Genomic DNA, 144,179 nt, shown 5'->3' with positions numbered 1-144,179 from the left:
ATATTTTCTTCAGCAGAGCAGCTTGTATCATTTTAGTCTCTTATGTTTTGTTGCAGTAAGTCAAATTTTAGAGTGTGTATTTTCATATATTTTATATATCTTTATATTTCTTCTTTTTTCAGTTTTTAAATGGAAAATAGGAAAAAATCCTATGCCCTAAAGGATCACATATTCCCTTTTTTTCTTTAATTAGTGCTAAATCATCCTAGCCCCAGATATGTACCTTATTTTTTTTTAATTTGAGAGAGAGAGAGAGAGAGTGAGAGAGAAAGAGCGAGCATGAGTGGGGAGAGGGGCACAGGCAAAGAGAGAATCTTAAGCAGGCTCCATGCCCAATGTGGTCGATCCCACAACCCTAGGATCGGGATCTGAGCTGAAATCAAGTCAGACATTCAACCAGTTGAACCACTTAGACGCCCCATGCACCTTAACCTTAAAGACAACTTCTGGGAGAGCATTTGAGTGTTTTACATCTAGAAATCTCTATTTATGACCATTAGCTCTTACTGTGATTTAAAATTTTCTCCATGACACTGTTAACTCCAGCAAACTATGGGACCCTACTAGAACTGGAAGACTAGCTTGCCTCTAAGATCATTTGTCATTGGAGTGTGTGTGTTGTGGGGGGGCGGGGAGTGGGTAATCCACAAACACAAATCAAGATTTCCAACACATTATACTTTATGCTGTGGGCCAAATCTTCAAAACAATCCATACTCCATTCAAAAGGTAAGTAGAGACATAGACCTGCTAGGAACATCCCCAAGTTATTCTTAAGAAACATTCAGAAAATGCATTACACAAGGTTCCCAACGGTTAAAATCCTCCCTTGGAACGAATAATTGAAAGAGAGCAAAAACTCACTTTTTAATATACCTTTCAGACCTTACCTTAAGTTAATAATAGACATGATTTTAATGGAATTAATGTGTTCATGTCCAAGGTTTTTCTCCTTTCCTTAGTTCAAAGCAATTTTGATAAAAGTAAAGGTGAGTTAACTATATGGATTTTGGCTCATATTAGAAGATTGGCTTCAGAGCTATAGATTACAGCTATTAAGATGTTATTACTCCTGATCCTGTTATACTCTTCTGATATAATTGGCAGGTGGTAGGTTAATGTATATACAGCATACATATATATTTGATGTACCTCCTGCTAATGTGAATGCAGATTATTTAGACATCTGGAATCAATTTAACAACCTTCTGAACTTTACATAAATAGCCATTATCTGACTTAATGATTTTAGTGGTTTCGGATGCCAGGATTGTCAATGTTCCTGGCATAGGAAATTTGGATTGAGAAGATTACTTCCCTATGGGCTATTTCTCCAGGGAGAACAGTTTGAATCAAAGAGAAAAATACCTGGTCAAGCTCATTATCAAAACTGGATAATGGTAAATGGCAGCCTATGGGAAATCTAAGGAGCATTTACTTTATTTCTCTAATGAAGGGGCCAGTGTTATTGTTTAAAATCTGTCCTCTTTTACTTATGCCTTGTCTTGAGGCAAATGTTTTAGAATGGGTTATAAGTGATTTCTTTCTTTTTAAACATACTCTGTCTTTCACTATTACTGCCCCGAGTGATTTGGACATTATAACAATTAAAAGGCAAAATCTGGAATGAGATGGTTAAGGCAGGCTCTAATTTAATAAAAAGTTAAAACATTTATAGCACTGTGTCCAAAGATGGCAAAGAGAACTTTTGCCTCTCTATTACAACCTTAACAGATTACAGAAGGGTGACAAACAAGCCTGACTATTTCATCTTTGGATAACTAAATGTCATTTAATTTCTATGTTTTATAAGAAGTCAAAAAGAAAAATAATAGTGATAAAATAAATGAGTTAAAAATCTCAAATGGAATTTTGATTAAAAAATGGATAATCATTAATTTTATTAAAAAACTTTTAAGCATTCATTTTAAAATTTAGAAAATACAAATGACTTGGGGTCAAAGAAATAGTGGCTCTCAAAAATGGTGTTTCTTTCAGCTGTCAGAGGTAACTATAACTGCAAAATTTGTAAATACCATTAGGCTTCTGTAAGAATAATTATGGGAGCATAAATCTATTGATTACTGAACAGCTTATTTGAGTTGGGTCCTGTGAAAAATCCACAGTATGGAATATAGGGTATTTTTTGTTTTTGTTTGGTGGGGGTGATCCTGTTATACCAACCTACTATAACGCAGCTAATCATTTAAAAATAAATGTAATACTGATGAAAGACCTCTAGCTGCCAAAATTACTTAGATGTTATCATTGAATGACTTCTCTTTTTATGCCAAGTTATTTACTAAATTAAAATTTTAGATAATCTCCCACAATAAACTCTTAATATTATCTATTCAATCTTCCAAAATAGAAATCCAAATTATAGCCTTCTTTTGCTATCCCTCAAATACTGTGTTTTAGCTTTCAAAAGAAATTGCTGCCCAGGACTCTTAATTTACCATCTTATAAAAGAAATGGATAAGTTTTTTGTAGAAATAAACAACTGAGGGGCACCTGGGTGGCTCAGTTGGTTAAGCGACCAACTCTTGATTTTGGCTCAGGTCATGATCTCATGGACTGAGATAGAGCCCCTGTGAGGCTCCGTGCTGAGCCTGCTTAAGATTCTCTCCTTCCTTCTCCCTCTGCTCCTCTCCCACTCGTGTGCATGTGAATTTTAGAAAGAAAGAAAGAAAGAAAGAAAGAAAGAAAGAAAGAAAGAAAGAAAGAAAAAACTATTGCAATCTAACTAAGAAAAGGAATAAATAATGAATGAATATGTATTTTCAAAGTCTTTATAAATCTCTCACTAATATATAATTCCATGGTTAGGATCTGCCTTTGGTTTAAGCTACTCTTTTAATTTTAGGTTCCAGATTATTAGTATTTCTTCAAGTCATATGTCACAACGTACTGCCCAAATCAGAGTGAATGAGAACAATTCAGAATGAACATACTTCAATTTAAATAATATAAAATAATATATTACCCTGGGACTTACATTTTTTTATTTCTAATTTATTTGCTATGCCAATTACATTAGATGAGATGAACTAAAAGAATATGAATTTGCCTATTTATTAACACAGTTCTTTTTCGGTTTCTAGAAAGTGATCTTAAGAAAATGATACATTTCAAAAAAAAAGAAAACGATACATTTCTTACATAACCAATATTTTAAAACAGGGAGGAATTCTTTGCTGTTTAAAAATTGACATGCACTTCATAGCTAGTATACGTAATATACAGAGCTTGGTTCAAAATCAGCCTTTCTACATACCAGATAATAATAACAACTGGTATTACTGAATAGCACCTATGTGGCAGTCAACATTGAATATATTATATGTATATATATATACATATATATATATATATATATATATAATAACATATGTATTCATTGCTTTAAATACTTGGTAATTTCATATGCTGTATACATTGCTTTAAATATTTGGTAATTAACATTTAGAGAAACAGGATCAAAGAAGTTAGATAACTTGAGTAAAGGTTGGACTTTTTACATTAGACCCAGCCCACCTGCTCTACCTGCTCTGTGGAGTTGCATGACATGTTGGACAAAAGAAGGAGGTTATTCTTAGATGGAGGTGATAGTCAAAAGGCCCCTGCCACCTGCAGCACTAAGGGGATCAGTGTTTGGCAGTCATGGACCCATTCAATGTGAACCAGTGTGCCAGGGAACATGGCTCAGAGTTCCATTAATCTCCATTCTTCCAACACAGCACTCACATTTTAGATATTTGTCAGAGTTCAACCATAGAGTGACTCACTCATCATATCTAACATTTCAAAGATGCAATCTAAAAATGAACCTATTCCTCATTTTTAAATTATGAAAGCTTTAGCTCTGTTTTAAGATAGAGTTGTAAATCATTTGATTTATTTCCAGCCCCACTATGAACCACAGTGCTGAACCAGAGAATACTTTCAATCTACATATGGCATGCACATTCCTCCAGACATCCAACTAGTATTTATTGAGCACCTGCTATGTGTCAGGCGCTGCTCCAGAATTTTACAAGTAAAGAAAACAAAATCCCTGCCCTTAAGGAGCTACATTTTTGTGAGAGACATCAGTCTTTCTCTCCACATGGGCACCTGTTTTTCTTTAATAAATCAGTAAGCACTACAATGAACATAGCAAACAATATTATGAAGTATAATGCAACCTCTCGATCCTCCCCCTTCACACACACATATTATTTGAGTGTGGTGATGCCTCTCCCCTCTTTCCTGTTTTAGGGGTTTGACATTTGTATTCTCCCAGAGAGAGGTATTATAACAGGACCAGAAAATGAGAGTGGTAGCAAACTAGGCTTTGTCGAAGTTTAGGAGAGAAAGATCTGGAAAAATACTAAGGCATTTCTTTTGCTCCAAATGGAGAAGAAATTAAAGCAAAATGTCTAAATCTTTGAAGGCTTGGGAAAATAAAGAATGAGAGGAGGAAAGACGAGAGTCAGACTCTGGTGAGGATCTCTTCAATGAGCTCCAACACCGGGCCCAGGGATTAAATGGTAGAATGCCACAAGAGAGCTAGAGAATTCAAAGAGAAGACTTTGCCATTTTCTGGGTGGGACCAGGGATGTGGGGAAAATTCTAGATAGAAAGACAGCAACAGTAGATCTGAAATGTCAGCATGCTGAACCTAGTTAGATAAGATCTGATCCAGTCCCTGGACTTCATTTTGCAGAGTGCCGAGGGAGAGCACCCCCAAATTTCCTCTGCTTCTGAGAAGAATGAGAAAGAGCAAGGAAAAAGAAATCAGACTGAGGAGGAGAGAGAATGTGTGGAGTAACAACAACTTTGCTAACTCAGTGGATGCAGGAAGGGAAGGGATGCTGAGGAGCCCCAGAGAGCCCACCAATCCCATGGACACCAGCGGATATTTGGTGACCCAGGCAGGACCGAATTTCTCCTATTCATCTCTCAACAACACCCTCAAGGTCTTAGGACTCCAATTTCCCTAAATTAGTCACATCCAAGAGAGAAAGAGGGTTTAAGGAAAACCTGAAATGACGAGGTTTAAAGTTTACTAAATTTACTCAAAATCAACAATTATTACACTTCCTTTAAAACATTTTTTTTAATGTTTATTTTTAAGAGAGAGAGACAGAGTGTGAGCAGGGGAGGGGCAGAGAAAGAGAGGCAGACACAGAATCCGAAGCAGACTCCAGGCTCTGAACTGTCAGCACAGAGCCTAACGCGGGGCTCGAACTCATGAACTGTGAGATCATGACCTGAGCTGAAGTTGGACGCTTAACCAACTGAGCCACCCAGGCACCCCAATTATTACCCTTTCTGATGTAAATTAAATAGGGCCTTAAAACAGAAATTTGGTTGAAGTGTATAACAATAATGAAATTTACTTTTTTTATGCCTAAACGCTTCATTGGGTATATTGCCCATGTTGCAAATCTAAAGCACTGGGCACAGTTCCCATACAGAGTATTGTTATTAAAGTTTAGATAACAGAGTCAAAAGCCATTCATCAGTGTTTATGCTGTGGCTTTTTAAAAAATTAACTCTTTTAATTAACCAACAAAAATCAGTGTAAGTTATTATATTTTTTCAGTATTAGTTGTATCAGAGAAATTTATTTCATAAAAATATTTTAAGTTTCCCACTTACGGAAAGACTGATTAAAACTTTCTTTATATCAAATCATAGTCTTTGAAAATATTTTCAACTCATATTTTTTAAAGACCTAAAATGTGAAAGAAAGGACATTTCAAGAGAATAAAGATAAAATGTACACTTTATTTTCAATGTCTTTTTGAGCTACCTTCTAACACCACATAGAAATAAGATATTACTTATCAATTAAATAAATTATGCTTTGAAATAAAATACTTTCACAGATATAAAACAAGCCTGTGACTACAATAGGGCAACTCATAAATCTATAGACATTCAGGCTGGGTTAACTGAGAAATATTCAAATAAAATTTCTACTGCAGATTGCTTAGACAGCCTAACAGCCAAAGGAATAAAAGTGCTTCTGGGGTTTGTATCTTTTGGCTCAGTGGGTAACTTATTCAGGTACTAAACAAAGAAATGGAACTCTTTGTGGTTTCTAAAAAAAAAAAAAAAACAGAAGAAGAAGGGAAAAAAAAGGCATGGGATCGTTTTAGATTAATAAAAGCAAAGAGGATTAATGGTTTTTTTAATCAGAAAAATTCAGCCTTAGCAGAGTCTCTTTCCTATAGAAAATTTGGGTCATTTTAGACAGAACTGAACATGATTAAAAGAAATCGCTCATTCATTTTATGGCTATTTCTTAATGCCTTCTTGTACCAAGCAAATAATCAAACACATACATAACTAAAATGCCTGTTTCCCCTAGGTGAAATATCTCATTGTCAGTTTTAACAAATACTCAGTTTCTGTCATGATTTTCAGATTCTCTCCCCACAGATGGTCCTGTGATGACTGTTCTCTATCTGGTTAAGGTGCAGCCCCAAACTGGCTAGTGTGTTACAGTAGAGGTCTGATCCTTGCAGGACAGAATGCAAGAAAAAGCCACTCTCAGTTTGAATGCTTCGTGCCTACTGATGCAGTCTAGGACTGAATTAACTTTGTATGAAGTCAAATCACATTTTATAGACTTACTGTGGCAAAAAAAAAAAAAACATGTCTTTTTCACATCTGTTTAGTCTCTCCTGTGCTAACAATGTAAGCAATTTTTGTTTGTTTTGGACAAAATATAGGACTCCACACTGATAAGAACAGTTTCTGATATCTATTTGGAATTCAGCAAATTAAAAATCAATTTTTGAGGATAATTTTGAGAATGGCTAAGGACATTATTGAGAAAAATTAAACATAGTGTAGATAGAACTTGGAAAACAATTCAGAGTTCAAGCCTGACTCTTTTACAAACCAGCTGAGTGACTTTGGGTAAATCACTTCCTCTCTCTAGGCAGTAGTTTCTTTCTCCATAAAATCTGTGGTTTGAACTGCATGGTCTTTTTAGCTGAATTATAATTCTAACATAGTGTACTTCTCTTAATCATTTGTACCATGATTTAAATCTATTTTTAGATCTGAGTATTTTTCATCTGCCTCTGCTTTAATAAGTGTACCTTTATTTTTATCCAAGACATTGATTAAAATGTTGAATAAGACAGTACTCAATGCATGTCACAAGAAACCTAACTCTAGGCTGACAGTGATTCAGAGCTCGATAAACTTTGGGAATAGTTACTGAAAACCACTATGGTAAGTTTATTATCATTCATCCAACATTTGCTCATTTTATCTGCAAGAATATATTGAGAAACCTATTAAATGCCTTTTGGAAATCGGGGCGCCTGGGTGGCTCAATTGGTTAAGTGTCTGACTTCAACTCAGGTCATGATCTCTGTGCTAACAGCTCAGAGCCTGGAGCCTGCTTTGAATTCTGTGTCTCCCTCTTTCTCTCTGCCCCTCCCCACTCGTGCTCTATCTCTGTCTTTCAAAAATAAATAAAGGCTAAGTTTTTTTTTAAAAATGTAAATGCCTTTGGAAATCAATATATATTCTGATAGCTAAGTTCAGTATGCATTGTATCAGATCTCTGTAAGTTAACCTTGAAGGAAACCCAGAGAGTTATGTTTTATTTGTCTCAGTCCTAGATTATAATGAACTAGGGAGCCAGAAGGAGCTGTATAGAAGGAAAAACAGATATTTGAGGGAGATTTTTCCACCACATCCTCTCTTGTTCCACCCGAAACACACACTTCCACAACATATACAACACACACACATATGCACTTCTGTTATTCTTACTCCTGATGCAGATATAGTCACAACCTATATCAATGAGCCAGTTCGTGGAGAGATGAAATAACTGAGAGCAAGAGATACTGTGTCTTATGTAGTGGAATATGACATTGGTGAGAACTAAGCCAAGTAGAAACGTATCACATTAGAAAGCAATCTAAGAGAGGAGAGACTCTCTAGCCCAATGCCAGAGCAAGTATACCTAGCAGATAAGAAGGGGGCACAGTGGCTACAAGTGCAAACCTTCTGATATTCTCACTTCCAGGTGGGAAAGATGAATTTTTATAGCTCAGACTCAGGAGAGCTAGCTAAATCTTAACCACGCAACAGATAAAGACACTGATGAAGTCACATATTCCCAATTTTTAAAATCATACCTATGATATTCACCTGATACACAGTCTAACTCAATCTGTACAAAACAAAATTCAGGGAGGAAAGATCAGGACCATAAGGGCACCTGTCTCAGTGAAGAGTCACAGTCTCTTGCCTATTGTGAGACTTGAAGCAATTTTCAGGCCTGGGATTCACTAACTAAATGAGAAGCCAGGGCCTCCGAAGGAAGTACCCTGCCCTACCTTGACAGTCCTTCCCCAAAATGTCTGTGACCATTTTCTCAAGTAATCATTCAATGGGAAAAAGGGAACATCCAATTATTTCGAGGACTGATGGACACAGGACCTGAGTTGACACAGATAAATAGGGATGGGAAGCAATGTGTTGGCCCTTTGGTTAGAGGGCAAGGCCAGTGAGGACTGGGTGCCAAATGTAACGTTAGGCACCGGCTTCAGGTCACAGTGTGTTCTAGGCTCACAGACTCACCTTGTGACGTTTCTGTGGTGTTGAATATATTAGAGTCGACACACTTTGGAAGAAATTCTACATTGGTTCTTTGGTCTATTGGGTGATAATATTATAAGAGGAAGACTAAATGAAAACCTGTGGAAAATCCCACTACCCTGTAGTTAAGATGGTATATCCAAAATAATACTTCATCCTGGGAAATGACAACAAGTATTGCTACTTTTTAAAAAAAAAAAATTTAAAGTTTTATTTACTTATTTTCAGAGAGAGAGACAGAGACACACAGAGAGAGAATATGCACAGGAGAGGGAAAGGGGCAGAGAGAGAGGGAGACAGAGAGAATTCCAAGTAGGCTCAGTGCTGTTAGCGTGGAGCCTGAGGCAGGGGCTCAGTCCCACTACCTGAAGAGAAACCAAGAGTCAGAGGCTCAACCAACTAAGCCACCCAAGTGCTCTTTATTGCCACTATTAAAGACCTAAGAATGTATAGAAGGTAGTCCCATGATATCTTCTTTTATTTGTTTATTTTTTTCCAACCTGCAAACATCAGGTGGATCTTTGAGCACAACCGTGGACTACTTCAATTTAGTATGTTTATGACTCAGTTGCAGACAGTGTGCTGTGTATAATGTCTTTGCTAGAGCAGGTTAGCAAGGCCTCAGGCACGAGCATATGTAGTCACTGACTTGACAAATGCAATCTTCTTCATTTCTACAGTTCGCATTCACCTGGGACAGAAAACAATATACATTTATTGTGACCCACTGTCATGTCATAGGCCAAAGGTAGTCCAAAATCATGGCTTAGAACCTGAGCCATCTTGATTTTCTTCCGAACATTACGTTGCTTTCCCATGTTAATGGCATCATGTTAATTTGACAAGACGCACATGGAAGAGCAAGTGCACCAGGAGAATTTCTAACATCCATACGCGATACTCAAAAGGCGGAGACAAAATCTACAAAAATTGAGGAGACTTCCACACCAGTGACGTTCGTAAATCATTTCAGGACATTTTCTTAAGGTTAAAGGAAGATCATTGTATGTAGCGCTTACTATCCCATTACCAAGGAGCAGATTCCACACTTGGAAGCGTTACTCAATCCGCACAACTCGGAATGGCACTAAAGGCTTTGAACAGGGCTCCGAATAAACGATTCTGTACCAGTGCAATAGACCATAAGAGCTACTAGAGCTGTTAGACCTGGTTGACCTTACTATTTTGGAGGAGACTGCTCTATAAAAATATACTTTGGAAAAATTTATGGGAATCCCTAAATGGAGAATCGCATTGTAAATTCCTACAGTTCTGGAGCAAAACCACACAGTCTTTTGAGAGATAGCTCTAGGCATGTACCCGAACACGGAACATCAAATGACCAGGGCGCAGATGTCCACCGTGAGCTTGTTCCTGACAGCTCCATAATTTCATAAAGTCTGGAAAATCCACAGCAATATATCTTAAGGTAGAAGTGGAACATTTGGGATCAGAGGCACTAGAAAACAAAACAGAATGTCTCAGCCACTTGACTTCAGCCAGCCATTGTCACCAGCCACCTTGGTGCTAACACATAGGCTCATAAACGGAATAGCCGTGTTGATAATGAAGAAGCTGATTCATTGGCCCGACAGCATGGATGCTTATTCACTAGGGATGATCTAGCAACTGCTTCTGCCCAACCTGGCACTAACAGAAACAATGCAGAACTCTCATACAACATCACCTTTGAAGGACGCCAGTTACTTGGTAGCAGATGGATCACATTGGACCTCTTCCACCATGCATTTTCCACGTCCATGCATTGGACGGCATATTTTCTTGGCTGGAACTGATCCATATTCTGAGCGTGGGTTGCCTTTCATACCTGCAGGGCCTCAGCCAGCACTACTAAAAGCTTATAGACAGATTCATCAATAGAAGATCCCATATAACGCTACATTATAGAAAAGGAGGTCTGCCAAAGAGTGCATGCCATGATTCGCTGTTCCTATAATATGCTGTGCCACTCAGAAGCTGGTGGCCTGATGAAAAGTTGGAACAGTATACTAAACATGCATCAGAGACATCAGCCATATAATTGATTTCTCTAATTTCTGCAGTTATTTTATCCAGTATTTCCTTAGACATCATCAGCAGATTTCAAGTCTCTTGAGGACAAGAAATTTTTCTTTCTCATATCTTTATCTCTCAAGTAACTTAGCACAAAAATGTTTCCATAATTAGCTACAATTTGTTGAATTGATGGGAATATGATTAACTTGATTTTAAAAAAATCTCTTAAAAGCCTCCTAAACATTTTTTATATTTAGCATAAATTTAGCATTATTAAAATGTGACACACTTTATCCATTGTTAATGGTGTTTGTGCTCTATTTTTATCTTAGGAAGATGAGCCATTATGTAATAATCATTTACTATTTAATTAAATCTGTTACAGATTTATGAAACACAGAGTTCCTACCTTAAAAGGTACTAAATAAGGGGCGACTGGGTGGCGCAGTCGGTTAAGCGTCCGACTTCAGCCAGGTCGCGATCTCGCGGTCCGTGAGTTCGAGCCCCGCGTCGGGCTCTGGGCTGATGGCTCGAAGCCTGGAGCCTGTTTCCGATTCTGTGTCTCCCTCTCTCTGCCCCTCCCCCATTCATGCTCTGTCTCTCTCTGTCCCAAAAAAAAAAAAAAAAAAAAAAAAAAAACGTTGAAAAAAAAAAAAGGTACTAAATGATTATTCTTAAGTCTTTCATGATCTTGGAACAAGTGGTGAATTGAAAGTCTGGGATATTTAGGTCTATATACAGAGTACATACACCTTTAAATACTATATCTCAACTGAAAACTTCCTGAACTGTGGCCCTGAGATATCATTGCGAGTAACCAATAGTAATACTGACTGCCTTTTGGACTAGACTTTTTTTGGGTTATAAATTTCAAAATTGCTAAAGTTTAGACCACACTTTCCCATGGGATGCTGTATTCTGGTACAAGATGGTAATTTCCAAAATGAATTATTATGATTCTTTTCAAAACGTCTTTAGGGAGTTTGTCAAGCTAAATAAAGGTGAAGTGGACTGAGGCATGGCCTACATTTTAGGTGTTTCTCTTATGAAATATTATCTGGGATAGCTTCAGTGTGAAATTTAAATTCATAGCATGCCACAATGTTAATGGAACGAGGAGAAGAAAGAGGGCAGATGTGAGGGATGAGGAAGGCATGGTTAATGGAGAAGAGACCCATATTCTACTCTTTTTAAGAATGAGGTAGAATTTGTTGGTGTTAAAAAACCTAAGGTAGACATAATAGCAACCACAAAATTAATTATGTATTTTCTACTTCTGTTTGTTACGAAATAATGTTTAGTTGAGTCATGACATTTTTTTTGTAGGTGAAAATAGTAAAATATCATTAATTTCCTAGTACCCAACCAAACTTAGCTATATAAATATTTGATAAGGATAGACAATAAAGATTTAAAAACACTACTTATATGATTACAAACTTTTGAAATTGAGAGTACATTTGAGAGACTTCAACTCTAACACCACTTCTGGTGCTTAAATTCCTTCTCTAATCAGAAGTCCAGACCACACGGGGATCGTATATCATATCATTTAGTTACTGACTGGAACACTTTGAGCGACAGGAAATTCACTATCTTCTGAGGATCTCCCATTTAAGTTTTGGATAGTGTCTATGGTTAAACCTACTGGTGCTGGTTCTTGCCTTCCTGGCCTAATGTGTAAATCTGATTTCTCTTCCATTTGACAGACCCAGCTGAGTCATTGCTTGAATTGGCTAAATCATGCCAGGTTTGTCAGGCATTTCTCATTTGACTTGGAATTGAGTGTTTCTGTATACTGGTTGAAAACTTAAGGATATGCTTCTTTAATGTGAAAACTGCTATCATCTCTCAATGTAGAGATTTGCCTTTACCATGCAACCCAAGAAATTCAGGTACTGTGTTGGCTTGTTTGTCTGATAGCCAGTGACATCATTGATTCAAGTTCCCATGTCTTTAATTTCCACCAGTGCCCTCAACTCCAGAAAGGTTTATGCTTCAAAGCCACACCTGAAAGTTCCCTTATAACTCATATATTAAGCCACTGTTAAAAAGTTGAACTAAATAGAGGTGAGAACGGTTATATGGTTTTATGTTTGGGATCTCACTGTGTGCTATCAAAGATGTCTTTCCAACTCTATAATAACTTGAAACCATAATGTGTTTGAATGCTCTAATTTCAGTGGAATAGAGTTCATAAATTTGGTCACCACAGCTCTGTATTTATGAATGACATAGCTGGTTAATAACAAGCTAAAAAAATTATCATAACGTAATTCACTGGTTCTTAACATATTGTGGTGGATAAAGAACAGAAACTGAATTTGAAAGATATATTCCATATCATTATTTTTTATTTTGAAAAAAATTAAAAAGCAAACTTCAAACAACCTCAAGAAAAAAATTGTGGGGATAAATTCTCAATGGGTAGTATATTGAAAACTTTTATGAAGTTGCATAAAATGTTAATTTTGTGTGTATGTAGGTTATAAGTGTTCAGAAACACTGGTACAAACTAGGTCTTTGCCCATGAGTGACTGCACTGTATAATCACATTCTTATGGTTCTGGACTGTGTTATAATTGCTTCCTCTTTAATCATTGCAGATGCCTGCATCTTCAGTTCACTGGCTTCACTATAAATCTGCACACAAGACAAATGCAGTTAGAACAATGATTAGAGCAGCTCAACTACTTTCTACTCCACCACTCAACACTCACAAAAGTACCTCATATGGTATGAACAAAAGATAGACTCTTGTACCTGTCTTCCCTGAATATACATGTTAGTTGGGGGAAAGAATTCAGTGGCATAGTTTCCTCGTATCATAGCAGATAGTCAAAAGTTTCTTGAATGACTTAACACAGTGTTTGACCAACTCATTATATAAGTGTTACAGAAAATGGATGCCATGAACAGGAATTCTGGCAGAAAGACTACGCTCTCTTTTCTACCGACTCTCATTCCAAGCTATTGGAATCTGTTGATTCAAAGGATTTTGGAACACATGGACAACTGGCATAACTGGAATCTGGCACCTGTTAGGATCACAGCAGGAAGAACTAGGGCAGGGTAAGTTACTGGAGAAAATGATTGCTGCCTGGGAGGAAAGAGCATAGGAAGTAGATCCTAGAATGACCCTAGCTTTCAGATATCTGTGAACCCACAAGAAGAAGGCTGACAACATTATAACTTCTGGACTTATCCTACCATTCATTTATTTGTTTCTCTCATGATTTGTATCTTTCTATAATTTGGAACCCATAAGGAGAAGATTGACATCATTCCAAATGAATATGTGAGATGCCCCAGACCCTTAGAAGACGGAGAGGGAAATGAATGAGTCCTCCTGTTCCTGGAGGCCAGAAGAGTTTTGTGAAACTGCAGAGTGAAGAAGCTTGTTCCAGTGCTTTGGCAAGGAACAGGTAACCTGTGCCTCTAGACTGGATGCCAAAGCTCTTCTGCTTTTCTTCCCAATGAGATTCTAACCATTTGGGAAACTCCAACCTGTAGTTCCGAGATCCATGACATAGCAAGAAACAAAAACAACCTATCTTATGTTTCCCAGCAGCTAGAGAGAAGATGATCAGGCAGAATAATCAGGACACATTTACAGCAAGTTAGAACTGCTGGTTGGGACAGATGAAAATATGAAATAATAAAATTAATATTCAGAGCCCTTGATATTCAAAAGTTTTGTTGCTGAAACAACAAAATAAAAATAAAAATAAAAAAAAAACATCATTTCAGAGTAAGCAACAGATTAGCCGAATTGAAAAAGATGCTGGCCAGAACAGAAACTGGATTAAGTGGTCTATGAGATCAAGTACAATTAACATATGAAATAACAAAGCAAAAATATATACAGAGAAAGGGCAATAATGAGGGAAAAGATGAAGAATTTAAGGCTAGACTCAGGAGATATTATATAAATAATAGAATTTCCAGAGAGAGAAAAAGAACAAAAAAAGGAGAGGCAACAATTAATTTGTAGTAGAGAATTCTTTTGACATGAAGAATCTAGTCTATAGAATGAAAGATTGTCATGATTCTAAACCAAACTGATGAATAAAGAAACACATCTAGTATATCCTGCTAAAATTTCTAAAGTCAAAGGACTGAAAAGTACACTAGCCTCACAGCAAAAATAAAAGTTACCTACAAAGGGAGGGGTGGTATGTTTGACATCATATTTTTTAGTAATAGTTGAAGGCAGCTAGAAAAGAGAGAAAAAAAGGCTAGAACTCAAGAATCCTGTAATCAGCTGCAGTGTTATTTGCTTGGAAATACACAAGAATTTAAAAAAACATATTACCCAAATATTCTATATAAAGAAGATACTTGAAAAGAGACTCTAACCAGTCAAAAGAGAATTCAATAGGAAGATGAAGAGGAAAGAAGAGGGTGGTGATCTATGTACCTCTCCATTGATCCATCTGTCTGCTCATGTATCTCTTTATCAATATGTCTTTATATCTTAATAGATAACAGTCTAGTAGTGGGTGATTTAATGCTAAGTAAATTGAAAGGACGTATTTTCAGGAAGTAAAAAGGCCTAATATAACTCTTCTACAGTTTAAATATTTTTATTGTTGTGAAGAATGCAGGAGAGTTCAGCAAAAATTGATTGTTGTGCTAGTATGACAGCACATCTTGACTGAGAGGGTAATTGGTTGTCTTTTTCAAATAATAGTAGGGTCATAGATATCTACATAGAAGAACAGGAAAAAATAATAAAATATTAACAGCATGCAAAATATGATTTAAATAGAAACTAATAAAAGGAAAAATGAAATAACTTGCAGTAATTTGGCCAAATTAAAAAAATAAGAGAAAGTGAAAAAAAGGAAAGAATAATTTAAAATAAGTAATAAACATGAAATATACTGATCTTATCTCTAAATGTGAATGGAATGAATTTTTTCACTAAAGGCAAATTACCACACTGAGTAAAAAAATAATAATAATAATACCAGAATACATAGTGTCTATAAAGGATAAACTTACAAAAAATTGATATAGGAAGTTTGAGTGTAGTAAAAGAGTAAACCAACAAAAAAAAAAAGAACAAATAACAAGCTAAACAAAGTAAAAGACTCAATGTTAATATTGGAAAAAGTGTCAAAGGCTAAAGGAAACATATGATTCAAGGAGGGAAATTATATAACGGCAAAAGATACTAATGCAAAAAAATTTTAATGATGATGAAAAACAGTGAGCAGCAGATTCTGGAGCAGCATGAACAAAGAAGTCCTAGCCAACATTTATGATGAAGCATTATAGAGCAGGTCTTGGGCATAAGCAGAGCAAACTCCCTGTCTTGATGGGATAGGAGCGCCAGCTGACTTGATGAAATGTTCAAGACAGCAAAATAAGTTACTCTAACTGGTCTGCTCACTGGCTGCACACAACCATGGAATAAAAACATGTGTTAGAAAAATCCTGTTTATGCATGTCTGATGGAAGCATGCCCAAAGAAATGTATCCTAAAAACCTAAGAAGGAAGACCATTCACTCATGTTAAGGGCCAGCCTCAGGCAAAATAGTAGAACTGGCAAAATTTTTTCTTTTGCTGTCACATCTGCCTCCTGCATTCTGTATTTTTACCCCCCACTCAGGTGCCCAGTAAACCACCACCTCAAAAGGTCACCCCCAGAGCTTTCTGAATGCCATTCTGAAAATAACCTTGTCTTCATTCTATCTATTAAAAACTTCAGTGAGAATGGATGCTAATCTGAATAATTCATTATTTAGAGTGCTAACTTATCCTAATTCTTACAATAGTTGGACAATATAGTATAAAGGCATTTGTCTTTTTACCTCAACATAAAGCTAACCTATTTGAACTGAAGAGGAAGCATCAATTCTTTTTCTTCTTTAGAGTGAACCTCATTATAACAAAACAGTCTTCATCCATTCAGTTAATTGCTTGATTTGAGCCATGATTTACTAATTAACTTTGTTCTTAAAACCATGAGGATTAAAAATGGAAAAGAAAACCAAAATAATTTATTTGGAACATACAATTGGTGGGGTAGATGGATAGATAGATAGATAGATAGATGGATGGATGGATAGAACAACTTCTATTATGGCCACTTTATTAGATAGTGTGTTTAAGTAAAATGGATATATTTCCTTTTATGTTAATTATCAAAAATCATATTTAAAATATGTCATTGCCGGATATCTATGGGGAGAGATAGGAAGAAAGTGATACTTGGTGTATTACTCACATGATTTTAGTTATAAATTTTACTTAAAAAATTTGAAGTGTTACAAAAATGTAAGATGGAAATAGAGCCAATGTATATTTCTGAGATACTTGTTTATTATCTACTATAACTTTTAAGTGAAAGCAAAAAATTGTAGTGGATTTTCAGGGGGCAGGGGAGAAAAGATGAATTTTTACAGTCCAAAGGTACATGTGAAAGCAAAAGTTAATCCCAATAATCATTATGGCTCCTTTCATTGTAATTCTTAAGAGCTACTCTTCTGAAGAAAAGAAAGAAATAGTAACTTCTGGGGTAACTTCTGACCACATCTTGTTCTCACCTGCTCATATGACCCCTGCCCCCCGCTCCCTGCCCACTGGACTACCCTTCCTCTGAGGCCTTGGGCTGGCTTCCCAGCTCAGGGTGGCCCAGCAGCCCCTCACCAAGTCACCCTGCCACCTGCCCAAGTGAGCAGGGTTGGGCACCCCCCAGGCTGTGGGCACAGTGGGCGGCCTGCATGCCTCCCTCATTTTGCCCCTCCGCTATGTCCCACTCAACAAATTTTTATTGAGCACCAAAAAAAAAAAAAAAAAAAGTATGCCATTGCATTATAAGAAGAGGTCAAGCAGTTGAGGGCAAGGGTACTCTTCTGAGAGGCAGGACATGTGGATTTCATTCCCTCTTCCACCGCCAACTTGCCAAGTGGCCTTGGGCGAACAAATTCATCTAATTGAGCCTCAGTTTCTTCAACTGTTAAATAATAGGGTTGGACTGGAGAAAAACTATAGTTCTTTTCAGTCCTAAAATAATTATGGTTACAGTACCATAGCTAAGTAGACACTGTACAGTCTCTAATTATCGGTGGTGTTACTACTCCGCCAGCCATACGGAACTTCTTTAGCCTTGCCATATCCATAATAGAACAATAGCCTGTCATTTAAAAGAAAAACTCTCCAAAATATTTCTCATATTTGTTATTCAAATTTGTTTCCAAAATGGACCAAAATCCAATTTCCATAATTTTATACTAACAAGCAATAAATCTCCTTCTTGAATATGTATATAAGCAAATATAGAGACTATTCTATGTTTTTATTTTATAAGTTAATATTTTAGCATAACACTGATGGAATGCAAGTTTGAATGTGAAAAATTCTATATTGTAGAATTTAGCTCTACTACCCTCATCTAACTTGATACTTTTGAAATAGTTCGCTGTCATCCAAATGTTATAAACTGAACACTATTCTTTAAACTTTGTGAGAAGAAACAGAATTATTAGAGATTATTGACAAAAATTATAACAAATTGGATTTGTTCTTCATTTTGATATTTTCAATAAAACCTTTCATGTTTCATTTGGCGGGAGGAGAAAGAAGAATGCCAAAACCCATGTGGTTACCTCTTCAGTCTAACATATACTTTTCTAAAATAACAAATGTAACTAAGAACTTTTTTTCTGAGTAGTATAAAAGAGTCAGTTAATTGGTATCAGTCTTTCTTTTTATAGTTGTCACTCTATATTTTTCCCAGTTGTATTGAGAAATAATTGACATACATCACTGTATAAGTTTAAGGCGTACAGAGTAACGGTGTGATTTACATGTATTGTGAAATGATTACAGCAACAGCTTAAGCTAACGTCCATCTTCTCATACAGATCCGATAAAAGAGAGAAAGGAAAAAAAATTCTCCTTGTGATGAGAACTCTTAGGATTTGTTCTCTTGAGTTTTCTATGTATCATAAAGCAGTGTTAGCTAGTCATCATGTTGTACCCTACACCCCTATACTTATTTGTCTTATGACTAGAAGTTTGTACCTTTTAACCACCTTCTTACAGTTTGCCCTCTCCCCATCCTCACCTCTGATAACTGCAATGCTAACCTCTTTTTGTATGAATTTGCTTGTTTTTGTTTTTTTAGACTCCGTGTGTAAGTGCGACCATAGAGTATTTGTCTTTCTCTGTCCGACTTATTTCACTTAAGCATAGTGCTCTCAAGGTTCATCCATGTTGTCACAAATGGTAGGATTTCCTTGTTTTTTTAATAGCTGAATAATATTTCATTACATATATAGTTGTATGTATCATATATACATCACAATTTCCCATCCATTCATCCATCAATGGACATGTAAGTTTTCGCCATGCCTTGACTATTGTAAGTAATGCTACTATGAACACGAAGGTGCAGGTACATTTTCAGGTTAATCGCTACCTGGTTAATCATTTTCAGGTTGTTTTCATTGCCTTTGGGTATATTTCCCGAAGTGGAATTGCTGGATCATATAATAGTTCTATTTCTAATTTTTTGAGAATGCTCTAATACTATTTTCCATAGTGATGGTAGCATTTTCAATCTCACCAACATTGCACAATTGTTCCCTTTTCTCCATATTCACGCCAACATTTGTTAGGTCTTGTCTTTTTTGTTTTTGTTTTTATTTCTTTTATTTTTAATGTTTATTTATTTTTGAGGAGAAATAGAGTGCAAGCACAGGAGGGACACAGAGAGATGGAGACACAAAATCCAAAGCAGGCTCCAGGCTCTGAGCTGTCAGCACAGAACCAGATGCGGGGCTCAGAGCCAAGGACTGAGAGATCATGACCTGAGCCGAAGTCGGATGCTTAACCAAGTGAGCCACCAGGCCCCAGGTCTTGGCTTTCTTATGATGGTCATTCTAACAGGCATGGGGTGATAACTTATTGTGGTTTTAATTTTCATTTCTTTGTATATATTCTTTGTAGAAATGTCTATTCAGGTCCTTTGCCCATTTTTAATTGGGTTACTTTTGTTGTTGTTATTGAGTGGTATGAACTTTATATATGTTTTGGATATTAGCTTGCTAACTTATTAGCTATATGGTTTGAAAATATATTTTCCCATTCTATAGGTTGTCTTTTCACTTCATTGATTTTTTTTTTTTTTGGTTACTGTTATGCAGAAGCTTTTTATTTTTATGTAGCCCCACTGGCTTATTTTTTATTTCGTTGCTTGTGATTTTAGTGTTAGGTCCAAAAAGTCATTACCAACATCCACATTAAGGTGCTTTGTTCTTACATTTTCTTTTAGGAGTTTAGTTTCTGGTCTTACACTGAAGTTTCATCCAGTTTGAGTTAATTTTTGTAAGTGTAAGATATGAGTCCATTTTCATTCTTTTAAGTGTTAATATTCAAGTATCCCAGCACCATTTATTGAAGAGACTCTCTTTTCCCCATTATTTTTTACTTCCTTGTCAAATATTAGTTGATCATGTATGCTTGGGTTTATTTCTGAGCTCTCAATTCAGTTCCATTGCTCTATTTGTCTTTTGATGCCAATTCCATATTTTCTTGATGGCTGTAGCTTTAAAGAATAGGGCCGGCAAAAGTTCCCCTTGAGGATTCACATCAGGCAGATCTTTTCCCTGTTGAATTCCCTCATTAAAGTGTGCTCCCAACTTTGTTCTGCAGATGAATAAAACTGCTCTGTTGCGATTACTACTTGGATACTGCAGGTATTAATTTGGTCTTCCAAGATCCATGTGCTAGTTGTTGTAAGCAGCTCCCAGTTGTGACTCTGTCACTGTCAGATCCTTAGTGGCTGGGCCCCTCAAATTCCCCTGTAATCCCTGTGATGTGAGATCCTTGTAGGAGCTTCCTCAATGTGGCTCACAAAGCTGGGGAAGGCTAGTTTCTCCTCTCTGGGTTCTTCTTTCCCACTGGAGGAACCACAGGGGTGGGGTGGGGGGACAGGGAGGGTACCTCTCCAGGTGACTTCGTGCTGTCCTGGGGAGGGGCAATGCAGTCAACACAGGGTAGCTGCTTCTCTAACTCTTCTAATGCAGGCTGTCTTTGTCTCTGAGGTCAGCCTCACCATAGTGTTCTCCATGGCATCTTGTTCTTTTTCTTCTCATGAAGGGGAACTAAGTCAAGCACAACCTATGTCAGTATCTTGGTGACATCACTCTCTGTCATTCTACATTTTTACTAAGGAAAGCCCTATATGATATATTGGAAGTAGGAGGTCTTTGATTTTTAAAAATATCAATAAACCCCACCCATCTTCTCTTAAAAGTTCAGACTGCCAAGTGGCTGGTTAGTGTGTAAGAGTCTTGTTTCCATGCTGTATTTCTCCCCTAAGCCAACCTTTGGACACTGACTCAAACAGATCAACACAATTTGGATGTTGGTGAGGTAACCTGTCATTTCCTGTCTCAGAATACTGTAAATTCATTTACTCTTGTGAATTTTCTTCTCTTGACAACTCCAGGTCTTTATGAAAGCTCTTTTTTTTAGATTTTGGAAATTTTAAATTAACTACTTTTAATCTTTTTTTAAGTTTTAAAAGATTTTATTTTTAAGCAACCTCTATACCTAACATGGGGCTCGAACTTACAACCTCGAGATCAGGAGTCATATACCCCACTGACTGAACCAGCCAGGCACCTCCAAAACTGACATTTAAATTTTTTTTTAATGTTTTTACTTATTTTTGAGACAGAGAGAGACAGAGCTTGAGGAGGGGAGGGGCAGAGAGAGAGGGAGACACAGAATCTGAAGCAGGATCCAGGCTCTGAGCTGTTAGCACAGAGCCCAACGTGGGGCTCGAACTCACAGACTTGTGAGATCATGACCTGAGCTTAAGTCAGACGCTTAACCGACTCAGCCACCCAGGCGCCCCCAAAACTGACATTTTAAATGAAAGTTTAAAGGGAATATATTTCCAATAATATTACAAAACAGAAGGCTTTTATTAGAAGCATAGCAAATTCTAAATTTGACATAATTAAATTTTCTGGAGAAATGGAAAATGAACATTTATCAAAATATAAATTCTCAGGGGCGCCTGGGTGGCTCAGTCGGTTGAGCGTCTGACTTCGGCTCAGGTCACGATCTCGCGGTCCCTGAGTTCGAGCCCCGCGTCAGGCTCTGGGCTGATGGCTCAGAGCCTGGAGCCTGCTTCCGATTCTGTGTCTCCCTCTCTCTCTGACCCTCCCCCGTTCATTCTCTGTCTCTGTCTCAAAAATAAATAAATGTTAAAAAAAAATTTTAAAAAAATATAAATTCTCAGTCATACTTTAAAACATTTAAAATATTTCTTTTTATAAATAACATTTACTGTCTGTCTAACAATCACTTCATTATAAAAATTATGTTAATTTTCAATAACCCACCAATTAATGCAATAGAGTATTTGAATCGGCATGCCTTTGTAAAAATGCAGACAATATAAGATGAAGCTAATAATTATGCAACTATGGTGGTAATGAGGTAATTTTGAAAATTTATTTTATATAATTCTCTCTTATTTGATTGTTTTTACATTCATAATAAAATATACAAAGTTCAAGGAGAAAAAATTTGACAATTTAGTCAAAATTACTTTTTTTTTTTAATTTTTTTTCAACGTTTTTTATTTATTTTTGGGACAGAGAGAGACAGAGCATGAACGGGGGAGGGGCAGAGAGAGAGGGAGACACAGAATCGGAAACAGGCTCCAGGCTCCGAGCCATCAGCCCAGAGCCTGACGCGGGGCTCGAACTCACAGACCGCGAGATCGTGACCTGGCTGAAGTCGGATGCTTAACTGACTGCGCCACCCAGGCGCCCCTAGTCAAAATTACTTTTAACTTCGAATATAGCTTTTAATGTTTCTTTTGTTAATTAAAACTATCTTTTTCATAAATGTTATTTTATAAATCTTAAAATATTCATAAATGACAGAAATCAGCTTTAGATGACGTTATTGTTTTGGATATGAGTCTCTCTTTCTGCCTTTCTCTCTCTCCCCCCCATATATATATATATATAATATCCATATATGTATACATATGTAGTATGTAATGATTAAATAGTTACCAATTTTTACTTCTTTCTGTGTGGCAATCAACAGGTTAAATATTGAATATATGTTATCTCATTTATTACTCAAAAATCCTTATCAAATAGATATTTCTTTTTTTAATTTTTTAACATTTATTTATTTCTAGAATTTTTTTAATGTTTATTTATTTTTGAGAGCGAGAGACAGAGTGTGAGCAGGGGAAGGACAGAGAGAGAGGGAGACACAGAATCTAAAGCAGGGTCCAGGCTCCTAGCTGTCAGCAGAGAGCCCGACAGGGGGCTCGAACCCACGAACCATGAGATCATGACCTGAGCCGAAGTCAGATGCTTAACCGACTGAGCCACCCAGGCACCCCTAAAATTTATTTATTTTTGAGAGACAGAGCAAGACAGAGCACAAGTGGGGGGAGGGGCAGAGAGAGGCAGGTACACAGAATCCAAAGCAGACTCCAGACTCTGAGCTGTCAGCACAGAGCCTGATGCGGGGCTCAAACTCACAGACAGAGAGATCATGACCTGAGCTGAAGTCGGACGCTTAACCAACTGAGCCACCCAGTTGATTTCATTTCTGCTGATGAGGAAACAGCTTAGAGAATCTGAGTAATTGTCTAAGGTTACTTAGCAAGTGAAAGAGAAAGCCAAAGTTTTAAAGTCAGGTATAACTCTAGAGCAATTCCTATTTATCCTAATGCTTTATTCCTTCCTTCATAATACCTGCTCTATGCCAGGCACTATATGTTGATAATTTCTGGTTAGGTGTGACTCATAATAAATACATATACACCCACATTCATAAATGGACAGAGCTGAGATACAAATTAAACATGGTGACATAATGGGCAATGGCTGGGGGATGGCGACTACTTTAGGACTGGTGACCCACAAGACTTTTCTGAGGTGGTGACATTTAAATTGAGATTTGCAGGTCAAGAAGGAAATAAGCATAAGAAAATAAAGGGGGAGCAACTGTGACCATAATGTAGAGGTAAATCTTGGGATAGTCAAGGACCAGAGCATAGACTACCGTTACTATTGCTTAATGACAGGAAATGAGATGAGAGGGGTCCAGTGAGGCACCAATCATACAGGGTGTTGTTATTCAGCCAAGCCATTTGGATTTATCCTCAGTGTTGTGGAAGACCTTGGAATATTTTAAGTAGAATAGCATAATCTGGATTTCATTTTAAATGGTTTCCTCTAGCTGTCTTTCAGGAAAATGGATTGTAGGGGAAGGGAAAGCAGGTAAACAATTCATAAGGATTATGTGTGGATATATATTTGTATGTGCAGATTCACAAACAGTGATAAGCATATTGACTTTACGACATTTATATTTTAAAGAATGTATTTATTATAATGATAATCTCAAAATTGTCACCTTGCAGAAAAGCACAATTTTAGAATATACACTTTAAAAACTCTCAGTGAAAAACTGTTGCAAAATAAAATAGAAGATATTTTACAAGCATTTTAGCAAACAGCATTATGAAAAGCATATTTACCACAACATAGAATTTAAGATGTTCTTTTAAATAACATGTTGTGACTTTTTTGACGATAGCATTTCACATGCTATAGGATGCATGCTTTAAAGTAATTTTCCACAATGATAACACAAATTCTAGCAAGTGAACACGTTGTTGATGTAGACTGATTTTATAGCAGTTTCTTAATGCTAACTCTTTTTTTTTCATGCTAAGAAGAAGCATATTAAAGGCTAAGCCATCAATTCGTTGTGCAGCTTTTATTCATCTTGTGTATTTTAGAGAGTTTTTGAGATACAGAGTGCTACTTTGAAATCTCTAATTGCAAAGGATCATTTCCATCCTATTGTTGGCAATTTAGGGTTGTATATAAAACAGATTTGCTGTGATACTACTTCTTGGTTCATACAGTGGAGATCTGAAAATGTTCTTTTGTTAAATCACAGTCCTGCAATTGAATAATTTTTAAATCAGTGAATATTTTGAAAAGTGTTCTGAATCTAAATTACATTTAAACAGTTTTTAGAACAATTTAATATCTCTGAATATACTGGCACTTGCTACCATTAGAGAATTAGCCAATTTGTGTAGACTATAGATATTGTAATCATGCATTCTCAGTAAGCTAGCAGATGAAGTTACATTCCCAGTGGAATACATTCTGAATCCCCTTATATTATAATAGCATTACCATATGTAATATTAAACATTATTACAATCCTCTTTAATGTTTGGCATTTCTTGTGAAAGCATAAATCCTTTTCACATACGATGTGGTTGTTTTACAAAACATACACACAACCCTAGACTGTCTTCATGCTAAATAGAAATTCCTTTCGTATGACTTACTGCTTTTACAGATTTTGTTTTGCAGAATTTAAAAAGGTTAAATTTACCAAACTATGTTCCTGTCGTTGCTAATTAAAGTCACATTACCAATACAGACAACAGTTTTGAGTAAAACAGGTAGAAAGTTCATTATAAATAGAGAACTGAAAAATCATAGACCACAAAGAAATGAAACTAAGCTTCTTTAGCTTTACATGAATATCTAAGACTTTGTGAAACTTTTAGGAAAACTGTCATCATTTATGTAAAAGTTAATTTCTGAATACTCTCATGTTTTCTCTAATGCCATCCATTTCTATAATGCTTTTTAAAGCTTCTGATGTTTCACAGTGCAAAGCAGTCTAGAGCAGATCTACAAAAAATAAATATTTGGAAATTTGAGTCTATTTCTCTGCAATCTTTTCTAGTCTAATCAGATACCCACTGAACTTTGTCACATTTTTTTTTGAAACAAAGTTAAGCACATATTTTAATCTTCCCAGTACCTAAAGTTTTAAACTCAAATATTTTGTAAAGTTTTATCAATTTATTAAAAATATTTATTAAGCTACTAACACATGCAAGGCAATGTGCTAGGTCCCTTGACATTAAAGATGAATCAAACACAAATTCTGTCTTTTAAGAGGCTAAGGTCTAAAAGACAAATTATACATTTACAATAAAAATGTGGGGAAAAAATGTTCCTTAGAGCAGGTTTGATAAGATGTTGGAGTAGAGAAATGGGAAGTATTGCTTTCTAAGACATGAGGGGATTTCTCAAGATCTGTGGCACTGAGATGTAAGATATGGTGTAATTAAAACTCTTGGTCATATGGAAGAAGACTTTTCAGGTGTGAGATATAAAGTGTTAGTTTTTTATTGCTGTTTAAGAAATTACCACTAATTTGCAGCTTAAAGCAATGCACATTATTTCACAGAACTATCGGCCTGGAATCACTAAGCTGAGTTCACTGTTTAGGGTCTCACAAGATTGCAACCATGGGTTGTCCAGGAATGCAGTCTTATCTGAGACTTTAATGGGGAAGGATCCACTTTGGTTGGCAGAATTCAGTTCCTTACAGTTGAAGAACTGATTACTTCCGTTTGTTTTTGGTATTCAGCCTAGAGATGCCCCTCTGTTTCCTGCCATATGGGCTATCCAATGTGAACCCCACAACATGGAAGGGTAGCTCTTTTAACCCAGTCAGGGAAAGATAGGCTCCAACAAGATGGTCACACGATGTTCTATATGCAATCACAGACATGTAATTACAGGCCTCTTGTCTCATTTGTTGTATTCTGTTTGTTAGAAGTAGATCATAGGTCGTGACCCTGCTCATGGGGCAATATTATACAAGACCATGAATACCAGGTGATAGGGATTATGCGAAGACACTCTAGAGTCTGTCCACCACAAGGTAGAAAGGTGAAAGTTTTGATTTCGTTGTGAAGGGTGACACATGACAGTACAATCAGGTTAGGAAAGAAGCTTGGATTCAGGTCATGGATGAAATTGAATTCCCACCTCTGGAGGTGGATGTTATTTTATGTACAAGAGGAGACCACTGTAATACTTTCGAACAGAGGAGGAAAATTAATGGAAGTAGGCTTCAGAAAGTTTAATGTGGAAATGGCTTCTAAAATGGATAGGGATAGAAAATAATTGGTTTAGGGGAAAAGTGAATAATTTATTAACTTGTTGAAAGAACAAATTAAATAATGAGTATTGTTGTAGAAAAAATGACCAGATTCAGAATTTAAAATAAAACTTTGGTCATTAAACTGCATTACAAAAAGTAAGGGTGATCAGTCTCTCAGCAGTTTCTTAATAGATCAAAATTACAGACTTCCCTTTATCCATGAATGCAGTGTTAGAGGCTCTTTGGAAATGCCTCTGTAAGGAGAGATGGGGCTATGAGACACTCAGGTGTGGGAGATGAGCCCTCCTGATACTCAACAAGGGAAGGAAAGATGGACTTTGTACATGTAAGTTAGCATCTTCTATAGGCTATACATTTTAAAAGATTAACAGTAGTTCATCTAAGAATATACTAGGTATGTATTATTTTGCAGAGATTTTAAATTTGTTCTCTATTGATAAATAGCACTATCAATTAGGAAAAATGATTGCTAATTTTTTCATGAGCAACATATGAGAGAAGTGGAAATCAGCATAAAGAAGAGTGACAAATGGAAATAGAACCTGACAATAAAGGGACATCACAGAAAGATAAAAATAATGAATATTTTGAGCCCAGAAGATTACGAGATTAGTGGTAACCAAAAGGATAAGGAATGTTGGTAAGGCATTAGGTTTTAAGGTGAGGAGAAAAAATTAATTTGTACATAATAAATGTAAAGGATTTCCAGAACTATAAGTGAAGTTGTATAGTGCACACTTTGAAATGTATGCTAGAACCCATGAGTCAGCTGGGAGTAGGCGGGTAGACTCTTCATAGTAACTAGGTAAGAGTGGCAATGAGTGTGTAAGATTGAGTGAGGTCATCAAGGGAGCAGGTATAGTGAGGGAAGGACGAGGAACTCATCTTTATAAAATTCCTATATTTCAAAGATGGAATGAGGAAACAGAATTGAAAGAACTTGTGGGAGCAGAAACAGAGAGCATAGTCATAACAGTAATTCAACAAACAAGCTAATACAAGAGAGTGCCCAAATTGGAAATGTTTCTCAAAGGAGAGGATAGTCTAAACAGGATCTGCATACTTAATTCCACTGAAAAGGCAGGCAAATTTCATTGGAGCAAGTCAAGTATGAAGTAATAGGAAGGGGTGGGACAGAGGCAAATGAAATGTATGTATCTTATATTAAATTTTTAAATTTTTTTAATTTGTCTTTATTTTAAGTAGGTTCCACCTCCATTATGGGGCTTGAACTCACAACCCTGATATTAAGAGTCACATGCTCTACCAACTGAGCCAGGTGCGCCATACAGTCATTTGCTTTAAAAGAAATAGATTTTTTAAAACAATGCCCATATATAAAATTACACTTATAATCTTAATTTGGTCTACACTAATCCAGTTTGTGATCTCTGGGCTAGAATTTAAAAAAATGATTCAGAGAGGAGAATAAAAATTAAATTGAAGAATACCCTTGAGTTTGCAAATAAGAGGTCCTTTGAGGTATATAAATAGTGAAGGCAGAACACAAAGTACAAGATTTAAGAAGAAAGTGGGTGATCCGGAAACAAAAAGCTTGTCCTACGTTATTGGCAACCTAAAACTGGGGAAAACTGTCTCAGGTAGTTGTAAAGGCAGCCAGGGAAGGTCATAGCTGGTTTTGGACAACAAGTAAATAACAAGGCTAATTACCAAGTGTTCCAATTAGAGCTGACTCAGAGCTGCGTGAGACAAATACAATAGTCAGAATTGGGAATTGGGAATTCAAATAATGAATTGGCAGGAGTACCAAGGGAGCAGAAGTCCAGCTAACCCTAGTGGGTGGTTCCTTGCTGGTTTGTAGGCTACTTCAAAATTTGCTATTCATCCCACCTTGCCAGTCTCCCTAGATCTTCACATGCACCCAGATTATCAGGGAATAGTTTACCTTTGGAAGATGAAGGGAAGTTGCTAAGTGGACAATTGTTTGATCAACTATTTGTGTGCTGGGAGTTTGGATTTTTATTTTTAGGGGACATGAGTCATTCACAGTGGTGGACTGAATGACAGCAGCAATGGGGAAGGAGCTGCATTCCAGAAAGAGAAGGGATGCGTGATAAAACTGGACCCTGAAATAAGAAGCTGGAAGATGGAATTAGGGTCATGGGTGGAGAGATTAGCTTTTGAGACATAAAACAGCACTTTCCCTAATTCTGAGGAGAGAGAAAGAAGAGAATGCATGGGGATAGAGATACATTTGAATTGGGGCAGATATATAGTGAATAAGCTCATACTGGAAAGCTCTGGTCTCTTAAGTACCAGGAAAATCACATAAAATATTGGGAAGGGTGGGATCATAGATTACCTGTGCATTCCCGTGTTAGGCTTTCAATTTTATCCTGATGAAAATGTGTGGTTTTCATACTGCTGAACAACAACTCCTGCTTCCCAGTTTGTGCGGCTGATTTCATGCTCTTTCCTTGGATTCAGTCCTTCAACAAAGATTTATGGAGGTTCTACAATGTGCCATGTGGCATAGGTTTTTTTCAATCTTTATAGTTTATTTTTATGAGTAGAAAAGTATATTTGCTCTTTGTGAAAACCTAAAGAAAATAAAAATGAATAAAATGTCATTCAATCATTGAGTATTTCTTGAGCCTGTACCATGTTCACACCCTCTAGTAGAAGTTAGGTCCACAGTGGTAAACAAATAGGTAATGACTCTTGCACTATACAATTTATAATTTAGTGAAAGAAACTAAAATTTCCCCAGACTTTCCCCTGTCACCCTTCTCCCCAGGTAAACGTTCAATAGTCTTGTGTGTATTCTGCCAGTTGCTTTTCAGATTTAATATAATTTTGATAATTTTATCACATCCTGACAGTTACATTTTTCATGTTTGCTAAGTAGAGATTAAGGCTGCTTCGTGCCCTATTCGGGGACTAATTTTGACGTTTTAGACAAAGATGGCCCAAAACGGATGACAGAGGAGACTGGAGCTAGGATGGATTGCAAATATGATCCCTCTCTGTACAATCTCTCTTAAAATCTTCTTAGTTGAAGCTGTAGAATGAAAAAGGTGCATTTACATGAAGTAAAACACATTAATTTATTCCATCAAATTTTGAGTGCATACTTTGAAGACGATGATGTTCTAAATGCTATTCACTCATCAAAGCATATTTCCATGAAAACCTATTTTCTTAGGAACAAACAAAACCTGTAGAGAAGAACTAATAATACTGTTGTTAAATCAGTAATTTTCCAGGTTAAACAAGGGGGAAATTAGGATTCTGAAAGGGAAAAGTAAGAGAAGTAAGAGAAGAAATTTCAGCTAATTTAAGGGTGGGTAGGCAAATTTCTGGATTTCCTTCTGGCTGCAGTTGTATACACACTTCTTAGTTTCACTCTTGCCTTATATTGGGGTAGTGACGCTATCTGTCCTCTATGTCTGGCGGTTGAAAAGGGATTTGTACATTGGGGTGCATGGAAAAAATAGATGCAAGATGACAGAGCTTTACAGATTTGTTTATTTTGGGTTGTCGTAATCCTTCTACCCTTTATTCCCATTCAAACTGCCTTAAAGTCCCATCTATAGGAAACTACACAGAGTATGTGACATTGGTGATTTTGCTAACTCTGCTAAAGAGGAATGTAAGAAATACCTATGGTGTATGTCGCTATAATTTATGACACCGAAGTGACAATAACTTTAAGATACAGGATAGAATCCAACTACTTAGAGTCAAATAGAAGATGAGCTACAAGTACATCATTTTGTTGGTATTTCTATCTCCAATACTCCAAAAATTATTGCTCATGCAATTTTCTCCATTTTTTACTTCCTAGAAATGTCATGTATAATCCAGCATAAAATGGAGACAATTTGTGCACTTCTTACTCAGTGTGTTACTGTGAGAATGATGTTCCAAGATCATCAAAGTTAAGTGCTTAAATATTCAATGCATATCAGCTCAACAAACATTTACTGAATACCCAATATTATGGCTACACTTCAGGAAGTTCTGGTAAGTACTATAAGAGGGAGATTAAATCAAAACAGGCTCAAGAGACGACTTCTTTGCTGGGCAGGGCTGGTTGATGTTGATTAATTCCTGTACAAAGGGCTAACAAATCTCTTTGCTTTCCATCATCCTTATAAAGGAAAAATAAGAGTCAAAAGCTAAAAGTAAACTAACACACAAAAATATGATTTAGGAAATTTTATATATCAGCTTTACACTGCTTTGAAACAGCAAACATAGCTAAGTGTTCTGTCTCATTTGCTGCCAATAAGAGGCTCATAAGTGGTGGGGATTTTTATCGCAAAGTGTTTTCAGAAGGGATCTCAGTGACATTTCAGTTTGATCCTCTTATTTCTCTAGGGGACCACTCTGTTTGTTTTTTTTTTTTTTTGCAAGATAGGCAGTAGGCACATAGGAAAAACTTTCTGTATCCCATCTCTCAAGTTTTTGGTATTCTCGGGCTAAGGAAGTGTTAATCTGCCTTCAGGCATATGCCCACAAAATATCTTCTCACCCCTGTTTGTATTTAAAGAATGACATCTCAGGGACAGTGAAATGTGACTCTCTATGTTCCAGAAATTCCTTCATCTATTCATTCGTTTATTCAACACTAGTATTTGTTGAAATGTACGATGCATGAGGCCTTTGGGAGAAGAAGAGTTATATAGGGAAATATAATAGAGAATGTTAAGGCTAACACATAAATTAAGAAAGTCCAACCCTGGCTTGAACCAGCAAGGATGGGAAAGGATACTGAGACTGAAGACGTAAGAAATCATGTGAAGTGTGTGTGTGTGTGTGTGTGTGTGTGTGTGTGTTCTCAGGGAGTACCAAGCAGGTGAACAGAACATGCAAAGTTTCAGACACCAGCAAAACCTCAGAAAACCTTCAGGATTTTGCAACCTCTTGTTAAATTACAATTTGAACGTCAGGTGTGGTGGGATTTACATAAGTATGTGCACCCAAAGAATGGGTGCGTAAGTGGGGAAAACAAACTTTGCTGTATAAATACATGCTAATTTCCTTGATGGGGACAGACTGTGGGGGGAACTTAGATCCCCAAGCATTGTGGTCTATAAACTGAGTCTAGCTCTCTGAGATACTGCACAGTAATTGCACCATAGTGGTTACAGTGGTTACATCTGGAGACAGATGGCTCTGGTTCTGAACCCGGATCTAGCTGTATGGCATCTAGAAACTTAGTTCACCACTCAGCCTCAGGCTTGGGATCTGTGAATTGGGGATAATAGTGTATATCTTAAAAGATGGTTACTTGAAGTGAATTAATGTATGTAAACAGCTTGGGACTTTGCCTAATGTACCTCCTACATAAGTGTTATTTTTTATTAACGTTACCCAGCGTTTGTAGCAAATGTATGACAAGAGAAAAATAAAGCCATCTGACTGGGGAATGTACGCCCTGATCATCTCATGCTATGGAGAATAGTTTATTGCTAAAGAAAAAATAGTTCAACAAGATTCTCTTTAGTAAAACCAACAAATGGCAGCTTAATAGACAGATTTTGCTTTAAAACATGGAGCCAAGTTGAAGAAAATACATTTTAAAATAACTAAAATGGGCCTTCTTCCTTTTTTTAAGAATATCATGCTCTAAACTCAAGAGCCCAATTCTTCTTGAGAACTGTTTTGAAATATGGCCCATTTTTAAAAGTTTCATATTTTATTATTTATCCCCTTGGAGCTCCCAACTTTCAAATAAAAGTGAATGTATTTCTTTTAAATAAGAGGAGGTCTGTGCTGTGCACACATCTAGATTCTGATAGTACCAAGGGAATTTTTTCAAACAGCAGTTCATGTTCAGCCAGTGCCAAACGGAACTTAAAGCTCAAAGGGTTTGACTAAATTTAGAAACCACAATGTTCAAGTGGTTCTAAATTCGACAAAGCCAACTAGAAGCTAACCAAAATCCTATATAAAATGATTCTTTCCCATTGTGACAACAGATAGGGCAAGATGTTATTATCCTACATTTAGGAAAATCAGACCAACAACAAAATACGATTAAATTAAAGTTGAACCATAAAAGAAATGTGTTGATATTCCAGAATACAGAATTATCTTCGGGAAAATTCTCAGTGATCTCTCTAGTAAGTTATAAAGTTGAAAATATTGAAAATACTGATCAGATTAAAGGGAGAAAAAAAAACCTGTTCCTTCCAAGTCTCTTCCAAGTTTTAGAGCAGAAAGTTTTAGTTTTATTCCATATAATAGGAAAGCTGAAACCCTAAACTTTCTAATTGTGTGTCTACTTTACTTCTGAAAATAATTTGTCACAATATTCCTTGAACATTAACATCATTGTTAAGAACAGCTGATGTTTAGAACACTTCATAATATAAAAATTGAATTGTCCACCTGGCTACCCATGTCAGTGCTATGTATTTCACATGCTTTATTATACAATGATAAAACCGATTCGGTCATTTGCATTTTCTATATTTTAAAAATTTTGCCTGAAGTTTTGAATTATTGAAGAAAGCGTTGCTTTTTAATCCCAGAACACATTCTTGCTGCATTCATAATGCTACCATCAAGGACAGAGGTGATCTACCAGTTTTCTTTCCCAGGGTGAAAATTCCAGGCTAAATCAGAAAAGGTTCAATTAACTACTAATACTAGGGATGCACCTATAATGATTGTGATACAATTACGTTTAAGACCCATGCAAATGCAAATAATGCAATTTTCAGTTTACTTACAAAGGAAAATATAGAATGTGGCATTCATTAAGTTTTTCTAGTAGTGAAATGATGGGGCTTTAAAGATTGTAGTGGTACTGGATTTTACTAAAGTGGAAGCTACAAAAGCAAGTTAATTTAGAGTAAAGTCAAAGGTGAAAGTAATGTATTTTCTGAGAGGAAGAAAGTCACCATTTTTTAAAACCACTTTATGGTCTGAACCAACCTTTAAAAGAGCTTAGTTTCCCTGCATGTCTCCTGGCCCTTACACTAGCCTAAAGTACAACTACTTAACATTCCTAAGGTAATCTATTGAAGTAAGAGTTTGTCAGTTCAGAATTCTTTTTTCTTTTAAAATGTTTATTTATTTTTGAGAGAGAGAGAAAAAAAAAAGAAAGCGAGCTCGGGGGAGGGGCTGAGAGAGAGGGAGACATAGAATCCGAAGTAGGCTCTGTGCTGATAGCAGAGAGCCCAAAGTGGGGCTCAAACTCACGAACCACAGATCATGACCTGAGACAAAGCCAGGTGCTTAACCCACTGAGCCACTTAGGTGCCCCCAGATAGTTCTTATGATCTATTACAAAAATATCATCAATAGAAATGAAATGTTTAAATGATTTTTTTTTCAAATTAGATTATTTCTGATGAGTACAATTTCTGATTTTTATAACATGCCTACTAAAATTCAAATGCAGATGTCAAAAGGCTTAAAACTGTCCTGAAACCTCCCAAAGAATGTACAGACATTGAGACCAATGAAGTTTTAGACCAGAAAGTTTTAGTTTTATTCCACATAATAGGAAAGCTGAAACCCTAAACTTTCTAATTGTGTGTCTACTTTACTTCTGAAAATAATTTGTTACAATATTCCTTGAACATTAACATATCAATAATTAATTTTGGATCATAAATTTGTACTGAAAACACGACCAAGACTGCGTTTTCTGGTGATTATTTATCTTTAAATTTATCATGCAGTATTTGAACTTAGTATGAAGAGCCTACATTAAATCATACTGAATGAATTGGAGGTAATTGCAGGTCATTATTTACTGCTTATAGGTGGGTCAAAACATTTGATTTTAGGATTAAGAAGAGTATGTTGAATATTTTTCTTATCGCAAGTGTAATTCATTTTCATTGTCAGGACTTAGAATATGCAGATAAACAAAGTAATGGCAATATGTCCAGAAACAACTAACATTAATATAATTGGGGAGTATAATTTTTTTTCATGTTTATAATGTGATTTTTATTGGATCCAATCAAGAGAGGAAACCATGAATAATTGAGTGGAATTTCCAAGAATTTAAGAATGCAGATCTCTAATTTTCCCCATATCTAAGATAGTACATAGCATGCTGACAGCAGTCAATGAATATTTTTTGAATAAACAAATGAAAATGTGTGCTGAAGAGCCAACATAATAGAGTAAAAAAAATAAAGTACATTATTGTGAAATTTGTGGACATTGAATGTAAAAAGGAGACAATACAAAAACTTCTAGGGAGATAAGCTGGGATAAATGGGAACTAGAACATACCATCTAGACTTCTTTTTTTTAATGTTTTTTTGTTTTTTGGTTTTTTTTTTTTTTTTTTTTTTTTTTTTTTGCTCAGAGAGAGAGCATGAGCAGGTGCAGGGGAGGGACAGAGAGAGAGGGGAACAGATGATCTGAAGCGGGCTTTGGGCTGACAGCAGAAAGCCCAATGTGGGGCTTGAACTCACAAACCATGAGATCATGACCTGAGTTGAAGCCGGAGGCTTAACCAACTGAGCCACCCAGGAGCCCCATATCTAGACTTCTGAAGGGAATTTAATTTCAATATAAAATTCTAGGCCCTATTAAAAATAATCAGAGCAGAAGAGTTAAATGATGCCAACGTCAGATATATGAGATCTCAAACTATGTTACTTGTGATACAATCTTTTGTGGGAAGATGTACTCACCAAAATAATGGAATAAATAAATAAGGAAGATAGAATAATAATAAAAGTTTTCTGTTATCTCCTTCTTCAATCTCCTTATTACTAAATAATATATATTACTGCTATCAATGATTTCGTATTATGTAACACAATTAGGCAGTTTTGCACTGTGATACCAAATGCCCACATCTCCTCTCTGCTGCTTCTTGGTAAAATTATATCACAAATCCCAATTTTTATTTAAAATTTTTTAAATGTTTACTTATTTTTGAGACAGAGGGAGACAGAGCACGAGTGGGGGAGGGGCAAAGAGAGAGGGAGACACAGAATCCGAAACAGGCTCCAGGCTCTGAGCTGTCAGCACAGAGCCCAATGCGGGGCTCGAACCAATGAACCGTGAGATCATAACCCGAGCCGAAGTCGGACACTTAACCAACTGAGCCACCCAGGAGCCCCCAATCAATTTTTATTTTTTATTTAATTTTTATTTAAATCACACCTCAGTGTTTCTTTTTATTTTAACCTCAGAGGACTACAGCTTTTTGTTACAATCTGAGTTATTACTTGATTTTTTAAAAGCTCTAACACATATTTGTTTAATTTTTTTTAAGAATTGAAACAGGCCGGGGCGCCTGGGTGGCTCGGTCGGTTGGGCGTCCGACTTTGGCTCAGGCCACGATCTCGCGGTCCGTGAGTTCGAGCCCCGCGTTGGGCTCAGTGCTGACAGCTCAGAACCTGGAGCCTGTTTCAGATTCTGTGTCTCCCTCTCTCTGACCTTCCCCCATTCATGCTCTGTCTCTCTCTGTCTCAAAAATGAATAAACGTTAAAAAAAAAAAAAGAATTGAAAAAGTTTTGTGTTTTTATGGAAACAATTGGGGCTAAAAGGAGAAGGTTTTCTATGTGAGAAGATATCATGAGCAGATACAAAGAAATGTTGAGGTACACAATTGCTGGTTTCTGTGACTCCATCACTCAACTGAACTATTTCAGTGTGGTTTCTGTTGATTTCTCTATCACCCATCTTTCCCTTTAATCCCATCCTTCACAGAACTTCCAAAATTATCTCTTAATCACAGATCTGGTCATTCACTCCTTTGCTCAAAGCCCAGAACAACTACTCCCTGACCACATTAAACTCCTCTGTGTGACATTTAAGTCCCTAACCAGTCTAACTCCAACCGAACCACACACGTTTATTTCTTACTCATCAATGTATTAAATCTCCATTCTAGTTATAAATGATTATTTTCTCAACTCTAAAGAAGACAGTCCTTTCACATTTCTGTAAGTTTCAAGGCTGGTTTCCAGGCCTGGAGTACCCGCCTTGCACTCTCCCTCTTCAGCCTACCTTTATTTTCCATTTTCCCAGACATGAAAATCCTGTAGGCCCAGAAACCTTCTTGAGTCATCTGAATTGACATATTACTGTTTTTCCTCCTATGCTCCCACTGTATACTGGACCCCCATAATAGCACTGGCAGCATTCTACCTTAAATCACCAAACATAACGCATGACAAATGGATCCACAAGAAAGCACTTTTGTCCTTGAGGGGAGAAAAGGTGTCTTTTCCAGAATTCGCTCTTCCTTGAATGTTTATCACTGTGTGTACTCAGAGCAGATACCCAACAACTGTTGAGTTTTACACAGAAGTTTGAAAACATGTAAAAACGCACATGCTCATTTGCTGTTAATACTCAGGATGAATCTATCAAAGGCAGTGGCCACAGTATTCTAACTAGAAGAGTTTTTTGTGTTTTGCCATTTGTTAGGAGAAATCCAAGATGCAGACAACTGATTGTTTAAGGCTTTGAACTACTTGTAAAACAATTCCCAAAGTTCTAATAAAATTTAGTTTTGAATAAATTATTCAAAAATAATTAGGAAATCCCCAATTATAATTTCCCAAATACATTAGAATGAAAAATTAAGTACATTTAAAAAATGCAAGGTCTCCTTGGCAATATTGCTAGCAACCTTTTTATTAGCCAGATCATCTGCTGGATTCAGTGAGGGATACAGCAGTGAGCAACCTTTGTAAGTCTAAACTGATCTTCCATTGGAGATCTTTCCATTTTAACACTGAATTTTTTGTCTTAACTCTCATCCTTTTTTTTTTTTTTTGGTCTTCTTAACTCTTGAACTTTCTATGTAGTTCAGGAAGGATAGTGACACTTTGCTACATTTCTTTCCTTATCCACTCATTCTCTTTGTTCTCCAATAACTTACCAGTTAACCAAATAACTCAACCTTCAGATTTGAGTAAGAATACTTTTCAAAATAGTTCACTTGACCGTATAAGGTAGCACATGTCAATAAGAGGAAACCTAACGTCTTTTGCAATGAGCTTTTAAAGCAGTTCCCTACCTTCTCTGTGTCAAGTGCACTCAGAACAGATGCGACCAAGGCATGCTGGGCCATTTCCCGATGCCCTAAATGCAAATCAAAAATGGTTATTACAGGGGAGGAGAGAATTTTCTCTTCACTCATTTTACAATCTTCTCCTGAAAACATAAGGAAACAAAGCCAACTTTGATAGGTCAGTGTTGAAAGGAGAAATTAAATGTGCTGCCAGTGTTGTTTTAAAAATTAGGAGCATCACAGATTATACGTAGCTCAACATTCCTGAAATGATTTTTGCTTCCCTGCTACGTATGAGTAAATTAGGACAACACTTTCATATATACCAGCTTGGAACTATTTGAAATGTAAAAACGTTTGAATTACAGAAATTAAGAAATGAATAACAAGTAAATATCAATATAAATTATTTGCCAATAGACGTTTTAAATATTTCTGCAACAATCTCCTATTTTATAAACATCTATACTGCGTACCATCTGCTGATACTTATTTTAATTCATAAAAAGACTATATTTAAATCAAAATGTAAGTGACAGAATCAGAACAAAAGAGAAAGGGCAGGAGAATAAACTGAACAAATTCCAAATATGACTTCTAAAGGCAGACAATATAAAAGCTATAATCTTAGTTTAAGCCTCACACTCTTTAAACACAGTAATTATAGGACATCTGCTGGGAACACAGCTTTGCTATTGGATAACATTAATTGCCCTGTAATATTTCCTGACACTCCCCAAAATATGCCCCATTGCTAATAATTCATTCACATTTCAGTACCATTATTAGCTACTAATTCAAACAATCAAGACAAAGACAACGAATGGATGACCTTGAACAATTACCCACTCAGTGAACAGAATTTATTTTGTGCTTTTTGTGCTTTTCAAAGATGTAACTGCTTTACTGAGTCTGTGAATAGCAAGCACTCCAAAATCAAGCAAATGCAAACAAGGGGAAAAAATTGTGGCATAAACCTGAGGTTCTTTCTCAGCGTTCTTAGAATATTGATAAAATATATCCATATGGTATGCTTTCTATAGGAAAAATAAAAAAAAAAAAGAAGAAGTGTGAATTCAAGCAGAAAACAAATTATTTTTATAATCGAGAGACAATTCAGTCATGGATAGTCAAGTATACATTTAAATGGTTATATATTTTTTATTTCAACCTGTGAGAACATTTAAGAATCACATAAATTTAGAGCCAGAAAAAACATTCACTTCTCACAGCAAAATAGTGGGAGTTTAATGGGCAGCTCCTCAGGGGGCCCCTTGTGCAGAATATTTTAAACACAGTCTGCCAAGTTAACACTCCCTCCTCTTCACCACCTCCTTGTTTCTCAAGAAATTTGAATTTTTAAAGAAATGTTGTACTCTTGGCCTTTTCTAATATGGAATGCATTAAGAGGAAACCCATAAATAAATGCTTACATATGCTCGTGAGACAGAAAGCAGACACCTCAAATTGATCTATTTGCCAACAAAGGGGAAAAGGAGCAGGCACAACTGAAAACTAAGGCAAAGGAAGTAATAAATGATATGGGCCAGTCGACATTCTCACTATATTTCTTGGATGTGTTGGGGAGCATATTCTGGTGTGGTGTATCCCAGCTAGAAATGCAAGAATAATAGGAAAAAATGGATTAGGCATGAGCAAGTCCTGTTGAGGAAAGAGTGTTGGCATTTGTTCCACTGTCTGAAAATCCCAGCAAAGAAAGTGAAATTATACACTGATCTAATATAAAATCCCAAAAAGAAAAAGCAAAGTTTGAATTCTTTCAGTGATCCGAGATCCTGGAAAACAATTCCTACAACATTAAAGAAGTGAGGAAAAAAATGCATCTATCTAACGAGCTTTCGTATATTGGAGCCTCTGATTCTTGTTCCTTTTTTTTTTTCCTCCTCTACTTTTAAAATTGTATTCTTTGTATGAAATTTATTACCACTGAAATTGATAATATGATCGTGTTACCTAATGTTTAGAGAAAAAGTCTTAGGAGGTGATGATTCCTAATTGTATCATTGTTCCCATCCACTCCCAGTGTAAATGTAATGCATTTCACAAGTTTTTCTATTGTTTTATTTTATCTCATAAAAAATCATATATATATATCATACATATGTGTGTATATATATATACATATATGTGTATATATATGTGTGTATGTATTTTATATATTTTTTAATTCTTTTTTTCTTTGCAGATATTTACTGCCTTCAGGGATATTTTACACAGCATCAGAGAAGCTTATGTTAGAACACATGTTGTATCATAGACGAAAAACATTCATAAGATTTCAAAAAGAAGAAGCAAAACAAACTGTCCCTAAATGATAAAGAAACAGAAGATTAGGAAGCTGAGAATGAGAGGTTGAGGAAGAACTTGAGGACATTCACTCCCCAACACTTGATAAGAGGTACATAAAATAAACAAAAAAACAAAAACAAAAACACATTAAACTCTGACAGGGCCTAAGATGATCCGTAAAGTTCTAGGGTCAGTCTTTATGCAAAGCATTGAATAGGACAAAGTGGGATGATAATATGTTGGGTTCTACACTGGGACCTTTTCATACAATAAGGCTTTCTATGAAGATGTTACAATGTAGTTAGAGTGAAAAAACAAAGAACATAACCTGAGTTTTCTTTACTGGCCTCAAAGTAGGTGTTAGTAGAGTTGCTATCTAACTTGTACATAGGCACATGTATTTTCCAAAAATAGAATTCTCAGCTTGCTTTCCTCAAGGTTCCATCTTGGCATTTTTAGAAAAGTCAGAGAAGGGTCTACTCTGTTCTTCATGCAGTCTTCACAAGCCCTTGAATCCCTGCCCTCCCTTCCTCCACATTTCTCCACTGCCTCAAACACTCCTGTATGGTGGGGGTTTTCCCCACTACCATCAACCTATGCCCGCATGAGAAAATCCAATGTCCATCCCAAGGGTATGATCTCCCAGTGTTTCCCAGGTTTCTCAGCTTTGAGATTCCTAAGATGTTCTGGGATTGCAATTGCTCTTCCCATTCTAAAGCTACAGGGAATATAACTTGTCCTTCCCTCCATATAACACATTAGCCCACACTAGCTCATCACCATTTTACAGATGAGAAACTTTGGCATAGCAAAGTTGAATGACTTGGCCAAAACCACCCACGTGGCAAATACTTATATTCACTGGCCTTAAATATGGTGCAAACTCTCAATGGACAGCCCTAAAATTGCCTGGATTCTTAAGAAGGGCAAAATTTGGGGTAATTTGAGATATCGGCTATACATCCCAAACTGTGAAAGCAATATAGAAGTCTGTACTGATAATAGGCACCCACAGAGCAAGGTGTCAGTGGGAGGGAGAAGGAGCCCTAGAGGGACTCCTGAGTCCTGAATTTATTGAATCCACATTACTTCTTTTCCTGGAATTACCATCCACTCTTGAGAATGACCCAGGTCAAATGAGCACCTTCAGATTGCTGAGTAAAATCCATGAGCCTTTCGTCGTGGCCCCTTCACTGCAGAAGCACCTTTGGGCTTCACTGTCCTAATCTGCAAACTTGAGGCAGCAGTGGTACCGCAAAATGACTAAAATCACAGCTCCGGGAGACAGCTCTGCCATGAGCAAGTTCCTTAACACCTCCTCATCTATAAAAGGGTTATTTCACAGTATCCCCATCACAGATTTGGTAGGAAAATTAAATTCGCTAGCAGGAAGTGTTTAGAGCAATATCTGGCCCGTGGTAAAGGGCTTAAGTATTATTAAAATTAATGTTATGGAAAAGACCACTTCATTCACGACGCGATGAGATGGGGAGTTTCAGAACCAGTTTCTTTTATTTATATACCTTTGGAGCCCACAAAACCTCATACCAAACCCATGTCATCTTGCTAGTTGATTTCTATTTGCTCCTGGCAAAGTATGCCTTTCCACATATAAAGAAAAATGTCCAGAATAGATACACTGGATATCCAATATCCAACTCTTGCAAAATAGCATTCTGATGAGAGGAAGGTAAATTAATCAGACTCCTGATGATTAAATCTCTTTGAAAATACACCGGGTGGGGGGGGGGGGAGGGCAGAAGCGCTGGGAAAAGTGAACCGCGGCTTTGTAGAAACACATTTTTCAGCCAAATCCTAAGCATCACTCCACAAGCTCATGAAATGCCTTGGACATGTTTAAAAGAAAGCTTTGTTGAGCTACACAATTCTTCATCACTTTAGGGACCCTCAAATACATTTATATGTAATTTGCTTTTGCATGATTTTATTAAAAGAAGAAACCCTAAGTGAGTTTTTCTCATATTTGCATAATAAAAATATTAATACTTACTTAAAGGTCAATTCTACATATGCGTTTTCCTATTTTAAATATTTGTATGCTAAGCATTTAATATTCCCAACATGTTTTCTGATACAAGAATCAAAGCAGTATCTCTACTAAATGACTCTGAACATGGCCCTTGTTTGGAAATAACCTGAAGTTCACTGTAGAGATTTTAGGCTGTTACTATTTTAGGAAATAAATGAATGCATTGGTCTATAGCCCACATTCCATTTTATCTAGAAAATTATATGCCACAGACCATAAGGCATATTTTTTCTTAATAAATAGTTGTGCAATGTCATGATTAACTGCATGGAAATAAGACAAGGGGGTGTTTTCCTTCCAGGAGAAGTAAAATTTCTGGAAAGGTAATTAATGGTCTTTTCTATTCTTAATTTTTTGAAAGAGCTATCTGTTTAAACTAAAAGTGTTTAGATTAAATTACATCTGCTTACTTGCAGTTTTGATATTTCCTTCTCAGAAACCAAAACGCTTTCCAGCTAAAGTTCAGGTCCTAGCATAAACGACATACTTCTGGTTTTCCCACATTTTATTTCAGATGTTGAGCCAAACTCAAATTAGATTCATATTTTCTCTTCTTTTTTTTAAGTCCCACAAACTCTATATGGGTATAGATTACGTCTGTTTAGAAAATTTTGTTGAGACTAGAAAGATAAGCAGTACAATATGAACTTTATAATTCAACTTACAAAATTATCTTTAAGTCAAAGCCATTTAAAAAGCAAAAATGAAATGAATCAAGGCTAGTATGTGGGTAAAGCAAATTTATTTAAATAAGGATGGACTTTAAAGGAAACACGACTTCAAGCAAAATTATCATTTTGCATCACAGATCCTACTATTGCTGAATATTCAGCATGTTTGACCAACATTCAGTAGTACATAATGCAAAGAAAGGCTTGTGCAATTGTTTTATGAAATATTTATTTAGGAAATGAAAGGATAGTTCAATTTACTAATCATATTCTTCAAGTGAGTCATTTGGAAATATTCAAATTTTATTATTTTATCCAAGCAGTCCTGTTCTTTGATCTCACATCTTGAACTATGCCCATATGCGGTACACAATGCTTTTGTTACTACAGACTCACTAGGCTTGTTCTCAAAGTATAATCTACATGGATCTTAGAGATAGCAGATTCCTATTTCTCATCTTGAACCCAAGGTTACCAGGTAACCAAATGAGTAAGTTCACGCAATACTGTGCACAGGAACTTGCTGCCAATAATGGAGAGAGTAGTAAGCAGATCAAAGGGGTCAGCAGAAAGAACAGCCAGAAAAAGGAAGTCCATAAAGTCAGAAACACATGACCTAGGTTCAAGTCCCCGCTCCAGTGCTTACTACCTTTACCCATATTGGAGTGTTAGGAATTATTGTCATTTTAAGACAGTACTAGAGTAAAAGTTGTTAAAGGGACTCTGCACGTGGAGTAAATCTATAAGGGAGGACAGGGCCAAGCGAGGCTGGTTCTCATGATAGGACTCTGGAGCCATCTGTTCTGGATGCCATGCAGAAAATGAGAAGTGAATGCAGGGATCCTGACCAAACACTGTAGTTGAGAGAGTGGGGTTGATAGCAGGTGATGAGAAAGTAGCAAGCTTGTCTTGAAATAGAACTCGATCAAGTATTGACAAAGTCTACAAGGAAGACAGATGGATAGAAACATCTTTGTGAAGAAAGTGTCTAAAAGCAATAATTAGTTACAACTTCTAAAACAATGTAAGAATTCTCGCCTAATTAAAATGTTGGCAGGGATAAATCTTATGAACTATTATTGATGCATAAATAAAAAAGCAGTAGCTTTTATCATAGAATGAATTTGTTTCCTGTGTATTAGGGGCAAGATATACTCATCCCAGAGTGTTAAAATTTGCAACCAAAAAATGTATAATGTGTGTGCATATGGTTTTATTTTATTTTTCTAAAGTTCTTTACAATTGTGTTAATATTTCACATAGTTGTTCACTATATTTACTGTAATAAATATCCATACAGTCGATACTCTACACCAAACACCATATTAAGTAATAGGGATGAGAAAGCCCATTAACATTGGCTCTTGAGAATCTATGTTTAGCAGAAAGAGAAGAGAGTTCACATACAAACATAGACGTATACTATAATATACTAAGTACTCATAGATTTTTTTTTAATTTTGTTTAACATTTATTTATTATTGGGAAACAGAGAGCATGAGCATGGGAGGGGCAGAGAGAAGGGGAGACACACAATCTGAAGCAGGCTCGTGGCTCTGAGCTGTCAGCATAGAGCCCGACTCTCGGCTCAAACTCACAAACCGCGAGATCATGACCTGAGCCGAAGTCAGACGCTTAACCGCTTGACCGACTGAACCACCCAAGCGTCCCATAGATTTATAAACAAAATTCTATAGGAACACAAATGAGGAAATAATCCTTGAGGAAATAATCCTGATTGGGCAAGAGGGGAAAGAGTTTTAAAACAAATACACAGAGAACTTTGGTGTGGGCATCGAAGAATGGAGAGTATTCTATTCATTCTAGAGTATAAAATATTACTAGCAAAAATGTTTTAGCAATTATCTAGTTCAATTGCCTCATTTTAAAGATGGAGACTTGGATCTGTTAAGTGATTTTCTGAGTCATCAAAGTACAAGGCAAAGAGGAGTAAGAATCCAGGAGTTTTGGTTTCCAGGTTACTGGACTTCCTATTTCATACAGGACTCTGTTTCCAAATCAGTGTCTCCTTCACAAATTCCACCCCTATGTCCACTTCAGGTCACTAACTTACATTCATTATTGAAAAATAAAATACTTAAACTAAAATCTCTACTTTTAAAGGAGGCAATGATTGGGGTTCCCCGGGTGGCTCAGTTGGGTAGGCATTGGACTCTTGGTTTTGGCTCAGGTCATGATCTCGGGGCTCCTGAGTTCGAGCTCCACTTTGGGCTCGAAACAGTGCAACACCTGCTTGGGATGCTCTCTCTCCCTCTTCCTCTGTTCCTCCCTTGCTCCTGCTCTCTCTCTGTCTCCCAAAATAAATAAACTTTAAAAAAAATAAAGGAGGCAATGATTAAAGCAAATTTCTGGAAGTAATAATTTTAATCACTGTTTTAAGATACTCCTATTTATTTACTTCACTTGCTAGGAAATTTGATATTGTTTCTCTAGACAGTATTTAGTTTGGAACAAAAAGAAGTATAATTACTATTTACCTTTTTATTGACTGCCAGAAATCCTTAAATGAGTATTGCTTATTATTTAAAACATCCCTTGAAACCCATAACCATCTGATGCCCACTTGCTAGGTCTGGCAACTTTGAATTGGGCCTTTTGCCATTTTGACAGATGTTCAGAAATATAAGTAGCCAAAATACCATATATGTGCACTGATTGTGAAAGTTTTGGGTGTGATTCTAAGCTTAATCACCCACATGGTTTTCAATGCTGATTTACACAATCATGATGAAAGAGGGGAGCATGGTAAAAATGTCTCTTCACATGGTGGCTAGTTCTAGATGTTCCAAATCTTCTGCTGTTTTGTAGTTCTCTTTATGGATAGTCCCATCCAGTTTTAAAACTACAGAAAATTGCATTTTGCATATTTGTAGACTTCCATATATTTTAGCATATGCTTCTATTTGGATGTACCTGAATCCCAGAGCAGCCAGACAACAAATTTGGCACTCAAGTATGGAATGGAGCCATGTTCGGCTCTCAGATTGAGTGAGCAGCACATTTACATCATTTAGGTTCATATTTTTCTTACAAGAAATAGGTATTATTGCAAGCTTGAATTTGAAGTTTAAGATCCAGTTGATTGCATTATTGATCAAATTTATACATAAGGTTTTAGCAGATTAACAAAATGGAGAGATGACTCCTCATATTATTTTGGCCATTTGAAATGATGAAATTAATTTGGCCATATGGTGACCAAATGGCAATTATTAACTGCTCATTAATTAGCTGTTATAATAGCATAAATATCACCATATATGGGTCAATTTGGTGAAGCTATTGAGGCTGCTTCTTCATAATATCACGTATACAGTCTTTTTAAAGAAGCTGCAAAGTGAACTCAATTTCATCCTCACTTTCAAAATAACTACTGTGAATATAGTTAGCCCATTAAGTAAATGCTGATATGGTCATTGGTAGCAGTGGGTACATTTTAATGTATACTAATCGTGTAATGCATACTAATATAATTTTAATGCATGTAAAATGTGTATTTATATTACGAAATTTGTCAATTTTATAAATGCTTCTTCTGGGTTCCATTAAGTATGGTTTTAATTTTTTTTTTCCTTTTCAACCATTAATGAAAAATGATTTAACATTTGTTTCAACAATGATTCTGACAGAGAGCACAACAAAATGTCTGGGTTTTTTTCCTACTTAATTCTAGTGCATTGATTATGATTAATGCTAAAATTGTTTTTAGGTTTATTTATTTATTTTTGAGAGAGAGGGAATGGAGGAAGGGGAGAGAGAGAGGGAGAGAGAGAGAATCCCAAGCAGGCTCCATGCTGTCAGCACAGAGCCAGATGCAGCGTGCAATCTCATAAACTGTGAGAACATGACCTAAGCTGAAATCAAGAGTCAGAAGCTTAACTGACTGAGCTACCCAGACACCCCTAAATGTTGAATTTTAATTTTAATGTTTGAAATGTTAGGGGATCTTATGAGAAACAAATCTTAGAGTCTTTTATATTTTCTTATTAAACAAGAATTATGTAGTTTTATGATGCATATTACTGCAGAATCTTGTGGGATAATATGTGGTACACATTTAGACAAATGACATGAATCATTAATACTTTCTGTAAAATTACCATACACCAAAGAAAATAACCATACTAATTGATCCTTCCCTTCAGGGAGATGAAGTAGGAAAAATGATTGGTATGGCTATTTCCTTGTCTTCCAAATGCAAGGACAGTAATAATCACTCACCTCTTCCATTCTTTTCCTAGTTTGAAAAATAGTATAGGGGGAAAGATCTGGTACCTCCTGTGGAATATAAATTATATTTACTAATCTTTCTTCCCACCCACCTGCCCTTCAAAATGATCCATTTCTTGACTGGTTGAGTAGAAAGGCAATTCAAATGCAAATAGAAATCCTCTTTTGCACTTGAACTCACAATGACCCACCTCAGAGCTCTTAATAAATAGATCATAATGTAAATTCTTTAGAACCAAACAAAGAAAAGCATAGACAATCTAGATTTTTGTACACAGCTCAAGTCTTTACAAGCATATACAGTTCAACCTCCCACTAGTTAGGTGGGAAACAGGATTACAGGAAGACTATTTCATGTTTCAGTCTTTTTGCCTTTGGTTCAGTAGAGGCTACTCTGAAAGGAACACTGGAAAAAACAATTCTTTCATTTATTTTCCTACTAGTGTGTTTTCTTAATCCACTCCATACATCCACTGTGGTTTATAATATGACGTACACTAGAAGAGTTTCAAAGATTGACTGGGTTCTCTTGAGAGAAATGAAATAATTTCTCAAAAGAGATATGTATAATATTAATATACATATTAATGTTAATTATATATACATATATCAATTTATATGTTCCCTGTAATTTGGTCATTTTACCGTTTGAGGTTATAAAAACAAAGGATTTCGAAGCACTGAGAAAGTTTTAAATCTGATCAAGGAAACTTAAGAGTAGTTTTCATAATAAATTTTGCAGCAGAATTGTTGATATATCTTTGTGGGAGTTAATATATATTTAAAAAAAAAAAAACAAGAGAAGTACAAAACTAATTATCACGCTAGACCACAATAATACTGTGCTATATTTTATGACAGTTTTCAAGTGGAGGATCTTCAGCTAGTTGCTTTCCAGACAAATAACAAAATAAAAACCTTCTTATTAGATACTGGATAAAACAGAAAAGAAAATGCTTAGTATGAACATTTCCTATTTATTTGCAGATGATCTCTTATGTACTAAGTTTGACTCTTTTTCTTATAACGAAAAGGAATAAAGGTAGGGATTTTCAAGGGCCATGGTTTATATCAGCACAACGAATAACACAGCTCTAAAATCTACATACAAATTTTGCATCTGTGAGATGTTACTTTAGAGTAAAAAGAGAAAATGGAGTATTAATTGGTGATCTTTTAAAAAATCATTCCATTATAGCTTATAACTGTCACATTCACTAGTATTACTAAAATGCCACTCTTGATAATTTTACCAAGAAAAAAAATGTTAAACCTAGAATAAAAATATTTTTCCTAGCTGGTAAACTGTTTTTTTCCCTCTATTTCCCTATGCTAGAGAAAGCCTTAGATTGCTAACATTAATGCATAACATAGGATAGATATTATTATGAACTTCCAAATAACTGATCTTTGAGACAAGAGGCTTATGGTGTTTCCACAATATATTCCCAACAGTGAATAACACACACACACACACACACACACACACACACACACTTACTTTAAAGAAACAGGTTAGCAGTCTCCCTAAGTTGTATCACAAATCCTAGTTGACTATAAATAGAAAGACAAGTATAGGGGAGAGGGATTACAAAAACCTTGAAAGCCAAACCACCCCATGTTCCCTGATGTCTCCCCATGCATTTTTATTCCTTGGATACTCATGTTTTATAACTTAACCAACAGATCTGCCTCTGCTGTCCCAATAACATAACAGGAAAGGCAACCAAAATTTTAAATAAACGAATGGGGGCACCTGGGTGGCTCAGTGGGTTAAACATCCCACTCTTGACTGTGGCTCGGGTCATGATCTCATGGTTCTTGAGTTCAAGCCTCATGTCGGGCTTGAACATGGATTCTCATGGGAGAATTCTCATGGGATTCTCTCTCTGTCTCCTTGTTCTCTGTCCCTCACCCCCTTGTGCTCTCTCTCTCTCTCTCAAAAATCCAAATAAACTTAAAAAAAGAAAAAAAAAGAAAAGAAATGAATGAATTTAAGATTCTTAACAATCTTAAAACAATTAACAACTTAAATTTATCAATTTAATATTCTAGTCTATTAACTTAACGTCCAAAGATGAATAATTTTTCATGTTATTGGGTCTTATCTGATAGAGTAACACAATTTAGGGATATCTTACTGTAGATTCAGCATGTCCTTCTTCATAACCCTCTGTATGTATATCTAAACTTGGGTTAGGTCATGCAATTCCCTGGTCATAGCACAGTATTTTCTATTGATTGGCTAGAGCTCACTGTCACCTGTGACTGGTTGTTAATCTTCTACTAATTAACATCTCATTGTTTGCAGATTCTTGTTTATTGAATTCTCTGTGAAAGTATAACTCCATTTGTACTTGAGTGTACTAATTATTCATTATACTGCCTAATGGGTCTGTCATTCCAAATTTTACCATATATTTATGTAGTGATAAAACTCTTCATCTAAGCTCTTTAATTAAGGTGTAATAGTACAAAGTAATTATCAATTTAGCTGTTGATTTCCCTTTTTCCAAATTTCTTATGTATAAAGAATATGTGCATTGATAGTTCCTCTTTCTTTTAAATATTTTATTTTAAAAAAAAAACATTTTGCATCATGGCTCCTGGATGAATTTTATTTATTCTTTCATTGGTTACTTTGTCCTGTACCACATGTGATTATTCCATAAGCAAAAGTTCTTAAATTTACCTTTAAATAGGTACTGGTATTTTAAACATTTAGACTCAGGAAAAATCCTGATGCCTATGAAAGTGTGCTGTTATGAGAATTGGCAGACATAACTTACATCTAATCAATTTTTAACAAATTCATTTGGAAAACAAGTATGAGTAAATTAACTTTAATCCATGGTTTTCATGTACACTAGACATTTCTGCTACAATGAGATCTTTTGAATTGAACCCCAAACACTAAAACTATGTTTGCTTCTTTTATCATTGTGATGCTGTCCATTGGATGATACACTAGCAAATAGACACTGTCTTTCAGAATCTGGTAGAACGCTTGTGTCAACTTGTAGAATTAATAAATTAAGAAATGTCTTAAATTTTACATAGCATTTCAGGGACTTAACCACAGCTTTTACACAGAAGAGTTGATTTCAAAAGCATGTTGAGAATTAGTCAAACTATTGTGTCTCTTCCTCATTGCCAGCTTTGCCACATTTGGAGGGAAGAGTTGCCACATTTGGTCCTTTCTGATTGTCCTTGAAGGACATGCATGCACCCATGTCCTGTCTGATTATTTATCAGCTTCCATGGAAAACATACATAATGCTATGTGTATGGGCAAATTTGGCATGAACACTTACATGTACATATAAAGACACATCTGTAGTTTTAACATTCATGAACACAACTGTAAAGCATGAAAAATCATACTCCCATAATATTGAACCTGAAGCAGAAATGGCTTTATATTTTAATACTTGTTTTCCTATCAGTGGGAAGAATCCATATGCAGAGAATTAAACTGCAGAAAGGATTCACATTAATACTGAATTTAATCTTCTTTTAAATGTAGCAAATGGGAGTGAAGGGCACTCATAGAAGAAGAGGGAATAATGAGGCATGTAAAGAGCTTTACAGGCCTTCCAGAAAACCCTTGGCTTTATTTCTTTTAAAGAAGTAAAGACAATTGTTGAGTTTTCTAATGTCCATGCAATGCTTGTAACTACTGTTTTTTGAGCCCCTGTCATGTAATCCTAATCAACACTGTGCAAGGGAAATGCTATTCCTATTTTACAGATGAAAAAACTCAAGCTTGAAGATTTTTCATGATTTGCAAATCTAATACATTAGATAAGGGACATCTCCAGGAAACAAAGCCAGTTTAACTGGGTTCAAAGCACATGCTTGACCTTCTTCTTCATAATGTCTGCTTAAAAACTATTGTGTTTAAGTCTTTCAGGCTAACCTCGTCCATGATGTTTTTCTAAACCTCATATTTTTTTCTTGTTTAGATTCTCTTAAGACATTACTCATTCAACACATAATGAATGATTGATCACCTGATATATGCTAGACACTGTGCTGGACCTGTTCTTCTGGCTTGGAAAATGCGTTCTATTTTTAATTCTCTGTAAGAAAATTCTAAAGTTAACTTTTGTTGGTCGCAAATTCCTGTTCTTTTAGTATTTTTTGAAATATAGCAATATGAGATAATGAACATAATTTGAGAATACTCTGAATATTTATGACAAAGTCTAAAGAGTACATTTACATTCCTAGTTGCCCAATTGTGATGCCATAAATCACAATTATATCAAATATTTTAGCCATAAAAAGGGATATATTTGTGTCTATAAGAAGGTAGCTTGTTTCTTCTAATAGAATGATTCTGACAATTTTATTATAAGCTTAGTTACATAAATGACTTTTCCCCCCTTTTTCTGCTAATAAAATGCTTTTAGAAATAAATTACTTCAATTTGTGTGTAATGGATGAGGACATTAAGCACAATCTTGTGAACTGTTAATCATGCCTGCATGTCACTTTATTTTTACCTAGGAATTATCTCATAAATTTTGAAATTGGGCACTGGCTACTAAGTTTAGCTATATTTCTCACTGTAAATCCATAATAAATGGATGTAGTATGCTAAATTAAATGATGAAAAGTTGCTGCTTCTAAGGATTTCCTCTATCAACAGTTTTATAGTGTTTCATCCCAGTTGATACCCTGCTTAACCCAGAATCAAACTGGACTATGGATCTTGTTTCAATGAAGGAGACAGGACTGGTTGTAGGTATTTTTGTGTAGACAGAGGTTGAAAAACTATTGCAAGTATTGGAATAATGGGTGTTATGGGGCCCTTCCCAAAATGATTGACAAAATACTGTGATTTACTGGATGAATTACTTCCAACAGAGGAAGGTGGGGAATCAGGAGTCTATGGACTACAGCTATTGAATGTGAGGATACGTGGACTTTTTGCCGTGATATGGGGATTAGAAAGCCAGAATCAGGTCCCAACCTCCACAACTGTTTAGGTCTTGGAAACAGAGTCTAGTCATTGCTGCTAAACTACCATTAACACCCAAGAAGATGGGCACTAGATATGACAAAAATCCTGACCACCACTGTGGTCTCTCTCAACTTCCACAAAATTGACATTGGCATCTCCATGACTTGGCAACAGAAAACAGCCAAAACCATCAGTAAGTTGACTTCAGCCTTTTGGTGCATCTGAGTGGAGGAATCTAATTTTGACTGCTAATACTGCTTTGTAGGGAGATGGGAAGGGTAAGTTTTATTCCATACTTTACAGAAAAGGTAAATACAGAGGGAGCGTTGAATACCAATTAACCCCATCTAGCAGAGATCCTGGTAACTAGTAAATCCTTCTAAGTAGTGAATGGAATAGTTTTTAAATAGCATTTATTAGAATAGTGTACTTATTGAAAAACAGTGTTATAAATTAGACAGGCTCCTTCAATGGCCCAGTCTCTGAGAAGTAGCCAAAAGTTTCTAAACTATTATATATGATTTGAAGAATGTGTGCTTTCATATACATAGGCTGGAATATATTTAAAACCTTTAGGATTTATTTGAAGATTTTTCTATTATACATAAATGTTAGAATGGAAATAAGATCTTTTATTTTGTTTTAACTACAAAATATACAACTGTCTTGCTGCCAGGTTCTCTTCTGTCTCCCCATTTATTCCCCTTGCTTGAAATAACATTTATATATTTTGATTCCAACATTAATATCTCCATCCCAGATCTCTCCTTTGCATATCAAATGTACAGGCCCAAATCATATTCAGCATTTCTTCTTATGTCATAGTCATGCCCTGAAAATAAAGATCTGATAATCTCACCAATTTAGGGTAAGAACCAGACCTATTCCTTTTATCTCAGTAACCATCTCAGTAAATGGTACCCCCTTCCATTCAATTGCAAAAGACAGAAACCTGAATTTCTCTCTTATACACTACATTAAACTCATCACCAATACACTATCCTCATCTGGCTAAAGGGTACTCTTGATTTACTATTCTAAACATACTTTTCCCCAAATTTTCCTCACCACAATGAATGTAGAGCCAACTACATATGTTTGATTGCTCAGGTCAAAAGCTTAGGAGTCGTCCCTGACACCTCTCTTTTTCTTATATCACACATCCAATCCATCTGCACATCCAGAATGTTCTATCTCCAGAATATACTTCAAATCCCTTCATCATCCCCAATTCTATGCCTTCTTCTAAGCATTCGTCATTTACCCCATGATCTAAAGAAATGGCCTCCAAACGTGTTTTCCATTTTCTGCTTTTGATCCCTCCAAACCATTCTCCATGCAGCTGTTGCAAAGCCCTTGCCCCTACATGAACATTAAACTTAAAATCCATTAAATGGTCTTCGAAGCCTGGTATAATCCAACTTTGCCTACCTCTCTCATGCCTTCTCAGTCTACTCTTCTCTTTCTCTACACCACAGTCACATTGGACTTGGAAAGTTCCTTAAAATGCATCCTTCTCTTTTCCAACTCCTTCTGTTCCCTTGACTTATGGCATCTAATCTTTCAGGGCCCAACCTTAACACTAGCTCCTCTTTGAGAACTTTCTTGACCTTGTTTAAATTAGTTTCCGTCCCATTATTATATTCTTTTATTTTTTTCTGCTTAACTGTTCAGCATCTAGTTTCCTCATCTGACTTTATAAGTGCATATGGACAACTGCATAATATTAATCTTTCATCATTTATCCCTAGTGTCTATCATAGCAGCTAGAACAGAGTAACAACTCAATAATTATCTACCACAGTTTTTCTCTTTTTAAGTTTCTTGATTTATTTTGAGAGGGCATGAGTGGGGGAGGGGCGGGGAGAGAGAGAATCTCAAGCAGGTACCACGCTATCAATGCAGAGCCCACCATGGGGCTTGAACTCACAAAACTGAAATCATGACCTGAGCCAAAATCAAGTGTTAAATGCTTAAAGAACTGAGACACCCAGAGGCCCCCATCACAGTATTTTCTAATATGAAATACCCACATCTGAAAGTATAAGCATGATTTTCTATCGTTTTCTTAAGAATTAATATATCTATGTATATACGTGTGTGTGTATATATATATATGTACATTTATCATAAAATTTATCATAAAATTCATGCATGTTTACCAGAAATATAAAAATATTGATAAATATAATAAACTAAAAATCACCTATAATCTCACCATCTAGAGATAACTTCCATCAAACATTATTGTCCTCACACATATACTTTAAGTACATTTTACAAAAATGAGATGACTTCAAATTGATTAATAAATGTTCACGCTTATCTAGAATATCTGTCAAAAAAGCAAGGAAGACACAAATGATAAAAGATAAGTTTCATTTCATCCATTTTAAGTAGCCAATATTTACTAAGATAAGTAACTTTATTAAATGCTTGTTATAGCAGGCATTGTGCTAAATGCTCTACAAACATGTTTCCCTTTAATCCTTATAATTAACCCATGAAGTAGCTGTCCTTGATTATTCTCGTTTCGCTAGTGAAGAAATTGAGGCTTGGTGCATTGACGGAACTTGCTGAGATCACAGGGCAGGAATAAAAATGTTCACATTCTTCCATGAATGCAACTTTTCACTTTTTGGACTAGACTTATCTAGAATGAATGTGATTCACATTTGCATTTTCTCAGACGATAGGCATTTTAATCATCTAGAGTCTCAGAGTCTAGGTGTTCTTACAGAACTTATTTAGAAACTAAAGCAAGTTTTTAAAACAAAATTATTTCAGTCCCATTCAGTTAGTTAACATACAGTGTTATATTAGTTTCAAGTGCACCATATAGTAATTCAACACTTCAGCACATCACCCTGTGCTTGTCACAACATGTGCACTCCTTCACTGATTTCCCCCACCCCCCTGCCCCCAGTAACCATCAGATTGTTCTCAGTCGTTCAGAGTCTGAAGAACTGAAACAAGTTTTGGTCTCCTCTATGTCTCAATTCCCTCATCTGCAAACTGGCATGATGTTTTTTACACTTAGGTGTTACTGTGAAGGCAAAATGACATAATATATAAGAGAGCCCCTAGAAATGGGAAGAAGAACCACAAAATAGGGTTTTTATGTCAAGGGAAGGAAAAGGGAAAAAAAAACCACATTCATTTGTGAGCCTGTGGTATAAAAAAAATTGTCTTGCTAAACTTAAGTTAATTTTTTAATCCTCAAAACAACTCTGTTGGATATGTTTGAGTTGTTGCATTTTGATAGATGAGGAAATTGAGGCTTACAAAAGGAAACTGCACATAGTCAAAATGCTAACCAACAAGGCAGAATCAGTATTCTACACAGGCTCAGCTGACTCTAAGCTCAAGGGATGCCTGATGCTCTTTTGTTTATGAAAATGATTTGATGACAAATCCTAAAATTAATAATAATAATCATCAATAATACTTAATTTAAAAAATATCTGCCAATTAATTAACACTAACATGCATGCCTACCAGCCGTGCTCAGCTCCATTCATGTTTGTAAATTATGTATTTTGTTTATATACTTTTAAAGTCAAGCTATCTTATAAGTCTTGCAGTATAAAATGTTTAAATTTTACATTTTAAAAAGTTATTTAAAAATGTATAAGTTTAGACTTACTCTACTTCAAGGAAAAAAAAAAAACACACCCAATTTTGTGCAACACAGTTTCAGAGTTGTGAATATCACAAGGGCTGTGATGTGCCACACATACGTATAATTTGAAATCTTCCAAGAAGGGAGTATGACTTCATTGTAAATATTTTAAAACACTGTTCATACCAAAATGCAAGTATTATGACCTGGAATGTAAAATTAATATATATTTGAGAGCACAAGACTCTAAAGAACTTCTGGACTTCTGACTACCCAGTTGATTTTATGACCTGGAGAGAAAGGGGCACCCACTCACTTGCCTTCATGGTTAAGGCACTGAATTAGTCAGATTTCACAGGCTCACGCTGCATTACAAACAAGCTCAAAAACTCAGTGCTTTTCCGCAGTAGCTATTTATTGTTCACATTAGACACTGGCAGCTGCAGGTAGGCTGCTGTGTTTTTGCTTCTGGCTGTGAGTAAGGTTCAGGTTTGCTTTTCCCTTCACTTTCTGCTTTGGTAATTAGGCTGCAGGAGTAGCTTTGCTTAGCACATGGTAGAGGGTATGTGACTTACTCTGCTTGGATAAACTCCTGCAGCCAGTGCCTGTGTATGAGGAGAATATCCCACCCGCTCCCATTCATTGGCCAAAACAAGCCACCAACACTGGTGGGAAAGAGATGCATAATTCTCTTGTAAGGAGAGGAGGGAGTGAAAAGTTGGGAAAAACAATTCAATCTCCTACAGGTACTTAGGAGGAAAATTTTTGGAAGTCATAACATACATTGTTTAACATTCACGGAAGCCGGTGAGAATAAGAGATTAAGGAACAGAGTCTCCAGTATGTTTAGTGGCTTCCTAAATGCCAGGGTCTCCAACTGTCCATTTTCATAAGAATGTTCTTTCTAGTATACCATAGAGTAAATGGAATACTCATTTTTGTCTACCTTTTAATACTTAGCACAGTTGCATGCCTATGATATTGGTTAGATTTGATAAGATATAGCTCATTCATTCATTTAGCCATCAAATATTTATTGACAGTTCATCTGTAAATAAAGTGAATGAAGTACTATGCTAGGTGCTGAGGATAAATCTGTGAATAAAAGAAAAGCACTCTGCTTTTGTTGAACTTTACATGAAGTGGGAAATATTCCATTTTTAAAATACAGGATTTTATCACTTTTTTAAACAGATATTTGAAATTTTCTGGTGGATTTACGTTAACATAAGTCTCTTTATCAATGGAAAGGAGTGGGAATGTTGCATACCATTGAATCGTAGGGAGTGATGAACTGGGATAAGAGCAGGATGTAGAATATGAGGCTTACGAAAAGAGCATCATGTTCTAGGATCCTTGGGGGTTCAGCCTTCAGAGTCATTTTCATAACTTATAGTATTTCCCCTGTCATTCTATCCCCTTCTATGTGAACCTTTAAAGTTTTAGTCTTTCCAGGAAAGGTGATTAGTATTTACTTTCAGATTCATACACTTAAAATGGAAGATTAATGATCAATAAAGTAGTTAAATGTTGGTTGTGGTTTGCCTAGAAATGTCTTGTATGTCCTCAGGGAGGCAGCCTGAATCAATGGCTAAGAGCAAAGTGGAAACTCAGGTACTAATCACCACCTTGTTACTAAGGTGCCTTAGGGTCACTTGCTCCATTGTGGAATCTTTAAATTGGGAAGTAAAGGATGGAGCATTTGTTAAAAGTTCTTAGGTACGATTGCTAAGGATTATAGGTAAAACAAATGGTCTTTGCGTGTTTCTACCTTTTTGTATGTCTTTTGCACTTTCTTTTCACCACACATTTGCTCTTTCTATATATTTCTTTGTACTGCCACTTGACCCCATACTTTTTTGTGGAGTCAAATTCTGGAAATAAATTACTCATGCCACTTGGTTCTGATGGTCATTAGTCAAACCAGTCATATTCAAAAATTTTACTAGGAATATTTCTTTTTTTTTTTTTTTTTTTTCAACGTTTTTTATTTATTTTTGGGACAGAGAGAGACAGAGCATGAACGGGGGAGGGGCAGAGAGAGAGGGAGACACAGAATCGGAAACAGGCTCCAGGCTCCGAGCCATCAGCCCCAGAGCCTGACGCGGGGCTCGAACTCACGGACCGCGAGATCGTGACCTGGCTGAAGTCGGACGCTTAACCGACTGCGCCACCCAGGCGCCCCTTACTAGGAATATTTCTAATAAATATTCAACTTAAGATAAAAATGAGGAAAATTTATAGGTTGGAGGGAAGATGGCAGCGTAGGAGGACGCTGGGCTCACCGCGCGTCCTGCTGATCACTTAGATTCCACCCACACCTGCCTAAAGAACCCAGAAAACCGCCAGAGGATGAGCAGAACGGAGTCTCCGGAGCCAAGTGCAGACGAGAGGCCCACGGAAGAGGGGAGGAAGGGCGGCGAGGCAGTGCGCGCTCCACGGACTGGCGGGAGGGAGCCGGGGCGGAGGGGCAGCCTGCCGGCCAGAGCCCACGAGTCCGGCTTGCAAAAGCGGAGGGGCCGGACGGAGTGTGTTCCGACAGCAAGCGCGACTTAGTGTCTGGGAGGTCATAAGTTAACAGCTCTGCTCGGAAAGCGGGAAGGCTGGAGGACAAAGGGAGGGAGAGCTGCTGAGCCCCCCGGACGACAGAGCTCAGCTTGGCGGGGAACAAAGGCGCTCGCCAGCGCCATCTCCCCCGCCCATCCCCCAGCCAAAATCCCAAAGAGAACCAGTTCCTGCCAGGGAACTTGCTCGCTCTGTGCAAACACCCAACTCTGTGCTTCTGCGGAGCCAAACCTCTGGCAGCGGATCTCCCTCCCGCTGCCACAGGGCCCCTCCTGAAGTGGGTCACCTAAGGAGAAGCGAGCTAAGCCTGCCCCTCCTGCCCCCGTGCACCTTGCCTACTACCCACCCCAGCTAATAAGCCAGATCCCCAGCACCACAAGCCTGGCAGTGTGCAAGTAGCCCAGACGGGCCACGCCACCCCACAGTGAATCCCACCCCTAGGAGAGGGGAAGAGAAGGCACACACCAGTCTGACTGTGGCCCCGGCGGTGGACTGGGGGCAGACATCAGGTCGGACTGCGGCCCCGCCCACCAACACCCGTTATACACCACAGCACGGGGGAAGTGTCCTGCAGGTCCTCACCACTCCAGGGACTATCCAAAATGACCAAACGGAAGAATTTCCCTCAGAAGAATCTCCAGGAAATAACAACAGCTAATGAACTGATCAAAAAGGATTAAAATAATATAACAGAAAGTGAATTTAGAATAATAGTCATAAAATTAATCGCTGGGCTTGAAAACAGTATAGAGGACAGCAGAGAATCTCTTGCCACAGAGATCAAAGGACTAAGGAACAGTCACGAGGAGCTGAAAAGCGCTTTAAACGAAATGCAAAACCAAATGGAAATGACGACAGCTCGGATTGAAGAGGCAGAGGAGAGAATAGGTGAACTAGAAGATAAAGTTATGGAAAAAGAGGAAGCTGAGAGAAAGATAAAAAAATCCAGGAGTATGAGGGGAAAATTAGAGAACTAAGTGATACACTAAAAAGAAATAATATATGCATAATTTGTATCCCAGAGGAGGAAGAGAGAGGGAAAGGTGCTGAAGGGGTACTTGAAGAAATTATAGCTGAGAACTTCCCTGAACTGGGGAAGGAAAAAGGCATTGAAATCCAAGAGGCACAGAGAACTCCCTTCCGATGTAACTTGAATCGATCTTCCGCACGACATATCATAGTGAAACTGGCAAAATACAAGGATAAAGAGAAAATTCTGAAAGCAGCAAGGGATAAACGTGCCCTCACATATAAAGGGAGACCTATAAGACTCATGACTGATCTCTCCTTTGAAACTTGGCAGGCCAGAAAGGCTTGGCATGATATCTTCAGTGTGCTAAACAGAAAAAATATGCAGCCAAGAATCCTTTATCCAGCAAGTCTGTCATTTAGAATAGAAGGAGAGATAAAGGTCTTCCCAAACAAACAAAAACTGAAGGAATTTGTCACCACGAAACCAGCCCTACAAGAGATCCTAAGGGGGATCCTGTGAGACAAAGTACCAGAGACATCGCTACAAGCATAAAACATACAGACATCACCATGACTCTAAACCCGCATCTTTCTATAATAACACTGAATGTAAATGGATTAAATGCGCCAACCAAAAGACATAGGGTATCAGAATGGATAAAAAAACAAGACCCATCTATTTGCTGTCTACAAGAGACTCATTTTAGATCTGAGGACACCTTTAGATTGAGAGTGAGGGGATGGAGAACTATTTATCATGTTACTGGAAGGCAAAAGAAAGCTGGAGTAGCCATACTTATATCAGACAAACTAGACTTTAAATTAAAGGCTGTAACAAGAGATGAAGAAGGGCATTATATAATAATTACAGGGTCTATCCATCAGGAAGAGCTAACAATTATAAATGTCTATGCGCCGAATACCGGAGCCCCCAGATATATAAAACAATTACTCATAAACATAAGCAACCTTATTGATAAGAATGTGGTCATTGCAGGGGACTTTAACACCCCACTTACAGAAATGGATAGATCATCTAGACACACAGTCAATAAAGAAACAAGGGCCCTGAATGATACATTGGATCAGATGGACTTGACAGATATATTTAGAACTCTGCATCCCAAAGCAACAGAATATACTTTCTTCTCGAGTGCACATGGAACATCCTCCAAGATAGATCATATACTGGGTCACAAAACAGCCCTTCATAAGTTTACAAGAATTGAAATTATACCATGCATACTTTCAGACCACAATGCTATGAAGCTTGAAATCAACCACAGGAAAAAGTCTGGAAAACCTCCAAAAGCATGGAGGTTAAAGAACACCCTACTAACGAAGGAGTGGGTCAACCAAGCAATGAGAGAAGAAATTAAAAAATATATGGAAACAAACGAAAATGAAAATACAACAATCCAAACGCTTTGGGACACAGCAAAGGCAGTCCTGAGAGGAAAATACATTGCAATCCAGGCCTATCTCAAGAAACAAGAAAAATCCCAAATACAAAATCTAACAGCACACCTAAAGGAAATAGAAGCAGAACAGCAAAGGCAGCCTAAACCCAGCAGAAGAAGAGAAATAATAAAGATCAGAGCAGAAATAAACAATATAGAATCTAAAAAAACTGTAGAGCAGATCAACGAAACCAAGAGTTGGTTTTTTGAAAAAATAAACAAAATTGACAAACCTCTAGCCAGGCTTCTCAAAAAGAAAAGGGAGATGACCCAAATAGATAAAATCATGAATGAAAATGGAATTATTACAACCAATCCCTCAGAGATACAAACAATTATCAGGGAATACAATGAAAAATTATATGCCAACAAATTGGACAACCTGGAAGAAATGGACAAATTCCTAAACACCCACACTCTTCCAAAACTCAATCAGGAGGAAATAGAAAGCTTGAACAGACCCACAACCAGCGAAGAAATTGAATCGGTTATCAAAAATCTCCCAACAAATAAGAGTCCAGGACCGGATGGCTTCCCAGGGGAGTTCTACCAGATGTTTAAAGCAGATATAATACCTATCCTTCTCAAGCTATTCCAAGAAATAGAAAGGGAAGGAAAACTTCCAGACTCATTCTATGAAGCCAGTATTACTTTGATTCCTAAACCAGACAGATACCCAGTAAAAAAAAAGAACTACAGGCCAATATCTCTGATGAATATGGATGCAAAAATTCTCAATAAGATACTAGCAAATCGAATTCAACAGCATATAAAAAGAATTATTCACCATGATCAAGTGGGATTCATTCCTGGGATGCAGGGCTGGTTCAACATTCGCAAATCGATCAACGTGATACATCACGTTAACAAAAAAAAAGAGAAGAACCATATGATCCTGTCAATTGATGCAGAAAAGGCCTTTGACAAAATCCAGCACCCTTTCTTAATAAAAACGCTTGAGAAAGTCGGGATAGAAGGAACATACTTAAAGATCATAAAAGCCATTTATGAAAAGCCCACAGCTAACATCATCCTCAACGGGGAAAAACTGAGAGCTTTTTCCCTGAGATCAGGAACACGACAGGGATGCCCACTCTCACCGCTGTTGTTTAACATAGTGCTGGAAGTTCTAGCATCAGCAATCAGACGACAAAAGGAAATCAAAGGCATCAAAATTGGCAAAGATGAAGTCAAGCTTTCGCTTTTTGCAGATGACATGATATTATACATGGAAAATCCGATAGACTCCACCAAAAGTCTGCTAGAACTGATACATGAATTCAGCAAAGTTGCAGGATACAAAATCAATGTACAGAAATCAGTTGCATTCTTATACACTAACAATGAAGCAACAGAAAGACAAATAAAGAAACTGATCCCATTCACAATTGCACCAAGAAGCATAAAATACCTAGGAATAAATCTAACCAAAGATGTAAAAGATCTGTATGCTGAAAACTATAGAAAGCTTATGCAAGTAATTGAAGAAGATATAAAGAAATGGAAAGACATTCCCTGCTCATGAATTGGAAGAATAAATATTGTCAAAATGTCAATACTACCCAAAGGTATCTACACATTCAATGCAATCCCAATCAAAATTGCACCAGCATTCTTCTCGAAACTAGAACAAGCAATCCTAAAATTCATACGGAACCACAAAAGGCCCCGAATAGCCAAAGTAATTTTGAAGAAGAAGACCAAAGCAGGAGGCATCACAATCCCAGACTTTAGCTTCTACTACAAAGCTGTCATCATCAAGACAGCATGGTATTGGCATAAAAACAGACACATAGACCAATGGAATAGAATAGAAACCCCAGAACTAGACGCACAAACGTATGGCCAACCAATCTTTGACAAAGCAAGAAAGAACATCCAATGGAAAAAAGACAGTCTCTTTAACAAACGGTGCTGGGAGAACTGGACAGCAACATGCAGAAGGTTGAAACTAGACCACTTTCTCACACCATTCACAAAAATAAACTCAAAATGGATAAAGGACCTGAATGTGAGACAGGAAACCATCAAAACCCTAGAGGAGAAAGCAGGAAAAGACCTCTCTGACCTCAGCCATAGCAATCTCTTACTCGGCACATCCCCAAAGGCAAGGGAATTAAAAGCAAAAGTGAATTACTGGGACCTTATGAAGATAAAAAGCTTCTGCACAGCAAAGGAAATAACCAACAAAACTAAAAGGCAACCAACGGAATGGGAAAAGATATTTGCAAATGACGTATCAGACAAAGGGCTAGTATCCAAAATGTATAAAGAGCTCACCAAACTCCACACCCAAAAAACAAATAATCCAGTGAAGAAATGGGCAGAAAACATAAATAGACACTTCTCTAAAGAAGACATCCGGATGGCCAACAGGCACATGAAAAGATGTTCAACGTCGCTCCTTATCAGGGAAATACAAATCAAAACCACACTCAGATATCACCTCACGCCAGTCAGAGTGGCCAAAATGAAGAAGTCAGGAGACTATAGATGCTGGAGAGGATGTGGAGAAACGGGAACCCTCTTGCACTGTTGGTGGGAATGCAAATTGGTGCAGCCACTCTGGAAAGCAGTGTGGAGGTTCCTCAGAAAATTAAAAATAGACCTACCCTATGACCCAGCAATAGCACTGCTAGGAATTTACCCAAGGGATACAGGAGTACTGATGCATAGGGGCACTTGTACCCCAATGTTTATAGCAGCACTCTCAATAATAGCCAAATTATGGAAAGAGCTTAAATGTCCATCAACTGATGAATGGATAAAGAATTGTGGTTTATATACACAATGGAATACTACGTGGCAATGAGAAAGAATGAAATATGGCCTTTTGTAGCAACGTGGATGGAACTGGAGAGTGTGATGCTAAGTGAAATAAGCCATACAGAGAAAGACAGATACCATATGGTTTCACTCTTATGTGGATCCTGAGAAACGTAACAGAAGACCATGGGGGAGGGGAAGGAAAAAAAAAAAAGAGGTTAGAGTGGGAGAGAGGCAAAGCATAAGAGACTGTTAAAAACTGAGAACAAACTGAGGGTTGATGGGGGGTGGGAGGGAGGGCAGGGTGGGTGATGGGTATTGAGGAGGGCACCTTTTGGGATGAGCACTGGGTGTTGTACGGAAACCAATTTGACAGTAAATTTCATATATTAAAAAATAAATTTAAAAAAATGAAAAAAAAATAAACAGTGGGAAAAAAAGATAAAAATGACTAATACAGAAAATTTTTCAAACTTTGAGTAATAAAATCATTTTTTTATCTAAAAATCAAAATTTCAGGCAACTTTCAACTTAAGAGGATTTGGAGAAAGGGAGAGGGCAATAAGATTGTCTGAAATTTATTGCCGAAGTATCCCCTATGTCACCTGCATATATCTGCATCCATGCTCATCTTTCCTTTCCCTCTTGTCTGAGAGGAAACATTTCCTCTCCCCCTACTCAAGGTCAAGTCCTCTTAGTGTTCATGCCATGCTGGCCAGCCCCTCCATTAACATTTCCTCTTTGCACAGGCCATTCTCCTCCTCTATAAGAAAATAAATGTAGGGGCACCCAGGTGGCTCAGTCGGTTAAGCGTCTGACTTCGACTCAGGTCATGATCTCGCGGTTCATTAGTTTGAACCCCGCGATGGGCTCTGTGCTGACAGCTCAGAGCCTGGAGCCTGTTTCAGATTCTGTCTCCCTCTTTCTCTCTCTGCCCCTCCCACACTCGTGCTCTGCCTGTCTTTCTCAAAAATACATAAACATTATAAAAACAAGAAATGTAACCAAATCGCTATCATCTTTTTTAAAAATATCACATAAAACCAGGAAAATGCCAATACTGTCTATACTTCTATTCTCCGTATATTCCTTTTACAGCCAATCTTCCGTAACAGATCTTACCAATGTCAACAATGATCTGCCCCAGGGGCCTTCTCTCTTTCCCACATGGTGGAAAGCATAAGTGTGCAGGTATCCCCAGTATTAGAAGAGAGTACCTGGCGCTGTCTTCCTGTAAGGTAGAAAGCTCTTGCTTTATATTTCACCTGAGAAATAAATGGAACTTTTGCATCATATTTGCACAGGTATCTATGTTTACTTAACTACAAAGATGATTCATACTTGTTATAGAATAGAAAAATGCTGTTAATATTATTCATCATGTCTTAAGATATATTTTGAGAACCAATTTTGAACACTCCACTGGAGATTAAATAGAGAACAAAATCTAACATGGTCTTTGCCTTCATGAAGTTTACAGTCAATAGTGGGGGCAGAAATTAGCTAAGTAGACACATGCAAAATTACATTTGTAAGTACACGAAGTGCTATGCACAATGCTATAAAAGCATTGTAGATCGGGACACCTGAGTGGCTCAGTTGGTTGAATGTCTGACTTGGTTCAGGTCATGATATCATGCTTGTGAGTTCGAGCCCCACATGGGGCTCTAGCCTGCTTTGGATTCTGTCTCTGTCTCTTTCTCTGCCCCTCCCCTGCTCATGCATGGTTTCTCTCTCTCTCTCTCTCTCTCTCTTTCTATCTCAAATATAAGTAAACATTAAAAAAAAGTAAAAAAGTAAAAAAAAGTAGAAAAGTAAAAAAAAAAAAAAAAAAAAAAAGCATTGTGGATCGAATTTTAAACATCCTTGGTGGCAGATTCTGTGCACCAAAGAGTATTAATGTGATTAATGCTGTTTAAGAATATAATTTGCTATTAGTTATTACTTAAGCTTTTTAAGTTCATCTTTCAAATTTTACTCCTATTTCTATATCTAGCTAATTTGAAGAGTAATTTAAATAGGGCCTCAATTGTTTGGTTTAATTTTTAGTCTTAATTAATTACACTCATCTAAACATTTTAAGCTCCATTTATGTTTATTATATTCTATTTCCCTTTAAAGTATTTCAAGGACACCTGGGTAGCTCAGTCAATTAAGCGCCTGACTCTTGATTTCATCTCAGGTCATGATCTCATGGTTCATCAGAGTCAGATTTGAGCCCCATATGGGCTCTGTACTAACAGCACAGAACCTACTTGGGATTCTCTCTCTCTCTCTCTCTCTCTCTCTCTCTCTCTCTCTCTCTCAAAATAAATAAATAAACATTAAAAAATAATAAAATATTTCAATTGTGGAGTGCCTGGGTGGCTCAGTCAGTTGAGCATCTGACTCTTGGTTTCAGCTCAAGTTATGATCCCAGGGTTGTGGGATTGAGCCCTGAATCAGGCTCCGTGCTGAGGGTGGAGCCTGCTTAAGATTCTGTCTCTCTGTCTTTCTGTCTCTCTGTCTCTCTCTCTCTCACTCTCCCTCCCCTTCTCCTTTCACACACACGATCTCTCTTTAAAATTAAATAAAAAATCTTTAAAGTATTTGTTGTATAACCAGCAAACCACAAACAAAATCTACAGGCAGTGAATATTTTTTAAATATAATGAAAAGAGCCTATAAATGCGGTGAACCTTATGTTTTCTTAAATGTTTTTATATTAAATATGCACTAACACAATTTAATTTTAAAATCCTAAGTCTAAACCAATATTCAATGTTACCTTTGAAACTGATACCACAAGTTTGACTTGTTATAACAATAGGTTGAAAATTCTAAAATGTTATAAATACATAAGAACATGTTTAGATTTTTTTCTTTTAATATTTTATTGCCAAAAATTAATACCCTCAGTTGTACTATATTCAATTATTTCTAGGCTAACTGGTGAGGGGAAAAATTATTTCTACAGATAACTGAATGCTCTCACCTAGAAGAACTAACAATATAGCTTTAAGGCTTCCCCAACCTTTATAACCTATCTGTTCTTTCTTCTTTGTTTACATGTATATATTTTAATTAATTTCTTGTTTCTTATCCTTTATTGTGTTTCTTTATCCATTCACAGTTTTCTTTATATTACTTATAATTTTTCTTACCAATATTATCTTACTGCCCTGATGGTGATTGCCTTTATAATTCTGTATTTATTTTCTGGAATATTGAAAGAGCATCTCAATAGAGTGAGAAAAAGCAAGCTATGAGATGGATTGAGAATGCAGGGCAGGATACACAATAGAAGAAAGCTGTTAGAAGTGATATAGAAATCTGCCTAGGAGTTTCTGTTGTTTTGGTCCACATGTTAACTGTGCATGAGCAGAGGGAGATAATGTAAGGTCTGACAAAAGACAAGGGAGCTGTGAGCTGAACAGAGACCTTAGAGACCTCACCATGTTGGGAGGTGTAAGATTTCCAATGATCCAGAGTGTAGAGGACACATGGAACCATCCAAGCATTTAACTGGGTTCCCAGAATAGTTACATATTAGAAATAAGGCTACTGTAGTCCTAGGATGAAGTCTACTATAAAAAAACAACTGGCAAGCCTCAAAAAGATCAAGCTTATCTGCAAGTATAGTACCTGCCTTCCAGAACTAAATTCTTGGTGTCTTGAAAAGAAGACAATGATAGTCAGACTTTCAACAGTGTATCCATAATACCTGCAAACAGTTTGAAATTACTAGACACGAGAAGAAATGGTAAAATGTGAGTCTCTAGCAGGCAATGGCTTTAAACCTTTTATTAAAATAAGTTTAAAATATAAAGAAGAAGATATACATAACAAGTGAAAAGATGAGGACTCTAAGTATAGTCATGGAAACTATAAAAATGAGCCAAATGCAAATCCTAGCACTGAAAAACACAATAACTGAAATGAAAAATTCACTAGGTGTGCTTAACAGCAGATTGACACTACAGAAGAAGAGATCACAATAGTAATTATGCAGTGCAGTAGTAATTATTCAAATTGAAACTCAGTGAGAAAAAAAGGCTAAAAAAAGAAAATGAGCAGAGCCTTAATAACCTGTGGGACAATAACAAGCAGTTTAATGTATATGAAATTGAATTCACAAAAGGAAAGAGAAGAGAGACTGGGGCAGAAAAAATTCAAAATATATAAAATATTCCACTTTTGGAATAGTAGTTGCAATAAAAGTCACTTACCACTTCCTCTCTTGTTCTGTCCATTTTTCTTGGAATATTGCCTCCCCTCCCCTTCAATAGAAAGCTTCCCCCTCTAGTTATTGTGGATAAAGAATTGCCAGAGAGTGTAATAGTTTTTCTTTTCCCCTCTTTCCCTTTCTCTTTTGTTTCTTATCATGTAGGGCCTCCTCTCTGGCTCATGTGATAATCTTTACCGAACTCCTGTTTTAATATGTCTAAGGCCAACATCCGACATGGCAACAGCAATTGAGGTTGCCATCTGATTAAATTTAGAATAGTCCATGACCCATTGCCATTTTCCAAAACTCATCTGCCTTTTGTGTTGGTTAAATTGGAGCATTCAAAGCCAATGTGACAGGAATCCCCACCTGTGCATTTTGCAAGTCTCTGATAGTGTCACTAATCCCTGTGATTTCCCTAGCTGCATAAAACTACTGTTGGTTTAATAGTTTGGTGAAGAGTGGGAGTTCCGGAAGCTTCCCTTTAGACTTGCATAATCAATCTATTGGTTGGAGAGCCAACATGAGGATTCTGCCAATTGCTGAAAATATCTATTTCAACTAAACACTGAGGAACTGAGGATGGGGCTATGAAATGAGTTTCAGGACCCAATGAGCTACTATAATGTGAGCTCAAATAAAAAGGCCATTATTAAAGGACCTTCAGAAGCACTGACATCTGACTGAGAGCCTATGGAGACATTCTGGATCCTCAGGAATCAAAACTACCTCAAATTCAGGGTGCTATAATATCTGAAATTTTTAATATTTTTGTTTTCCCAGTGCAAAATTGTGTGGTGACAAAAGCCAGTTTATTTGGGGGATAGTTGGTGGAAAATTTAGAATATGCTCTTTGAATATTATTTCTGGGTCTTTCTTCAGGGTATTTAATTGAAGGAACCATGAATTGATCTGGAAATGGGGTGAGGGGTCAACAATTCTCTATTTTGGCATCTGATCCCGGGATCTTTTACCAAGCTAATTTTTCCCTAATAAAAAAAAAAAAGAATATTTTTGTGGATTGCCTATTTCTTTCAACCCAAAAGGCCCTCTAATCAGTTATTCTATGCCAATGAGACCACTTTGGTGAGCAGGCTCATCCTGATGCCTATCCTGGTTACCGATCTCACCTGGTGTTAGTGTCTCACTGTCGCTACTTGGCATGATTAACCTCTGTCTTCATGTTGAAATCAACTATGGACTCTACTGTCAACATCTTTGGTATGTAAAAAATCTCCACTAAATGATTTTGCTAACATGACAATACACCCCTCTTTTCTCTTCTTTCTTTCTTTCTTTCTTTCTTTCTTTCTTTCTTTCTTTCTTTCTTTCTTTCTTTCTTTCTTTCTTCTCTCTTTCTTTTTAGTGTCTGGATGAAGGAAAGGGTATCTAGGTCTTTTAAGAAGGAATACCTTCTAAAATCTTGGGTTTCTTTTCTACATTATTCAGGAAGTTTCTGGCATCTCAACTGTATTGGTCCACTTTTGAATCAAACCAAACTAGCAAACAATTCAAACTGGTCACAACTGCTTGTGCTATTATAAATAGATTCCCTGGTAAGTATATCAAAGTTTCTAAATGCAGCCTCCTTTAAAATTATTTCTCCCTTCTTTACTCTGTCAACTAAGAATTCATTCTCACATGTATTCCTCTGAGATTTCCCTATATAAATCAGCAAATTCTTGCATGTTTTTCCAAGAAGAGCTGGAGATCTGGCACTGCCTGTCTGCTTTAGTATCCATCCAAGTTCTTCTAGGTCTTCAAGTCATGGTTTATCAAAACCCCCAGATTCACACAAATATGTAGCTATAAATGGCAACCATGTTTATGTACACTGTTTTATGTGCTTTGTCTTGAAACCTAAGGACTGATGCTGTAGCCACTGCCAAATACACGGTCTGATGCAACATTTATAGCTTCCTCTTTATAGTTATCAATTAAATATTTGACCTTGTCGCTGTAAGGTATTTTAGAACCCATTATTCATCACTATATAAACAGTATAATCACCATTTCTAGTTTTCTTCATGTTTTTATCACCCCTGGTGTAACAAACGGTTTAATCCTGAGTTAAATTGCTGCAGCATTTTCTTGCTCAGGAGGCAGAATCTATCTGATCCGCAGAACAAGCTTTCAAAGTAGCTACTTCTCCCTTAACTCTCACTCTTTTCTTCATCTTATTTGAAAATATAAAATCCAACATCACTTTTAAGACACATGAGTTTGTGTCATTTAGAGAAGGCTGTCCTTCTCCAAATCTCCATTACATCACATTCTTACCCTGTGCTCCAGTGTATACTTGCTGATTTAGGAAAGTACCATGCTGCTTCCTGCTTCCTTACCTTTAAACATGCTGCCTCAGCTCTCTTGGGATGCTGGATGCCTGCTCACCTTTAATAATCTTACATAATGACATCCCCTGACCACCTTTTAATAGGCAAGCAGCATTGAACACACTCCTTTTAGGTCATGCCACGTTGTATTTCAATTATTTTGTTTATATCTTTGATCTCTCCCGGGTAAGTGCCTATAGTGCACTCAAAATATAGGTATAGAAGGAAATGGCTTAAAGGAAGTGGGTAAATAAGGATTAAGTAAAATTAAATAAGAAAATGAGGATTACACCTTTGTGAGATTTTAGCATTATTACAATAAACATATTTTTTTAAAAAATTCAAGTAGAGCTTATTTAACTTCTGCTTACTTTCAAATTCTGAGATGTGTTTTAGTCACTTCTGAAATCTAATTCAGTAGGGCACAAGAATGTTGGTAATGTCTTTTTATTATGATGGTTACTCTGTTTGGCATAGCCCCAGAGCCAGACTCCTTTTTCCGTGGAGGGCTTCAGGAAGTTGGCCTCTCTGTAATGCATAGAGGCTTTGTTGCTTTATGTGGGATAGCACGTGTATCTATCCCCTTGTTGGCTGCTCCCTGTGGGATTTAGCCAATGGGGTCCACTGGGCAGAGATTGGAAACAGGAGCAGAAATCAGGGTGTTTTCTTGCCCTCTCTCTTCCTGATCCAGGCCACATTCCAGCAGTAGCTGGATCCTCCAAGATTACAGCTCTTGTCCAGTAGCCTTTACCCCTCCACATCAAAGTTCTCTGGGATGTTAACATAATGTCTTCTCTTTAACCCTTGAAGCCAAGGGTGATGAAGTCTTCTCACTTTTGCTAATCTCTGGCTGCTTCAACAAATATTGTTGGTTGTTTTAATTCTGCTCATATCATTTATTAGAGTCTTTTTAAACAATTTTAGTTATGTTCTGTTTCTAGCATAAGCTCTCACTGACAAGAGTTGCCAGTCTGCTTACTGGTTTGTGGTTCAGCTTAGGCTAATAGAAAGGCTAATATAAGCCTTTACTTGTACTTCTTTAACACTAAAACACATTATTAATTTATCTCTTTGCTCCTAAAATGGGAGCAAGTCTTAATGCAATTAATTTATTTATGACCTGGGGAGATATGAAAATAATTTATAACTCTTCCCCAAAAAATCATGACATCTTTCTCGGGATAGGCGAAAATGTAGATGAGGCTTTTTTCAAAATAATAAATCATAACTTTAGAATATATCTTTCAAAGCTTAAATTATGCTTCCTAAATTACTTTTTTTTCAGTGTTCAATTATGACATATTTTCCAATTAAACATGATCAGTGAAAACTGTATATGCTCTATTACCCTTGTTGATGTTGATCAGTAGCAGGGTCAGTTAATATTCATGTTTAAAGGTTTATACCAGTAACTGTCTTTAATTTTAGAATATTAATAATTTCCAAAGCACATCAAAACTGTACTTTAACTGTACTTTCTTTCATTTTTTTTTTTAATTTTTTTTTTCAACATTTTTTATTTATTTTTGGGACAGAGAGAGACAGAGCATGAACGGGGGAGGGGCAGAGAGAGAGGGAGACACAGAATCGGAAACAGGCTCCAGGCTCCGAGCCATCAGCCCAGAGCCTGACGCGGGGCTCGAACTCACGGACCGCGAGATCGTGACCTGGCTGAAGTCGGACGCTTAACCGACTGCGCCACCCAGGCGCCCCTGTACTTTCTTTCAAATAAGTGGGATTAGTGATCATTTGGAAACCACTCAGTACCTATGACCTGATAAAATGTACTGAACTTGATTTTGATCACTTAGATCAGGAAAGAAATTAATACAGTCAGTACTTGCTTCTCATGGTAGTGTGGGACTGTAAATAGGACACACAAACAAATTGCACAGAATGATCCTAATAACAAATTGGATAATTGTGACTTTCCATGATATCTAAAGTTTCTTTTTTCTAAAACATTAAGACCTCTTACTATTAGTGATTAACATATGGGGAAATGAAAATAGTAAGCTCAATATTTATTTAGAACACTGTAATGCAAAACATTAGAAATATTGATAAAGTGTTTAGCTTTATTGGAAACATCTTATGAAGAGTAGTTTAGATAGTGCGTGCCTCTTTCTTATAATGTAATGTATCACGTAACATAATATACAGAGTGAGCATCTTTTCTATGACTTAGTGATTTGTCATATTCCTTCCTAAGTTTGGATCCACCTCCTGCATTTTATCTTTTGCATTTTCAAAGTCATGAACTACCTCCAAGAATCCCTTTATTTTGCTGTTGTGGCTTCCTTGGAACATCTTTATCTTCTTTTGCCATCCTTCTCATCCTTTTTCAGTTATGTTGATAAATTCATCCTCATGAAGCTGCTCTGGATGCATGGGTGGAGTCTCTTCCCATAGTCAGGTATTTCTTGTATTCTTCCATCTATTCAAATTTCACCGCAAGCATTATCAGTTTTCTTTTTTCTTTCTTTTTCTTTTTTTACTGAAATTCCATCTTTGTTGTCTAATTCCCTTTATTGCTTATTTGTTTTGTAAAACGTCACCTACGTTTATCACTAGGAGACAAGGAGGCAACACCACTTCACACTTTCCTGTCTGTGTGTGAACAGAATAACAAGCGCACAGTGACCCATCACTGATAGACTCTGGAAGAGGTAGCAGGTTTGGTCACTGGACATGATTCGCATCCATTGTTTACACGGGGATATTTGTGAACTAAAGAGCCAGCAGCAAAGACTGTACTTTATGCAATCATTCACAGTGAATATGCTGTGGCAACTGAAATTTAAACCATGTCATTTGGAGGTGGGTGTTAACATAACTAAACCACAGTAACTGAGACCGGTGCAGAGTGGAACCTTGAGGAATGAGGACTGCCTACATCAGTGTTTGAATTTTGATATGAGAAGACTCTTTTTCATTATTTAACACTGTTGAAGTCCTATTACCTACTGGATCTAGTTTGGTACAAAAGTCACAATGATTTGTGATTTCAGAGAAAATTTGTTCTGAAATGAAAACTAATTAATACCTTTTTCCTTCCTCCAACCAGATATTTTAGCAGGCTATACAACAGCTATTCCAACAAATATTTTTAACACCAGAACGAAAGACTGGCCTCATTTCCTCAATCCTTGTTTTGGACATTAATATAAATTTTATGTGGAAACTAGATGTGAAAATTGGAGGTAGTTTAGGATTTACTCTCCAATCATACTTTATTCTGTGCCTTAATGATAATAAACTCAAACTAAAGTTGGAATTCTCAAGTCACTCACTAGAACCCAGAGAACAATTGCTTTCTAAATTCTGAATGGAGCAGATAAATTTAGTAAGTTGTGAAATTAGAATCACATTCAGACTAGATTAAGCCAATTAGCTATTCTTTATTAGTTGGACATAAATTGTTTAAAATAAAAGCAAATTTCTAAATCAATTAAAGTATAAATGTATTAACCATACTTCCAAACATAATTTAAAACCAAAAGCCTAAATCAAGTATCAAAACATCAAAATCCAGGAACAGATGTTGTAATGACATTTTACTTACTGGAGTAAGACTATTAAATTTTATAGCTTCACACACGTCAGAAAGAAGTTGATTGCCTGAACCCTACTATTGTTGCTAGTGGTTTGTGTTCATGCACTAAAAAACCAAATGTTAATAGAAAGTTTCTTCCTCTGTTTATTTTTTATTTTATTTTTTATTTATTTTTGGGACAGAGAGAGACAGAGCATGAACGGGGGAGGGGCAGAGAGAGGGAGACACAGAATCGGAAACAGGCTCCAGGCTCCGAGCCATCAGCCCAGAGCCTGACGCAGGGCTCGAACTCACGGACCGCGAGATCGTGACCTGGCTGAAGTCGGACACTTAACCGACTGCGCCACCCAGGCGCCCCTCTTCCTCTGTTTATTAATTCATTCACTTGCTCACTCACTAATTCACTCATTTATTCATGTATTTATTCATTCCTTTAGTAAGTATTGCTAATGTTAACATCCCGTATGCTAAACACTGGAGATACAATAATTTCTTAAAAATCTGCAATTCTTTCCCTTAAGGGAGTTAATGCACTGAAGGATAGACAGATGTCTAGCAAGCAAATATATAGTAGGAAATATATTGTTTCTAACTCATGTGGGGAAAAAAGGAACAAAATGAGCTGAGAGAATAAAAAGGGGAACAATTTAAATAGGATGGTCGGTAATACCCCTCTGAGAAAGAGACATTTACACTTCCGCTGAAACTTGAGGAAAGGATAGCACCTGCCTTACCAGTAGGGTGAAGTGCATTCTGCGCACATCAGAACCAAGTAAAATTACTGAGGTTAGATTTTAGTGCATCTACAAGTACGAAAGGCCAGTTGGCCAGAGAACAATAGGTAAGAGGTAGAAGGGAAAGTGGGTCAAGAAACTGAACATTAAGAACCCTTGGAGTCATGGATTTTATTATATGTTCAAAAGGAATCCCTTGGAGGGGTTTCATAAGGAGTTTGATATGAACTGATTTACCTTTACCTCATTAACTGGAGTGCATTGTAGGAGTAATCAAGAAGTGTAACAAGCATGTCCATAGTGAGGAAAGAGGGGACCGTGGAGTATAGCGCTATGTGATGTGCCCTTGGGTCAATGTCGAGCTCCACATGCCAGTGTGATTTTAATAGGGACGATTCTAAAGCTGTTGAACTCAGAACTGGTGACAGTGACCCTGTGCTGAGTTCCTGGGTACAGCTTGCATCCTCGCGAGAAGGGAGGATCACTCAAGGTTTGGTTCCTCTTATTCATCTGTAGCTGCACATGGACCGTCAAATGTAACATTCTCTTACTGTGCTGCACCAGTTACAATCTATTACTGACTTCGGTTAGTGACGTCCCTGACTCTGATTTGTTGGCCTGTTCTTGTTTGTGTGCATGGATATGTGTGCCTCCTCCACTGCAGATCTTGATTCCTGCAGCTGAGTCATGTCTCCCAGTTCCAAGTCCATCCCAGCCTAGTCTTCTTAACCCTTGCTAAACTCGGTCCCAAATATTAGAATTCGCATGTTTTCCTGGATCCATTCAGAAGTGTCTGGGTAAGAAGTTCAGCTGTTGCCATTGAATGCTTGGGCACATTTGTGCTCCTTTCTCTGATTAGACCCCTTTAAAGAAAACGTAAACTAGCCTTGTCTATCTATCTTTTTATAGGTCAGTCTCCATTTCTCTCATTTTCTCTCTATACTCTCCTTGATGATTTTATACTTTTCTGTAGCTTTAAATAACACATAAATATAGATTTTTCAATTTGTTATCTCCAGCCGAGATAATTCTAAGTGCCAGACTCATGCATCTCACTTGACATATCCTCATAAATGCCTCATAAGCATCTAAAAATTCACATGTTTATATTTGATCTTTCTCTCCCTCCAGTCTACCACTAAAAAAGCACCCACTTGCTCCCTCCTGAATGTTCTGTTTCAGAAATGACATCAACACAAGCCTGGAGGTTCGGAAGTCAGTTCTGACTCTTATTCACCTTCAGATCCATCAAAGAAAAATCTGAAAAATCTTTTGGTAGTATTGTCACAAATGATCTAGAATTTGTCCATTTTTATCCTTCTTACACTACTGTCCCCATAATCTTCCATGGAATCTTACTTTGTCACAGTAACTTACTAATTGATTTACCTGATTACACAGTTATCCTCCACTATAAACCAAAGAAGAGACCTTACCTATGGTGCCTGATCTCCAGAGGCATAAGCAATCAAGCACAGCAGGATTTCTATTTACATGTAATGTTTTCCTTTAGTTGATTCAAAATGTACTCAATGCTATAATTAATTCAGAAAGGAAGGAGCCACAAGGAGCCAAACTTGAAATTTCAACCATGTGGCCAGACATCCTGTGAGCCTATGAACATATAAACACTTTTACTTTTATTTTTTCCTTGAGTCTATCCAATACTGGCTGAAAGAGTTTCAAGCCTGAGCATAAAAATATCCTTATAATTATCGCATTTCAATTCTCACATTTGTTACATTTTTGTGTATTTTCAGAGCAGAAAGTGATAAAGTTGGGTATTTTCATTTCCTATGTTCATAGTTTACGTGAACAACGTGAATCTCTAGATAAATAGCCAACATCAACAAAAAAAGATACCTTTTATCTGGAGGCATTATTTGTGAAGATACAGAAATCCAATTATTTATTCTTTACCTGTTAAGTCATAATCTAAGCCTAATAAACTTAAAACCTTGCCATCAAAGCTACATTACTGTAAATAAAATTTTAAGGAACAAATTATATTTGATTAAAAAAATGAGATAATAGGAGTGTTTTATGGAGATAGAAGAAACAGGCATGCATTCAAATAAGAAGAACTTTAGAAGTCATCTCCCTCATCTGACACAATACAGGAAGTTGTTTGTTTGTTTGTTTGTTTCCCCTGGGGGTGGAGGTTGTTTTATTATTATTTTAAAACATGTGCAGTAGTTTTCAAACTTCTGCTTAAACTCCAAGTGACTTGATAATCATTACTGTTATAGTCCATTACATTTACAAATCATTCAGATTACGGGAAAATCTATCACTCTTTCCCCCCCAAAGAGTTTGGCCACTGACCTGCCCTTTAGAGCCATGTTGCAATCTGATTTCTCTTTCACGTGATCTCTCTCTTTTTCTTTAATGTTTATTTATTTTTGATATATATAGAGAGAGCATGAGTAGGGGAAGGGCAGAGAGAGAGGGAGACACAGAATCTGAAGAAGGCTCCAGGCTCAGAGCTGTCAGCACAGAGCCCAACGTGGGGCTTGAACCCGCAAACCGCGAGATCATGACCTGAGCCGACGTCGGACACTCAACCGACTGAGCCACCCAGGCACCCCAACACATGAACTCTTTTGAGGAAAGCTCTTATTCTGTGTCCTATTGTGCAACTTTTTTTACTTCGACATAAGTTTTTGAGCTTCTTTTCAATCATTCTTCCTATGGTTCTTCATCACCGTGTTCAACATTTTCTAGATATTTATTCTTGGCTACTATAAGAAATTCATATCAAATTTGCAAGTCTACAGTTTCCAGAATCCTTTCATGATCTACCCTTCAAAAAATTGTACAGGGGTGCCTGGGTGGCTCAATTGGTTAAGCATCTGACTCTTGATTTCAGCTCAGGTCCTGATCTCACGGTTTGTGGGTTTTAGCCCTGCATAGGGATTTGCGCTGACAATGCAAAGCCTGTTTGGGATTCTCTCTCTCTCCCCAGCCCTCTCTCTGATCCTTCCTTGCTTGTGCTCTTTCTCAAAATAAATAAACTTTAAAAAATATTTTTAAAAAATCGGTTCAATTACATTTCTTCATTTGTATAGAAACATTTCCACCTTCTCTAATTTTTTCTAAAGTTTATGGAGTCATGTTTGGAAGTTATTTCAATGCCTTTGTGTATAATCCTTTAAAATTTTTTTTTTCCAACGTTTTTTATTTATTTTTGGGACAGAGAGAGACAGAGCATGAACGGGGGAGGGGCAGAGAGAGAGGGAGACACAGAATCGGAAACAGGCTCCAGGCTCCGAGCCATCAGCCCAGAGCCGGACGCGGGGCTCGAACTCACGGACCGCGAGATCGTGACCTGGCTGAAGTCGGACGCTTAACCGACTGCGCCACCCAGGCGCCCCTGTGTATAATCCTTTAGATCATAAAAATTTTAACTTGTTTCAAACAAGAAGAAATTTCTTACTTCTGTCATAATGCGAGTTCCAATTCTCCTTTAATGATATTCATCAGTCCTCTCCAGATTAAAGATTAAGTTTAGATGGATGAAAATCTGAAAAAGCACACTGAAACAAAACACACACACACACGCACACACACACACATGCACGCACAGCCCAAACCTTTTGACAGGATCACTGTCTACATGCCTTTTGCTCAGCTGAATGAAATGTAAAATATCCAGACAATCATTTTTTTCTATTATTTTATAAGTTGTTTTGCTAATTTGTTCTGCATGAAAATTACACAAGAAAGCTGCCATATTCCAAGTAAAGCTGATCCCATTATTATACATTGTTCTCTCTCCAGAAACAAGTGTATGATTTCATAAAATGCATAACCAGATTTTCAAGTAGTTTAAGTTAATCCATATTTGCATGGCCTCAACTGTATACCATTAACAGAGGAAAAGGGGAAAGGCTATGAAATACATATTAATCTGTAATTTATGACCCTTTCCCATCCTCCACATAATGAAAACCTGAGATTTATTTTCTTCCATAGTTGCAAGAGGTAAGGGAAGCGGCACCCCACAAGTGCAAGCTCACAGTGAATGTTTCACATCACTGGTTAGTAATGCTACATATTAAATTTAACCACCTCATCTTCTTGGTACAGTTACTACGTGATAGTTTCAACAGTTTCTTTTTTCTTCCCCGTGCTCATTATGGAACAGATATTACAAGGGCTAAAAGGGGTCATACATTAACTGGATGAGATCCAATTATGGGAAAAACCAGAGCAGTACTCTTGGGCAAACTGAAAGCTGTACTAAAGTGATCACATGACTACACATTAAAAAGCATGAAAATGTTCACTTTTTTTCAAGATAATTTAATATATGTATGTCAGTAAAATTATGATTAAAGAATCCACTCAGTCAGCTATAGATATCAGGTGACTGAATTCCTAGAAAAAAGAATCCTTGCAATTAAAAAAAAACTTTTTCATTTTCTATATTTGCTATAGAAATGTACATTTGGGAAATATATAATTATTTGAAAATAATTGAAGTATGGTTTTTTACTTTCCACGTATATTTAAAATATTTTAAAATTGAAGTTGCTATTGCTAGCTTTATAGGAAGACCATGTTTTCACACAAACTGTTAGATAGCTGTATTCATAGAATTTGAATTTAAAAATCATATATTGTTCTGGATAATTGCCACTAGCTGAGTAGCAAATGATATCGCCAAAAGTAAATTGATATAAAACTGTATCCACTTTTGGTAGCAGAAACCAAACATTATATTTTAGACTGGAAGATAACATATGTAGACACTATTATCTCAAGTATAACTTTTCTGAAGTAAATTATTATTTGAAAAAAAATCTCAGCAAGAGGTTAGTCGGATCCTTTTATTATCTTTGATATTTCTTAATTTTTTCCCAGAGTTTTATATACAATTAAACAAAACAAGTAGATATTTTCTGGCAGAAAAAATGACACGTTTGTTTTCAGTACTGCTTTTGTTATATGTCAGAGTACTATAAATAATACCAAAAAAAGTATCATAAAATTTACCTCCAAATTATTTCATTATAAACCTTTTTTTTTTTTTTTTTTTTTTTTACCAGGAAATCAGAAAGTATTAGGTTGCAACTCCAAGACTGTTGGAAATACTACCTGGTATGATAAGTGAGTACCCATAGCCAGATGCACCAAAGCACTTGAATAAAGCATCTTAGAATAGATGCACCTGGAAAATAGCCAAGTGACGAGTGGAATTCTCAAGCAACACTAGGGAAATAAGAAAGTAAACATGGGTCTGGTAGACTTGGTAACCACAAACTCATCCAAGAGTAGTCAGAGAAGATAAAGACATTCGATTACAAATGGAAATTCAGTTGGGGCAATCAGTATTATCAGCTACGTACACCGGCAGACCCACACTACCCTGAGGGTAGTGTCTGTTTTCGAAGAATGCGAAACCCGGTTCTGATTCTGCTGGTTAACCTGAACACCTTTGCGTGAGCAAGGGCCCTTCTGGGTATGAAAAGTTGGCCACGTTCCACAGTGGGACTCATACCGTGTAGGGAAGGACACCTGCTCAGCCATTCAGTTCTAGTTGAAATCACCTGTGACAGTGTACAACCACATTGCCCCCAGGTCCGTCGTTTTGGCTAAAATTAAACGCGAATAGCTGGAGAACATTACAATATGCTTCTAATTAGAACAATATTGTGATCTCTAGACAAAAGTGGCCCCAGAGGGGCAGTATCCTAACCTGGGTTATTGGCCTCCTCCCTAGGGGCAGTTATGCCATCACCTTTTAGAGTTTGGATTTAAGATCTAGGGATGGGGCGACGAGGGCAACAGATCTTGATTTTTTTGTCCCTTCATACTTTCTTGGTATTTCCTAACTGGGTGTCAGTGGGGTTAAGGTCAATTTTAGCTTTTTGAACTCATATTTTAAAAGCCAGATAATTCTGAATTTTTTCTCTTTTGCTTTGTTATATTCTCTCCATTCTTTTTGGTTATGAATGAGCTGGAGTCCCTGGGGTCTCCCCCGTGCTCCTCCTTCAGATATCCTCCTTTCTAGATGCTACTCAGGCTTTTCAAAAAAAGCCTTACTTGGGTTTTTTACAATAGAGGAACCCCGACAGTGTCTCAATTATACTAGTGCCTGTCACAACAAAGTAGAGCAAAGAGGAAGTGTGTCAGGCCATCATACTTTCCTCCTTTATAAGTTCTGTGTCTCTGTGCCCCTCACCATTGCTGTGTGTGAACTTCTGGTTTCTGGTTCTTCACGGGAGGAGCTTGGGGGTCACCACTCTATCCAAGCAAGAAATAAAAAGGCTGAACAGACTGAAAAGTCAACAACTCTTCTTGGACCTATAAGAGGTCCAAGGTAGGTCTACCTTCTGGGAGCTAGAGCTGGGGTAGGAAGCCCCGAACTGCAATTGACGAATTGCTGGCAGCTCAGTGCAGACAACTTTGAGAATCAAAAACTCCAGGGGGACCTACTCATGCGGAGGGCCCTCAAAACATTGTGTGATTTAGGGGCGCCTGGGCGGCTCAGTCAGTTAAGCGTCTGACTTTGGCTTGGGTCATGATCTCACAGTTCGTGGGTTCATGGGTTTGGGCCCCACCCTGGGCTCTATGCTGACAGCTCAGAGCCTGGAGCTTGCTTCGGATTCTGTGACTCCCCTCTCTCTGCCCTTCCTCCACTCATGTTCTTTCTTTATCTCTCAAAAATAAATAAAACATTAAAAATTAAAAATAAAAAAAAAAAAGAGGTTAGAGTGGGAGAGAACCAAAGCATAAGAGACTGTTAAAAACTGAGAACCAACTGAGGGTTGATGGGGGGTGGGAGGGAGGGCAGGGTGGGTGATGGGTATTGAGGAGGGCACCTTTTGGGATGAGCACTGGGTGTTGTATGGAAACCAATTTGACAGTAAATTTCATATATTAAAAAATAAAAAAAATAAAATAAATAAAATAAAAAATAAAAAGTATAAACCTGGGTGCCTGTGTGGCCCAGTCGAGGTGAAGCATCCGACTTCAGCTCAGGTCATGATCTTGTGGTTCATGGGTTCGTGCCCCGTGTCGGGCTCTGTGCTGACAGCTCAGAGCCTGGAGCCTACTTTGGATTCTGTGTCTCCCCCTCTCTCTCTGCGGCCCCCACGTGCATTCTGTCTCTCTCTCTCTCTCTCTCAAAAATAAACATTAAAAAAAGATTTTTTTTTTTAGTGTAAACCTTACATCAGCTTAATAAATTTGAGATTGAGAGCGGCCAAGTATTACCCACTTGGTGGAACTGGGACCCGGCATAGATGGTAAAAAAAAAAAATAAAAAAAATAATAAATAAAAAATTAAAATTAAAAATATATGTATATATTTGTGCGATTTAACTCCTGGAGTTCCCCCAGGTTCCTACAGTGAATATGGAACAGAAATACCCTTAGACTTCTGGCAGAGGGAAGGGGAAAGGAAACCATTTGAGGTACATCAGTGTACCTTATTCTCAACAAGAACTGCCCTCATGGGAATCTGCTTAACCAGAGCTTAACCTGCTGGCGGTTATAGGCGCCTAACTGACCTGGGAAGTGAAACGAAAAATTCTAGCTCATTCTAGCCATCCTGTTTCACCTAAGTGCTGGGGAGGAAGAGGAAAAAAACAAAACAAAACAAATAAAACTCTTGTGAAGTTCACAGTCCAGAAGTACAGTTTCACTAAAAGGCTGAGACCTATTCAGAGGACCAGAGAAAGCTTTCTCTCCTCTCATACCTCACTACCACATTACTAAGGACCTATTCACAGACACAATTTATGTCCATTATGTCTGCTTGTCAAGAACAACAAAAAAAAAATTACAAGGCATACCAAAGGCAAACAACACAATTTGAAGAGACAGAGCAAGCATTAGAAACAGGCATGGCAGGGATGTTAAAAGCAGACCAGGAATTTAAAACAACTATGATTAACAAGAGACCTAATGGATAAAGGAGACAGCATGTAAGAACAGACAATGGAAGCAGAGAGCTGAGATCCTAAGAAAGAACAAAAAATGCTAGAGACAAAAACATTGTAACAGAAACGAAGGATGCTTCTGATGAGCTTTATTAGTAGACAGGACACAGGGGAGGGAAGAATCTCTTCCCCAGGTGCTTAAAGACACATCAGTACAAACCTCCAGGAATAAAGAGCAAAGAGAAGATTGGGGAAAACAGAAGACCCTAGGACTGTGGGACAGCTACAAAAGGTATAACTTATGCCTGATGGGGACACAGGAAAGAAGAGAAAGAAAGAAAAGAACAAGAGAAGTATTTGAGACAATAATGACTGAGAATTTCCCCCAAATTAATGTCAGACACCAAACCACAGATCTACAAAGCTCATAGAGCATGAAGCAGGATAAATGCAAACAAACAAACAAAAAAAAAACCAAAAACAAACCACCTCAGCATATAATTTTCGGGTTACAGAACATCAAACATACAGAAAAAAATCCTGAAAGAAGGTAGAAGGGGAAAAGGCCCACCCTACTTATAGAAGAACAAAGATAAGAGTTACATCTACCTTCTCCTTGGAAATCCTGCAGTTGAGAAAATAGTACAGTGAGATATTTAAAGCTTTGGGAGAACCTAGAATTCTGTATGCTGCAAAATTATCTTTCAAAAGCGAAGGAGAAATAACTCAGACAAACAAAAATTGAGGGAATTTGTTGCCAGTGGATCTGCTTTATAAGAAATCATATAAATTTGCTTTATAAGATCTGCTTTTTAAGAAATCTTAGAACTTTCTAAAAGCAGTCCTTTAGAAAGAAGGAAAATGAGACAAGTCAGAAACTCAGATCTACAAAAAGAAAGGAAGAACATTGAAAACAGAACAAGTGAAGGCAAAATAAGATTTCATTCTTCTTATTTTTAATTAATCTAACACAACAGTTCAGAATAATTGCAACAAGTGTTCAGTATGTATGCTTCTGTATATATCTTATAATAAATGTGTATGATATATATGTATTTATCCATGTTTATGTTTACTTATATATAAGAGAAATTAGTGAGAGCAGTGATACGAAGGGAGAGGAAGAAGGAAGTAGGATTATTTGGTTGTTACAAGGTACTCACACTATCCATGAAGCAGCACTGTGTTATTTGAAAGTGGACTTGGATTAGTTGTAAATGCATATTGAAAGCTCTAGGATAACCACCAAAAACAGTAAAAAAAAAAGATATTAATGATATGCTAAGAAAAAAAATTCAATCATATAAAATGCCCGATTAAAGCCACGAAAGTCAGGAAAAGAGTGAGAGAAGCACGGTTGCTGACATGGAGTGTTTGGTTATTCCTCAGCTATCAGAAATGCACGGATTTTGTTGGCTCAAGTGACTCTATCAAATAATCTGGAAATTAATGAGTTTAAGACGGAACCCAATTTGTGAAACTCTGATGGGTGTACCTCTTCTGTCTTTACTGTCTGTGTCCTCAATAGCCCAGTGGTAAGGGGTACTTCTGCTTATTGGAAGTCCTGTTCCTAAAACTGGCCCAACTCCTTCCCATAGTAAATCTATGACTTCTGTCTTTACTGCAGGATTACCAGAATGTCCGTGTGGGCAGACTTCTGCAAAACTGCAGGATGGACCTAACAGTCCCTTACATGAGGAGGATTGGGCACGCTACATGGATGGAAGAGGGACATGTGACTCCTTCCTCTTAGATTCATGTGACTAGGACTTTAGCTTAGAAAGAGGGAGAAGCTTCGCAAGTGGCCTCATCCCTGCTCTTGTTAGCCTAGTTTTCTTTCCTCATTTTGTCTAGAATGGCTCACACATTCTGCTCACGGACTTGGGTGTTCCTCTTGTCATCTTTAGGGCACTTGAGAGCTTCCCAGAGCTTCTCCAGTGCCTTTTCCACTCTGCTTATATATCACCACTCTCTTCCTTAAGCAAAGAATTTCCTCTGCCACCTTCTCCATTGAAATAAATGAAAGCCAGACTTCAACTATCCCCTCCCATTCTCTCCCTTTCTAATCCACCTTTGGTTCAATTGATAAACTTGCTTTATCTCACTTATTCCCACATCTCCTATACCACCGTATGCCCCAGAGCAGATCATAGCATTTCCTGTCCTTGTTTTTCTTCCTTACCCAGCCACTTGAATATGTACTTTTTGCCCCGCCCATTCAAAGTATAGGCTGTATTGCTGCACACTCACCATGGTTGTATTGAGTTATCACAGAAAAAAGATGAATTCAACCAGTTGAGGCAATGTATTCATCACACAAAAACAAATGTTCATGTGTGGTTATGCAGGCAGTAGGGGGTATCTGGCCAGCTCAAGGGACCTCCAAGTTTCCTTGATTTAATTTTTTTATTTTAAACCAGTTCCAGGGGCCATTTAGTCAACATTTAATGTATGAAATATCCACCATGTCACGATACTTAGGAACTCTTTAACTTAAGGCTTCTAATCACAGGTAGAGTTTTCCAAGTAGAGACTACAATTTTTCATAGTAGGCCTGGCAATGTCTATACTGCTCTCACAACCACTCATCCTAATCCAAATCTTCTCCCTACATCAGTTTAATCCCCACATTGCCACCAGAGTTATTTCCCTAAAAATAAATCAGTAAATTTGGTTTCAATGCCCCATTTTCGCTCAAGGCTCCATGCCCTTCAGGCTCTACATAAACTGTTATAACCTTCTTCTCTTTGAATTTTTATTCTACAGACCTAACTCAGACATGTCACTTACATGAAACCTTCTGCTAACCTGCCTGGAAACTAGTCATTCTTCCCTCTGTGGTGTCTTTTCAGAAAAAAAAAAAAAAAAGAATACAAAGTTTATTTATTGAGGTGTTTTGACATGTAACTGTCTCTGCAAGGCTATATTTGGCCATACACATTTCTGGAAATTCTTATAGCATATAGATAATTACTCATAAAAACAGATAACTTGTAGGAAAATAAACCCTGAATGTAAGCAACCACAGTAAGCACATTTGCAGAAATCTGTTTTGAAAGTCTAGTGCAAATGTGAAAACTACCTAGTGGTTGGAATTGAAACCCCGCTGGATAGGCTTGTAGCAGCCAGTTGTACACATCTTCTCCTCATGTGTTCAGTGATGTCACATCAGCCACATTAGGTGCATTTACATCATGGAAATCAGCAAATGCTACAAATCAGGACTCTTTCCTACCTCCTCTGTACCCCTCCCCAAATCAAACATTTTTCAACACTCCACTGAGTAACGTTCCTTTTTACAAAACCATCCCGCATCTGTGGTTTGTAATCAACCTTTATTATCCTTATTTAAAAATTCTTAGTCTTATCATCAGATTTTATTTTAAAAAGCATGCTTTTGCTTACTAATACATTTCATGGCAGTATGAATTTATCTTTTGAGGTTATTTCCACAAACACTTGACTAGTTAAGCTCTATAGTTGACTCAATCAGCTTGATAAAATAATTCTGAATTTTAAAATCAATATTTTATATCGTTATTATGGGAGAATATTACATAAAAATACAAATGATGTCACCAAAGTTAAAAATTATTTATAAGAATGAATGATTTAAACAAACTATGAAGTATAATGTGATTCTTCTATTATATTTAGCTTGTTTTCATTTTCCCTTAATACTTACATTCTGTTCCTTGTGGCTTGTAGCCTCTGGTGTCTGCTGGCATTCCTTGGTTTCTGGCCACATCATTCCCGTCTCTACTTCCGTCATCATCGTACCTTCACATGTGTGTGTGTGTGTGTGTGTGTGTGTGTGTGTCTTTTCTGCTTGTGTCAAATCTCCCTGTGCCTCTCTCTTATAAGGTGACTTATAAATGTGATTACATTATACCCACCTGGAAAATCTCAAGATATTACCCATCTCCAAATATTTAATTACATCTTTTACCATTTAAGGTAATATTTACAGGTTCCAGAGATGAGATTAGAACTCAATATCATCCCACTACATCATTGATCATATTTTAAAAAACCAATAAGTATTTGTAAAAACCTATTCCAAGGGAGCCTAAGTATTTCAACCGTTTTTTCAGAGGCTTGAACAAAGTTGTCTAGTATTGCCAAGCATTCACTGAACACTCAGGAGTGGCAAAAATAAAGACACAAATGATCTATCTTATTAATATTTATGGATTATTTTGGTTATTTTTGAACTTCGTTCTATGCATGTCATTTTAAAGTTTATTATGTATGAATACCTTGCTTTCCACCCCCCCCCCCCTTTCATAGGTATGGTACAATCCCGTGTTCATTTTTAAAGTTGGGTTGTTCATTCATGAACAAATATTTTTCAATACTCACCTTGTATTAAGTACTTTTTAATTTCTTACCTGAAGATTTTATGACAGGTGTTACCAATGATGTATTTTTTCTTAAGTCCCAGCATACATGAATCAAACTGATTTGCCAAGATTCCTTATAATCATGATTTGAATTATAACATTCCCATTGAAAATGTTTTTATTGAATGCCAAGTATGTCTACAGTGCTTTATCATCTCAGAAAAAGAAAAAAACCACAAACTGCTGTTAAGGAATTACAGAGTTTTAAAGGCAACAGAGAGAAGTGAACTAGTTCAGCAAGATCCAGACCTTCAGCCATTTCAGCTGGTTTAAAACAATGTATGAGAGTATTGATTCATATGATCTTATTCTGCCAGGGTTTCATGTTTACTACCTCCTGTATTACATGGAATTTAACAATGGAGAAATCATTCATGAGTTATAGATAGCTTAGAAGGGTGATGGGGAATGTTTTGGATTCAGACTTGGTTGGTTTCTTGATTCTGGCTCATATGTGGACAAATCATAAAACTAAACAAATCATTACCTTGCTGTATTCATTTATACTAAATGAATAGACATAGTGAGCCTCCTAATATATGATAATGCCTACTAGAATAAATAAAATATGAGAAGACTTATATTATGTGGTTAGAGACTACATGTGCTTATGTGTACGGGATTTTTTTTAATGACAATTATTTTTTGAGAGAATAAGAGAAGGCTTTAGGAAGGAAGGTCTTCAACCTTTAAAGATTGAGGAAAGGGATGAGGAGAAAACGCATTACACACACACACACACACACACACACACACACACGAAGGAGGAATAAGACCAGGAGGAAGAGGGTAAAGTTGTGGCAGATGAAACTAACATGGTATGTTTATATGACAGCTGGAAGCAGCCCTGACTGCATTAGGGAGAATGTTAGGTAATACTAGGAAATAACGTTCCACAGCTAGAAGACACAGACACCATAGATCTTGAAAATCAGGGGGAAAAATTGGTTACATATGATGAGACAAGAGATACAGAACCATTGAAGGTTTTTGAGCAGAAGAGTGACATAATGGAAATAGTTGATAATTTGCATATATAGTGAAAGAGTTTAAAGAATACTAATCAAATGAAATTGGGAACTGAGAAAAATATTTCTTCTGAAATAGACAATTTAATGGAAAATAGTGACAGTATCCAAGTAAATAACATAACAAGAAAAAGACTTTGCAGAATATTGATTTAATGCATCACTTAAGCAAGAGAATATCTCAAACCTGCATTATCTATGCTCTATTTCCTTGTACCTTGGACAGCTTATCTATTTACCTCCCTCCAAAGAACAGGCACATTTTTCTACATGAATTGTTTGCTTATGATGTATAGTATTTAACAGTATGATAAACTGCATCTCAAAGAGTATTCAGCACTTTTAGAAGTTATGTATTTGTTAATATGCCATGGGTTAGAATATCATAATAAAAATGACTAAAATTAAATTCAGACCAGCAGAGAATAACTGCCATCATCATCATCTGTTGAAAACATATCACTGCCAAAGAAATCACTTTCAATATGCACAAAAGTTTGTAAATTGCAATTTGACCTCATTGTATAAATTTCAATAGTCATCTGAAACATCAAAAGAACCCATTTAAAATAATTATGTTGATTCTAAATTGTACATTCAAATGATATGTTCAGTTCACAGATTGATGAAATGACAAGAACATATGCCATAAAACCAAGATGAAAAGTTGAAGTTAGTTATCAAGCCTGTTGTTAATTTTTAGATGCAGGTATGGAAAATCTACCTCTTTAAATTAAGAGGTCTAATCTGAAAAAAAAAAAAAACTAAACAAAGAGAAATTGTGTGGTTATATCTATGTAGTTACCATATTAGAGATAAAATTAGCCTTTATTACAAGGAAAACTCTGGAATTCTTTTAGGATAGGAAAATAAATGTCATTCCCCATTAGAATGAAGCAAATGCCTTATTTGGTCAAGGCAGCATGCATAATTTAATTAGATGCCTTAATATTCTGGAAAATGGCATGAAAGGGCAGCTCAAATATATTTAGCAGTTCTGAATTTTAGAGACACAGTAGCTAAAAGATGTGTATCATTACAGAACACTTTATGATAGCATCACTTCTGCTCATGGGTGCAAAGGGTCTTAGTACATTTCTACTTCCCTGAAACAGCAGGGCACAATGGGAAGAGGAATGAATGAATGTGAAAGTTGAGAGCCAGAGAGCTTTATGAATTTCATAACAAGGATCTGAAGAGATCAAGGTTTGCAGCAATCTGGAACTGGTAAGAGCTACAAAGGATGTGGCTTTAGGGAGCAGAGGGTAGAGAGAGGAAAGTCCTTGTAATTGAAATTCTTTGGGGGGATGAGAAGTTTGATCTCACTTTTGTTTTCATGAATATAAGCAAATAAGAAAAGTGATATCTTATTATTTATAAAACCCTGAGTATTTTGACAAACTCTAATTTAGGGTTGGAAATCAGAATCGAATGAAATACATCAGTGTCATTTGAGTTTCCCTCCCCTGGGAGTTGATTTGACTCTAGTTCAATGAGAGAATCAGTAAACGTGAAATGATGGAGATGAACTCAAAACATTGATAAAAAGCTCTCTCAAAGAGCTTAATGAAAATCGTACCATTTACAGGCACTACAGAACACTCCAAATCAGAAGGAAAGAGTTGTAAGAGATATTTGCAGAGCAATGCTCTTAGTGTTGACTGGACTTTTACTTCCTTAATGCCAAGATTAGTTTTTCCATTTTTGGATTATATATAATACATTACATATAATTCAATATATCAACAGAAGCCTAGAAGTCAATGCCACATTTATTATTTTAGGTGCATTTCAATGATTCTATACCTTATCTCTTCCTGTGAGGTAAGAAAAGTCATTATCCTCATTTTCATTTTCTCAACTAATGATAGTGCTAGGTAATAGTACGTTGTCAATAAATATTTATTGGCTGACTGATTTAATCTTACTATGCATATTATAAATGAAGAAAATGTTTAGGCCTCATATGGTGCTTGAGGCAAACTTAAGGGCAATTTTGCAGTCACTCCATGGGACTTGAAGTGACTGATAAAAGGGATATGTGTTTTTCTATTCAAATGCAATTTATTACACAAGTTAGAAGGAAAGTGAGGTTAATTTACATATCATACGATGGTTGTGATCAGAAGTTGCACCACACCTGTACGGAATGGATGTCTTTCTGTAACCGAACTTTGTCTCATCTGAATCAAAGGAACATATGTCTTTGGGGGTTGAAGGAAAGATGGCAGGAAATCCGAGGGTCAGAACATAACCAACTCTTAGGACCGAGACCAGACTATGGCATTATAGAAAATTCAAGAACTGTACCGTCCACATCTGTAAGCTCCTGTGCATCACTCCTAATTCTTGCTGATGATTTGCTTTACTTCCTAGTCTACGGTCTTGCTGAAAATGGACCATCAATCCTGTATAGTCTATCGACTAACGCTAAAATCTTTTAGTCACAAGTTCAAATTCCTAGTTAGCTGGGCTTAGATGAAGTCCCATCTCTGGACCAACACATGGTGGGCTAGGTAATAGCAGACAACTGCTCCAGTTGCAGTGTGTGGATGAAACGCTGTGATGAGACTTTCTAGAAAGTATCCAAGAGGCATGCAGTCTATTCCTGTCTACCTGTAGCTGCTGGCAGGAATTCTCTCAATAAGAAATACCTGACAGTGGGACTTAAATGCCTTTTCTCCCTGCCATGCCTCCACATCCTCCCAGGTGTTCTTGGCTAGATATTGGCCACTGCATTTTTATTTGATCTAGTAGCTATCAACCTAAGGACCAGTCTACAATCATCTTAGTACGCTCCATCCATTCCTGCTTTCTTTTACTCATGCCCGGATCTGCAGCTCATATTCTAGCATGCTTCACAGCCGATTGTGCCCACTGTAGAGTCCTTTCTGTCCTCACTAAGAAGCATATTTTTATCATTTGCTTTCCATTCCATGAGCCCATTTGTAGTGCTAAAGCTCAACCCAGAAATTTACAACATAACAATCATCTGTTAAAGCAGCCCAGTGATGTTACTATCCCCCCTCACCTCCCAAATCCGTACAAGTGGAAAAAATAATCCATTTGGGGAAGGCAGCAGAATGATTCCATTTTCTTTGTAACCCTTCTTTCAATAATTTTTATATAGACAAGAAGGATTTATATATTCAAAGTTTTATATAGACAAGAAGGATTTTTTTCCTGTTTTCAAAGTATTTTAAAATAATATTGAAAAGCACATCCAACAACCCATTTTTCTAACTGAAAATTTCATTGCTTATTCTGAAACTTTAAAATTTCAAGCTTCACTGATAAAACTTTCAGCATAAATTATTAATCCAATTTAATTTAAATTTTCATAAGTTATTAAAGAAGATTGCATGTGAGTAACCAATTTTCAGATTTGGTAAGTTCTAATTCAAGACAGCGCTAATGTGCAGCCTTTGGGTATTAACTTTCCTTAAGTAAAGCATGAAATGATTTCTTTCATCCAAGACAAAATGTGCATGGCAGATGCTTTTCAAAGGGTTTAATTAATTATCTCAATTTTAGACCACCCAAGAGTTGGAAGTAGACTTGGAATTGAGTATATAGATACAACTCAAAAGTAATGTGATGTCTGGTAAGGCTAACAATTTTCATAATTGAAGATCTTAATAGATAATTTGGTGTGTCTGTGAAAGCCATGCACTTACGTAGGTTAAGAAACTAGAGTTGTGGAGTGAATTATTATTCTTTGTGACTTCTTTATTTTATTTTCTAGGGTCAATAAGATAATTTCTTAAAGTTAATTGCCTAGAAGGCACTTTCACTAAATACAGTTATCCATTCAGTCATTATCATAGCCTGAGGATTATTTTTGAAGATAAGTAAGAAATAACAGAAAAGAAATTTTCGTGAAAGAGTCCTGGGAAGACTAAATGAGCATTCTACAGAAGTTTCCATAAATATTTACAACTCCCTAAATAGGGCTGAAAGTACTTCAACCTTGGCATTTCACTGTGTTACTACCATATGGATACTCAATTTATACCAAGGAAGCTAGAACAGCTTAAGTTACTCATATGTGTGATATTAGAAAAAACAAATGCCAAACCCAGAATGCAGTAGATAGCACATCACTTAATGGTGTTATTTAAGGATCATAAAATAATCTCACCTCTTACCAAAATGTTTCCTCTCCAAGTAGTCATTGCCTAAAATTTTCACCACTGGATATCCAAATGGATAAATATCTTACCTAATTATATTTATTCATGCAGGTGCTGTCTTGTGGAACAACACCACTGGAGAATGCTCTTTAACAAAAGCAGTCCAACAATAAATTTCATATATTAAAAAAAAATAAATAAAATTAAAAATAAAATTAAAAAAGAAGATTAAAAATAAATAAATAAATAAATAAATAAATAAATATTTCTTCTTATAAGGGCACTAATCCCATCCATGAAAACTCCAGCCATATGACCTAATTACCTTCCAAACGCCCTATGTTTTAATATCATTACAGTGGGTGTTAAGGGTTTCAACATATGGATTTTGGGGGGACAGAAACATTTAGTCTGTAACTGCTATAAATTATATTGGGACTGCAGTAGATATATAGATTAATTTGTGGGGACTTGATAGCCTAAAAATTCATGAACATGGTATATCTCTTTAATTGCTTAAATCTTTAATTTCTCTCAGTAATGTTAATTAGTTTTTGGTACATAAGTCTTACACATCTTTCATTAGATTCCTCAAATATTTTGATTATTTTGGTGCTATCATAAATGATCTTTCTAAAATTTTATTTTCTACTTTTTGTTGCTTACTAGCCACAAATACAATTATTGTGTTTTATAAAAATATAATTATTCTTGTATATTGATTTTTCTTGTACTCAGCAACTTTGCTACATTTATTGTCAATTCTAAAAGTTTACAGATTCTTTTGTATGTTGTCGTTCCACAATCATGTAAACAATATCAGTTTTATCCATTTCTTTTCAATCCTTAGTGCTTTTTATTTCTTTTTGTTTGTTAATGTTTTGTTGTATCTGTTAGGGCAACCAGTAGAATATTGAATAGAAATAATGAAAGTGGGCATTTCTGACTTCAAATAAAGTTTTCAATATTTGTAAAAAAAAAATCAGTCCAGCAAAATGTTGAGCAAGCATTTCAGGAAAAAAAATATATATTATTTTAAAATTTATTTTGGCATAAAAATATAACAAAAACTAGGCAAAAATTAGTTTTCATAGTTTTAAGTCCCCCCCACCAAAAAAATTCAAGGACTAAGTGAGATCATACCAGAGTGCAAATCTGGATTAAAGATGACTGTAATATCTCAAATGGAGAAATAAAGTAGCAGTACTCTGAGCAGGAGCTGTGGCATGGCTCAGCAGACATTTTATATATTCTGTTTGGCTGCCGTGTGGCTGAGGATCAGATAAGAATGTTGTGCCCCTTTTTTAAAGGCATCACCTGGAGTTCAGCAACTGCATGAAACATCATACGCCAAGTGATAGCAAGGTGTGACAAAATGTGGAGGGTGAGGGAGAAAATGGACAGCTGAGAAGAAAGGGGGGGGGGAAGGAAATGAGAGAAATTCTCCCACTGGAGATAATTAGTAAGCCGTATTGAGTAGTTGGTCCCTAACGCTATGTTCTAATCTAATACTTCTAAGTGGCTTCCAGAGCCTTGCTAATAAAAGTGTCCTCAGCTGACCAGCATCATCAGCATCACAAGGGAGATTGCTAGACAGACATGCTGAATCTAAAACCATGCCCCCCACCTACGGAACCAGCTTTAAACCAAGTCCAAGGTAATTCATGGGCACATTAGTGTTAGAAAAGCATTGCTGTGTGGTAGGTAGATATAAACACTCAAAAGATGTACTGATAAGTGAAATTAAGACTCTAATGAAATCATTGTTCTTTTACATAAATGTAATTGTGTTATTTTAATCTGAGACAAGCTAATGATGATACCTTGTTTTGGTGACTTTTGTTCTAAAAATTAGAGTCTCTGTTTATAGATTGTATGCTGTCCACATAGCTGTTTCCTTCTGATTGGAACAGAAAATGCACTTTGCTTTTGATCATCAAAGGCATTAGAAGTCGGGAGATTTAAGACAACAGTAGGTCAGCCTACTTCTCTCGCTTGTTCACTTTATGCCAAAACAGCCACATGAAAAGTGACAAGCCAAAATAGTAGGGTTTTTACTGTGTTCTACATTAATCATGTGCATATTTGGGAAATGCTCTATGTCTGGATATCAATTTTTACTTATAGGAAATGTGAACATCACACTCAAGACAGGGTAATAAACTGAGAAAAATCAAAAGCATTTCAGTCACTTAAAGGTAAACATCTAAGTTCATAAAAGGTTTGTCTTTTATGAAGTTCAAAAAAAAGAAAAAGAAAAAAAAAAGAGTAAGAAGCAAACTCTTCAGTATGTTTGGCCCAACTCCCTGAGATCTGACCACACATCCCAATATGTGCTCATTATAAATTCAGAACAGTTGAGAGACTTCCTGCTCAGATATCTCTCATTTTCGTCTGATCCCAATTTTCCCACCCAAGTCTCAGACCACCCATGACAAACAAACAAAATTACTACCAACAGCTAATTTTATAACAAAAAACATTTTGTATGTAAATATGTGAAAAGCAGAAATTTCTATGTGTCCTTTATTTCAGAATACAAAGTTGAGGCCAAGTTAGAAGGCTTAACATAATCCAATAATTTAATACTTGCATATTTGAGCTACGGAACTCTTAACCTCCTGCCCTCGTATAGCCCACATCTCATGACATCATACCTTGTGTTGCGAGTGCAGAGACATGGTACTGTTTCTATGTTGCATTGTTTCTATAAATCATGTAATTTTCCACATCTTGGTCTCTCTGTACATAGTCAAGGGGATAGCAATACTTTTCTCACTGAGTTATTGTAAATATCCAATATAACAGTGGGCCTTAAAGAGCTTTGAAATATAAGATATATCAAGTACATATCAAGTACTGTACGTATAAAAGACAGTTACTGGTAAATGTGTTTCTTAAAGACATTTTAGGATTTATAATATGGTATGTATTCTGGGATTATTTAATAATATGCAATTTAGAAGGTCCAATTCTTCCATCAATGACATTTTCCTTCAGAAAGTTGAAAGTATAAATTGAGCTTTTTAATGTAGAAAGAGTATCTTTATTTTTTGTAAATATTTATTTATTTACTTTTGAGAGAGAGAGAAAGCCAGGGAGAGACAGAGAGTTCCAAGCAGGCTCTATGCTGTCAGCACAGAGCCTGACATGGGGTTTGAACTCATGAACCTTGAGATTATGACCTGAGCCGAAATCAAGAGTCAGATTCTTAACTGACTGAGCCACCCAGGCACCCTAGAAAGAGTATCTTTATGTAACAAAAATATAGATATACTCTTTTTATTTATTTACTGGACTTAAATAATTATAAAAGCACATAGATACAAATTTTAAAGAATCAGCAAAACATATAAACACAAAAATAACTTATTGGTGTTATTTTAATTTTATTTCCATCACCACTGCATTGGACATTTTATTCAGTTTCATTTTCTCAACCAGTCCTTTGCAGCTGAACATACTGAATGGCTGTTATATAGGATATTTGGAATTTTTTAGCTCAAAGTGTGAACAATAAACACAACAAACTTCAGAAAACAAGGCTCATATTCAGGTGGGGAGAGACATATGGCAGACAAGTACATTTGGAAACTGATATATTTTCTGATGATAATAAGTTCAATGGGCAAAAAACAAATCCAGGCAATAAATTAGATTGGATAATAGGTGGGTGTCATTCTATGAAGGACAGTTTGCCTGAGCAGTAACATGTGAAGAGAAACAGATGATGAGGAAGCCAACAGGTAAAGATCTAGGACAAAGGTGTTCCAGGCAGTGGGAACAATGAATCAAACATTTTGAGGAAAGTCTGATATATATATATATATATATATATATATATATATATATATATATGGCAAGGACACAAGCCAGATTGCATAAGTAGAGAAATGACAAAAAAGAAACTACAAATAGTGAATGTCACTAAAATCATTTAAGAGGTTTACCCAGGAAAGACACAATACAGGATGGGGGACCTGGTACCTAAGGCAAGGATTTTTAAATATCGAAGACCCTTGAGCATCTTAAAATGCTAGTAAAAAAAACTTTGTAGGCAAGGAGCTGCTGACAATTTGAGAAAAGTAGAGACATTTAAGAAAAGTTTTCTGAAAAGAGCAGGAGGAGTTATCTAAGAACACTGTAACTGATTTGTCTTAGGTAGGTTGAAAAACTTTTCCATTGTAATGGGAAAGAATGAGAAAAGGATGAATCTACATTTTGGCAAGTTAGTTCCCCTAAGGATGGGAAGGCAATGCAATCTAGGGAGAAAGAGTAGAGAGAGAAAAAAAGAGTGGATAGCATTGTGAAAAATGAGAAAAAGCTGAGTGAGCAAACTTAAGTTTTATGCAGCATTGAGTAGTCAAATCTGGAGACTCTGAACTTATAGTGACGTCTTTTATAGATGGATTTGATTTTTATCTAGCAGCCCTTGGAAGCCCAGAATAGAGGAGATTATCCTCTGTATTTATCCTAAATTGGATTTTGCCTGGTGGAACTGATGGGACATCAAAAGGCAAACCAGGCAAGAAAGTTGGGTATCTTGACCAGATGTGGTATGATGTCATGAAATATGGCTATACTAGGGCAAGGCGTATGAAAGGAAAGGGAATGGAACATGGAAGAGAATGATAGATAAAGAGACAATGGAGGAGCCAGAGAATTGGAGGTATCAGAAAAGGTTGAAAAAGAGGTGTAGAAGGGTGGAAATGGTAGAGAGTAGGTGACTTGACTTTGCAGTATTAACAGTACACTTTTCCAATCTACAGTTTGTGTGGAGTGATTGTGGTGGGAGTGGAGGCGGCCCCATCATCAGAATTGAGATCAGTGAAGTCAGATATTAGAGTGTTGATTGGATTGCCTGTATGAGCATTGAACTCAACCAGGGTGATGGCAGAACTAGAGATGAAGGGGGAATCTGAGACCCAGAAGCCTTGTGTCCAGTGAATAAGGACTGAAGACAACAAGGAGGAGTTAGGTAACTGTGTGCCAATCTTGCGACCATTAGTTTAAATCAGTGTAAGTGTCCTGTATGATTAATTTAGACCAAAACCGGTGAGAATCTGTGGCCTCAAAATAGTTTCCCTATTTGTCCTCCAGTGTCTGATTCATTTATCTGGACTTTATTTTAAAATATTCTTTTTGGGGCGCCTGGGTGGCGCAGTCGGTTAAGCGTCCGACTTCAGCCAGGTCACGATCTCGCGGTCCGTGAGTTCGAGCCCCGCGTCAGGCTCTGGGCTGATGGCTCGGAGCCTGGAGCCTGTTTCCGATTCTGTGTCTCCCTCTCTCTCTCTGCCCCTCCCCTGTTCATGCTCTGTCTCTCTCTGTCCCCAAAATAAATAAAAAACGTTGAAAAAAAAATTAAAAAAAAAATATTCTTTTTAACACACTAGCATTATTTATCAGATTTTTTTTTTTTGTGATCTGTTGGCCACCAGTGAATAGGTCACTGCAAAACAAACAAACAAACAAACAAACAGCAAAAATTAGTGTCATCTCTACTATGATAGGAATTAAGAGGGATTAAAAATAGTGAAATACAATTCAGCCCTTGAAATATTTACACTATAGTAGAGAAACTTAATAAAAATAAGATAACATAATATTATCACTTGAGTGTTGTATGAGAAGACAGAACTAGCAAGATTCTGGATGGGGTGGCAACAATTTATGGGAAACTAAGCACCACTCAATGAAAAAAATATTCAAAAAAGAAGAGGACTAAAAATTATCTTCTAATTCTACTTAGGACCTGCATAACCTATTCTAGCTACAACACACTCTAGGAGATAGCAGTGTGTACTTTAGATTGCATAGGTTGTGAGGATGCAGTCATATTTCCTTCAGGAATTGCCTCCAGTCTACAAATAGGCCACATGGAGATGAGGAGGAGTGAATGCAAGTTCCTTAGGCTGGAGGAGGGACACATTCAAAAAACTCCAGGAGGACTCTTGATATTTCCCTAGCAGAAATGGAATTTTTGATGCCATTTTGGAAAGGATCCATGACTTGTCTGATCCTATTAATTCATGGGTTTCAAGCTCCAAACCAGTTGCAGGACTCCTTAAACTCCAGACTAATGTTCTGGGAAAATGCATTCCTTCAACAAATATGGAAGCTTCCATTGTTACAAGATTCTATGGAGGGGCTCTCTTGTGAGGCCCAAAGAAAAATATGGCTCCATGCCTGCTACGCTAATGCCTATTTATAGTCACATTAGGGTCACTTTTAATGGTATGGTCTAGGTCTGATCTAAGCACACTTACATGACTGTATATTCTCTGTTTATGCCGAAACATTCAAATGTATTATACCAGAAAGAAAAAGGAAGGAAGGAAGGAAGGAAGGAAGGAAGGAAGGAAGGAAGGAAGGGAGGAAGGAAAGGAGGAAGGAAAAAAGATCATCTTATTCAACATCATGATGACAATCTCTATACAATGCGTAGTAAAATGGATGAGAATTGGTTTGAATAAAGTGCCACCACCTACCAACTTTATGACACTGGGTAGTATAAACCCCATTTTCTCATCTACAAAGTGGGGATAACAGAATAACTAAGCTATTAATAGTTGTAAGGATTGAACAAGATGATATGAAGTGCTGTGCACATTACCTCGCATACACAAAAGGAAGATACCTATAAGAGATAACCATTATTGTTTTAGAAGGGAACATATCTATTTGAAAAACAAGGACATGAAATCAGTCAAATATGGGTTCAAAACATGGTAGCAAATTATCTGTCTTTGCCACAGAGTATCGAAAGTAATAAAAGGGACTCTATGGATTGTTGTAATGATTGAATTAAACAAGAGTGATTATGTCTTGGTAGGCACACAAGAAAGAGCGAACTCCTATTCACTTCGCTATCCATTTGTTTTGCATAACTCTGCGGATCAGTGTGAATGGATAGTTAGTATTTGTCAGAGACTGCCTTCCTCACCTTCAACCCTAGAAATATGGGATTTGATCATCTCTTGGGTAACTTGCACCCCTAAATCTTTACAAATGCACCAGTGATTTTTAGGAATCGGGTGAATGAAATCATCCTGAAGTAACTGAAAAATAAATTCTGGCTGTCAGTATTATTACAGTTTTGCATTACCGTAAGTGCTAAATTAAAGAATGACTTTAGAAAAATTATACTTCCTCTCCAGCCCTGCTTAGCTGAAGCCCTTACTTTGATTTCTTTGACATTGTTGCCTTTTAATGTTTTCCAGAGTTATTTTTCCCCCTGCTTTCAGCAGCAGCAACTCAAAAAAGTTAATTCTATTTCTGGGTCACTATTGAATAATTTAGTCTGCTAGTTTAGAACTGCATAAAGCTTGTGTATCAAAATAAAATCTGAAAATTCATGATTGACAAAAAGAAAATGATTTTGTGCTTCCAAATGTGATTGAGTTCCACAAAGGAATGAGATGAGAATTTACTTTCTGTCACCTCCAAAGTTAACTGGGAAAACACACACACACACACACACACACACACACACACACACACACGTTTTTCTGACAGGCAACCAGGCAAATCACAGACAAAACTGCAGGGCAGGGGGATAAAAAGGAAAGAAAAATCTTGAAAAAGCTGAGCTTCCAATCTCCTCCCACTGGTTTCTGTGAAGGATGACTTCAGTCCCTTTCTTAACTAATTCTGTCACTGTAAAATCCTACAGTCATTCTTCCACACATAAAGGACAAATAAACTCAAGAGGAGGATCCAGATGCTTTCAGTTTTAACTATTCACCAATGGTGGAAAAGGCAGAATGCCTAAGCTATGTCTTGGTGGCCAATAGGATGGCTGTGTATCTCCCACATGACTCGCTGCCTCTGTCTTTCACATGGGCTGTAATTTAGTTCAATTCAGAACTGCAGATAGTACAGCTTTCACAGGAGCAAGGATGCCTGAGCACAAGTGGCTGAGTTCCGAGTGACTTTATGAAGCACTTTCCTACCTCCCTCTGTCATGAAAACGGGGATTCTGCACCTGCGTCAGGGACAGTCTGGCAAAAGCCTCTGCTATGCCTCCGGGGACAAGGAACTAGCACAAATAACCATTTTGAAATTGTAAGTATACATTTCTTTCCGTCAAGTGTACTGATTAAAATAGTTTTATGTCATAAGCATCAAATATTTGAAGATTTTTTAGGGTACTCTTTTATACGTGTACGGAAGGGTGTTCAGCAGGCAGGAAAATGTTTCAGGGACAATTGTTGCATGCTTTATTACGTTAAAGATAAAGAATTAAAAATAAAAGTCAGGCATTCCAAAGAGTAGCTGCAGGAAGCTGCACCCCGGAACATTGCTCCAGTATGCTGCTTTGTTCATAAGAAAAAATGAAGGCACACACATATGTAGTTACTTCACTTCTTTTCATTCTTTATGTCTAATCAGATCTGATCTGTCCCCAAGAAAAATAAAAGACAAACTTTGCTGACTCCACTGACAAGGGTACCATAGACTTTCCAGACATCTGACAGTTATTATAATTAGCTATGAAAGACTGCTAAGACACTTGGGGGCAAATAGCTCTGAAATTCTGAACAATGGCTTCAAGCCAGAGCTTTCTTTTTATTTATGTTTTTTAACTACCACTTTTCATTTCATAATAATGATAGAGACTGAACTGGTTTCAGCATTTTAGTCCACAAAATGTGAAATAAAGTCCCGGCAGAAGTGAAAGGTGACCGTGTAAAGTGGTCAGTGTAAAGACAGAAGGAAAAGACAGCTTTCTGTATCAGGATCCAGCCTTCCATGTATAAAGATTTTTTTTTTTGAAATTCCTAATAGGGTGGAGTGAGGATGTGGGGGTGGGGAGGAAGCATGCGGAAGCTTCTTTATAGAAGAATGCTTGAAGAATAAAATAATTTGGGATTTCTTCTTACTAGAAGGCAAACGATATGCTTAGCATCTCACATTCTTGGTAAGGTTTTTTTGATGGAGTTTCAAACAGAAGCGACGTACAAGCCAGTTTTTTTAAATTTATTTATAAAATAATTGGAAACAAATGGGGGAGAATGATCCTGTATTATTGCTTTCTTTTTACATTCAGCTAGGGTAATCTAGCAATGCATTATGCCTTTACTTCTAGAATCATCCAAATTCTTAAAAAGTTATAAGCTAAGTCTCATAAGAAATTAAAAGGCAAATCAAATCGACGTGATTGTGACTGATGAAGATTCTGAACGACAAAGCCTCCAACAAAAAGAGAGTTTGTAAGAAAACATTGCCCTCCTTATTTTTAAAAGAGAGTATCAACTCCATCAATTATTGAAAGGAATTATTCAAAGGCTCCAGACATAACTAATTATGGCTTAAAGAGATCTGCCAGAGCAGAGCTTGCGTTCTAATTATAAAAGTCCAAGACGGTAGGATTCATTTTTTAAAGAGGACTTGGACACAAATTTTCGCATAATCTTTTTAAAATACACCATTTTTTTTTCTTTGTCTGCTCTCATGTTATCTACACCTCCCCCACCGCCGCCCACTGTGTGCTGAGACACCTGAAGGCTAGACATAATGATCAACAGAGCTCCAGCCTGTCTGGACTCCAGCCAGGTTTTTTTCCCCCCTCTACAATCAAGGAGCTTGCACGCAATGCATGCCGAGCCTATTCCGCTGCTATGTGCAGATCCGGGATGGAAGTCTTACACATACTGCGGAAAGATTAAAGACAACAATATCCCCTTTCTTTTACCCCAGACAGCCTCAATTTTTAACCCTTTCATTACCTTTACAACCAAGACGTCTTATCCTTTCAAAGGCAGGTCTCAAGGGACCCTGCAAGTCCTGCATCATATTATACAGATACACATGCCTCATTTGGTATAGAAATCTCATCTTAGCAGATCCATCGGGGGGATATTTTAGGATTAACAGTGTGCTAACTAAACAAAACATAATTTGCCTGTGCGGGGAAATGCATTTTTGAATGAACTTAAGCTGTAAGAAATCTGGAAAAAGTCAAAGGTCTGTGGAAAGATTCTTGCAAACCTTGCAGAAGGTTATAGCATTTCTGATGATGCTGTTCTTTAAGGCTCTCTGGTCTCTCTCTCTCTCTCTCTCCCCCTCTCCCCCCCCCCCACACACACACTCAAGAGACACACTCAGCCAGGCAATTATATCATTATATCACAGAGAAACCCGGGTTTGCTGGTGATGTCATCACATATAAAATTTCGCCTTTGTGGGCAACATTTTCAATCACCTAATCGCCAATGTCTGTTGGGTGTGTGCCCATAGGAAGTTCACATGTTTGTGGGGTTAACCAACACCCACAGGAAAGGACTATTTTATTTGTAGCTATCTCTTTCTTGAAGATGTGTTTGTGGGGCAGCATGGGCATGTTTATAAAGATATATGTAGTCAGGCAGAGTTTTTTCGTTCTGGGAAGCGTTACTAATATGCTGGTTGAACGTTTCAGAGGTGGTTGAATTTCAATGATATGAATAGGAGGTAAAACTCCAGAACATTTTGCAATCACTTGGATAAAAATGTTATAATGCTGATAGATGTTATGACTTGGTGATTCTTATTTGCCATTTAAATTTTTGCAAATATTAAATTGTTTCACTCTCAACTTATTGGTTAAAGAATATATGCAAATGATTTAAATATAATGCCTATTTCATGTGCTCTGGGTTAGATGTTAATTTGGTTAAAATTTTGTGGGCCGGTGTAGAGCTTATATCTGTTTTCAAGTTTATTTTGTGGGTTTTACACTAGACAGTTATCCACCAAAGAAGTGTCCAGATTGTTAATAATGTGTGTATTTACTTGTACTATTTTGTTCTACTCAAATAGAACAAAGTTGAATAATTTTACTGAAACATATTGCCATATCTGAGGCATCAATACAGAACAACTTTGCATACATAATGTTTCTTCATTACTAAGTTTTTATATGTAATTTAAATTAATCTCTATTATTCTAGAATGGCCAGGTATACTTAACCAGTTCTTATATGCCAAACATTCGATAAATTCTGTTTTAAATTTTGGAAGTGGAACTTAATACTCCCTTCTTGCACACTTGGAAAAGGATTAATTTTGAAAGGATTTGTAAGACACATGTATATGAACAGCACTATTTATACACCAACATACAAATTAATGAGATGAACCTTGCCGATGTATTGTGTGATTGTTTTAAAACAAGAGAAAAAGTGTTTTGTTCTTTTTTTTGCTTTCATGTTACTTTTGTTGAGAAAAGTATATAGCTCAAAGAATGGACACATTTTGTACTTAGAAAAAACAAGCCACACAAGTTAGGTGACATTCTGTGGGGTAAAGACTCCAGTGTGAACTAATAAATAACTTTTTTGAGAAATTTTTGGGCCTGACTCCATAATTTTTACATAAATAGTTTTTCCAGCGTATAGTGGAGTTTTTGCCTGAGCATGAGTTAAGAATTGTTTTATCAAACATAAAAAATTAAAAATTGTTGGATTTAAATTTCACCTACTTTCTAAAAACAAAACATGACATTGCCCACTGGGAATACAGGTTACTAAAGAGGCATCTTTCAAAGAGAAGAAGATAATGGACTTGATTGAAATAGTTGAACTACGTAACGCCAATTCAAGAACAAATGGTTTTTCAGAGCATAAAGGAGAAAGAACAATTTACTATAGTACAGTTTATTCTTCTTACACAATAGTAATGATTTATTTGAAATGGCAGAACAAACATAGTAAATACACAAAAACAACCAATGATATCTTATGTCAGAGATCTGTCAAGATTGTTGTGTTTCATATATGAGAATATTCTTAATTCAATTATTTTTCTGAAGACTTTAGTGAAAACCTACACTCTTGCTTAGCATATATGTTGATATTATAATCGTGTATTCTTGCACATGTGTGTAGATACAGTATATATAAAATGTATTTGAAGAGAGTCTGATGACCAAATATAATTGTTGGTATTTTATTATAACCAGAGTTATTTTTAAATGCTGTTGCATTAGGATATTAACATATTTTAACACAATGAAATTTACATGGGGAGGTCAACTAGCTATGTCTATGCTAGCAGAAGGGCATAGTCAAATAATGGCCAAATTAATGTGTTGATGATGTAATTATTGCAAATGCCTCATATCAAACTATATTTCAATCATGTCCAAATAGAGACGACTTTAATGTGGCAAGAGGTATAAAATGTTATTTAAAGCAACTTTGTTTCTTTACATTATGAAGATGGTTTCTAAAAGTAGACTCACACTCAGTTTCTCTTATGAAAAGACAGATTGGGGTTTTTTTTTTAAAAAAAACCTTAGCCTTTAGGCTTTGAGGCCTGAAGTTATTTTGAGTGGATATCTGAGCACCGCAAAGAGAATGCCCAGGAACCTCAAGTCACAATGAGAAAAGAAGGAAAATTGGTTTGGCTGCTTCATGCCTCAGATTTTATTCTGTCAAATCTACCTGCAAAACAGCCCTCAAAATTAATTTGAGTGAAAACTATCCAAGTTATTTTCACAATTTTCGAAAGACCCACGGTCCTGTTGATATCCCATTAAGGAATAGTATTCTAAGAGTGATTGAATGTTCCACTGCCTGAAACTCAGTCAAGCTCAGTGAGGCGCTGGGGTCAAATGGGCTCATGAATCACAGATAGGAAATGATCTGTGTATTGCATATTTGGAGGTTTAAAAAGAAACATTTGGGATATTTTACCGTAAACAGATTTGGGGTTGGTTTTTGGCACATCTTTTTAAACACCAAGTCTGCAGTTCAGCTGAAATAACTTTTTATATGTATAGCTAAGACCAGATGGCCACGTGCTCCTTTCTTATTTAGATGAGACTTTTCCTTTCAATAACATCTTTCTTCCTGACCTGCTTAAAAATTCCAGCGAATGAAATCAGCTCAGGATTTTCAATTCTAATTGACCATGTGCAAAGGAAGGGCCAGTGGAGAAATCAGTGGAGGCATTGTGAGGCTCACTGCCTCAGTTTTGTCTTTGTGTTTTCCCCTTACTAGTCAATCTAAACTAATTGAAAACATTTAATATTTAGTCATGTTAATATAGCTACAAGATTAATGCTCAATGCAAATTATTTGAGTTGGGTGTTTCTGCCATTTCATAAGTAATCAAAAAAAGTTATCACACACCTCCATAGTCTCTCAACTACCTGGTAAGCAATTTATGGGTTAAAAAAACATTACAATATTGGCATAATGATTGAATTAAGATGAAAGAATTATGATACTAAACTTATCTGAACACATCATTATTATTGAAACACATATATACTGTTAAATTTACCTTGAAAGTATCTACTATATAAAATTCCTGGTCCATTACATGTGAAGTCATTATATTTATAATTTTTTTTTTCTGGAGATTTCATTTGGACTTGGATTTGTAAAGGATACCAAACATTGAAGATGATCTATAAGGTCAATGGCTAAGTAGCGAATCATATATGCTGGTAAAGTGGGCATGTGAATTTTTAGGGTGTTTTTCTTCTTGACAAGTTCTTGACTCAAATAATTTTCTTCATAGTTTATTACTTCAAAAAGTTAAAGATGTTCCCTTTTTAAAAATGTAATTTTAGAATGACAAAAGTGTTAGATGAAAACAAATTATCCTTCTGATACAGACATTATTTTGACTAATAAAGACAGAAACCCGTACCAAAGGTGCAGATTTTTAAAATACATGCTAGAGATAAGAAAAACTCTGAATTATCATTGTTATTGAGAAAACACTGGCCTCACAGCAACACTGTCTCAGATTTGGAATTCTTTGCTTATTCTTATCCAGGTAACCTTTTATCCACTAGTTATCAAAAATGGGATGCCTAATCAAAAGCCACACTAATGCAATTGTTTGAAAAATGCTTTTTATGAGTGATAAGATCAAAACGAATTTCTTTGCGTCAAAAGTACACAAAAATTGACATGCGGTTGGTCATGGGATTCACATCTATGAAGGCATGTTCTATGCCACCAACGTATAAAGTCAATTCTTTATGCACCTTGTAAAACTTAAATTTCTGAGATTTTCATATATGTATATTATATATATATGAGTCAATTTGTATTAACAAAATACTAAAACTCCCATTGCACCAAATATATGTGTTGATTAAGGTGTCTCATATTTTATAAATTTTCCTCTTGATTTGAGAATCATAAAAATCAATTAGAAAAAATATGTAAGGCAGGGATTTAGCACATTTTTGTTCTACTACCCGAAATGAATAAAATATATTTAGGGACTTGAGACATCAAAATATAAACAGAAAACCTAAGAAACACAAAGTCTAAAAATTATACATATTTTTAGCTTAGTTTTACTTTTAAAAATAACAGATTCCAAATGAAAGTGAATGTGGCTCTTATGTAGGAGATAACGGATAATGGGATCTTGAGAAAAATAGTGAAAATTATATTGGCAGAGTAATTTCAGATGGTTGAAGCTAAGATGGTCAAAAAAGATAGGTAAAAACAAGGAATACAACTGGGAGTTACTCCCACTTTCTCTTCTTCCATGTTATTCTGAAAAATAGACCTCGATTCTGCAGGATCATAGATAATCACGCATTTTAAATGAGCTTTACTCTTTTTATTTATACGGGGTCATGGTTGAAATTTGCTACTCTGTTTTCCTGTACATCCTAATTCTTTAGATGAAGAGCACAGGAGAAACTATAATCAGTTTTGGGAGCTTTGCAGCTGTGTAAGATGTCTGCCCCTCACTATATCCCCTCTGCTGTTCTGTAAGCCTGTGATCATCAGTCAGAAACAGAGATCCTTGAGAAACCCAGGCCCCTTTAATTCTCTGGGGGCACCATTTGTATCTGTTTCCACGTTCCTTCTGAAGAATCCTTCCCCAGACTATAGCACACATCTGAACACTTGCTTCCCACCCAGCTTGCTATGTTCACAGCCATTTCTGCTTAGGTAAGACTTTGCCTCATCCTTAATTATGCAGCTACGGTTCACGCTCAGAGCTGTCTTTTTTCTTTAATTTTATATTTTTAAACTGTGAAGGAAGTGGGGCCAACCAGGTATACGTGACCTCAAAAGAATAAGTGTAGGAGCAGATGCAGATGTCTTTGGCATTCTGAAAGTCTGCAGTGTGGTAAACAGAATAACAAGATTGCACTGAATTTGATTGAACAGCTCTCACTTCCAGCAAGTGGACTATGCCCACTTTGGAGTGGAAGTTTTCTCTTAAGTAATGCACTTGTGGTGGACCCTTCATTCCTGCAACTCATACTTGATTTGGTGTATTTCCTGCAGGGAAATTTACTGTTTTAATTTAAAGGGCCTAACCTCTCCCTCAGCAAATGCTGAATAGGACAACGGTATGAAAAGAGATTATGTCCATAAGCATATGAGAGAGGAAACTGCACCAGACGGTCCAAAACGAGGCGAATATGTCGAAAAGTTGATTCGAGTTAATTATATGTTTATCATGCATATGGGTTATCTAGTAATCTGTAGGTAAATGCAACCTCTCTGTGTGATGGGAAACCAGAACTGAACCAAAATTCTATTTAAGGTTTTAAGTATTATGTTTATTGTTTAGAAGCATTCATAAAAGAGACATTTTTCACTGATTTGTACAGTCGTCTGATTGCCTTGGTACTATCAGCCATCGCTAGGATATTCGTCGACGTTCAGTGGGAGAAAATACCAATGCTCTGGTTGTTGTAAGCACTTCACAATGTGTTCCCCTCACCCTGAAAGGACGTAAAGATTTAAGCTGACAACAGTGACCAGGAAGAAATTCGTTCTTTGGTTAGTCTGAGGACAGAAAAGGGTTAATTTTTCAAATCTCTGTGAAGAGGTGGGGAACAAGCCCTGGAAGATAAAAATCAAACCAAAGCCTAAGCTGCTAGTGATTTGGTTGTATTTATGGATTATACTACATCTTGAAAAGAAGAAAATCAGAGCTGTAAGATGACGCTGCAGGGGTCGTCTGGACTTTTCACTGAGTCTAAAGTCTGTTTAGTCAATGCTTATTAAGGCCTGGATTTGACCTTTGCTCTCCTCACTCCTCCCTGTCCCAGGTGCAACATTTTTGCAAGTGCTTTACCATTATTGGACACTATGTGCAAGCTTCAAATTGTGAATGAACAGAGTGCTCTTAGCATAAAAAGCAATCCAGTAGTCACCATGCCCGCGTTTAAAAAAAAAAAAAAACGTTAAGAAGATCTGTAAACTTACATCCACTTTCTTTTGTAATTAATAAACAATGACTGTAGGTGTTCTTCGAGATATAACGAAGCGCAACTTACATTTAAACCAGCTTGGTACGTTTGCTGTTAGGATGAAGTTTTTTTACGATACATTTTTGTAAGAATATTTAAGATAGTGATTTCTATCTAAACGAATTATCTTTGAAGTTAACATAGAAAAACATATATAATGATTTTGTTTAAATTTTTACATAGACACTCTTATAATACCTGAAGCTCTTATGGTCTAGGTTTTGTTTTTGGTTTTGTCTGTTTTCCTAGAGGATGAATTTTACTTCTAAAAACTGCATTAGCTAAGAGAAGAGGACAGAAATGTCTTAGTATTCACTCCTGGGATATAGTATAACTTGTTTACTTCAACATTTCTATGAAGTATATTTCTGTATTTGCATAGTGTTTGATAAGTATAAGAGAAAATCCATTTATACTATGCATTAATCGATATTTTGAATAAAATAGCCAGGTTTATGCCTCTGGAATGATAGCTAACATGCTTAAAGCATATAAAATGACTCAAAATTAATTATATAAACATAAAAGGAGAAAATAGAACTATTCATCTATAGAATACACTAAAAGATTTACATTTTTATTTTATCTTTCTGCTGAGTGTTTTGTTTAATTGACAATTCTTTAATGACATAAATTTACGGTTGAAAACCCCAGCCCCCTTTCCATTTTTTGAGGTCCCTGTGGATATAGAAGTAATCACTATTTTTTACTTGCTAGGCTATCTTTTATATCTTCTTTTTTAATCACCTAGTTATGTACCACAAGCAGTACAAAATGGATGAAATATCAAATATGAAGTTCCTAAATTTGCTGCTTCTAAATTTACCTTAAAATTATTGAGAATTTTTCAAGTGAACATATTTGTTGGAAATAGCATTTATCCATTTGTAGTTAAAAAACTGTAATGATGATTTAATATAAAGACTTAACAGATTTCTTTACCCCACGTCGACTAACTCCCTTGGTTGCAGAAATTGAGAAAATGTCTGTCTCCCTTTTATTCAAACTCTGTAGAATCGAGTCCTGCACACTTTACTATTTTCACTTTACATAAAGGATTGGCAATATGGTTAAAGCTTTATACTTTAACACGACCTCTATTGCTCTCATTGTATTGTTTTTATAAAGGAGCATGCATTATAGACAACTTCATGCATGGATGTTAATTTTCATACTTTACACTTATAGCATCTCATAAGGATGCTTATTTTAAAATATTCTAAGGAGGCCCAAATTATGTTTGGTTTGATTTGATAAGAAAATATCAACAGTATCATAGGTAAAGAAATGAGCATTGACTTTAGGATTGTTCTTTGTCTCTTCATGTGGAGCCAGATTTCCCTCTAAAGAGGAGCAAATGCATTTCTGAAAAATGGATTGAAACTGAGATCCTTATTTGAAGACAGTGTTGCTACAGATTTGCATAAACTATTTGGTAATGCCTTGCCATATAGACCTTTTAATGCTACGTACCCCCCTGTGAGGGCATCAGAGTGGAAATCTGCTTCCAAATTTTAATGGTGTGTGTTCCCTTAAACATAACCTTCAGAGAAAAAATTTCAGAATTACATTAGGGTGAGTTTAAATATATTTTTCCCTATAGACCCCTTACTAATTATTTAGGTAGCTGTGTATCAAGAGATACCTAAAGTCAATTTAAAACCATAAGAGACTCTTAAATACAGAGAACAAACTGAGGGTTGATGCGGGTGGAGGGGGAGAGGGGCAAATGAGTGATGGGCATTGAGGAGGGCATTTGTTGGGATGACCACTGGGTGTTGTATGTAAGCGATGAATCACGGGAATCTACCCCCAAAACCAAGAGCACACTGTACTCACTGTATGTTAGCCAACTTGACAATAAATTATATTTAAAATAATGATACATACATACATACATACATACATATTGGGACAGACACGTACACACAGAAAATTAAGTCAAGATCTTAGTGCCTAAAGGGAAAACATGCAAAGAAGTCCCTAGGTTAGATAACTCGAGCTTGCTCTCCAACCAAACTCAGTTTTTTCAACTTTCATTTATGAACTACATGTTATTTCAAGATTGGACCATATTAACCACTAGTAAATATTTACTTCAGGCAATATGTAGGCTAAGATAGTTTAAAGATGGTAAGAGATGAGTGCGTAGGATTCCATCTTTTTTTCTAGTTCAAGCCAGAGTATCCTGTAAGCTTCAATAAATGTGACCTTTAATATTTTACGTTAGGGGTAAATAATAATAATAATTATGATAATAATCATAATACAATGATTTTGACTGTACCATTTCTTAAAAGAATAAATTGCTATACAGTATATTTAAAATTTATCTCTTCTATAATTTTTGTACAGCAAAGTGATTCTAAGATATCACTCTTTCTATAAAATGAATTCAAGAGTATGGAAAACTGTTTTTTTAAGTTTATTTATTTATTTTGAGAGAGAGACAGAGAGAGAGAGAGAGAGAGAGAGAGAGAGAGAATGAGTGGGGAAGGGGCAGAGAAAGGGAGAGAGAGATAATCCCAAGCAGGCTCTGCACTTAGCCGGATGCGGGGCTCTATCTCATGACAGTGAGATCATGACCTGAGCCAAAATCAAGTGTCGGATGCTTAACCAACTGAAACACTCAAACACCCCGGGAAAACTGATTTTTAAAAGCTCTTTTCCTATAACATGGCCCAAAGAACAGCAAACATATTTACTAAATATCTATGGAACTTTTTTTCTTTTTTCTGTCTCAGCTGCCTATCATCTTCCTTAGCCTTTTAGCTGCCAATATCCTTTTCCTCCAGATAACTTCTTTTTTTTTTTTTTTAATTTCTTTAAATGTTTACTTATTTTTGAGAGAGAGGGAGAGAGAGAGACAGTGTGAGCAGGGAGGGGCAGAGAGGGAGGGAGACACAGAATTTGAAGCAGGCTCCAGGCTCTGAGCTGTCAGCACAGAGCCCAATGCAGTGCTCGAACCCACTAACTGAAATCATGACCTGAGCCGAAGTCAAGACGCTTAACGGACTGAGCCACCCAGGCACCCCTCCTTCCAAATAATTTCATAGTCAGTGCCATTCATTGAGGTCTTTTTTATTCTAATTTCTCCAAAACTCTGGTCAATTCATTAACATCTCTCAGTATTTTGATGTCAGTTTCTCATTAGAGTCACACAGCAAATAGAAAGAACACTGGGTATGGAGTAAGAAGATATGTTACTAAATAACTGAGTGACTCCTCTGGGACCTCAATTTCCCTGTCAGTAGTTTAGGGAATTAGGGACACAAGACCTCCAAGATCCCAGGACATACCTCTGCATGATTAGCTGAAATTGAGACTATTAACAGATTAATGAATTCTGTGCTTGCAAAATAATCTCAATATGGTATACATGTGCCAAGTGGTCCAGCCTATTGGGAACACAGTCATATTTACACTTTCTCAAAACTATTCCTTTTAAATGTTTAATTTTCACTTGTTAAATCCCTTTGTATGTAAACTTTGATTCTTGAATGTGCCTTCTGATGGATATTCTTCATGTGAATCTGCTAATATCCTGCCTGAAGTATCATATGTAAAATCATATAGTGTAAGGAAAGCCTAGATAATTCAGACAATGCATTTTACTGTTGAGCCAAGTCAAGTCAGGAAACAACATGGTCACTTTTTCATAAAAATTTTTTTTAAGTAGGCTAGTCTTTACAAACTCCATAATAATCTGGAACCACTGGGTTGTACAACCAAAGAAGGGATTCACTGAAGGATAGATCTTAACTGTAATTACTGCAATCATGTGATATGACTGTGGGGGTTTCCCAGATGCTGATCTAGACTTTAGTACTAAGAGTTACAAAATAGACATCTTCAAAGTATTACCAAAGTTGTATTTCAAGTTAGCACTACCACTATTTTTATTATAGGGAAGTTGATCATTGAAAGACTGTTGAGGAACTCGGACAACATTTTTACCCTGGATTTTAGCAATGCAAATTTGTTCAAGTTTCTCGTTTATGAACAACTTAAGCAAGTTATAAATTCTCTTGCTAATTTAGGCTATGCTTTAGGTTTAAACTAGTTTATGACTGTGGTGTATGTATATTGAACTCCCGCAGGGGTTAAATATACAGAACCGAATTTTCAGATTCAAATGTCAGAGCAAAGGTAATACTAAAAGTCCAAAAATCAAGAGTGCAGCATGAGTGATGGGAGTCCATGGAAGAAAATATGTCAAGTGCGTTAACTAATAAACATAAAGTGAATTACAAAAATGCACTTGAAATATAAAGAGCTATAATTATATTGAGTTTTTTTTCTACTAAAGTCTATGTAAGAGATTTAATTTATCCTTTTAGGAAATTGTGATCAACAATCTAACAGCTATTCAGATTATGTCATAAATCAGACAATTACAGATTAATTTCTTAAGCTTATTTGTCCACCAAAACGATCTCTGCCTTCAGAATATTGTAAAAACACAAAAGAGATCCAAATTGAAGTGCCTGGTAGATATCCACAGAGTGTTATCAAATTATCTATAATATGAAATTGTAGAAATGTCTGTGATTTCCTTTATCTTTCTTTTAAAAAATATTTTGGGACACCTGGGTGGCTCAGTTGGTTAGATGTCTGACTTCAGTTGAGGTCATGATCTCACAAGCCTCATATAGGGCTCTGTGTTGACAGCTCAGAGCCTGGAGCCTGCTTTGGATTCTGTGTCTCCTTCTCTCTCTGCCTCTCCCCTGCTCATGATCTGTCTCTCTCCGTGTCTCAAAAATAAATAAATGTTTAAAAAATTTTTTTAAATAATAAAAATAACATTTTATCCAAATAGTCATATAAGCTTAATCTTTAGAAAGAAGGAATGAAGAAGAAAAATAAAAGTATCATATTAAATCTAGAAAGTAGTTTCTTAACTTAAAATGTGAAGTTAATGATTTAATGAAAATCATGTCCACTTTCAGAAATATTTACTTATATCAGGTTTGAATTTTGTCTATCGTTATATAAAGCCGTGACACATTATACATATGCGCACGTTGACACACAATACATTATTAACGATCACATTTGGACTTGGTAGGGGAAAGTTTAATTCCATAATTGCTGTCAATGCTAAGTTGATTTTATGCATCTGAATTTCCATTATAACTATTTCTGAAATGGGATGTTAAACAAAAGGAAGTAGGAAACATCAGTGCCTGAATAACACGTATAAAATGAAGTGCAACATTTTTTATGACCACAATGTGGATTTCTTTTCTTTTAACTTGAGAAATTTATTTATTAGAGTCAAATCTCAAAAACTCAAGAGTTTATCTGGTTTGTGAAATAATATTGTTTTCACTGTTGCCAATAGACAACAGAAACCGAGCCTTGAAAAAAGAAGTGAGTAATCCAGATTCAGGGAGTAAATTATCTAGAATGATAAGGTAGAATTCTTTCAGTTTCTCAGGTGTCTCTCTAAAAATGACTGAATAAAAGAAAACATATAGAGATGAAAGCACAACATTTCCATTTGCCTAATAACATCAGTTCTGATAAAAGTCCTGTAAAGATAAAGCTGAGTCAATTTGCTTTAATGAAAGGCATCAAACCTCCTACAGAAGCACTTAAAGCCTTTGTTATTCAGCTCCTCATTTGTGAACAGTCTAACACATACCCCATACATCCCATGACACTAAGCATGTTTATTAAGTGTTTACAGCCTCTTAAATCATGGTACTATGTACAGTGTGCATCTAATTCCTATTAAAATTTCCGTGATGTAAGTCCCATTATCATCCTTTCTTTGGAAGTGAAGAAATTTAGAAACAGGATGGCCAAGTAGTAAGCCCGAGCTGCTACAATGCCTGTCATGGAGTAGCATTTGAACCCAAAGACCAGACATCACATGTGCATCTAACTGCTTTTCTTCCATTGTTGTCCTAAACTATGGAATAATAAGTGATGGTGGTGGTGGTGGGGGGAACATCAATGTAATAAAGCATTTTATAAATGCAAGATGGTATTAATTCTAGAAAGGATGCCTGCCCGATCTCACATTATCATGGGTAATCAATTCTTAGATGTGCAGGTCAAATCTCTCTAATGAGTTCCATTACAAGGAAGATTGAGACAGAACATATATTAGCACCATGGAAAAGCCCATTTATTTTACTTATTTATTTAAAATTCCTCTATACTGAGTTCTCTTGAAAGTCACTATAATAGGATTTGACCTCTGTGGATAATACACCTTTTTATTTTCACACCAATTATATTTGTTTTATGAAATCAATTTGTTCTCAGTCATATTTCCCTGTGGCTCATCAGTTTCTTGTTTTTATCTGCTTTACCTAATCAACAATTATATTCTGCTATTCCATCTAAATAGCACTAATGCTGTTTCAGACAAAAATGTATATCAGTAATGGTTGCAAACTTAAAAAAATTAATCTCAAAGCACTTTAGTAAATGCACTGAACTTGGCTTTAAGACAATTTACAGTAGCACAGAAGTCCAGTCTGTAATGGCCTTCGTCCAAATGAATGTAGCCACCAATGATCCTTACAAAAGGACAAAATTACACCCACAGACAGTGCTATCAAATTGTTACAGTGTGGCCATTTAATAATCAATCTAAAATGTTTACTGAATGTTAGCTCTAGGGAAGATATTGGACATCAACATAGTTCATGTTCTCATGCTTTAAAAAAGAAAATCTGTAAACAATCTCAATCTTGGATCAGGGTTAATGGAGTCTGTCAAGACATAAAAATATGTACTTAGAAATTCTAAAATCTCACACCTCTCATTTTTTTTCTGTCATTTTCTAAAATTTCTATAAACAGCTAAAATTTGGTTTAGTTGGAGGCTTGGCTGGACTCACAAGACTTTCTCTCTCATGATTTTTTAAGTGTTATTCAACTGAATGTTTCTAGATGTGAAACTCTGACTCAAATCAACTTCTCTCTTGGAGAAGAAATGTCAGTCATTGCCCGAAAATTTTCTTGTTGCTTCTCAGCTTTCTAAAAAAAAAAAGTTCTTGATTTCACGGCAGGTAGTGAAACTCATTACAGAAACTCATTCATTCCATAAACAACAATAGAGCATTTTTTAAAAATATGCTACATCTGAAAGAGTTTTTACTATATGGATTTTTAATTCACTTGAAAGTATCTTTGAAGGTACTCACTATTTTAAAAGATGTATCTAGTGTGTCTATGTGTAATTTCAGCCTACTATGGTAAAACTTGTGAAAGGTCAAAGGCAACATCCTAACAAGGGACTGGAGGCTATTTTGGCAGTTTCCTGTCTGCAATATTACTCTAAATTCTGAGAAGTTCTACAATAAATTTGAAATTGTCTTCTAAATTTATGTTGACTATCCTGAAGAAGTTCCATTAATTTGTCTCTGGGAAATAACCACTCTAATCAGTCTTTCAAGTGGTACTGAGTAGTTATTGCAAAAGTCTCTTAGAAAACTCTTATTAGAAAGTTTTATATTTGAATACTTGTTCATAATTTCCATTCAGTTTTCTCTTAAACATTCATATTCATAAGTGATTTTTGAATCATTCGATGAAATATCCATGTGTTATCATGGGTTTGTTACCAAGTACATAAAGAGTAAAGTTAAACTAACATGGTGTCCGTGAAGAGTAGAAAGCAAAAGAGATGTTGACCAAATTGCATAGATTCCGGTCATAGCGAAAAGATAAAGACTGGATCACTGTGCTACTTTAGTTCAATGCCTATTTATCAAGCTCTTGTTAATGTAAATACTAGGCTACACAGGTAAGAAGGTATCCAAAACATGAGAAAAACTTATTCTCCATCCTCAAAGTGTTCATAATCAATTGGTTAAAAATAAAAGCACTGAAAGTAATTAACTCTTATTCAAAATATATGCTAAAGTTAAGAGACAACTATCTTTCTGCATGGTTGTAGGAAATTTTATCATAAAATCTTAAATGTGAAGATAGCAGCCTCTTAAGTACGCACAATCCAAAACAAGCAGAAATTTCAAAGAATTACATTTTCTTTAAAAAAAATTTTAATGTTTATTCATTTTTGAGAGACAGAGCACCAGTGGTGGAGGGGCAGAGAGAGAGAGAGAGAGAGAGAGAGAGAGAATCTGAAACAGGCTCCAAGCTCTGAGCTGTCGGCCCAGAGCCCAATGCGGGGCTTGAACTCACTAAGTGTGAGGTTATGACCTGAGCTGAAGTCAGACGCTCAACTGGCTGAGCCATCCAGGAGCCCCAAAGAATTACGTTTTCAAAATTATCCTTCTTTCAATAATTTTCAGATAATGGATGTTCACAATAAAGACCAGAGAAATATCCTAAACTCAGAATTATAAAAGGAAACATTGGGTTATATACAGTTTAATTTTGGGATAACGTCTATGTTTTAATACCTACAATATTTGAAAATGGCAATCTAAGGATTAATCAAATGTATCAGTTCATTTTCAGAAAAAAAGAGATCTGTATTAATGTTCCTTGTTTTGTGTAATTTGAAAGCGTATTTTTAATCAGATAACTACCACTTGTTCTGATAGTGATGTCAAGTCATTATTATTTGCCTATAATCCCATTCTCCCCAGTTATGAGAACATGTACATATTTTGAAAGGGAACACTAAGCGGGATACCTTCAATGTGATCAAACAAGTACCTTCTGCTGGAGGACATTTGTTCCAATAAATCTACAGGCATTTGGAAGAACTCAGATACAGTTCAAGTAACACTTTGGATCTTAAAATTCATTCATGTTATTCTCTGTGTTCTTGGGTTCACGTTCATCAAATCAGTGATATCATTGACGATGTAGATGGCACGGCATTAGCACAGTTGACATAAGCGGTGACCACATGTTTTGGGTCAACTTAGTCCTATCTGTAGCTGCTTCAAGAATCTTCAAAATTAGAGCTGGTCTACTACTTTTTAAAAATTTGTTTTAAGTTTCTGTATTTGTTTTGAAAGAAACGTAAACAGCACAAGTGGGGAAGGGCCAGAGAGAGAGAGGGAAAGACAGAATCCTAAGCAAGCAAGCTCCACACTGCCAGTGCAGAGCCTGACGTGGGACTCGAACACATGAAACCTTGAGATCATGACCTGAGCCAAAACCAAGAGTCAGATGCTTATTTGACCGAGCCACCCCGGCGCCCCAGAGCTAGTCTATTCTTATGGCTTAAATGTGTTACAGTATGTAATCTTTACAGCAGACTTGAAAACCAAAAAAGAAAAAAAAATGTGGTCTCAGAGTCGTTTCAGAGCAGTGCAATTGATGGAATACCATAATGCTTAGGGAGCTAGAGAGATGGAAACAAAATATTCCCATCAAACTGTAATTTCTAGAATAATTTGGAGACTCATAACAAGAGTAGCTCATGGGATCATTGATTATAGAGCCATTGGTCCAATTTACAAGTGAGTTCTTGCCACTTGTCATCTTGAAACTTGGGCCTTTATTTCTTAGATCCTAATGTGAATCCTCATATTATTTCTGTCCCATTCATCAACATCACCGTGATGACCTTTCTACTCCTTTCTTTATGCAAGGAAAATGAGGAGGGGCTTATTTTGATGTTGACTCATCCCCAATTAACCTTCAGAAGATTTGAGCCAGATGACAGAATCCTCCTTTCTAGGAATGGCCATATCAACATCAGGGGTTTTGATTCATTCTGGAGAGGGACCTGGAGGGATCTATGCCAAATGGAACTGCTAAACAGATTTTAAGCTAAGATAGTTTGCTGGATGGCATAGAACGGTTCCACGAAGAAAAGAAAATTTCAGGAAAATAGCAAGGGAACACATTGTGAAGACTACAGGGAGGCCATGGGACACTACACTCTGACCGGGGAATCGGCATGAAACCTGTGAGGCATTCAGAAGCAACGGCCACATTTCTCGTTTGGTCATAGAGACTCAGGTGCACGGGGCTCCTTCCAAAGAGATTTCAAGTGTCACCAATGGTAGCCCCTGCCATTCTGCTCTCATCTCTCATTTTTGTGGGAATGACACTCTGGTGTAGGATTCCAAGCACCTATGATAACAGCCACCATGTGCTCCCCCAGAAAGGCCCTCTCTTTCTGTTTACTCAGGTCGTTGTCCCTAGTGAGCCTGTCAGTATGAATACTGTTCTTTGTCAGCCACCTCTGAAATGCTGACTGACATACATGTAGTCTCAGATTGTGTCCTTTGGTTTACTACTGTGTCTTTTTACCCCCAATGCAGCCACTTTCAAAAGTTTTGACTAAATTGTCATCGCTTTCATATGGTTAAGCATTCTGATGCTAGGGTGGCATCCTACCTCTGCTGACACCTCTATGGTTCCAATTGCTGAGAAAGTAAATGAGAAGGGAGACTTTTACTTAGGTCTTAGCTTTCACGGGTGTTCTCAATGGAGAGAAATGCTCCCTCTAAATTATTAGGAACACCCAGGAAAAGAATAAAGAAATCATCATACGGTAACAGGGCAGGCATCATACTCTATCTTGGCTCTTTGTATGTCTAAAAGTAATAAAGAATTAAGAGGTTTATAACAGCAGTACACATCAGTTCTGAAAAATAGCAAAGCCTGTGGTAAAACTTAAAAAAAAAAGAAAAGAAAATTGTTAAAGCGATTTGTTTTGGGTCAAATTTACATAATCTAATAGAGCACAAGAAGGCATAATACAGGTGTTTGCCATCAAAAGTTTTCATTTGTATTCGCTGGACTTATCCTAAAATAGGTACAGGTTATGATTTCACCTCAGAGAAAATGAAGTGTCAACACAACTAATTGAAGATATTGAGTTAAGGCTTTTTTAAAGAGAAAAATAAGAATATGTCACATTGGGCCCTATTACACACACAATTCTGAATCACAATTAAAAAAGAACAGGGGTTATCATAATAGCAGTATGACATATAGGTAAATATATGCTGGTAGTGCTTTGTTTCCTGCAGAGGACAAGGATTTTGTTTGTCTCAAACGATGCTTGCATAGTTCAGATTCTCGAGGCATTCAATAAATAGTACCCTTCTTTCCTGCTCAAGTTCTGAAATAAAAAAAATAAGACAGATGGAGAGAGGGTATCACCTTTATTACTGCTGCAGCTAATCATTTTGAAAAAAACATATGGCTTATACCTTTGAGCATGCAGGCTGAACATTATGGCATGAAGGTCATCCAAGAGTATATACATTCTGCAGGCAGACCAGTTCTTCAGGGAGAGAAACAGACAGAACAAAAGACAGACAGAAACACACACACACGCACACGCACATGCACACGCACACACAGATGGATGTATGCTGGCTCACATACCCAGTTTGTCCTTCCAAACTTTCCAATTAACTGCCTGTTGGAGTAGAATGAATAAGAGTGAAGAGTATTGTGCAGGTGTGCCAGTAGAGTCACTGCCCACAGAAAATGAAGAGCAAGAGAAGGAACCTTTCCCCATAAAGATATACGCAAAAGAAATAAAAGGAAGTAGAATATATAGTAAAAAAATAGTAAAATATAGCTTTAGAGTAAAAAAAATCCCATCTTCAATGATCTAAATTAATATTCTTTTTTATTTAAAATTTTTTTTAATGTTTATTTATTTTTGAGAGAGAGAGAGTGTGTGCGTGGGGGAAGAGCAGAAAGAGAGGGAGACACAGCATCGGAAGCAGGCTCCAGGCTCTGAGCTGTCAGCACAGACCCCGATGCGGGGCTCGAACTCATGAACTGTGAGATCATGACCTGAGCTGAAGTCGGACAGTTACCGACTGAGCCACCCAGGCGCCCCTAAATTAATATTCTTAAAAACAGCTAACAAATAACATGTGTGTGTGTGTGTGTGTGTGTGTGTGTGTGTGTGTGTATAGAGAGAGAGAGAGAGAGAGAGAGAGAGAGAGTCAAAAGGAAAAAAAATTCTCCATAAGGAAGAGTTGTGACCAAAGGTTGAAGTGATGGCCAAAAATCTCCTTTTAGAGCTGTGGGTAAAGAGCCCGTGGAGATTTGCACCAAAGGCATATTCCCTTTATTTTCCCCAGGACTAAGATATAGGGTTCCAAACTGTAAAGGGCAGAGTAAATTGATCCTTCGCCCAAGGCCGCCCGAAGAAAATTGCTTCTCAACCTTCTGTCCACCTTTCTACCAACCATTCAACTCTGGTTTCACTATCAAATTAAACATGCTCTTAAATAAAGGATTCCATTCAATGTTTCTACAAAGGCTCCTTCTAAAAGCACCTCACTATCCTAATAATTAAAATAAGAGGGCATTGCAAATATCTGGAAAAAAGTATTTTGTCATATGAAAAATTTTGTTGCCTGAGATTCGTGTTTGATAAAAATTCTTCCACAAATACTTAAAATTGTAATCACAGGAAGAAAACTTCTCTAACCAAGTCATTTCACCGTGCAGAATGAATTAATTTTTGCAGATACTGGAAACCATTTTGCTCAAAATATTGATGGAGGCATGGAATTCTCTCATTTTTCTCCCTCACTGTCTTCTGTTCTCAGCCTTTCCACTGATATCAACTCTTTGCCTCCTGGAGCAGCTAACAGCAGGATGTGGCATACAAGAGAAATAACCTTCACAGTTGCTGCCTTTCAGCACAGACGTTCTAGAGATGTAATAGTGACTCTCAGAATAGCCGGTCTTGAATGTTGGAATAATTCTAGTAGAAAGGTGAAGCCAACGCATCCAACTGATCTCTACTGACCTAGTTCTAAAATTATTCCAAGAGGGAGTCTGTGACAGGATTTGCCAAGGAGTTATACAGCAAAACCTACCTGAAGAGGCTAACTGGTGTTTAGATAGCTATTTTTTCTAATTTTTTAACATTTATTTATTTTTGAGAGAGAGTCACACACAGAGCACAAGCACAGGAGGGGCAGAGAGAGGGAGACACAGAATCCGAAGCAGGCCCCAGGCTCCGAGCTGTCAGCACAGAGCCTGCCAGGAGGCTCAAACCCACGAACTGTGAGATCATGACCTGAGCTGAAGTGAGCCACCCAGACGCCCCTAGATAGCTATTTTTAAGACATCCAACCTTTCTGTATCAGTCGTGTTCTCCATGCAAACAACCAGTAGTGTGCATCAGCACATGCGCGTGCATGCAGGTGCGTGTGTGTGTGTGTGTGTGTGTGTGTAGATAGAAGGAAAGAGAAAGACTGACTTTAAGGAATTGCTCATGCAGTTGAGAAGGGTAACAAGTCCAAACTCTGTAATATAGTCTAACAGGCTGGAGACCAAGAGAGGAGTCGCAATTTCAGTCTGAAGGCAGTCTGCTACCTAATTCCCACAAAACACCTTGGGTTTACAGAGGCATTTATTCAATAGGTACATGTGGAGTTCTTTATTCTGGAAGTCCCATGTAGCTCTTATGTAAACACCTGGCTCATTCACGCAACCATGAAGCACTTGCTATGCATCAGGTAATCAGGGGTCACTCAGTCTTTCCAGGATTATGAACAGAGAGTATGGCAGGATCAAATCTGCGTTTTGGAAGAATAACTGAGGCATCAGTTCAGATGAGGTAACATCATATTTGCCAAAAATAAAATAATGATCCAAACATGAACTATAACTTGTGTTTGTCCCAAACAGTTTATTCTCTAAACAAAATACTAAAAACACACAGCCGTTTATTTTCCTCTTTATTGTGTCCTCATTTACACATTTGGAGCACATGCTGAAGTCAGTGTAGGTAATTTCAGGCTAGATATAATTTTATATTCTTGGAAGTATAAAAAGCAAATGCAGCCCACGTAAGGAAGGACTCTAGCTTGTTAATCCTAAGAGCATGTGCCTGGCTACTAAAGGGGCTGATGGTACCTTGGGCCTCCCAATGCCCGTGTAACTGCTCTGCCTTGCTCAATATCCACTTTGTACAGGAACATTGACAGTTTGCATTTGAAAATGATGCTATATAAAGTGTAAGATGCTTTCAGATGTGGAAAGTGCACAATGCTGACATTCTAACTGGAAGTAATATTCTCTTCCTTTGCCACTTATTTGCTAGTAATGCGATGGAACATGAAAGTTATACTGAAATCATAAATCGTTTGTTCTCACTAGAAATACAAAAATGGAAGAACAGTATTACCCTAAGTCCTCCCAACAAGTTTGCCATATTTGCATTCATTGGGTATACAAAACAGGAAAACAACCCCCATGTGCCTATGAAGGCATGCATCTTGCCACATAAGCCAATACCTGATCACTTAGGATGTAACCTAATATATGTGGCACATTTCCTAATGGCTTGACAATTTATATTATTTTTTCTTTTTTTTCTTCAAGTGCTCAAAGCTAAATATGAGTACATTACCTGTGATAATGTATCATTACTGCATACAGAATTCTCTAATCTACTATGATCATTGAAAATTTATTTCTGCTTCAAAATATAAAACTAGGAAAAACAATGGAGATGTTTTAGTTTTTTAAATGAATATTTTCAAGTGTATACACAAGTGCATTTAAATTTAGGCCTTACTGTATATTGGAATTAGTATATTTTTATACAGAGAACTTAAGTGTATAAACAGTCATAGTCCAAGATTTCCCATTATTATGGGAAGCTATTGTTTTCTTTTCCATATACCTCCCTAGTTTGCTTATGCTATTTCCTCCTATTGAAATGATTTTTCCCTGCTCTTCTCTGAATGTCCAAATGTGGCCCAACTCAAATGCTACCTTCTCCAATACGCCTCCCTATCTATCACTGCTGGACTTAATCTCTTCTTTAAACTCTAATAACCTTTCAGCTCTATCCCTTTCAGGGCACTTAACACTTTGTTTCTTGTGTTATTGTCTTTCATCCTTAGAAGACCAATCCTTGAAGGCAGGATCTCAATCACTCAGCAGAGTGCTCTTAATCTAGTAGGTGCAAAGTGAATATTTGTTGAAATACTGAATGGGTGGGTAAAGGACTTAGAAAAACTCCTGCAGAAAGCTGAGAATTGGTTCTAAGAATGAAATAGCTCTAGCAATTTTAAGAGTACTAAATTTTGTCTGTCTAAATTGTAATAATCAACTAGTTGCAATTTCTTTATAAGCTGAATATAAAAACCTTAGAAATTGAGGGAATCAGGTAGGAGTTGTATCATTTTATCATATAGATTGCATTTAATTCTCATGACTACAAATCTGTGATCAGTAATGGCCAGCATGGAACACAATGGTGACTTCTACAGATTTTAATGAGAGTATACCCTAAGTGTTAATCATTAAAAAGTACAGATAAAGAACTCATCAAAGAATAAACCTTGAGAAATCAGTGAATCACATAAACAGACATAATACTGCAAGATTAGAAGAGGTGACTGGGGTATGCAAAAATAGATGTAATCTTAAGAGATTTTTATGGCTTATATACCTCTAAAACTGATGGCTAGTCATTAGTTCTGTTATTCCATATGTATTACGCACCTATATTTTAAGTCTGACACTCCTTTAGTTACTGAAAAGACAACGATAAACAAACAAATTCTCTGCTTACAGTAAATACATGTATAAAATCAGTAAGGTGACAGGCAATAAGTGTGGTATGAAATTTTATATAAAGCTCTCAGGGAAGACCTCTATGATAAGATCATATTTGAGCTAAGGTTTGAATAAAAAAGTAGTGGGAACAATATGAATATTCAAAGAAAGCTTTTGAGACCAGGCCACAGCAAGTGCAAATGCCCTGGGGAAGGAATGTGCGTAAGGTGCTTGAGGAAGAGTAAGGTGACCATTAGAGTTAAAACAGAGTGAACAAGGGAACAGTGGCGGGAGATAATGTGAAGGTATGGGGTGGGGGAGATGTTGCAGAGCCCTTGCAAGACATGGTTAAGCTTTGGACTCTTATTCTGAGCAGTGGACTTAATGTGATTTGGCTCTAGACTTAAAAGGTCCACTATGATTTCTGTGTGAAGAGCATGTTAGGCTAGGTTGGTGGTGATGTGTAAGGATAAAGGATGGAGACCAGTTAGGACATTATGGTGATAATCCAGGCAAGAGATGCAGGTGTCTTGTATGAGGCGGTAGCCGTGGGGTGGTGAGGAATGGCTGGATTCTGGATATATTTTAAGATAGTACCAAGGTCAAATTATTCATTCAGATTTTTACTAAGTAGAATTCTACCAGATGTTGATTAAAGAAAAGTCCCTTTTCTAAGAGACTCCATGATATCGTATTTATCATGGCAATTATTTTCCCACTTACTCTTTGGGGGGGGGGGTTCATCTGTTAGGATGAATCCCACTTCTCAAAGATTCCTGGTGACATGCTTTGTGTCAGAAGTGAAGCCAGATCCCAGATCCCAGAGCTCCAAAGCTACTGTTCTTTCCACTTTTCACATTTTCCCAGGTTTTTTCTGCATAACCAGGAAGAGTTTTGAGCTAAAAGATCATATGTAAAATATTTTTGGCATTAAGAAAAATTCTGAATATTAACTACATGGTTAGTTTCATAAAGAATCATGAGCATTTTATGGGGCGCCTGGGTGGCTCAGTTAGTTGAGCGTCCGACTTCAGCTCAGGTCATGATCTCACAGCTTGTGAGTTCCAGCCCCATGTCAGGCTCTGTGCTGACAGCTCGGAGCCTGGAGCCCACTTCAGATTCTATGCCTCCCTCTCTCTCTGCCCCAACCCACTCACATTCTGTCTCTGTCTCTCTCAAAAATAAATAAACATTAAAAAAAATTTTTTTTTAAAGTCATGAGCATTTTATTTTCAAAAGATTGTTGTAGTGATTTTTTTAAATTAATTTATTTATTTTGAGAGGAGGGGAGGGGCAGAGAGAAGGAGAGACAGAATCCTAAGCAGGCTCCGTGCTGCCAGTGCAGAGCCAGACAGGGGGTTCAAACTCACAAACCGTGAGATCATGACCTGAGCAGAGATCAAGATGGGATGCTTAACCAACTGAGCCACCCAGGGGCTCCTGTAGTGATTTTTTTTTTATCAACGTTTTGAATTTGATAGGCCTCAAACAGTAATGCAATAATTCATATTTGAGTGATTTTTAACTCTATGTGGGAGAATGCTGACATTTGATTAGTGATATTTTCTTTGTTGCCTTGTTTTTAAATATGTGTGTTTAAAAATTAAATGTTATTAAAAGCAGGCCTGAAGATACCATTTAACAAACTATTTTTAAACGTAAAAATTTAAGTTTCCCTCTATTGACTAATTCATAATTAGTCAATATTGGCATATTGACTATGGACATAATTCTTTATTGTGAAATGTTAGCCAAAGACCTGTCTATTTTAATTCTAAAAAATTTCTCAATCATCTATTCATTTACTTTAAAATATTAACTAATCAGCTAACAGGTTTTATTGTAATGGTAGTACATTTTACTGGACCATTAAGGGTCTACCTAGTTCGTTTTTTTCCTGTTCTTGAATAAGGATTGAAGCAATTAAGACTCTTGAAGAGTCTTAGTTGCTATTATATTTAGACTGCTAAAGCATGATGCAAATGTCCATATTTTAATCAGGAAATATGGACATTGACATTAAAAAATCTTCCCCCTCACATTCTTATGAGTCATTTTTCCTCCATAAGAATCCTTTCTGCGTATTTCTACTAGACCCACACCTGACTCAAATAAACTCTCAGCCTCTTGAGTCAAGCATTCATTTCTCTCTCTTCCCCATCTCGTTCCTCTGAAAATTCAAAGAGAATTTAATGCATTGTGCATCTACAGATGGTCCCTAAAATGCTTGCCATCCAGGCTAGAAGATAGGAAGAATAACAGAGAATTGGACACAGCCCTTGCTTTCTGAAGACTTGACTCCTAAGTAATTGTTTTAAATGAGCTGAGGAAAATCCCGCCATTAGCCTTGAGAAGCTAAATAATATCTCGTGACTCCTACCCGTTGTTTCTTCTTAAAGAGGGCAAAAAGGCATTTTGTTCAGTATCCAAAGAGAACTTTTATTTGGAGAATTCTCCAAAGAGAATTTTTAACCTCTTTCTGTCCCATCAAAGATAAGTTTCATCATCTCTCTTAAGATAGTTTCCCTTTGGATCCCTCTTTTTATTTTTTTTCCTCAATGATTGTGCTAATTAATCTTTGACCATAGAAGAATTTGCAGATGTGAGTATAGAAGACGTGGAGCATAAGAAATAGGAAACATCAACCATCTTCTACCAGGGCTACTCATTCCATGCATATTTACTGGACTGAGAATATATTAAAATACAGAAAGGAACAGTGTTTAAACATGTATAGTCACCAAGGGCATTCAAGATGGCACTCTATATTTGTTATGTAGAGTATCGTTGGGTCCAAGGATGCTTCCAATGCAAATCTTTCATGTTCCCATACAGATGTTAAGAGGAACAAGTGATTTTTCCTGTCTTCGGAGATGCTATAATGGATGCATGTAGATTCACTATAAGTAGGATAGAATAATTTATTCTCTTAGAGCCACTGATGCTCAACCCTATCTTTCTAAAAATTGGTTTGATTGAAAGCCAGGCATGCTTAAACCCTGATTGCATATTTTAGATGTTTTCAAAAGATTATGTAAGAGTAGAAATTGGAGTGTATTATCCTCTGTGTCTTCTATTTAACGTTCTGTTCTGTTTTCAATGAGCATACTAAGTATGATGAAAGAGTATAATGAAATAGCTATTTGGTAGTTTTGTTAGGTTCCAGGGCCCAAAATTTTCTAATCCCATTAACAAAAAAATACATTGCCCCTCAAAACCACAAATATCTCAAATATTTAAGTTTCTGAAACTAATAATTAGCATTAGGAATATTTTCTCATAGAGCCTTACAACCTAACCAAATGATTCTTCTTGAAATTATACATGGAAATGTAGTAACAAAATATAAAAAATAAAGAAGTTTTCTTTTCATACTGTATTGACAATAAATTTCATAATCTACACGTTAACTCTGTAAGAGCTAATTATTAAAAAAAGACATTGCTGCATTATATATAATTAACATTGTATGCTATGCTGAAAGAAAAATAAATGTTGAATGGTTTTGCTTCAGAAGCATTGTTAAAAGAAGAATTTTTATTTTCTGAAATTGTAATTTAAACTCGTGTAGCAAGTTTGGCTTGATCACTATATGCGGCCATGGAATTTACAAGATAAAGTGCAAGGCATACCAGAAAGAAAAGAAAATCTGTGGTTTTCCTATTCAATACACCCCTTTCCTAGATGTGCAAACGGCTGTTGGTTCTATTCCCATCCTGTGAAATGTGGACCACAAGGAAGAAATCCGGGCTGCCAAATAAAAGGGCACGCCCCCTGTTTATATGAGCAATAAATACTTATTTAGGGAACGAAAAAAAAAAAAAAACAGAAACAAGCAGAGCTGATTTGTGTCCCATTCTCTGTGCACAATTTGACATGCCTATTCATCACTCTTCAATAAAAGTGAGCCGAAAACTTCAGGGATATTGTATCCCATGCAGAATAGAAATGTAGAATTGAACAGCATCGGTCCCCAAAAGTTGTGCACACATTGTTCCAGTTTCCTTTCATGGAGAATTTATGTACCATGTTTTTAAAGTTTCAATAAACCTTTTATCTGGGAGCAAATAAAATTTAACAAAATTCGTAATGCATACTTAGGTTTTCTAAGCAATCTTTAAGTAAATCACAGCCTCTTAAAACTTCAGGAATTCTCTTCAAGCAATGTCATTCAAATTTTTCATTTACATTTAAAAACTGCAAATTATACTTTAAAGTTATTTTTATTCTTAAATTCCCACAGATTTTGTAAAGCAGAACTAGATCAGCTTCCGAATATATTTTGGATGTAATATATTCTACCTGTTAAGCTACCAAGACAAACTTTATGCTTTTGCTTTCTAAAATTAAAACTTATAAACATAATTTCCCTTCTAGCAAAGCGAATTTGGTTTTCTTTGAAGGAGTACTACACAAAACTGGTAGGAAAAGAAAATGAAAGAAGAATAATATTAATTAATGGCAGTAATAGTTCACCATTTGCCCTGATTGTAAGGCAAAAAATAGAAAGGTTGATGTTTATATCTTAGACATGTTCTGTTCGTTACAGAAGAATCAGCATTCCTGGTATGTATAGACCACGTACATGTCCAGTCCTGATCTATATTTATACTACAAATAAAATTTTAATTGTTACTCCAATGTAAGTGCCACCAAAACCACCATTTATTCATGCTTGGGTATTTAAGAACTGGTCTTCAATCTCAGTAGTTTCTGCTGCTAGCACATTATTAACCAAATAACATGTTTTCCATCAATAGTTTGGTATATTGCAGGTCGCATTGTTTAGAAAGATGACGATAACAGGAAATATATTGAAATATGCTAACTCAAGCACACAAAAATGCAAGACGAAAAGAGCTCCAGAAACCTGGTTGAAGTTTGGAAGAATCTCCTCATTTTGAGAAGTGTGGAATAGTTTTTAGAGTTTTGTTTGATGATAACAATGAAGCTCAAGGGGGAGCAGGGTGGGGGGTATTGAAACTGCTACATCCCCTGTTAGAGAATTGGACCAATACCCCAACTGTTTCCTAGCTCTTCAGTCAATGGTGTAAATGGAAATTGCCCACCTTGCACCTGACAGTCATAGCAGAAATTTCCAGCTTATATTGGGAATTTGTAGGTGCCGGGTAGACCACAGGAGCTACTAAAGATGTTAGAAGGCAAGAGTCATCATGCAGTCAAGAAATAATTTTGCCAGCTTCCATTCATATCCAAGTTTTACCTATTTGAAATACCCTTTAGAGAAAATTTACAAAGGGCTAAGTATATAAATACATACGTACATAAATAAAAATGAAAAAGGGAAAGGCAGAAGTCAGGTGATAGCTTTTCGGTGTTTCCTGGGGCAGTTTCCTAAAACACAAATGAAAACTAGAAAACAGTGCCATCAAACAAGAAGCCATCAAACCTAGATTTATGTGATGGACAAAGAAGAGTGAAATTCATATGCCGTACACAAGCCACTTGAACCCAAAGGTGTCACCATTAGAAAATTTACACAAGTTTAACTTTGCTTTACCTGTTTTAGCTCTTTGATCAAAATATTGTTCCAAGCCCAATGTAATACTGAGATTCATGTCCATTACATTTTTTTCTTTCCAGACTGCATTTTTAGGAAACAAAATTGTAGTTAGTACTTTCCATTCATGTCCATCATATTTTTTTCTTTCCAGACTGCATTTTTAGGAAATGAAATTGTAGTTAGTACTTTCCTACATAAGCAAGATGATTTACTGACTCTGTGGCAATTATGTGCAGAGCTCATTGTTATTCTCTTGATAAATGCACCGAAATTTCCCCATCAGGTTCATCTAAAAACTAGTACATCGTGCTCTGATGGAGTCAAAGGAAAGAGGGGAGGTATTCTTGCCAGGCATTGGTAACCCTATTCAACCCACCTGAGAAATAAGTGTAACCAGATCTTGAGTGGCTCTGGGATCATGTCATTGAACAATGTAACTCATATCATCTATATCATCTTTAGGAAGAACCATTTCCAAGAACAACTTTAAATATTCTGACATGAGTGCATACAATAATGAGTCTGCCTGTGAAGACAAATATTTTTAAGTGTATCTTCATTGCTTCCATATAAATTTATGGTTAATAATTAATAGATTTTAGCTTATACGTAAAGTCTTTCAAGAAATCCTTTACCTAAGAATTTTGGAAAAATATGTATTTCAAAGCATCAATTTGCAAATGGCATAATCCTAGGACTAAACCTGCTGGGCTTTACTTTTCTTTAAGGATCTAACAAAAGAGAAGTGTGATGACATTTCTTGTAATTTAGGATTTATTAATTTATGTTTTTCTTACAAAAATTATTCTGAATAACTGCCATATTCTTCATAATCAATGTGCGTAGTTCATCCCCTACTTCAAAAAAATCCAAATAAGTATGCTTTAAATTTAATCATTTAAAATTTTACACACTTTTCTTGCTCCTCTACAAACTTATTACATTTTACAGCTTAGAAAATATTTTACTTGCACTTTCAATTAACAAAGATTTATCCTTATATTTTTCCAATTCATTTTTTCTTTAAATTAAAGATATTCATTTTGTGGGTTTCAAAATCCACAATGACTAAAAGATTCTGGAGATAAAGTGTGTCACATTTACTTTTCCTTATCCACACATATATATAATATGAAAATTCACATTTATTTTTTATTAGACTTACTCTGCTTTAAATTTATATTTATTGCAGATTTTGCTAGTTCCGTTACATGTATGTATATTACACATGGACAAATACCACTGCCCCTAGTACCCAGAATACATTCTATTCTCATTGCTCTAGTGTTCAGATGTGACTTACTAGGAGCTCACCAGGAAAACACATAGCTCTGGCTGTGTAACACAGTTTAGATTTCTCCTTATTACACTAGAATCATCAAAATACATCCTTTAATTTGCAATGTAGTTCATCATAAAACAAAAACATTTCCTCACTTTTGCCATCATTTTTTATTTCCCTATTCATCCTATAAAGCCAGAAATAAACATTTGATAAAGCTTTATTTTGCACTTAGCAGTTCTTGGATGGATGATTACCTTTAAAATGTAGTAAGACGGTGTCGCTTAAAGGATTGCCATTTATGCCTAAAAATTAACTGCAAATTAAGTGGCTACTGATGTAAAAAAAAAAAAAAAGAATTAAACAAACAAATTCAAATCGAATTCAGTGTTTCTAAGAAGCAGGGAAACCACATATCACATCAATTTGCTGCTTCCGAGGTCAGTACTAAGATCAGAGAGCCCCACTGTATGATACAATTGGAAGATAAAGACACATTACTTCCCAGGGAAGCTTTGTCTGAAGCTTTAGCACAAGTGGGTCAAGTTCCCAGTGATCCTTTGCGCCTGTCTAATTAATGACTGTTGCATTTAGTTTGCCTGAGACTTTATGATTATATACCCCCTCCCACTCCAAATAAAACAATCTTACACACACCAAAATTATCCTATTAAGTGTTCTCATTTCCAGAGTTTGCAGTAAGAATAGGCTTTAAAAATCTCATAATAATGGTAAAAAAAAAAAAACCAAGATTGTCCTCCTTCATATTTATTCGATTGTCTAGAAATTCTGTTTTCCAGAAATAAGGCTTTTCTCCCTAAATGTTAAGCACACAAATAACCTGAGATCACTTCAAATACTAACCAGTGGGAGAAAGGATTACACTCTACAAGCGTGTGTTTGAATGGTCAGAAATTGACTTGAAATGTAAAATTAATGATCATTTACTCTGGAGTTTTATGTGAGTATTGCATAAGTCCGTGGTAATGGAGCCACTGTGGTGTAACCGTACAATGATGCATTGTTTCATTTCCCACGTTTCTGTGTATATGTTACTGTTTTCAGTTTCATTTGTCAGCAAATGTCTGTTTACCCCGCTTCCTGTTATTAATTATGGGAAACAGGTTTTCTTGAAATATATTAGAGACTCTTTTAACTCTTGTCCAGACACTTCCAAGGCAAGATATTGATGATTCCTTTAATGTCTGTACAAAGCCGGAAACTGAGTTAAAATACATTGTTGTCTCACATAGCTTACAACTTCTTATCTCTCCAAGAAAAAAAAAAAGGACAAAAAATAATAAACAAATCACAGCAGCTTCTATTCCTAAGACTAGACACGGAGATAACAGAGTTGGATACTTTCTTCAGTGGCCACAACAATTAATTAACATTTCACACTGTGAATTCTGAACTCAAACCACAAAAATGTTTCAATGATCAACTCATAGTAAAGTGCTAAAACACAATAAGATATATTCTAACGTAAGTGAATCCATAAAGAGACAAAAATACTGATCATATTATTGGTGTATTACAAAGCTTTATATGTAGAAACATATGGTCAGTCCATCTAGCTCTGTGTCTTTGAAATAGGAGCAAATATACTTGTATGCATTAAAATCATAAAGGAGCCAAAACATCTGGAAGTTTTAGAAGAAAAGCAAAATAGTTATGGGAGGAAAGTCCAGATTAAAAAATGCAGATGTTTAATTGGGCTGTCAGTTACGTTACTAGGAAATAAGGGCAGAAATAACCAGAAGCCACTGGTGGAAAATTAAAATAGTTTCATGAGCCATTGCCAAGCTAAAAGCAATGAAATCGGTAACATAATATGGACAGGGGCTTTCTAAACTGAGATCTGAAAATGTTACCATGTGCAATTTTGTAAATTAGCCATCTCCAAAAAAAAATCTTTTTCATTAAAGCACAATAAAAGTTTTTCAGACTCTCCTTTCTCTCTTCAGTCATTAACATCGGGCAGTTATTTGGAGTTTGGCTTTCATCAATGACAAGCTCTCCCCCCACTCTCCTCACCCCGTTTGTGAGACCCTCTAATACTGCTGAGTGGCCAGAAATTACAGATGCAAGAAAAGCTGACAAATGACTGCCAGGCCCCTCCCCCAGTGCCTCGATAGTCAAAGCCCCTGCCAGAACATGCCTGAAAGCAGTACACGGAGAGACAAAGACACAAAGATTCCATTTTCTCAGTGAAAATAGATTTCATGTGTAAAACACTAGTGAGAAAAAATTGAAAGCTGACACATATGTGCAATTTTAGAGAGGCAGGGCTGAATATTTCAAGAAGATTGAAATTGCATTTGATTGCATCAAAGCCTAACAAATGTTGTTTAACCTAAAAGTCTTTTCAGTCTGTAAAAAGACATTCAGTGGCAAGATATTTTATTTTTTTAAGCACATGGTTAAAAAAGAAAAAAGAATCTTGAGCTCAGTAGAGAGATGTTGATTACATACTACTGTTGCATAAAGAATTAACACTGGCTCACATCACTGGGTCTACAAAATAAAGGGGGAAAGTTAAAAAAAAAAAACCTATTGAATCAAAGGGTTCAGAAAGATAATATTAAATCCTTATGAGTATGTTTCCTATAAAAAGAATCCCCTCCCAGCAGCCCCAGGGTATCATTACTGGAGAGGCAGCGAGTGGTTTATTAGAGATTCAAACCTTGGCATCTGAGCCTTGCCAAGCATGCAAGTTTTAGCTTGTGAGCCCAGGGCCCTTGGCTTACACAGTCCCTTCTGGCATCTAACAGTGAGGGCCGTCTGGTTGGTCTCCACACGCCAGGCAGTGTGTGGGTGCAGGGGCTCAGCCTGGGAGACAAAGGAAGATCATCACTTGCTATGGAAGGTCATGCTTTGTGTTTTTCTTCCTACCTAGATTCATACAGGCCAGGGTAACATTTAGAGATGAAAAGAGAAATATGTGAAAAAGGAAGAAATCACAAAATCAATCAGGGAATCCATCCATAACATATCTTCAAGTGATATTATAAATAAATACGCAGAGAAAGAGGGGAAGAGAGAGAGAGACAGAAAGAGAAAGAGAGAAATGGAGAGAGAGAGAGAGAGGTCAAAGGTTTGATTTAAAATAATCTTATCAGGGTCGTCTGGGTGGCTCGGTCGGTTAAGCGCCAACTTCTGCTCAGGTCATGTTCTTGCACTCCGTGAGGAGCATGGAGCCTGTTTCAGATTCTGTGTCTCCCTCTCTCCCTCTCTCTGCTCCTTCCCCGCTCATGCTCTCTCTCTCCCTCTCTCTCTCTCTCCCTCTCTCTCTCTCCTCTCTCTCTCTCTCTCTTTCAAAAGTACAATAAACATCTAAAATTAAAAAAAAAAAATCTTTTCAGGGCTGCTTGGGTGGTTCAGTCGGTTAAGGGTCCAACTTCAATTCAGGTCCTGATCTCCTGGTTTGTGGGTTCAAGCTCCACGCCGGGCTCTGTGCTGACAGCTCCGAGCCTGGAGCCTGTTTTGGATTCTGTGTCTCCCTCTTTCTCTACCCCTCCTCTGTTTGCTCTCTGTGTCTCTCAAAAATAAATAAACATGAAAAAAATTGAAAAAAAATCTTTTCATGCAAGAAAGGGATTTCTCCCACCTGCTTTCTTAGATTTTTAACTTTGGTTTGTGTTTGTAAATCTTTAACTTCATATACCATGCAAAGCAAATTCAGTATATGAAAAGTGACTGAGGTCATTTTTGTTTATTTTTTAAAAGTTTGTATTGAAGTATAATTGATATACAATATTCTGTTAGGTTCAGGTGTACATCATAGTTATTTGCTATGTTTAGTTACTGTCACCATAGAAAGTTATTACAATGTTATTGACTATATTCCCGATGCTGTACATTATATACCCATGACTTACTTATTTTGTAACTGTAAATTTGTGTCTCTTAATCCCCTTCACTTATTTTGCAAACCTCCTAAACCCTCCTCACTCTGGTCCAATAGCTTATTTCCTGCATCAGTGAGTCTATTTCTGTTTTTTTTTATTTGTTTTGTTTTTTTAGATTCCACACATACGTGAAATCATACAGCATTTGTCTTTCTCTACCTGACTTATTTCACTTTGCATAATACCCTGAAGGTCCATCCATGTTGTCACAAATGGCAAGATTCCATTCTTTTTATGGCTGAGTAATATTTTATTGTACATATACACCACATCTTCTTTATCTGTGCATTTATGGATGGACACAAGTTGCTTCGATATTTTGGCTATTGTAAATAATGTTGCAAGGAAGAAAGAGGTACATATATATATATATATATATTTTTTTTTTTTTTTAATTGGTGCTTTTATTTTCTTAGATACTTACTCAGAAATGGAATTGCTGGATCATATGGTATATATGTTTTTTAATTTTTTGACGAATCTCCATACTGTTGACCAGCGTGGCTCTACCAATGTACATTTTCACCAACAGCGCATGAGGGTCCTCTTTTCTCCACATCCTTGCCAACACTTATTATTTCTTGTCTTTTTGATATGAGCCATTCTGACAGGTGTGAGGTGATGTCTCATTGTGGCTTTGATTTGCATTTCCCTGATAATTAGTGATGTTGAGCATCTTTTTGTGTGTCTGCTGGGTATCTGTATGTCTTCTTTGGAATAATGTTCTGTTTAGGTCCTCTGCCCTTCTTAAAATCAGGTTGCGGGAGGTTACATTAAGCTGTGCACATTCTTTATAATTTTGAATATTAACCTCTTATCGGATGTATGATTTGCAAATATCTTCTTCCAATCAATAGGTTGCTCTTTTGTTGATGGTTTCCTTAGCTGTGTAAAAAATGTTTTAGTTTGATGTAATCCCATTTGTTTATTTTAGCTTTTTTTTTGCCCTTGTCTGAGGAGACTGGTTGCCCCCAAATATTCCTAAGACCGATGTCCAAGAGCTCACTGCTTATGTTTTTTTCTCTCTCAAATTGGGCCTGCTTGCAATCCTGACCCAATCCATTCAATAGCATGCTGTCCTTCATAGATAGGCTCAATATTTGCCGAATAGCTGGAATTTACTTAATATGTGTTGAAAGTGTTAGACCATTAACAGGTTAAAATGTAGTTAATACCAGCTGTCAAGGGTTATAGACCAAAGAAGAGTGCTGGGAATATTTCAATTAAAAAAATTACAATAAAGTTTTTAAAAATTGAGGACACATTTTGTACTCTGCCACTCCCTTTGAAGCCCCTATAGTTCTTAAATCCCTTTCATCAATAGGAATATCAAAGAGAGAGAGAGAGAGAGGAAGAGAGAGAGAGAGAGAGAGAGAGAGAGAGAGAAAGAGAGAGAGAGAGGAAACTACTTCGTAGTCTCATAAGAGATGGCTGGGGGGAAATGAGGATATTAGGTAATTCCTATGACCACTAAAATGCTTTGCACAAACTTTTTATTCCCACAATATTCATATCAGGATGCATTCTAGCTATCCTTTCCCATCAAATCAAAATACTAGACAACATTTTGAACAAGATATTTATAACATTAATAAAACTGATATTTCAACTAGGATATTAAAAATAATCTAAGAGTTAAAAGTGTTCACCTATTTGCCATCAAAAAAGAGTGGAATATATATTTGGGAGCTTGGGAGCATAATTTATTATGCATATTCAACCCTCTGTAATTTTAGTGAGTTTCTGAGTCTCAGTTTCCCTGTGTATAATATGAGGAATTTTGCCAGTCATAGGAAATTGGGGATTAATCTTCTAAGCCGGTGTTGGCTCCAAAGTGCTAACATGCAGTGTGCTCAGTGGGACGTGAGTGCAAAACTTTTACTGTGTTTTTATTTATTTGTTACTGTTTATTTTTGAGAGAGAGAGCGAGAGCGAGAGAGTGAGAGTTTGTGTATATGAGCAGGGGGAGGGGAAGAGAGGGGGGAGGAAAGAGAATCTCAATACAAGCTCCACATGGAGTATGGAGCCCTATGTGGGGCTTGAACCCACCAACTGTGAGATCGCGACCTGAGCTGAAATCAAGAATAGGGCACCTAGGGGCACCTGGGTGGCTCAGTCAGTTGGGCATCAGACTTTGGCTCAGGTCATGATCTCACAGCTTGTGTGTTCCAGCCCGTGTCTGTGCTGGAAGCTGGGAGCCTGGAGCCTACTTCAGATTCTGTGTCTCCTTCTCTCTCTGCCCCGCCCCCACTCGCACTCTATCTCTCCCTCAAGAATAAGTAAACATTAAAAAAAAAAAAAAAAAAAAAAGAATAGGGCACTTAACCTACTGAACCACCCGGGCACCCACTGTTGTGTTTCAATTTTTAAGGTTTAATATGAAGAGAAATCTCATGTCATTAATAGAGATAGGAAGTCCCTGGTGAATTCAGTAAAATAAATCAGGCAAAAACTATGTAATTACCACACCACAGACCGGTTAATTGATGTCTTGGTACACATTTCAGAATGTTTCTGTAACGTTGAATCTGATACTCTGTGATTTCATATTTCTTGAAGTACATGTCACATATTTACATTAACTTTCTCCCCCCGGTAGTCATTTTTCTGCTAAGTGGATATGCACAGAGTAGCTGAGTGAGCCAGAATGAATCAGCATAAGGTCCAAAACTCTGAACAGAAAGAACTAGTCATCTTAGGCCCCGCCCCTCCCTGCCAAGCCCACCGCCTCAGAAGACTTGGGAATAGCAGCAGAGGATGTGCGAAGTGGTTCAATACACGTCCTAGCGGTCCCAGCCCAGGACAGTGTCATCCACCTCTTAAGTTGTGCTTCCTCAGTCCCCAGCGCATGACCTCAGGTGCCGATGAACCCAGAAGAAAATTATGAAAATAAAGCATGTTGTTATATGGAGGATATTGGGGAAACTATTGATAATCTTTTAACAGAAATATATTCTTGAAGACAGAATATGTATGTCTAACCTGAAAAGATCAACAAACTTATTAATTCTAAACAGTGTTTCCTAGAATAATTTTTTAACCAAATAACAGGATTCCCTAATTCAGTAGTAAAAAGGAAAATAATACAAGTTCTTGTCCTCATTTAACCTAATTGAAAGGGAGAACACCACTTTGCTTTGTCACATTCAATATTTTCCTTTTGGAAAATTCAACTGCTATCATAGACTAGAATAATGATATAAAATAGCATTATATTATTTAGACAAATTAGTCTCTTTAGAGAAATTAGATGATGAAAACAAAGCAAAGATATTTAATATGTCTGGGAATAAAATCTAGATTATCTATCAATTGTACTAACAGTAGGTAATATTATAAAACCTTTTGAAACATGGAGAATACATCCAAAGGAAAATGAATCCTTATAATTAATTAACATATTGAAGGTAGCCAAAAGTGTTTGTTTTATATTTTCAGGGGTTTCTGGTTTTTACTTGACATTTTATGGGGAAACCCAGACAATGTTTTCTAGGGCCAAATTAGTAGCCTTAGAAAAGAAAAAAAAAAAAAAACTTAGGCTATGAAAAGTTTGTAGATCTCTGTGGATTGTTGGATTGGAAAACATCCCCATACGAGGATAAAAATCAATTTTAGCTAATTTGCTTAGCATGGCTTGAGTTTCACATAATATCTCTTTTTGTTTTGTACAGGGATCTTGGCAAAATTAGCAACAAATCCATAAAGGAAACTGAAAGCAATTGGATCTCCATCTTCAGTCGCAGTCCCACAAAAGTTGGAGAAATACGTTGTCTCCAAAGAGGATACAGCTGTACCCTAAAATTAGGACATAATTAAGGTATGAAATTTCTTCTAGTTCATTTCTTTAGTTTGGTTGCAATGCTTTGTTCTTTCCATTACAGATATTTTTTTCTTTTTTTTCCCCCAGTCTCTCTCTCTCTCTTCCTTTTCTTCCTCTCATTAGCAAATGTCTTTTATAATTGATCTTGTTTACTGTCCTTTCATCAAATATATGCCACATCACTCAGGCGAGCCATCTGACAGGGCACCTAAATACACATTAGAAAGTACTGGGAGCCATGCGTCACTTTGACTGTCTCATCAGGGCAGTTATAATAAGCATCTTGATGCCACTGAAGGCAATGCTGTATTCAGATAATAGCCTTCATTTTTACCCTTTTTAAATATAAAAGTAAACCTTGAAGTATTTGAAGGACCTAACTAAACAACACACATGTGGAAACAGACCAGGGAGCCTTTGAAAAAAAAAATCTCTATGTAAAATCTGTAAATAATCTTAGCAGTTTTTCAAAAAGACCTCCAGATACATGATGCCTGTGAATAAGACACATGACCACCTTAATTATGAGAATCATTATTGTAGGCCCTCTGGGCCATTTTTGCTCCCAGCAGGATTTTTCTTTCCTCATCCAGAGTTTCCGGGGATGTCTACTATTCTCTGTGTGTAAAGCACATTTAAGTGGTCCCACAAAGCTGCACTAATTAAATACACACACACACACACACACACACACACACACCAATAACAACCAAAAAAAAAAAAAAATACAAAACACTTTGTCAAGTGGTCAGACAGACTGGAACTAGAGGATTATAGGTAAGAGGGATAAAATGAAGGGTTGAAAGCCATAATTTCTATTTTTGTGGTGGTAACCGCATCAGCTGTTGGAGTCAGGCAGTTTAAAGATATGGCTACTTAAGCATAGAGTCTGGGAAGAATGCCCTTCAAAATGTAACAGTAAATCAGGCCTTCAGTGGTAAAGATGCAGTAAATGTTGGGGATTCCTTGCTGGATCCCTTTTCCAGTTGTCCGGCTTCTTTCCTCTTTCCCACACCCGTGTCTCCCACTTCCCATTTGATTCCATGCCTATCTTTGACAATTCCATCTACTACTTTCTTTCTCATATATATATATATATATACATATATATATATATATATGTATGTATTTATATGTATTTATATTTTATATTTATATGTATTTGTACATATTTATATTATTTATATGTATTTATATTTATATGCATTTATATTTTTATTTATATATTTATATATGTTTTTAAGCCTTCTATTTTAATCTTAGTTCTTGGCCTTTAACTACCAATCCCATTCTCTGTGCTGCTAGAAAACAGAGAACATGTTATAAAAGGAGACACTGCATCTCAAAGGGTTCCTTCATTTGGCCAGAGACTAGTTCATTCTTGAACATGATGTGGCTTTAGATTTTCAGAAAAAGCCCCTTCCTTGGGGTAGTTTTGAAGAACATGTAGATACATATGGGTGTCAGACAATCAAATTTGTAGATGCAGTAATTTGAAGAATGAATTATTATAGTGACAGGATCGCCCATAAAATGATAAGAAATATAGAGGTCTTTCTAGCTTACATAATACTGACTATGATCTTGAGAGTTTCATTCCATAATTTGGCTTTATCCTTATTTTTATTGGAATTAACAGAATCAGAGAGTTGGTAGAAAGCATAGAAATTTTGTAATACAGCTCTCATATTGAAATGAAGAAAATGAAGCCCAGAAAATAATCTGTTCTAAGTCATTCTGTTTGTCTATAAATGTCATTGGTTTAATTTTAGTTTTGCATATATTTAGACAAAGAAAATATTTTCCCAGAAACTGGTTGCAAATCTTTGAGATGAGATATAACCATTAAAATACATATGCAGTAAAATAAAACTATCATTCAGTAGTCGATAACATATATTGAAATTGCCTGGGGATATTACTCATATAATAAAACGTACTTTCATTGTTAATATATTATCTGACTTCTACGTATGTATAATATGTAAGCCAGCTCAAATTATCTATATAAATGAACATTATTTTTGTATACAAATATAATCCCCTTTTGATGTTTTTATGTTCTGATTATATATTACTCACAGTTTTGTAATTTTAACCAGAAAAAAAAAAAAAAAAAAAAAAAGGATTGCCCAGAAGAAAAGAAGGTAAGTTATTTCATAAGTTGGGTTGGAAAGTCAGAAGTTCTTTTTCCATTACTAACATTGTGTCCTTAAAAAAATAAGACAAATTCTTATTTTTTCACTTATAAGTATTCCTATAAGAATTGGCAGAAGTGGGAGTGAGGAGGAAATCCACTGTAGACAGTTAGACCTTATTATTAGAGGCAGTTGGTGGTATCCTATAGAAAAAATAGTATGTTCTTGAAGACATAACTACTTAATGTTTAAAAAAACCCTAAGGTATCATGCATACAAAAAACATTTATAAAACAAAGCTTTTAAATTTTTAATTATACCCCTAAGCTGACTTTCTAGTTCTCTAGGATATCAAGGCATAAAAAAGGAAAGAAAGAAAGAAAGAAAGATTTACTCAGATTAGTGTTGGAAACATCACATAGAAATATGTGTGGTGATGTTACTGGAAATGAGTATTTTTGTAAAGTAAACAAGTAGGCTGTCTGAGCTTTAAAAAGCCTGCCACGCTGCCTTAAGGTTAAAAATGCAAGTCTAGATATATCTAAGAAATTGTACTGTTTAAGTTTTTAGTTCTAAGTATGTTTTGATGCAAATAATTAAAAGATGCCTATGTCTTCAGTTAAAAATGAACATTTTGCTGAAGTGGTAATACTTAGGTTGTTTTCAGTTTCCATAATTAAATGCTACTTGCTACTTATTTAGGGCGTATGTTTCAGTCCCAGAACACCGAGGACAGATCCAAGTGACATCAAATTTAAAAAAAAAGTTACACAAAAATTTTGTGGTAGCTTTCAGGTTTAATTTTAACTTGTGTTTTAGGGACTTCAGATTTAGTTAAACAGCATCATGATCTGTATTGTCTCTATGATTGTCATACTTGAAGTAAGGATATATAAAATATGGAGCACTACAGTATAATGAATGCAGACTTACGGAAATATTGCATTCTCTTAGCCAAAAAAGTGGGGGAAATCCGAACAAATGAGGATGAACGTGATTAATTTTCCTAGTTCTTTCATAAACTCACCTGTAAGAATTGGGTTTGATATGTCTTGTCTTAATGGTGTATGAAGAAACCCACGGCTGACATCAGAGTTTGTAGGTATGTGGTATGTATATTCTTAACAAAGATATCTATGATCAAACACTGCAGAGATCATTAGGCTTGACATAAAACTACCTCTTCTAGAATCTTCAGGGACAAGGAAATTCAGCTGTGTGTCATGCCCCCTTTGCGTAGATAGTGGCAACGGATCTAACTCAATGAAAATTTAAATCAGAATGCACGAAAACACAATATTCCCAATCTGCTATTTATATTGCCAGATAAATTACATATGCACAACATTTTTCCATTGTTAATTTTTATGTTGCACAATTATACTAAATTTTGAATGGCATCTTTAGCAAAAGAAGCCAAGAAACATCCTTCGGCTAACAAAGGAAAAAGCCATCACATATGCTGGAGGGAACTTCTTCAGAACTATTGTAGGGGTTGCTGAACTACACAGTGAAAGATGTTTATGAATCAAAAATATATTTCATTTAGAAACTGAGCTGTGCTTTAGTATTTATCAGCTCCATAAAACACTTGATTTATAGTGGTCAGTCATAAAAGAAATGTAGAAAGAGAATAAATGTAAACGAAAATCTTGTTAGAAGCAGTATTTATATAGATTGTGAAGTGACTGCTCGTTTTTTCAAGTTGAAGTCCCATTTTAAATAACATTTTTAAATTTTTTTTTTCAACGTTTTTTTAAAATTTATTTTTGGGACAGAGAGAGACAGAGCATGAACGGGGGAGGGGCAGAGAGAGAGGGAGACACAGAATCGGAAACAGGCTCCAGGCTCCGAGCCATCAGCCCAGAGCCTGACGCGGGGCTCGAACTCACGGACCGCAAGATCGTGACCTGGCTGAAGTCGGACGCTTAACCGACTGCGCCACCCAGGCGCCCCTTAAATAACATTTTTAGGACAAGAATTGGTTAACAAAATTGAACGTTCACACAAGGCAATGTGCCACATAACTCAAAACACCAGTGCCAAAATGTTAGCTTGTAAGAGGGGATTCAGTGCTGGTCTGTAATAATTAGCCATGGTTTCTCCACCGAGAAGAAAAGCTCTCTTCAGATCTTAAGGGCTAGTGTGAATGTGGACATTTTAAGTATAAGAAAAGGAAATTTAATTCATGTTCCATAGTTATATGGCTATGATGGAAGACTTTGATTTCTCAAGTGGGTATCATGGAAATGATAATAACTATGATGAAATTATATTGTCTAAATAGGACTTAATTTCTTTCTAGGCCAGGGTTCCTCAACAGAGGCACTACTGATGTTTTGAACCAGATAATTCTTTGGCATGGGGGATTGTACATTGTAGCATTTTTAATCAGCATCCTTGGCCTCTACTCACCAGATGGTAGTAGCATCCCTTTCTCACCACAATATTACTAGGCATTGCCCTTGGTTGAGAACCACATGTCTAGACATTTCTTATTTCTTCTCTTATCTCGATGGAAAATGAGTTATATTGGTTTTTTGTATTATCCTTAATAGACATTTTCTGTAGAGAACTCTTATGTACTAAGTGAAGAAGCAGTCTATAATGAAATGTTTCTGCAGGATATAAAAATGTAGGAATCTCAATGATACATTCATTGCTTGAAATATTAATTTAAAAAAAATTTGGTGATGTTTCTTCATTTTTGAGAGAGAGAGAGAGAGAGAGAGAGAGAGAGAGAGAGAACCAGCTGAGGAGGGGCAGAGAGAGAGAGAGGGAGACACAGAATCCAAAGCAGGCTCCAGGCTCTGAGCTGTCAGCACAGAGCCTGATGTGGGGCTCGAACTCACAAAGTGTGAGATCATGACTTGAGGCAAAGTGGGACGTTTAACCAACTGAACCACCCAGGTGCCCCTGAAATATTAAATATAATATTAAAAATACATGAATTTGAATGGATATTGAATGTGAGCTCATACTTTGTACCATAGCTGAAAACTTGCGATGTAAGCCATGTAAATTAATAAAAAATGTTTGCCTTTGATTGGACATGAAAATTAATTCTGTGTATTATAGTTAAATATAGCAATACATTTTCAGAGGGGAATCATCATCTAAATGGACTGATAATCATGTATCTAAAATGTGAATCAATTATTTTTTTAACGAACAGCAATGAGATGGTGTAGAAGTTATTAACTTGATATGTCTTTGGTATTTGAGGGGTTTTGGTGGAAATACATCAATAGAAGAGGAAAAAAATAACCTGCATGGAAGTCTAAGAAGCACTTCCTCAAAAAGAAATATTCAGGAAGCAAGGAATCCTGTTTTAGTCCATAGGAAAAAAATATGTTGATGGTATTGATCCATTGGTCTTCTGAAAACTGTGGAAGTCATTAAACCACTAAGTCTTAGCTTGGTTTAGCTTTAACAAAAAGCTACATGAATGATTTCAATACATTACATGACATTTTATTTAGCTTTTGTATACAATGATAAATGTATTATGAGTGTGTGTGGCCTCTCCCATGAGTTCTTGAAAACACTGGGATGATTTGCCCTTCCTTCTTCATGGCACTCATGAACTTTTTCAAAAGCTCTTTAAGATCACTGACCTAAAGACCTTATACTAGATGATGTGGAGGCATTAAAATTGAAACATACCAATACTTACTTTTTATTACATTTTTCAAACTTGAGATTTAAAAAAATTTCTGGATCTACGGAAGATAAAATAACAAGTTTGCCTTTTACAGACCTTGAGTTCTACACTAAGAATAGATATGGGCTGAGTTCCTTTCTAGTATGAATTGGATTATCACTGAACATATAGCCATGAATCTATAATGCCAAGAGTTAGACACAAAACTTGGAAGGGCTTATATAGCTCCAACTTGTAGTAATGAAATTAGAAGATACAGTTATGCCTATAGCTTTTTTTTTTTCTTTATGAAAATCTCAGAGTAATGATGCTTTATTTCTGTATGTGCCATTTCCCTGGTAACATATAAGAGGAAAAGTGGATATGAGGACTTAGCATTGCTAGTGAATTTTAAAAGTAATAAAGCATTTTTATAAAGAAAAATATGTAGAAATTGAAAATACAATTTCCTTTACCAGTGCACTATGTCACCATTTCTTGCAATTTAATTTCTAAAGAATGATTTTGATGATCACACATTTTCTAGGTCGAAAGTTCCAAAAATTTTACTATATCAGAACTACTTGGAAGGTGTGTTAAAATATAGTTTGCTGAGTTTCCTGCCCATGATTTCTGATTGAATCGTTGAGG

The sequence above is a fragment of the Neofelis nebulosa genome, chromosome 15 (assembly GCF_028018385.1).
Source record: "Neofelis nebulosa isolate mNeoNeb1 chromosome 15, mNeoNeb1.pri, whole genome shotgun sequence".
NCBI lineage: Eukaryota > Metazoa > Chordata > Mammalia > Carnivora > Felidae > Neofelis > Neofelis nebulosa.
This window is presented reverse-complemented; position numbering follows the sequence as displayed.